The sequence below is a fragment of the Nyctereutes procyonoides genome, unplaced genomic scaffold (assembly GCF_905146905.1).
Source record: "Nyctereutes procyonoides isolate TBG_1078 unplaced genomic scaffold, NYPRO_anot_genome, whole genome shotgun sequence".
Lineage (NCBI taxonomy): Eukaryota > Metazoa > Chordata > Mammalia > Carnivora > Canidae > Nyctereutes > Nyctereutes procyonoides.
The window spans coordinates 8,324,861-8,449,741 of NW_026575020.1; the positions used below are offsets into that span (position 1 = coordinate 8,324,861).

The following is a 124,881-nucleotide window of genomic DNA, read 5'->3' on the forward strand; positions in this document are numbered from 1 at the left end:
TTTTAGTATATGCTCCAAGTATGAGAAATACTTATGTGTGTGTGTATGTGTATATATATATATATATATATATATATATATATACACACATATTTATTTTATCTGAAATTCTAATTTAACTGGCCATTCTGTATTTTCTCTAGCAACTTGAACATGACCTTATTACCTGTGAAAAGAAAGAGGTGTTGTTTTTTAAGATTTTATTTATTTATTCATGAAACACATAGATAGGCTAAGACATAGGCAAAGGGAAAGAATCAGGCTCCCTATGGGGAACCTGATGTGGGACTTGATCCCAGGATCTCAGGATCACAACCTGAACCAAAGGCAGACGCTCAACCATTGAACCACCCAGGGCCCCAAGAGTTTTTGAATGGAATCATATTTAATTCTTACAACTCCCTATTTTTCCCACAGAACAGACTGGCACAGAGAGGTCAAGTGACCTAGCTCAAGGTCACCCAACCAGAAAATCACTGAGCTGGGATTTGAACTTGGTTATGCAGAATTTGGATGCTCTGCTAAAATGGAATTTAAGACCAATATGCAGTGATCCATCTTGGTACATGGAGTCATGAGCTAACTTGGGAATGACAAAACTTTTCATTGACTGAGAAGGAATACTGAAAAAGAATGTTAGAGAATCAAATTTGAAGTAGTGTCTATATGGCCCCATCTATATTAATCTCCTACTGCTGCCACAACACATTGCCACAAACTTGGTGGCTTAAAACAACACAGATTTAGTATCCTACAGTTCTGGAGGTCAATAGTTGGAAATGGCTAAAATCCAGGTGTCAGCAGACCTGTGTTCCTCCTGGGGCTCTAGGAAAGAAGCTGCTACTTGCCTTTTCCAGCAGCTAAAGGCTATGGCCACATCACTCTGCCAGTCTCTGCTATCACATCTCCTTCTCTGACTCTGATCTCCCTACCTCCTACCTCTCATTCTCTTTCATTAAAAAAAAAAAAATTCATTCATGAGAGACACAGAGACATAGTCAGAGAGAGAAGCAGGCTCCCTGTGGGGAGTCTGATGTGGGACTCGGTCCCAGGACCCCAGAATCATGACCTGAACCAAAGGCAGACGTTCAACCACTGAGCCACCCAGGTGCCCCTCCCCTACCTCTCTCTTATAAGGACCCTGTGATTAAACTGGGCCCATGGGATAATTCAGGATAATCTTCCCTTCTCAAAATTCTTATCTGTAAATCACATCTTCGAAGTCCTTTTTTGCTGCGTTAACAAATTCACAGCTTCTGGCAATGAGGATGTGGAAATCTCTGGGGAGCCATCATTCTGCCTACTACACGGTCTAAGAGAGAAATTATCTAGTGGACTGGAGTGCTCTGGGCCTTAACTATATAACCTCTTTCATCTGCAGTTTTCAGAGGACTTACACAGAATTTTTCTCCTTACACTGATTGTGGGAAGTGGATTAAGGAAGGCAGCATGGAGCCTATCCTGTAAGGGAAGCAGAAGACAGGAGGCACAGTGCCTGAGTCACACAGCTAGAAAGAGACTCAGGCCCAGAGACTTTTCATCAGCATCTTCCTTCCCGGGTCCAGGCCCTGGGCCACTAAAATGGTGTTCTCACTGGTGGAGTGGGGCAACTTGTCAGGTACCCCCACAATCTAGTGGAGGAAGCCCTCTGGGTGAGCCAGCTCCCTTGGTTCTCCCCTCAACCAGCAGCCTTCTCCTGAACCAGGACCGGGAGGGAGGGAGGGAGAGAGGGGAGGAGAAGGCAGACAAGAACCTCCTTTTGGGGGAGAACCTCAGCATAGAGCCCAGACCGTGAAGTCCATTGGCCTCGGGCATGACCTTGACAGCAGCCCAGGCAGGTGGTCCCAGAGATTCCCACACCAGAGGCAAACTCTGATTAAAAAGTCTTCCAGGGATCCCTGGGTGGCGCAGCAGTTTGGCGCCTGTCTTTGGCCCAGGGCGCGATCCTGGAGACCCGGGATCGAATCCCACATCAGGCTCCCAGTGCATGGAGCCTGCTTCTCCCTCTGCCTGTGTCTCTGCCTCTCTCTCTCTCTCTGTGACTATCATAAATAAAAAAAAAAAAAAAAAAAAAAGTCTTCCAGCAAAACTCCCGAGAATGTCACTGTGGTTTATGGTTTTGCCTTTGAGTGCTGCTACATGGCGGCAGGGATGGGGCAGGCTCTCTCTGTGCCCCACAGATATTTAAAGGCATCTACCATGAACCTACTGATGCTTCTCCAGGCTTCCCCCCAACTCCCCATCCTTGTCGATGGCTTACATGCGCCATGCACTATTCCAGGAACTGGGATACAGCCACCGAGTCTGACTGGCAAGGTGCCTACTCCCCTGGCCCTCATGCTTTGGTGAGGGCAGACCAACAAACTACGTACAGAAGGACAGAGTAAGGATTCCGAGGATAGCAAAACAGGTCGAGACGAAGGAGGGTGACAGACAGTCGGGGATCAATGCGGTCCCCACTCCAAAGAGGAGAGAAATGGTTTAGGAAGGGCAATGTTGAGATGCAAACCAGTGGTTTACCCTCACTCTGTGCCACCTCCTAAAAGTCTCCCCTTGTGTCCTTCTCCAGGGAGACGAAGGGCAATTTGAGCGTGGGGGTGGTGCCCAGAGTCTGCGCATCATCCCTGAGGCTGAAGTCAGTCCGTTCTGGGAACAGAGTCCAGCCGTGGCCTGACTTCAGGGCCCAGAAGAATCTAAGATGGCCACTGCATGCCAGCTGAGCCAGGTTCTAGTGAGGAGGCTGGTGGGGTGATCTGTCCTTTCAGAGTGGCAGCCAGATGAGACGGGGGTGAGCCAGCCGTGTGGAGAGTGGGCCAGGTGTGTTTGTGGAAGTGAGGCTGAAGCAGTGGCCAGACCTGGGAGGAGAGAGCCAGAGGTGAGGGTGGATGATGCCAAGATATGAGGGGCTGGAGAGTAGGCTGCCCCAGCCTCGGGCCTGGGAGGGGTGGCTGTCCCTGGAAGGGGACCATGAAGCCTGTGGAGAAAACACAGTTTCTATTTCAGGAGGCTATTTAGCCTCTGCAAAGAGTGGCTGACGACATGCCCGGCACCTGGCTGGGTGGAAATAAACTGAGACACAAGGCAGTAATTGAGGTTATGCCCTCTGTCGACCCAGCCACCGCCTCTCCTCCCTGAGCTCCAGAGAGGTTGCTGGGGGCCAGGGTGGGGGGTGGATGGGAGGGTGGGGGTGGGGGAGGGGACTGCTCCAGCTAAATGATGCTGGTCCCTGCCCCACTCTCCACACCCAGGGCATTCTCCTATTGGGACCTCAGCTCCTGCTGTGTCCCCCCACAAGGAGGGCCTATCGCCTGATCTGCCTGTTGACTTCTTACCTTCAGCACCTCACCTCAAATGCTACCTCCTCCATGAAGGCTCCCCTGATGCATTTTGCTGTTCCCAGGTTCCCCTCTGAGCTCATATATTAGAGTTGGAAATCCACTTTGAGATGATTCAGCTCTGTCTAGAGCAAACTGACTTTAGTCTACTCCAGGGAGCGAACTCTAGGGAGTTCCTGGAATTGAATGCAAAATCACCTGCAAAACCAAAAGCATAGATGGTGGTTAAACAAAAGTGGCAAAGCCACATAAGGGAATATTATTCGGCCATAAAAAGGACTGGAACAGTGACTCAGGCTATGACATGGATGAGCCTGGAAAACATTATGCTGAGTGAAAGCAGGCAGGCATAAGAGGCCCAATAGTGTGTGATTCCACTTATGGGAAATATCCAGAATTGGCAAATCAATAAAAACAAGATCAGTGGCTGCCTGCAGCTCTGGAAAGGGGAATGGGGAGCGACTTGTGGGTACAAGGTTTCTTATTGGGATGATGAAAAGTTCTAGAACCAGATAGTGGTAATGGCTGCACAACATCATGAGGGCACCAAATGCCTCTAAATTGCAATTATTGAAATGGTGTATGTTACATGTATTTTACCACAATCATTTTTTTAAAAACCCAAATGCACATATCAGGGGAGAAACTCCCTAGCTTTGCTTAGATTTTCCAAAGGTTAAACTACTCTGATCTGGTCTGACACCGTCATGAAGCAGATGGTGATACTGAAGCACAGAGAGCAGAGGGGACCCATCCAAGGTCATTCAGGGGACGACAGGAGAGCCCAGCCAGGTTATGTAGCCACCTAACCAAGCACCTCTCCCACCCCTTTCTTCCCTTGTCTTTTAGCCTCTGCGGAACCCTCCCTGAACGGCCGCCCAGGCCTCTGTCCCGCTCCTAGCCAGGCTACCCACAAGCTGTGCAGCCTCCCAAAGTTAAAAGGCCTTCCAGAAGCTGGGCTCTTAGAATGAGTTTCATGAGTGTTTGTCTTTAGTTCTAGAGTGCACTCTGAGCACCCAGAGAGCAAGAGGGGATGTTTCTTATTTTCCTCCATATGTCACAGAGCTCCAGGCTACTTTCTTCAAGAAAGAAATCACTGTTCACCTGCAAGAAGTGCAGGTGGCAGACAGCCTCTAATGAACATTCTTTGCCCCAGAGGTCCACTACTCTGGAGAATCTGCAACACCGTCTGAGGCTTTCCCAGCCCAGTCCTGCTTCCTTCCCCTAAGGCTTTACCACACCCCCACTTTGCCCTGCAGTAAACATCTTGCACTCCTAAACCCGTCTCCATGTCTGCTTCCTGGCAAGTCCAGATGACACAGTGATCGGCTTGATCTATCTTAAGTGCTCCGTAAATGTTCACGGAGTGAGCTAAACTGGGGACTCCCTTGCGGGGGTAAGGTGGGTGGAAGGAGGCTAGTGGTTGGGCCTCCAAGAGCAAAAGAGAGGTTGTCTACGGAGGATGTTTCAGTAAGAAAGTGACCATATAGAGGGGCATGAAGAGGCGTCTGGGGAACACACAGGGAGCGGGGAGATTACCCCTACAGTCATCCTCCCTAGTTCCTCCCCTTGTCTAGGGCAGACTGAAGCAAAGCTCTGACATGGCCCAGAAGACAGGGCACAAAGAGTTCTGGCCTTGGATTTGGGGGAACCAGGCTCAAACTATACTTCCTGCTACTCAGGTGCCTTTACAGCCTCCTCTTATGTAGACCTCAGTTTTTTCATCTGTAAAATGGGTATAGAGCCCATCTTCCCAACCTTACCAAGATTTTGAGAACTGAGAAGATTCTATGGCTTATGGAGATCTCTGTGGTGGGTACTTTTCATGCATATTCTCAATTATGCATCTCAAGTACTCAAGTACATATTCTCAATTATGATCTCAAGTGGCCTTGTGTGGGAGGCATCATCATCTTCATTTTATAAGTGAGAAAACTCTGGCTCAGGGACGTCAAGGGGTCTGGTCCAAGAACACACAGCTAGCAAGCAGGCAGTCTGGCTCCAAAGCCCCTTCATTATTCCACACACAGTTTGAGTGACTACAAAGTGCTAAACTTGGGTTGGAGTGGGGGTGGGGACAAGGGACAGGCCTGCCTTGCTCTTAACGGAGGTTACATTCTCAAGAGAACTTGATAACAGGCGCGCACACGCGCGCACACACACACACACACACACACACACACACACACACCCCGCCGCCTGCCCCAACAAACAGAATAATTCGAGAATGCCTTAGGGCTCTAGGGAAAAAAATAAACAAACCAGGTGCAATTGTAAAGTTGAGACCACAGAGGGTCTACTTTAAATTCGGGGGTCAAGGGCAGCAGCATCTGCAGAGATTGAAACCAGCAGTACAAGGGGCGCCCAAGTCGGGGTAAAAGCCTGGGCTTTGGGGGAAGTGATGGAGAACCTGCGGCGAGCGCGGGCGGGCGGAGGCCACAGGGGACCGGCAGGGGCCACCGGGTCACTGAAGCCCACGGGAAGCCGCGCAGGGGGGTTCGGCGGGGCGTGGAAGAAACGGCCTGATGGAGGCGCAGAGGGAAGGCGGGCGCCGGGGCGATGCTGACTCACGCCCCCCGCCCACCTCGCCCCGCTCCCGCGGGTCTCGCCCCGCCCCCGCCCCGCCGGGCGCTGACGTCACGGCGCTCGCCGGCTCCTGTGACGTCACGCCCCCGGCCCGCAGCTTCGCTCGGTTCGGCGCGCGGCGGGAGCGGCCCTCGGCGGGCGCGAGGGCGTGGCCGGATGAAGAAGGTGGCTGCCAGGCAGTCTCCGCCCAAGCTGATCGGTGGGTGCGCCCCCGCGCGAGGCGCTGGTTGCTATGGACGCCTCGGCGGCGGCGGGCGGGAGGGCGCGGGGTCGCCGGGGTGTCGCGCAGCCTCGTTGTCCCCGGTCCCGCGGCGCAGGGTCACGCTCTCAGCCCGGGCGGCACCATGAAGTCTCTAAAGAAGGAGTCCCGCCTCAAAATGTCTACACACAGATTCTTGGAGGCCGCAGAAGTCTTTAAAGGTTGGCGCTGGCTGCCTTGGGCGCTCAGGAGAACCCGAGAGGGGCTGGGGTTCTTGGATGGGATTCACGGCACAGGGCCTGGAGGACGGGGGTGACACCAGGACAGAGGTAAAGATAACGGGGGAATGGGGTACGGAGCAAGGCGTACCCCAAACCGCAGGGCTGAAGGCAGCGACCCCTGAGGGGAGGGGGCCCAGTGCGCTGGGCCTTGGGGATGGGGACCTAGAAAGGCCGGAGAGGCCTCAGAGTCAACTGCTGGGCAGATGGCCCTGGGCAGGAAGGCCGGATCTTAGGGTGGGACTCCGCAGGCCCGAGCCCTCCGCTGGCGGGGGTTCAGAAGAGTCAGGAAAGAGGTCCAGGAACCCCAGTCCTTGGGAAAAGAGATTCAGAAAAGAATGCACGAAACATGTTGAGGTGGTGAAACCAACAACCCCACCAGGGGGATTCTTTGAGGGTGTTCACATAAGCCGCTGGCTGGAAAAACCCAGAAGAAATGCCCGACTTGGCCAGTTCTTCCCACCTCTTTCCACCACGTATGCCCTCTCGGGATGGATGACACTTGTCCCACTTGTTTAAACTGGAGACCGTCTCAGACATGACAGCGTCCTGGCCTCCTCTGGTTGCAGGTGGCGGAGTCCCAAGGTGTCTGACTGCACATTCACCCCCGTGGACGTGTTCCTATGTGCAACTCACCTCATCTCCATCTTTTGCCATTTCCATTTATTGAGGGCCTGGCTCTGTGGGCAGGCACTGTGCTGGGCAGCAACGGTGTCAGTATTAACTGTGTGACCCTGGCCCACAAGAAACCCAATCTAGTGAACTGCCAGAGGAGGAACCAGGCAAATATCAATGCTCGGATACAGGGATCCCTAGTGGTTAAGGGGGCTCAGAGCCCTTGATCCCAGGCCTTAGATGCTAGAATTTGGGGGAAAAGTTTTCTGAAGAGGTGACATCTGTGGCTGACATCCCCTCCCCCACCTTCTTCTGAAAAAAGGCAGTTTGCTTTCCCAGGTCCAGGGAGCAGGGAGCAGCATGAGCTGAAGCATGGAACTAGGACCTTGGTGGCCAGGGCAGAGGTGGTGGGTGTGGAGGAGAGGGAAGGAGCCAGACAGGGCTACATGGGTAGACGGGGGCCAGACCACGCCACGGCCTTACTTGCTAGGTCAAAAAGTCTGTTCATGCTCTTGCAGGCCCTGAGGAGACCCAAAGCCAGCCTCAGAGCAGCGGTCAGCGTGAGGAGAGGGGCAGGTCTGCAGTCAGCAGAGGCCCCTGGGAGGCCTGCTTAGTCACTATGGCTGGCTTTATCCCTCTTCGTAGTATAAAAGTCTGATTTAGGCTGGGTTGAGATGCTGTTTCATGACATAATTTTTTTTTAAGGTTTGTTTATTTATTTGAGAGAGAACACAAGCAGTGGGGAGGGGCAGAGGGAGAAGCAGACTCTCTGCTGAGCAAGGAGCTTGATGCAGGGCTCGATCCCGGGACTCGGAGATCATGACCAAGGCAGAGACTTAACGAACTGAGCCACCCAGGTGTCTCTCATGATATAATTCTTAACAGTTAAGAGGGAAAGAAAAATAGCTGGGCCCCTTTCCCAAGGGCAGTCAAGGGCTTTCTTAGCCATTGCCTTCTGCACACCTAGTTTCTGGATCTTATCAGATTTGAACTTTCTACTGTAAACGAATCAAGGAAAGATTTATCACTACATATTTATTTTTTTAAGAAGGGGAAACGTAGTTTGTTAAATAGCCATTTGAGTTGGGAACATGCACTGGGGTGATGAAGGATAAAGCCAGTGTTTAGTTTGGCATGCAAGATACCCCTCTCTTCCCCCTAAAATATCTCAGGGGATGTCAATAATGTAGTATAAAAGTACTTTTTACACCCTCTCCCCCATATGATATAATTAATCAACACATATAATCTTGTGCTATGTTTCTCCACGGTCTCTGAATTATAAGCAAAAAGGCAAGCAAATAATGTGACTATAAATCTGTTTGGGGACGTGAGCCCTTTTGACTTCCGTGTTTCTCCCTGCTTTTGTTAAGAAACCGGGAAGACTCCCAGCAGTACCAGATGCCCCTCGCCAATCAATGAAAGCTCTGCCCTGAACCCTGGGGACAGCCTCTCCCCTGATTCTCCCAGTGCAACCCTGAATTCAGAATTTCCCAAAGACCTTGGTCAACATTGAAAAGGAATAATGTAAAAAAAAAAAAAAAAAGAAAGAAAGAAAAAGAATAATGTTTAGATAACACAAGAAACAGAAAACTTGAGGCCAGGTTTCTTCTCCCTCCATAGTTTCTCCCCTTTCCCCCACCCCTACCTCGTCTGAGTACCTTGCTTCTAGCTGCCTGGCCTAACACCAGCAGAAATGTTACCCAACTGCCCCATGTAAAGGGGCTGTCTCTGACCCCCTCACAGCTGCCAGGATCAAGGGAGAAATGCCAGCTATGGGACTCCCCAGAAGCCCCACTCAGCTTGGGTTTCTAGACCAAAGAACAGGGAATAGCTGAGCCTCCATTAAGTTTAGTAGTAAGACATATCTTGATCCTGCTGAGCGCTCCCACAGGTCCTGAAATGACCCCCCTACACACAATAGTCCTTCCTCCCTGCTCTCCCCAACTTGCCTCTCCAAACCACCAACCTCCCCCGCCCAGCCCCCAGTCCACCTGGCTTACCCTCATTGGATGAATCACTCTGAAATGCTGCTTTTACCAACTCACTCTCCTGGACCAAACCTTCTTCCTGCCAGCAAGAAGACAGATGCTTCAGCCTTACTTTACCAAGCTGTCATGCCCTGATTTTTCTCTCATCCCCAATATCACCCCTACCTCCCCCAACAAGCCTTCTGTGTCACCATGCCTCACATACGTCATGCTCTGCCCTGCCTCCACCTTTGTTCTTTGACCTCACTTGGAACATCTTTGTTTGCTGCTCTGCCTGTCTGAAGGTTTCTGGTCCTTCAGGGCCTAACTTAGCCTCTGTTCCCTGCACCTGCTCTTCTGAACCTTTCTTTACAGCCCTAACCTGTATGATCCACATCCATCTGTTCCCTCTTTGATGTGTAATCAAACACCTTATCTGTGCCACTAAGTTAGGCCCCTATGTTATGCTGGTGCATGTTAGTGTCTGCTGCAGTTTTTCAGTTCCTCAAGAGAAGGAGCCATAGCTTAGCCTTTTTTTTTTTTTTAAGATTTTATTTATTTAATCATGAGACACACAGAGAGAGGCAGAGACATAGGCAGAGGGAGAAGCAAACTGCCTGAGGGAAGCCTTATGCAGGACTTGATCCCAGGACCCCAGGATCATGACCTGAGCCCAAGGCAGACAGTCAACCACCTAGGTGCCCCATCTTCTCTGCAGTTTATAGCACACACAAAAAAAGTTGCTCAATGAATATTCTCTACGGTGAGTTGAAGTTCCAAATGTATATATCATTTTTCTAAATACTTCATTAACTAGAACACAGTACTCCCTGACTATGCCATAACAGAGCATTAAACAGCATTCAAGATAACCTCAGAGAAATCTCAGAGCAGAGTATTTCAGAAATCTTTAGCAATGTTGAAGGTTTTTAAGTTTACGCATGGTAATTATACGCCCACCGGTAAAAAGCATACATCTGGAGATATTTAATCCCTCGGGAAGATGTAGACCCAGCTGAGGTGACAGACAGGAAGCAGAAGTCCTGGAAAATATAAATTCCAAAATAGTTATTTATGTAAAGTCTTTTTATTTATTTATTTAATCTCCACACCCAGTGTGGGGCTCCAACTCATGACCCCTAGATCAAAAGTTACATGCTCCTCTAACTGAGCCAGCCAGACATTCCCAAATTCCAAAATATTTATAAAAGGAGACCGTCAACTGCTACCAGTTCTCTCTTGGACTACCACCAACTTTGGTGGCTTTATGTACAAAGGAGAGAGGAAGTGGAAATTAAGACCTAAGGCTGTACCTGCACGTACAGCAGCAGATGGGACCAGAACTCGGGGGTCAAGCCGTTCAGCCCTGTGTGTGTGTGTGTGCATGCACGTACGTGCACACAGCTCAGTGGTTTAACTGACAGATACTCCTGGGTTTCTGCTGACCTTATTGGCAGAGGAGAAGACTCTGACCAATAGGCTGCGTTTAGAATTATGTTGGAATGATTCTGGCGTGGGTTTTTCAGCCACTATGTGGGCATTTCCTAAAAACATTGGATTTTGGTAATCAAAACCCCTGCTTTGATGTTTTAGTGATATTGCCCCTTCAAAATTAGAGTACTCTGAGGAGCAGTGGACAAAACCAAGTTTTGTTTTAAAGTCTCTAAAAGGGGGCAGCCCCGGTGGCACTGCGATTTAGTGCCGCCTGCAGCCCAAGGTGTGATCCTGGGGACCCGGGATCGAGTCCCACGTTGGGCTCCTTACATGGAGCCTGCTTCTCCCTCTGCCTGTATCTCTTTTCTCTCTGCCTCTCTCTCTCTCTCTCTCTCTGTGCCTCTCATGAATAAATAAATAAAATCTTTAAAAAAACAACAACAGTAGTTTAAAAATAAATGAATAAAGTCTCTAAAAGGCAGGACTTAGTCTTTCTGTTGATTATCCTGTGGTGGGCCTTACATCACATCATTTTTTTTTTTTTAAGATTTTACTTATTTATTCATGACAGACAGAGAGAGAGAGGCAGAGACACCGGCAGAGGGAGAAGCAGACTCCATGCAGGGAGACTGATGTGGGACTCGATCCCAGGTCTCCAGGATCACACCCTGGGCTGAAGGCGGTGCTAAACCGCTGAGCCAACGGGGCTGCCCACATCACATCATTCTAAACTAGGGGGCAGCAGACAGGAGGACCCTAGCCAGAGAAGCAAGATGCATTTGAAACTGTTAACCCACGTCTGTGGAAAGCAGACCGGCAGTGTATTCTCACTGGAGAGTGACTCGCTCTAACCATGAGTTGTCAGAGCTGCGCTCCAGCCCCCGCACTTGAGAGAAATAGGCTCAGATCTCTCCACTTTCGTCCAGTCCCACGAGCCACTTTTGTCCCCAGTAGACTCATAAATAGTGCCCCGCTCCGTCTTGCACCCCCCAATCTGTTCCTTGCTATATTGTAGCCCACGGGGTAAAGACCGAAGTCCTTTACACAGCTCACTAAACTCTTCGCCATGTGGCGCCTACTTCCCTTCCCAGGCACTGCTTTCTACCCCCCATCTTGCTGCACTCCAGCTATTTGAAAAATGTGCTCTGAGTTCCAGATGCCCACTCTGTTCTGTTGCCTCTAGGCCTCTTCCTGCTGTTCCCTTTGGAATGCCTATTCCCCAAGCCTTTCTCACATCTAAGTTCTGTCATCTTCAGCTCTTGGGTTAAAAATCACCCCCGCAGGAAGCCCTCCCTGAGTGCCCCGTGCACTGGGCTGGGGTCCCCCTCGATGCCCCCCATGGTGACCCTAGTTCAGTGACCCTGTTTGACAGTCTTGTCTCCTATGAGTTTGTGTTCTTGGAAACCTGAGACTCTGCCTGTATCCCCGGAGCCTAGCACAGTGTCTGGCTGGATGCTTAAACAGTATTTATTATATGAAAGAATGTGAAATAAATGCTCAAAGGTGAATGTTCTGCTTCCCTCAGAACATCTACATTTTAGCCAGTATCTTAGGAAACCTGGTGTCTTCACCTAGAACAATGCATGGTTTGCCAGCAAGAAGGGAGGCTGAGAAAGCATCTAGTCTGGTTGTCTCAAACTCCTCAGCATCAGAACCACCTAGGGTGTTAAAAAGAACAACAACAACAACAACAAACAGTTCCCCTGGCCCTGGCCCTACTCAGTATTATTTTTATTTTTTTTATATATTTTAAACTTATTTATTTATTTATTTATTTATTTATGAATGAGAGACATACAGAGAGAGACAGAGAGAGAGAGGCAGAGGCACAGGCAGAGGGAGAAGCAGGCTCCATGGAGGGAACCCGATGTGGGACTCGATCCTGGGTCTCCAGGATCACACCCTGGGTCAGAGGCAGGTGCTAAACCGCTGAGCCACCCAGGGATCCCTGGGAAGCTATCTTTGTATAACTCTCCAGAAGATCCTCAGGCAGACATTTGACTAATATTTGGTAACCACTGATTTAGTCCAGCTTTCTCTTTTTACCAAAAGGAAGGCAGAGACCAGGAGAGGGTAAGTGATATACCCAAGATTGTATAGCTTCTAAGTAGCACAGCCTGGAATTGACTCTCAATTCTGATCTCAACTCCAGCTCCAGAAGTCCCAGTCACTGTAGCAGGCCAAGAGGAACAGGTAGGGGGACCTTCCAGAGTAAACTGCAGACCGTCTTAGCAGCCTCTGCTGTCTGTCTAGGTGTTGAGCTCTGCCTTCTACCATGAAACCTAATATAGATAGATATTACCTATCAGATAGTAGAATATATTATATATCTATTAGATATTAGAATATTTATTGTATATTAGAAATATATATATATATACTTGTACCTTTGCTTCTCTTCAGAAAAGAAGCGGGCAAAGGTACCTGAGCAGCCCACACCCCCCATTCAGGAAGAACCAGAGTCTGTTAGCAATGTCCTACAAGGAGATGACATTCTTGCCTTAGCCATCAAGAAAGAAGACCTCAAGAAGGTAAGCATAAAGTCCAGGGATCCCTTACAGCAGGAACTTTTCTGGGCCAGTCTATGTGGTCTAAAACATCGACCATGTCTACATGTCTACTCTCTCTTCACCACCTTCCTACTCAGAGGGAATGTCTTATTCCATGGAAAAATTGAACATGAATTTTTTTAGAGTTCTTTTAAATTTAAATTCAATTAATTAACATATAATGTATTATTGGTTTCAAAAGTACAGGTCAGTGATTCATTAGTCTTAATATAGCACCCAGTGCTCATTACATCACACGCCCTCCTTAATGCCCATCACCCAGTTACCACATCTCCTCTCCCCACTCCCTCCCCTCCAGCAACCCTCAGTTTGTTTCCTACGATTAAGTCTCTTATGATTTGTCTCCCTCTCTGATTTTGTCTTGTTTTTTTTTTTTCCTTTCTTCCCCATGACCCTCTGTTTTGTTTCTTAAATTCCACAGGAGTGAGATCATATGATAATTATCTTTCTCTGATTGACTTATTTCACTTAGCATAACATCCTCTAGTTGAACATGAATTCTTTGCACTTTTGCATCTAACAGAATTTACTATGTTGTTTTAACGTTTCTGAGAGTCCTATAGAACCCCAGGGAAATGAGATATTGAGGTATGTCTTGCTTCCCATGGAGGCAAGTGCCCATCATCCCCATTTCACAGATGGGAAAATGAGTCTGAGAAGCACATTACAGATGTGGATATAGCTGCTAAACCCTAACCCCATGCTTTACCTGGGAGAGTCAGCCATTCCTCACCTGTACTGTCTGGAGACACTACATGTTAGTTTTTTTCCTCCAGAACATTACTGAGCCTTATGTCTGTTGCATGGGCATTTCCTCGACAGAGCATATGGACAGAGTTGGAGCAACAGATTTGTCAGCCTTCAGGAATTCCACCAAGAATTAGGACAGAGGAGATGGGTGGTGTTTTTTCCTCCTCCTGATCTCAAGTGGAATTCTCCTCTGTTTTGTTTTGTTTTTAGCAACACATTCCTCGCCTTTTTGAGACACAAGACAGACCTGTCATTACCCAGAAATTTATCATCCGTAAACTCAAACCCAAGGATCCAAAGAGGAAGGTCTGCCACTTAGTAGCACATCCCGCAACTCCAGATGCAGCCACGAAGCCCCTGGACTACTCTGGTATGTCCGGCCTTGGCCCTGGCGTCACTGGTCTCTGAATTCATGGGACCAAGCTGGGTCGCCATCAGAAAATAACCCCCTTGAAATGTTTCCATGAGGTAGTCCTTTCCCTCCTTTTCCCCACCAGGTCCAGGTGACAGCTTCCATGGCTCTGAACAGATCCTGTCTCACCACATCTTGGGAAGCCTCCAGGACTTTAAGAGAATTGCAGTTGCTCAAGGGAACACCCAGGTTGGTTTGTACAGAGCTGCTCGGATGAGAGAAGTCACTGAAGTCGTTCCAGCCTTAACCAGCTGGCAGAGTCCAGCAGGACTGGGGTTACAGAGACAGTTCAGTCTATGGGCCCTGTGTCCGAAGTGCTAGCAACCCTCCACCTGAAAGGGTGAAACCACCTTAAACTAGCTTCAGCTGAAGTCAGGAGTTCACAATAAAGATACAGAAGCTCCTCAAGGAACCCCAAAGCAAGAGTGTGTCCAGCTCCAGTTAGACTGGACTCCGACCCCAGGACTCAGAGTTCCCACTCCCTCCTTCCCTCCATTCTTCTATGCACCAGCTTCATTATCCCTCCTCCAAAGCCTGGCCCACTTCCTCTTTGGTCCACATGGTGGAAGAAGGTGGCTTCCTGAAGCTCCCAGGGCCACATGTCTGCCTGACTTTCCCCGGCATGGGGTGCTTTGCTCTCTTTTAGTTCCTTTGCTGTCCTGGCTCTAGGCAAAAATCTCTGGTCTGGTGCCAAGAGGCCTGGAGTCATATAAAAATGGCTCTGTGGCCCTGCAGATGAAGGTGTCAATTAGCATTGGTTGTGAGGGGGACCTATAGACTGAGTTGCCGACCACCGTCTCAGAGCAAAGGTTCCTATCTGAAAGAAAGGTATCTGACAGGGGCTTCCAAGGCTCTCTGGGTCTGTCAGTCCCTATGTGAGGGTCCAGAACAGGAGGGCCTCTGAGCAGAAGGTCGTGAGGGTGGGGGGACAGTAGGGGGTGAAGCCTGGAGAAGTCTCTGCTTGACTCTGGCTCAGTACCTCCCTGTCACCCACACGCCTTCGGTGTACTTTGCAGCTGGCTGAGCTGATACACACCCCACCAGGCTTGGTGACCCTAATCTCAGCTAAAAAAGAACCAAAGCAGAAAGCCCCAGAAGAAAAGAAGGCACATCCCTGGGCCCCACCTCCTCAGCACAACTTTCTCAAAAACTGGCAGCGCAACATCAACTTGTGGAAGCAGCAGCAGGAAGTCCTCAGCGGTGAGCACAATGGATGGGGTTCCTGCTGAGCCTCATCCACCACCACCACCACCACCACCACCACCACCACCACCGAGGCTCTGCTGCTGTGTTTTTCTGTCCCTCCGCCCAGCCACAGGCTGGCCCCATTTCCACCATCTACTCCCAAGTGCTCCTTCTCTTAGCGGGTCCTGAAATCAGCCCAGCCATGGCGCTGACCAGTGTGCAGTACTGGAGCCTTTGTTCTGACTCAAGGAAGGGGCTCCATTCTTGGCTTGCCCTTTCTAGAATGCCTGAAGAAGCCTGTGGGGGAGCTGCTGATGCACACTGGGGAGACCTACCGACAGATCCAGGAAGAACGGGAGCTCATTGACCGAATACTTCCAACACAGCATGATGGGAAGGTGAGGACAGAGTTCCCAAGTGCTCCGTGAGAGGGAGTCTGGACCCAGGGATGGCTGCCTCAGGTCGCACAATTAGGAACAACAACAAATCTGCTCATTGCAAGGCCTTGTTAAGCTCTGAAGGACTTTACTAAATCCTCTCATTGGTCCTGTTTTCAGATGCTTGGGGCTGCCTGGCTAGCTTGGTTACTCAGCCTGTGGTGGTCAGTGGTAGTCAATTTGAGGGGAAAGCTACTGGGTTATTAGAATAGTCTCAGTGTTCTAAAAGCCAAGACTCCAGCTCTCAGGTGACCTGGGGCATCATCCTGTGCTCTGGTTTGTCAGTGCAGCCACCTATGTGGGCCCAAGCCACTCGACTTGGGCTACAGCAGGGCATCCCAGAAACAAAGTGGGTGCTTCTGTCCTGCTCTCGGGCAGCAGCGAGTTCCCCAGGGGGAGCATCTGAAGTCTGTGGCACTCTTGTTCCCCGGAGCCCTGGACCTCCACCACCCTCTCTCCAAAGTGTCCAAGTGATGTGACTCATGTCCTTGCCAGAGCTGTGAGGAGACCACTGGGTTCTGGAGTCGCCTGGAATACTTGGGAGATGAAATGACGGGTCTGGCAATGACAAAGACAAAAGCTCAGCGTGGCATCCTGGAACCAATCACTCACGTCAGGAAGCCCCGCTGCATCCAGGTGGAGATGGGTGAGGAGCAGGTTGGAAGCACACTGGCAGCTTGCAACTGGCCTAGGATGGGGGGTGCGGGTGGGGGCCAGCATGGCTCTGGAGTGAGAACTGCCTGGGATGGAGGCCTCTAAGCCCTGGAGGTCCAGCCCCCTGCAGTAGGTTAGTGAGAGAAGTGGGAAGGGGGCTGTGGGGCTGCTCTGGCTGTGTGGCCGCCATGGGCCCGGTAGTCATCAGGCACCTGGAATGTGGCTAGCATGGACCCAGGTGTGACTGCACACTGGTTTCAAAGATTAGTACTAGAAAAATACTTTAGTAATCATTTTTATATTGATTACATGTTGAAATGATACTCGTTTTGATCTGTTGGGTTCAACTATATTACTAAAGTTAATTTCACCTGTTTCTTTACACCTTTTCCAATGTGGCATCAGGGAATTTTAAATTACATTGGTGACTTGCATTTATGGTTTGCATGCTATTTTCTGTGTGGCGGCACTGCTTTAAAGGCTGCCAAAATTCCTGGGTTCAGCCCTTCCCCCCCACTCCAGAGAGTTACTTTGCCAACTCCAGAGAGTTACTTAAGCTCTCTGGTCCTCAGTTTCCCCATCTGTAAAGTACTGTGGAATGTGAGAGTGTTAAATGAGACAGGATGTATAGTAAGAGATTTGGGACAGTTGTTAAAGATTCAGTCAAACGTAGCTGCTATTATGATTATAATCCAAAGGGCAGCCTGGGTGGCTCAGTGGTTTAGCACCGCCTTCAGCCCAGGGCATGATCCTGGGGACCTGGGATCGAGTCCCACATCAGGCTCCGTGGATGGAGCCTGCTTCTCCCTCTGCCTGTGTCCTGCCTCTTTCGGTCTCTGTGTCTCTCATGAATAAATAAATAAAATCTTTAAAAAAATGATTATAATCCAAAGGTTTGCAGGTTTGCAAGCTGATCTTGCAGGATGTCCTGTACCGGGCTGCTGAGGTGGTAGGTTTGGGACAGGAGGACTGGAATCAGGCCTCACAGGGAAACTGTATTTTCTACTTTCTCAGAAGTGGTGCTGGGGGGAGGGGGTGCTCGCAGAGCCCTTGAGAGTGAGTAGGTGGGGAAGAGGCCACCACAGCCAACTGTGCTGAGGACCTCTGGACCCTGCTGCTTTAGGACTGCCAGCCCAGAAGGAGGCTTGGTACCGCTACACCTGGGATCGGAGTCTGTTTCTGATCTACCGACGTAAGGAACTGCAGAAGGTCATGGCAGAGCTGGATTTCAGCCAGCAGGTAGGTACGCCTCTGTGCTGGGTCCGAAGCCCCTTCGTGATGCCCCCATCTTCAGTGAGCTAATCTTCCCTTTCTCGATCTCTCTGAGGATATTGATGGCCTGGAGGTGGTGGGCAGAGGGCATCCTTTTACGGCTGTTACGGTGGAAGACTATTCAGTATTTGATAGGAGCCAGGAAAGCTCCTCTGAAGACATTGTGTCCTTGTGAGTTGGCCTGGACCCTCAGGAGAGAGGTTGGAAAGAGTGGCTTTCCCCAGCATGCACAGTACAAGGGGCAGACAACCCCCTCTGAAACCCAAGTGCTTCCATCCCAGCTTGTCTCTGGGTCCCTTCCAACACCTGCGCCAGCTCTGCTATGACCATCTGCTCCCTTCCAGCAACCAGCCCCTAAAGGGGATTTCCCAGCCATTCCTTTGCTGGTAAATGCCATGCATGCCGAGTGGCCATGCGTGAAGAATCTGTGTGTCCAAGAAGTGCCCACCCGTAGGAATAGAGCAGGACAAAGTGAAGCCGAGTGGAGCTGAGGGTCCTCCATCAGAGGCCAGAGCCAGGCACCTCTCCAGACTTCCTGGCAGCCATTTCCCTGGCCTCCCTGTGGCAAGACTGTGGTAGCTAGGGAAAATAAGTCATTGGTTTTTCTTACAGAGACTTGTTGGCCAATTACCCTGATGTGATCCCCATGCCTATTCTTGGCCCTTCTCTGCTGTTCTGTGGGAAGCCAGCTTGCTGGATCAGAGGCAGTAACCCACAGGACAAGGTAAAACTGCTTCCACTTTCACCCACTTGCTGGAAGGGCCTCCCTCAGGTGCAGTCACAAGGAGCTTGGACAGTCACCTATTTGCATTTTTATCTGGTCATGCATTCAGCATGTTTGAAAATGGTAACAGCAGTGCTAACTTAGGCCAGAATAAAATCACAAGGCTGAAAAGAGACTGTCACAAGCCACCCAGTTTGTACCTAGCCACCCCCCCCCCAAGCATGTAAATAAGCAAACCTTCTCAAACAGGTAGGGCTTCAAGAAGGTTCTAAAATATTCTTCAGGGGGTGCCTGGGTGTCTCACTTAGTTAAGCATCTGACTCTTGATTTCAGCTTGGGTCATGATCTCAGGGTCGTGAGATGGAGCCCATGTGAGCTTCCATGCTGGGCATGGAGCCTGCTTAAGATTCTCTCTCCCCTTTTCCTCTGACCTTCCCCCCCAACCTCACTGCCCCCCTGCCGGCTCATGGACATGCACCATCTCTCTCTCTCTTTCTTTTAATCTCTCTCTCTTAAAAAAAGAAAAAAAAAAAACCTTCAGATCTGAGGAGCAGAACTGTTCATCAGATACAAAATCTGTTTTCTCTCCCCTTCTTGCTGTGGATGGCAACTTCAGAGACAGCCACTATCCTGGTCCAATGATAGACCTCAGAGCACCCAGGCATTGGAGGACTGGGACACAGGACTTTTGGTGTCAAACCCAGAAAAGTCCCTGGCACACCAGGATGAATTGGTCACCCTGGGCCAGAGCATCCCTCAAAGACGTTTCTCATAACTCCTCCTCCCCCAGAAGCATGTTGGAATTGCCGTCCGTTTGATCTTTGAAACTCTAGAAGGAGAGAAGACATCTTCAGAACTGACTGTAGTCAATAACGGGACAGTGGCCATTTGGTATGACTGGCGCCGGAGGTCCCAGCAGGACTCTTTCCAAGGCCTGAAGAGAAGCAGGATGCCGCGGTTTTATTTTAACAATCGGGAAGGTACCTAGCTGCACTGCTCCCTGGCTTTTGCCCTCGTTCTGTGAGGAGCCAGAGTTTGGCTGATGCTCCTGAAAATTTGAGCCCCTCTCCCTGGCCTCATCCCTCCCATTTCTTCCATGTATTGTGTCCTCTCCCAACTGTCCATGTCTTTTTGGTGGAACAGTCATACTCTTGAGATCACAGAGAGGAGAGTCACCAGAGAGCAAAAACTTTCTAGAGGTTCAGTTACCTATATGCTCAGACCTGAGGTTAGGAACCCTTAATCCCTGTTTTCCTGAGACTTCCCCAGTTTTTGCACAGAAAGTTGAAAGTCAGGATCCCTGGGTGGCATAGCGGTTTAGTGCCTGCCTTTGGCCCAGAGCGCGATCCTGGCGACCCGGGATCGAATCCCACGTCGGGCTCCCGGTGCATGGAGCCTGCTTCTCCCTCTGCCTATGTCTCTGCCTCTCTCTCTCTCTCTCTCTCTGTGTGTGTGTGTGTGTGACTATCATAAATAAATAAAAATTTAAAAAATTAAAAAAAAAAAGTTGAAAGTCCTACGTCCCAGGAGACCCCTTGGTTCTGGGCAAATCGGGATGGTGTCGGTCACTCTGCCTGGGGCTCCGTTAACTGTGTATGCAAAGGTTTAGGGTTCAGTTAACTTTATACATACAGGCTTCAGGCCCAGCTGACTCCTGTGTGGTGAAAACCTGTCTTGGTCCCTCTCAGGTGTGATCCTGCCTGGAGAAACGAAAACCTTTACCTTCTTCTTCAAGTCTTTGAATGCAGGGATCTTCAGGGAATGTTGGGAGTTTGGAACCCACCCCACCCTGTTAGGAGGTGCTCCCCTGCAGGTCAATCTCCATGCAGTCTCCCTGACCCAGGATATTTTCAAGGAAGAGAGGAAGTTACTGAAGGTAAGAGGCCCGGGATGTTGGCCCCATTGGACACCAGATAAGTTCCCCTGGTCTTCTTCCTGGTACTACCTTCAGGGATCTTATTTCTCCCAGCTTAAGAGGTGAGTTTTTTGGAGTGGCGCAGCGGTTTAGTGCCGCCTGCAGCCTGGGGTGTAGTCCTGGAGACCCTGGATCGAGTCCCACATCAGGCTCCCTGCATGGAGCCTGCTTCTCCCTCTGCCTGTGTCTCTGTCTCTCTTTCTCCCCCTCTCCGTGTATGTCTCTCATTAATAAATAAATAAAATCTTTTTTTAAAAAAAGGGGTGAATTTTTCACCAACAGGTAGCTGGTTTTGCTCAACCAGCACTCCCCAGGGCTTTGTGACATAAAAGGTGGGTAGGCAGGTGAGAAGAGGAACAGCTTTCTGCCCCACCTGCAAGCAGACCTGCTGGAAGTTCTGTTCCTGCACTGTGTTCTGATGCTATCCAGTGGGGTCTGATTTAACTGGCAAGCCTTCTGAACCAGAGAGAACAACTTAACTAGTGGGGCTGACACCCGGGGAGAGAGTGAGGTGGGCACCGGGAGTCTGCTGGCCCTGGCTCCAGTCGGTTCCAGAGCTGGCCAGCGGTTGTGCTTCCAGGTATTCTGTAGAAAGCTGCACTTTTTTTTTTTTCTTTACTGTAGTCCCCAGATACAAGCCAACTACTTTAGCTGGGGGTCAGCCCCAGGTGAGCACAGGTAATTCTGATAAGTGCCATGTCTGCTTGACTTGCTGACTATAGGACCATCTCTCACATAAGATGCCCCTCCACTGTTCCTGCGACACCAACAGTGTGGCCAAGCCACACTGTAAACAGGGCCCAAACCATGGTGCCCCTACCCCTTGCCCTTCTTCCTAATCTGAGGGGAAAATGCTGACTGTATGACCTTCTGGCCCCACAAGGGAGCAATATCTCTGGGACTGGCTTCCCCTCCTATGTCCTTTCAGCCTCTTTTTTTTTTTTTTTTTAAGATTTTGTTTATTTATTCATGAGAGACACAGAGAGGCAGAGACACAGGCAGAGGGAGAAGCAGGCTCCCTGCAGGGAGCCCAATCACAGGACCCCCGGATCATACCCTGAGCCAAAGGCAGAGGCTCAAACACTGAGCCCTCCAGGCGTCCCCCTTTCAGCCTCTTTTAGGGAAGGATATTTGGTGATACCCAGGGGTTTTGACTGTGGGAACAGGAGTATGCATATGTGTGTTAGTGTGTGTGTGTGTGTGTGTGTGTGTGTGTTTAAGAGACAGACAGTGGCAGTAGCTTAACCCCTAGGAAGGCACAAAGCCCTGAGGGCTCTGACCCCCCTCGGGGCTGCAACATGGGTTTTGAAAGGCTGAGCTGCCATCTTGTCCCACCTTCCTTTCCCCAGCATAAGATGGCTGCCCGCGAAGCAGTCACCATCGTGGAGAGCGTGCTGCAGGAGCTGCTGAGTGGGATCCTGACCCCAGAGCGTGCACAGTCCCCCGTGGATGCCTATCTCACAGAGGAGGACTTGTTCCACCATAGGAACCCCCGGGTACAGGCCCAGCGCCCACCCCTGCGCCCTCACCCATTCTGAGCATCTTCCATGAGTTACTCACTTTCTCCTCACAGCAGCCCGGTGCTGGGGGTACTATTTATATCCTTGCTTTACAGTGAGGAAACTGAGGCCCAGGGCAGTTAAACAATTTGCCCAAGATAACTTAGCAAGTAAGTGGATGCCTGGTCAGAATGGAGCTGCACAACCCCAGTCTTACTTGGAAATGCAAATACAAAAAAAGCTTTAAGTCAGAGATACTCAGGTGGAAGGGGAAGTGAGGAGCTGCTCTGGCCACAGCGGCTCCTGCTGGCTTCCTCCCTGCAGCCTCCATCAGTGCTCTTGGAATGGGGAAGGCAGAGCAGGCTTGCTGGGACTCTGGGTTCTCACCTTGCCTCCTGCCCTCCCCATCACATGTCTCCCCTTGCCTTTGCCGCAGCTGCATTACCAGCACCAAGTGGTCCAAAGCCTGCACAGCCTGTGGTGCCAGTACTTGACCCTGCCCCTCAAGGCCGAGGAGGCCAGGCCCAGTGAGGTGGAGTACCTCAGCCCCAAAGCCCAGGCTGCCACGCCACAGCCAGCCTGTGTGAACCCGGAGCCTTCAGCACCCTCTAAGAGTCCAGGCTCAGAATCCCAACTGTTCCAGCAAGAGAGTGAGGCTCCCAAGGACTCCCAAGATGCTTTTGGGTCCCAGAAGCCTGGAGCAGGGGCCCAAGGCACTCTGCGGAAGAGCATTATGGAGGAGATCCTGGTGGAGGAGAGCCCAGACCTGGGGAGCACCAAGAGCCCCTGGGAGCCGGATGGCCTTCCCTCTCCTGAGTGGAACCTATGCTTGGAGGATTTCAGAAAGGTGCTCCCCTGACTCTGAAGGGGTGGGTAGAATGGTGGCCCTGGTGTAGGTGGCAGTACACTGAGGGAGGGACCCAACAGACTCTCCGCCCCCATAAGCAAAGAAACAAACCCTGCTGAGAGCCCAGAGAAAGCAGTCTTTTGAGTCATCTCTTTTTGTCTTGGGTGCCTAGGTCACCGTGGAGTGGGGTGGGACAGATCCCTCTCTGACCCAGGCACACCTTGGAGAAGGGGTACATGGGTACATAGTTCTGGGGGAGGTCCCCTCTCCATGGCTGCATCTTCTGGCCATCTGTCCTCGCCGCACCAGGCCCATCACTAGAAGATGTAGAGATCCCCGGTGCCCTGGGCAGGACAGCTGCCCATGGTACCTACAACTCTGCCAGGCAGTGATGGCACTCCCCGAGGAGAACCAGAGGGAAGATGCCCTCATCAGGCTCAACAAAGCAGCCCTGGAGCTGTGCCAGGAACAGAGGCCCCTGCAATCTGACTTCCGGCACCAGGTGTGGTAGGTGCCCCCATGGGAGAGCCGGCCCTGCCTCCCCACTGTGAAGTCCTGCCTGTGGTTCTGGGCTAAGCCCAGATGCAGAAAGGTGCCACAAACATTCTCTGCTCTGGCACCTGCCACAGCAGCCCCCTAGCCTGGAGCATTTCCAGCAGATGGAGCTCCCCGTCTCTTTCCCACCTTCCTGCCTTCCTGCCTCAATGGAGCTCCCCGTCTCTTTCCCACCTTTCCCTGCCTTCCTGCCTCAATGAGCAGACGAATGGGCCGAGGAGGAACCGGAAAGCAGTGAGAAGAGGAGCATAGTGGGAATCCCTGGGTGGCTCAGCGGTTTGGCGCCTGCCTTTGGCCCAGGGCACGATCCTGGAGTCCCGGGATCGAGTCCCTCATCGGACTCCCGGCATGGAGCCTGCTTCTCCCTCTCCCTCTGCCTGTGTCTCTGCCTCTCTCTCTCTCTCTCTCTCTCTCTCTCTCTCTGTGTCTATCATAAATAAATAAATCTTAAAAAAAAAAAAAAGAGGAGCATAGTGAGACCATGAAAAGCCTCACATCTCCTTTGGAACTTGCTTGGCTATGCATGGGTGCCTTCAGTTGGTGGGGGTTGGGGAGGTGCTCAGGGAATCGCAAGTTCCCCCACTTTTGTCTTGCTGCACCCAAGGCTAGCCAGGGTCTCAAGCTGGACCCTAGACTGACCTAACCCTCGTCCTAGGCCACTCTTTCCCGGCTGTTGTCCCAGGGAAGCCAGATCCATATCCGAGCGCCAGCACAGGTGCTGGTGAGGCTGCTGGCTGGACCGGGCATGGCCTCTCTATGGCAGCCCCTGGGACCCATGTCTTAGAAGGGAAGGACCCATGGCTCCACATGTTCAAGGGCAAACGAGGGGTGACGGCTTTCTCCAGCATGCCTTGCTCTCTAGTTTGCAGCTGTGGCGGGATGTGATCGATGGCCTGGTGAGCCATTCCCTGTGGCTGAGGGCTCTGCTAGGTCTGCCCGAGAAAGAGACCATCTATTTGGACATGCCAGAAGAGCAAGGTCAGAATGCAGCCATGCACCACGTAGCTTCCCCACCCCTCCACCCAGCGGGCCGTGTGCTTCAGCCGTCAGCCATCCACGCCCTTCTGGTGGGACCTCTGTCAGGTTGACCAATGGAGTAGGCCCTGCTACCCTTCTGTCTACTGCTAGGATTTGGGATCCAGAAGTGACCTGAGCGACCACCTTCATTCAGTGCCCTGGTTTTATAGGTGGAGTCTCAGAGAGGTTGAATGACTTGCCTGTGCCATAGATGGGGCAGTGGTGGAGTGGGGACTGGAACCAGGCTTCGCACCCCTGCCCCACAGTCCTGTTCCATAACATCATTTGTCTCAGCCAGTGGCTCTTCACTCGTCTGGCTCTTCTGACCCTGCCTGTGGGGTCACTGAGGCCAGGTCATGCTGTCTTCCATTCACCTCCCTTAGATCAAAAGTCCCCTCCTTTTGTGGAAGCGAAAGCGACTGCCTCGAAACTTGGGAAGGAAGAGCGGAAAGGGACAGCCCAGGAAAAGAAGCAGCTGGGAATCAGAGAGAAAGAGGACAAAAAATCAGCCAAGTTGCCAGGGAAAGAGGCATGTGGGGACCTAATGTGGGCCTCAGGTGGGGCTGTGGCAGGTGGGCGGTCCTCTAGCATGATGTCCTGGCTCTCCGAGTAAGCTGCTCTGCAGAAAGCCTGGATTTCCCTGGACCTCCCCCAGGAGCTCCTGAAGGCTGTGTGTGTCTCTGGCTCTCTCAACAGGACCGTTCAAACAGTAAGAAGCACAAGGCAAAGGATGACAAGAAACCAATGAAATCTTCAAGTCGAGACAGGCTTTCCTTGGAAGACCCTGCCCCTGACAGCACTACCACTTCTCAGGAACCCATAGATCCCCTGGTCATGGAGAAATACACCAAGAGGCTGCACACGGAGGTGAGGGCACAAGCCCTGCACCCAACCCTCCCCTTGCGCATGCCTGCTCTGCAGGCCTTCCTCCCCTCCCTCATTCATCCCACTTATTCCATGAACAATGAATGCCTGGTGTGCCGTGATGGAAGATGGAAACAGAGCTGCCCTTGTGAAGGGCATCCTAGTGTACAAGACCTCATGCCTAAGTGACACGCCCAGTATGCTACAAGGCAAACACTCTGGGAGGAAGAGAGATAACCCAGGGCTGGGGGAGGAAGGGGGCGGGAAGGCTGGCTGGGGCAGGTGAACCTCACTGAGAAGGTGATATCAAACAGACTCCAAGGGAGGTGAGGGATGCCCATGTGGCCATCGAAGAAGTGTACCTTTGACAGAGGGGGCAGCTAATGCAGGGGAGAGAGTGGACCAGGAGGACAGAGGGCAGAGAGGCCACCGAAAGGGAGCAAGCTGCAGATAGGTGGGGCTTTGCAGGCAATTGCAGGGACTTGAGGCTTTTCTGAGTCAAAAGGAGAAATCCACAGGGGTTTGAATTTTGAGGAGTGACATAGTCTGTGTTAGGCTTTGGAAGATCACTCTGGCTGTGGTTTGGAAAACAGACCAGAGGAACAGAGCAGAAGCCCCTCCTCCCTTCCTGCTGTTTCCACTTTCTCTGCATTAGGTGCATCTTGGCAAATGGGTCCCTTGGGGGAACCACCAAGTAGAGTCTTGGGCCGCAGGGGAGAGACTTCATACTGTATATTCTAAGCTGGAAGTCCTTAGAGATTCACCCAGGTATTGTTATTGCTTTGGAGGGAAGGTCCGCAAAGTCACATTCGATTGTCACCACGTGTAATGGCAGTGCTTCGTCTTCCTCTGGCGTTGGTGGCTAGATAGCTGGAATTGCGTCATGTACATTGTGGTAACGCTCCGGATCGCATTTGCTCAGATGTTCCATTTGCTGCTGGTGACATCATGGCGATTTCTAAAGGTTGATGGGGTTTAAAAAGTAATCCTAGGGCTCTCTGAAATGAAGAAGCAGCTTGCCAAGGCTCATGTGGTCCAGCCCACATGGTCTAGTCTCAGAGGGCATGGTCCCAGAGACATTTCAATATGTGATCTTAACTGGAAGGAAATCTGGACCTTGGATGGCCAGCATGGAACTGGACCACCCCAAGGGGTAAATGGGCTCCAGAATTACCCTTTAACCACTCCAGGCTTTAGTGCCCCCACATGTCCAAGGGCCTGCTGCAGGATTATTTCTCCAAACTGTTGGAAAAATAAAACTATCTGTAAAAACAAAGGTTCTAAAAAATAAAAAAATAATTTAAAAAAAGGTTCTACAGACACTCTGCAGGTTTGGTTTGACCCCTTCTGTCCTGGTGTAAACATGTCCACCCTCATAGCATGCTGTGTGCTCACTGGTGTAGGTGCTTTCCATAGAGCAAATCTTGCCTGTGATTTCATCCCATTCTTCCAGGTCTACGGGCTGCTGGACACCCTAGTGACTGACCTGATGGTCCTGGCTGATGAGCTCAGACCCATAAAGAATGTCGAGGAGACTTTGCGTCTTTGTACCTGACTCATGTGTCCAAGGGGCCTTCTGGGAAACTGGTTAATGAACAAATCAATAAAGAACCTTTAGGTTCCCACCGCTTCCTTTAGGCCTTCATGTCTTGAATGTTGGATTTTGATCCTGCCTCAGCTTCCCCTCCTCCAGTTCCTGGAGCCATCCCACAGGTGGAAGGAGAAACACGTTTACCTGAAAGGCGATGTGTAAGATGACGAGTAGAAAAACAGGTTGTTATCAGGACAAGGAATGAATCAGGTGACTGGACAGACATCAGCATCACCCTGCCTCTCACCTTTCTTGGCCCACAGTTTTGGGGTTACGCTTCCTGGAACCAGGTCTTCCCCAGGTGTGATCAAAAGAATGACCAAGTGTGAGATCAGGAGAACTGGACCCAGTGGGGCCTGGCTCCCTGAGATCCTCGCACTTTGGCTGGGTCAAGGCCCAGCTGCAGTCCCTGGGGATCATGTTCACTACACTGTCAAACCCTAGAGGCCAGATCCCTGTGTCCTCGGCAGCCTGTCTCATCCCTTCCTCCTGTCAGACCAGCTGGCCCCCCTGGACCACTTTTTGCCTTAAAAACAGCTCTGGACATTATGCTCGCCCTCCCCCCCCCCCCCCCCCCCCCCCGCTTAGAGAAATGGGAAGTGGACAAGGGGTGGCTCCTGGAAAGGAAAGTACTGTCAGCTTAGACTTAGTACCTGAATGGCTTTCTGTCCAAAATCATCATTCAGGGCCAGACCTCGTGCCGAGTGGCCTCTAAGCTCCCAGAGTTTGAAGAGCAACTTTGCTAATGCTGGGCTCACCACCTTAAGTGCTAGTGGAGCAGAGGTGTGGGTGGGAGATGGGGTAGTGGCCACAACCTCCCACCTGCTTGGTTTTGTATTTGGTGCTTCAGATAAGGACCTCGTGGGCCTCAGCATCCTCCAGTAGAGAGTGGGAAGAGTTTTGGAGAGAGCAGGTCACTCTGTTCCTCAGAGAGGCAGAGAGAGGCAGAGAGGGGCATCTAGCTGGAGCCTGGATGCCCCCTTCAGGGTGGCTGAGGGGGCCAGCTGGAGCCCACAGAAAGCAACTCCACCAAAGGGTCAGCCCCTGGGAATGGTCTTCCTGGCCCAGCAGAGATGGGTCCCCCCCACCCCCACCCTATTTCCTGTTGAGGCAGGGGAAGGGTTAACTCCCTGCGGGGTGGGAGTGGGCTAGCAGCCCTGGCTCTCAGAAAACATATTTCCTGGGGAGAGCTAGCCAGTCAGCCAGCCAGCCGGCAGGCGTCCCCCCTGACGTTGCCGCCTGCCCAGCCAGCAGGAAGGGGTTAACAAGCCTTGCGCTTCCTCCTGTGTCCTGTTACTGCTGAGGCAGACCTGCCCGGCCAGCTGAGCAACTTTCCTCCGAGTGCTGCCTGCCTGCAGGCTGAGCGTCTAAGACAAGCAAGCTAGAGGCAGAGCTGCAGCCCATTCTGGGGACCCTGCTGCCACCCTTCCGAGGGGTCTGCACCTCCTAGGAGAGGGTGGGCATCTACAGGACGAGGGTCCTTGGTGGATGGCTCTGGGGTCACTCTTGAGGCTGTACTGTCCCCCTGCTGCGCGGGTCGGGTCGGAAGGTCACTGCAGAGGCTGCTCGTGGTCCCAGGGCTGGGGCCAAGGGAGCCTGCACCAGAGGTAAGCTGGCCCCTCCCTGGCAGCGGTGGTACCTCTCATGGAAGGCTTGGGGCTTAGTCTTCATCCCAGGTCCAAGGGAGAGGGGTGAGGAGGAAAGTAGAGGATCCCAGAGGCTTCCTGCCTGCAGCCCCGGGGAAGCAGGACTCGGGGGGCTGCCTCCCCACCCTGAAACCCGCATCTTTGGTGGCATCCTCCCACAGAGTCCCATCCTCCTCTGCCCACCCGTCCTCCTTAGCCCCACCCCGCATTGCATCTCCAGCCTCAGGGCAACCCCCACCCCATTCCAGGACCCCAGGACACAGCCACCTCAGGGCTGACTTAAGCTTAGAGTTCTAGCTCACACTTGTCCCTGCGCCTCCCTCTAGCAAGAGTTACTCCCTCTCCCTCTGCCCCCTGCCCCGGGGCTCCCTCTGACCCCAACGGGGCAGGGGCTGGGGCTGGGGCTGCCTCAGCAGACCGGGGGCTCTGCAGGCTGGTGGCACACACACACTTTGGACAAACTCTTGCACGTGACAACATATCTAGGCTCTCCCCTTGTCCCTGAATCCCCACTCTAGGGATGCCATCCACTTCCTGAGCCCTGACAGTTTCCCTCCCCAGTCCTGGCGCCCATCTCTCCTTTCCCCCTCACCCCCTGAAAGTTCTCCTTGGCACCCACCCTTTATAAAGGAGAGAGCGGATACTTGTGCCACATGGCCTGCCCCCCCCCAGCCCGCCCCTCCCCACTCTGCTCCATACCCGCCCGCCTCCTCCTCCCCCATATCTCGGAATAAGCCTCTCAGGCTCTGCCTTCTCAGTGTCCTTCCCTCCACCTGACAGGTCTGGCTCAAGGTCACTGCAGTAATTCCATACCCGCCCGCCCGGGCCTGCCGCTGCCGCCACTGGCTGCTGGGTTTCTGTTTCACTCCCTTTTATTTCTGGGCATATTGTGTTCGATAAAACCCTGGGCTTGTAACACCGCTGGCAGGGCTCCCAGCTGCTCCCTCCCGTGTTCCTTCCTTTTCTCCTCCCTCCCTTCAGAGCTCCCCGGGCCTCACCCTGCCCCCTCGTCCTCCCCACCTTGTCCCTTCTAACTTTAGGGGAGGGAAGTCCAGGCATCTCCCTGGGGCTTCTGATGCCTCCCTTCCCCCAGTTCCAGGGAAGGTGTGCAGAGAAGGCTCCTCCGCTCCCCCTCCTAGAAGGAAAGTCCAGGCAGGGCAGCAGGGTCCGCACGGAGGGCCCCTCCCACTACCCCAGGCTTGGCGGGAGGGCTGGGGAAGCCAGGCTCTGGCAGGGTGGCTGGTGGAGTCAGGATGCCTGACTGGTTCTGCTGGTTTCTGTGGCCAGCACTGGGAGGGGCGGGCACTCCGGGCGGGCTGTGGGGCACAATTATTTCTCATCTTGATTCTTGCCACCCGCCAGCCCACCAGTTGGGGAGGTAAAGACAGATCTGAGTCACCAGTGAGGGGGAGGGCAGGAGTTAAACAAGTGTTGGCTGTGGTATCCCCACAGAAGGCCTGCCAGGCTGGACGGACAGACAGCAGACAGAAGGTAGGCAGCCTTTCAGCCAGCATTCCATCTCCCTGGAGTCCCACGGGATCACCTCCTCTGGGCCCAAGCTCTCCCAGGCACCTGGGCCCCGAAGAAGCCTGCCAAGGCCTGCTGGCTGCTTTGAACTGAGCCCAGGGTTGGCAGGGCTGGGGGGAGGGCAAGTCCAGATGGGGGAGGGCAGGATGAGCAGCTTCTGACTCCTGCTGAGGCCCAGGGCAGAGACCGGAGGCCAGGGCGAGGTGGGGGGGGAGGCACAATCTCCATGGGTGGTGGTATTGGTGGGGGTTCACGGGTGGTGTGGAGGTTCTGGGGGTCTAGCGTGTGTGTGTGTGTGTGTGTGTGTGTGTGTGTGTGTGTACCCATACCAGAGGAACAGCCATGGTAGGGGATTCTGGTGTTGGTTTCTGGTGGGGCCCTGGGAGAACCTCTTTCTGTCTTGAACCTGGGTTTGCCTTCCCCAGATGGCCTGGTCCTGAAGCTGTGGAGAGGCCAGCGGGCTGACTCTAGTTCCCCCTCAGATTTGGGGTGCTCAAACCGGCCTTGCCTTCAGGGAGCTTACATTCTAGCTGAGATGGAACCAAAACAATAAAGCAATCATATGAATTAACGACAAAACCAGTAACCCTGACAATAAGTATCAGATTCGTCTTCTGGAGACCTAGGTGTTTAGTCCCAGCTCGGCCACCTACACGCCGTGTGACTGTGGGCAGGCTGCATCCCATCCCTGACTTCAGTACTCTTGTGTGTACCACAGAGGTGGCAGGGGCTAGGTCTCTTCGAGAGGCAGGCCCTGCTTCCTGCCTCATACTCCTCTCTGGGCCTCTGGCCTCGCCCAAGTATTCCCTTTGAGCTACCCTTCGTCACCCTGCAGCTTCATCTTCCCTTCAGATCTCTGAACATCACCTCCACTGGGAAGTCTCCCCTGATTTTCCCAGCTTGGGTACTCCTGTATATGCCCATGCTTGATTGAATCGTCATCTGTGCCCCTGGAACTGGACTTGTGTTGGCCAGGACTTGTGCTCTGTGCTCAGCACAGTGTTGGGCTCAGAGAAGGCCCCAGGAACTAGGTGTTGAATGAATGAAGGTGTACAAACTAACGCTGTGAGAAATGGGGAGAGTGGGGACCGAGGACCAGAAAGAATGGGTGCTACGCTAGATCCCGATAACGAAGCAGGAGCAGGGTAAGCAGGCATCCCTGGGGGTCACTTTTGTGTCTCTCGCTAAGGGCAAGGTGGGTGTGTCCGAGGTAGCTCCTGGCTCACACCAGCTCCGTGAACCTCCTTTCCCCATCTCTGAACGGAGATAATAAGCTCGTCTTTGTAGTGTGACTGTGACAAGCAGCGTGCATGTGAGGCTAGACATGCCTTCTGAATAATATGTAAAATAAGAAAAATAAAAATAAGTGCCTGCCAGCGGTGGCTCCTGGCCGGTGGGGACCTGTGGCCAGGCCTTCCGTTGGTGGCTGAGTGGCTGTCAAGGGGGGCCACTGCCCCTGAGTTCTGTCCCTCTCTCCTGCAGACCCATGTGGAACCCGAGGACGCGGCCACCCCACTGAGAGTGTGGGGGCCCACCCCTGGAGATCGTGACCTCGAGACGGTGGCCCTCGGCCCTCCACCTCCAGCGGGGGCAGGGGCCGCCCACCTCCAAGTCCCCAGCCATGACGACCTCCGCGCTGCGGCGCCAGGTGAAGAACATTGTGCACAACTACTCGGAGGCAGAGATTAAGGTGCGAGAGGCCACCAGCAATGACCCGTGGGGCCCTCCCAGCTCGCTCATGTCGGAAATCGCCGACCTGACCTTTAACACGGTGGCCTTCGCCGAGGTCATGGGCATGCTGTGGCGGCGGCTGAATGACAGCGGCAAGAACTGGCGGCACGTGTACAAGGCGCTGACGCTGCTGGACTACCTGCTCAAGACGGGCTCCGAGCGGGTGGCCCACCAGTGCCGCGAGAACCTCTACACCATCCAGACGCTCAAGGACTTCCAGTACATCGACCGCGACGGCAAGGACCAGGGCGTCAACGTGCGCGAGAAGGTCAAGCAGGTGATGGCCTTGCTCAAGGACGAGGAGCGCCTCCGGCAGGAGCGCACCCACGCCCTCAAGACCAAGGAGCGCATGGCGCTGGAGGGCACGGGCATTGGCAGCGGGCAGCTGGGGCTCGGCCGCTCTCGAGGTTCCCCGTCCTCCTACAACTGTGAGTGAGCCCCAGGGCCGGGGGGGGGTGCGGCCCTGAGTGCTGGGGGGTCCCGAGCATTCAGGGAGATGAGGTGGGGAATGGAGCCCGGGAGGCACACCTGCCTGGCGGAGCAGGTGGGCCGCAAATTAGCGCAGACCACAGCGGGATCCTAAGGACTCCTCGGGGAGCTGTCCAGCGGCAGGCCGGGGCCAGGGTGGCAGATGCACAGGCTCCGCAGTCCCCCAGCGGGGTCGCCTTCGGCACCTTTCCAGCTGAGCAATCTAGACGGCCGCCTCTCTGAATCTCCGCTTCCTCATCTATGAAGTAGGGAGAATCTTATCTGCTCCAGTTGTTGGATGTGAGAATTAGGTGAGGCCAGGCCTAGGAATACCCTTAGCCCAGACACATGGTACAGGGCGCTCCATCGGGGCATCCCTCGTGACTCCCTGCTCGAGGGCACTGTCCTTGAAAATGCGGGTGGCTGCAGAGCTCTTCTTGACTCTCCTCCTTGCCCCACTGTGGGCATCCTGGAGCTGAGGGGTACTCAGGAGGGGCCTCAGTTCATAAAGCCCTAGAGGGTGTGCTGGGGGCCTTGAGAGCTGTGACCCTGACTGCCTGGAACCTCTCATGTTCCTACCTTACTTGATCCCTGGTAGGACGGGACCCCACTGGAAGAGTGCAGGAGCTGGAGCAGGGGACCTGGCTTCAAGTCTTACCACAGGACCCTGGCCAGGCAACCCTGGGCTCTTGGTGTGTCTGTAAAGGAGGGACTGGAGACTCTGCTGGGGGTGGAATGGGAAGACACACAAAGCACTGGGCAGCATGCTGCCTGGCCCCCTAGAGCCCTCAGCTGCCAGTTGTTTCCTTCCTCCTCTGTTTCCCTCTCTGAGCTTTAGCTTCCTGATGAGGCAGGGGGAGGGGAGTGGCACGGGCACCTCTGTGGTTAAAGAAGCCACAATGGTCGGTGGTCGTTGCAGCCTCCTCATCATCCCCCCGCTACACCTCCGACTTGGAGCAGGCCCGGCCCCAGACATCAGGAGAAGAGGAGCTGCAGCTGCAGCTGGCTCTAGCCATGAGCCGGGAGGAGGCTGAGAAGGTAAGGCACCTGGGGCACAGCTAGGCGTGGCACTGGGGGTGAGGGGAGCCTGGAGGGAGGCAGGAAAGGTGCCCTGATGCCCCACACCCTTGACTCCTAGGGTCCTCCCTTCTGGGCCCCCAGACCCCAGTCCAGCTCCCAAGGACAGCATAGGGCCTGTCCTTGTGCCCGCGAGTGTTTTGGCAGGGATTGCCTCCCTGCTTCCAGTCTCCTCTGGCTGGGCCTAGAAAGGGCACCCATACCTAGTGGGTTGAGGGTATGTGTGTGTCTTCCAGGCGCACTGTGGGAAGTAGTGAGTGTGCTGGGAGACACCGAGACTCACTGCCCCCACAACCCCTGCCACCAGCTGTCCTTCTAGGGGGCAGGGATAGCCCCTCTGACATCATCTTCTCTGCCATCACTTCTTTGGATCCATGTAGGATGGGCAGGAAGCAGCTGGGCCTCACACAGCAGGACATGGGGGCACTCAGGGGACCCAGAAGAAAAGGATTAATCTCCTGGATTTTGAAACTGGTCGCAAATCCAGGCAGGGAGAAAGCCACATTCACCTTGCTGCCTGGAAGCAGGCTGCTCACACCCACTAGCGTGGGCACTTCTCTCTCCCCTTGGGAGTGGGAGCACTGGGCCCTGTTCACTCCTGTCTCCCCCCCTCACAGCCGGTTCCCCCAGCCTCCCACAGGGATGAGGATCTGCAGCTGCAGCTGGCTTTGCGTCTGAGCCGGCAGGAGCATGAGAAGGTAGCGGCTGAGCCTCCTGTGCTGGTGCAGGTGTAGGTGCTGGTGCAGGTGCTGGGACAGGTGCAGGTGCTAGGGCAGGTGCTGGTGCAGGTGTTGGTGCAGGTGCTGGTACAGGTGCTACATAGGCACTAACCAGGCTCCTCCTGCTTCACCCAGTGGTCCTGCCATGCCTAACCTCTCTCACCCACTCTTCTCAACTCCAGCTCCAGTCCTCCCAAGTCCAGCCTGGGCCGCTCATGCTGTCCTCACCCCTCTTGCCTTCTGCAGGAGGTGAGGTCCTGGCGGGGAGATGACTCCCCTGTAGCCAATGGCGCTGGGGCCGCTGTCCATCGTTGGCAAGACAAAGAGCCAGAGAGAGAAGAGAGAAAGGAGGAGGAGAAGCTGAAAACCAGCCAGGTAGGGAGGGGCTGCGGTGCATGGACTGAGCCTGTGACACAAACCAGATTGGTATCCGTAGCAGTTAGAACCCCACTTTGTATATAATAAGCGCTGTTTAAGCATTTATTCAACAAGAATGGGAGTGGAAGGGGTGCGGTAGCCCCCAGTTCCAGACCGCATGGGCTGATGCCTGAGCAAAGTGGGATGCAAAGAATCCTGATCTGAGGTCCCTGGACTTGGGTTCTGGATTTGCTGTCACTCTGACTTGGGCATATCACTATGGTGGCCTTCGTTTCCTTTTGTTGGACAGCTCCACCTCTCGTATTCTAGGGTGATGTGATGCTGTGGATCTAGTTGAGGGGGAAGCGGGCTCAGGCACATGGTCCAGACAATATCTTGGGCTCATACACATACTTTCCAAAAATACGGGGGTGGGTAGCTACTTGGAACAAAGCCATCCTCCAAAGCAGTGTATGCTATCCCTAGGATGTCTCTGTCTCCTTTCTGCCATGTTCAACAGTGGCTAATTTCTGACCTAGGAAGGCAGACTTGTCATAAAATCTGTCTTCTACCACCAGTGGGTGGAGGATCAGGACAACTGAGGAAGGGGTCAGGCAGGCCTGGGTTTATCCCAGCTCTGCCTCTCCCCAACTGTGCAACTTCATGCAAAGCATCTCCCCTCTCGGGGCCTCAGCTGATGCATCTGTAAAATGGGCACACCACTACCTGTAATATCTACTGCACAGGGTTGTTATGAAAGTCAGGTACTAAATGGATGAGGAACCATTTTATAAACTGCAAAGCACTGTACAGAGGCGAGGATCATTAGCAGATGTTTGTAAGTGAACAAAGGAGAGAATGAGCTGGACTGAGGAAGATAGGCCAGGGACCGCCCTTCCTCTGGTCTCACCCACTTCTGAGCCATGGCTGCCTCTCCCACTCCACAGTCCTCCGTCCTGGACTTGGCAGACATCTTCGCACCCACCCCGGCCCCGCCCTCCACTCACTGCTCCGCTGACCCATGGGACATCCCAGGTGGGCACGCAGGGCTGCAAGAGGTTTCCAGGCTGGTCCCAGAAAGTCCCTTCCTTTCCACCACTTGCTGGCACCCCCTCCCCATAGCTAGGGGCCACTGGGCAAGTCGTCACTTACCCCTCTGAACCTCAGCTTTCTCTGGGACATGGGGTTGTAGTAAGGGATGGGAGAGAATGTCTGAAGAGCCCAGCTCATGGAAAACACAAGAGATGGTTCTCTCGTTTCCCCTGGTCACCCTGGCTTTCCTGTCCCAGCCCATCCCTGACTGGGAAGTGGCCTGATCTGCCCATGCCTGGGAGTCCACGCTCCTGGCACAACTTGCTCAATATGGGCTCCAGCTTGCTGGGTGGGTCCTGAATCAACATCCCATCTGTGAAATGGGACCCTTGCATCCCAACTTGGTCTGGGTAACTGGGAAGGGCCCTGGACTGGGTGTAAAGGTTGGCCTGAGGTCATGTCTGTGCTGTTCCTGTTTTAGGTCTCAGGCCGAACACAGAGCCCAGTGGCTCCTCCTGGGGACCTTCTGCAGACCCCTGGTCTCCTGTCCCTTCAGGAAGCACCCTGTCCAGAAGCCAGCCCTGGGACTTGCACCCTATGCTCTCCTCCTCTGAGCCCTGGGGCCGGACCCCAGTGCTGCCTGCCAGACCCCCTTCCACAGACCTCTGGGCACAGAACTCCCCCCATCACAAGCTCCCCAGCACTGGGGCTGACCCTTGGGGGGCCTCAGGGGAGACCTCCAATGCACCTGGTAAGCAGAGGGCCAGACAGTGTGGGTGAGGCGCTGGAGGACTTCTGGGTCCCCTCCCTCCAGTGCCAAGGGGCAGCATGTCCTGTCTATGTTAAGAGGGCTGCTTGCCCGAAAGGGGTCAGACCAGTGACTGCACACCCACCTTTTTGCCAACCTACCTCCTCCCCCTCTTCTTCCTTGGCCAGCTCTAGGTGGTACCTCACCCTTTGACCCATTTGCCAAACCTCCAGGACCCACAGAGACCAAGGAGGCGCCAGAGTGTGCCCAGGCCCTGCCCTCTGGGAAGCCCAGCAGTCCTGTGGGTAAGGAGGCAGGGGATGACACAGCTCTGGGGAATGAGGGGCCCACCCAGAGGTGACCTCTGTCCTCTCTTCCCACAGAGTGACCATTCCCTCTCCCTACCAATGCGGTCTATCTCTGTTCCAGAGCTGGACCTGTTTGGAGACCCCATCCCCAGTTCCAAGCAAAATGGCACCAAGGAGCCAGACGCCTTTGACCTGGGTGCACTGGGGGAAGTGCTAACCCAGCCCAGCAAGGAGGCCCGAGCATGCCGGACCCCTGAGTCTTTCCTGGGCCCTTCAGCCTCCTCTTTGGTCAACCTTGACTCATTAGTCAAGGCGCCCCAGGCTGCAAAGACCCGAAACCCCTTCCTGACAGGTAGGACACTCTCCCGTGTCCCCGCTGGGTCTCCACACTGCGGGCCCCCTGCTTTTCTCCATCACTCCTTTCAGAGCCCAGCTCCTGCCCTAAAAATCTTCTCTAAAAATGTACTCTTCTCCATCCCTGAGACCCCAGATCTTGCCTCCCCCTCCATCTAGGGCTGTGCGCCCTGGCGCGCTCCAAGCTCCCCACCCGCTCTCGCCCCGCAGGTCTCAGCGCTCCATCCGCCACCAACCCGTTCGGCGGGGGCGAGCAGGGCAGGCCGACCCTGAATCAGATGCGCACCGGGTCGCCGGCGCTGGGCTTTCCCGCCAGCGGGCCAGTCGGGGCGCCCTTGGGCTCCATGACCTACAGCGCCTCCCTGCCCCTCCCGCTCAGCAGCGTGCCGGCCGGCGTGACCCTCCCCGCCTCGGTCAGCGTCTTCCCGCAGGCGGGAGCCTTCACGCCGCCGCCCGCCAGCCTGCCGCAGCCGCTGCTGCCCACGTCGGGCTCCGCGGGGCCGCTCCAGCCACCCCCGCAGGCGGGCGGCACCAACCCCTTCCTCTGAGCGCAGCCCCGCCCCGCACGCCCGGGCCGGCGCCTGCGCCCGCGCCTGGCACGAGGACCCGCCCCCGGGGCGGGGCGGGGACGGGGCGGGGGGCGGGGCGGGGCGGGGCTGCCACCCAGGCCCCGCCCCGGGGAGCCCGGACCGGCTGAGGCTCCGCCCCCCGGCCGGCCCGGGCGCCCCGCCCCTCCGCAGCTCCTGGAGCTTGAGACCGACGCGGTCCCGGGGCCGAGACCACGCCCGCGTGGTGGGGACTGGAGCCCGCTTCCTCGGCTCCACCAAGTGGACTTCTTGCGAGGCGTGGCGGCTGGACCAGGACCACAGCGCGAATCGCCGGCTGCGGCGGAAACAAGTGCTCCACGGTGTGGGGCACAGAGATGCTCCCACTTGCCGTACATCCCACAGCCTGGCACCTTCGCTTCCAGACGCTCCCCAAGCTCTCACTCGTTCTCTCATTTCACTTTACCACGGATCAGCCCTGGGGATGATCTAATGGCAGGGAACAATAGACAGTTGTTCCCATTCGTTGCCGCTCATTCTGTGCTAAGCACTTTAGACAGATTATTTAATTTAACCCTTGCAACAACCCTCTGAGGTAGATAATACTATTCCCACTCAAGACTGCCTACATAATTGGTGGGGCCTAGTGCGAAATGAAGAGGCAGGGCCCTTCTTCCAAATTAAGAATTTCAAAATGAGGCAGCAGAGCATTAAACCAAGTGCATAGCCCTTGGTCCTGCTGTCATGTTATAGGTGAGGAAGCAGGCTCAGAGAGGTTAAGTGGCATGCTCAAAGTCACAAAGCTAGCACGGATTGGGACTGGGATTCAGAAAATCTGACTCCACAGCCTTGTGCTCCCAGGCTGGGCCCCCGGTTTCATTGACAAATATTGACCTGCAGCGACCAAAGTGTTCCACTCACCGGGGAGGAATCCAAGAATTGCTAAGCCCACAACCTCCAGGAACTCAGAACTCAGTGGGGAGACAAAACCGGTACTGGAACCCTTGTGCTCCTTGTTTTACTGAGTCACTTTAAATCTGGCTCTACCCTTTCCCCGCCCCCTTCCTTGGTTGCCAGGGCAAGAAATTCTATCTCAGGCCTGCTGAGAGAGCCTGACCCCTTCTGGGGGCTTATGTAGGGTCTGAGAAACAAAGGTAAGGGGGCAGGGCCCAGTACCTTATCCTAGGGCCACCGTGAACCCTCCATTCCTTTTCTTCCACCACTGGACACTAATTTGTCCTCAGGGCTCAGACTCTGGCCCTGTAGTAGCCCTGCTCCCAGCCCCCACTCCCTTCTGGGTCACTGAGGGAAAATAGCCTTCTATAGAGCAGGAACGCCAACGTGGAGGGAGGATACGATGCTGTTCTCTTTCTTAAGTGGAAGGAGGATGTGGCAAAAGGAGCTACTTTGGTTTGGGTTTTTTTTTTTTTTTCCTTTTTTTTTTGGAAGGAGGGAGTCCTACTATGGCTGTTACAGGCAGGATCGACAAGAGCTCCTACTTAGGAATTAGACCAACAGAGCTCACAACTCTGCTCCAAGATTTGCACTCAATAATAATAATAATAATCATCATCATCATCACTTAGTAATAAGTGGTTATGCTCCCTGACCTTGAGTAAATTACTTAACCTCTCTATGACTCTGCCTCCATTTCCTTACTTGTCAAGTGGGAACAAGAGTTCCTTCCTTAGGAGGTTGCTATGTGGCTCCTCCCACGCAGTGTCCTTTTGGCCCAGGGCCCACCCTCTTCAGAGACTCCAGTGAGCAATGAGCCCGTCATACCCTCATTCCTGGTCTTGCCAGGCAGCACCCAGAGTCCAGCCCCCGTCTGTCTTCTGTCACACACACCTGGGAGGTTTCCATCCTTCCTGGTAGCTCACCCACCGGTCACCCTTCCCCTACCTGGGCCCTCCTCTTCTAAGCTGGCTCTCCCTTGTGGACTTTGATTTTCTGAGGACCCCCAAGGGATGCTGCTTGACCCCCACAAAGAAGAGGTGGGTAGCCTTATTTCCCCATAGCTCCTTCTGGACCATTTTCCTCCTCTAAGAGCCTCCTTCTTGGAGGCTGGAGCCCCTGGGTTGTCCTGCCTCCTCTGCCTGGGGCTGTGCTCCACCTCATTCTCACCATGCTTGCCATCTTGGCTCACAATCTCCTCACCCAGATCTTCCTTAACCCCACCTGACTCCATTAATCAGAAAGATGACCATGACCTCTCAGCTACCCTTACCCATGGTCACACTTTTGGGCTCGTCATCACCCAAATTCCTTCACATTCCAGGCAGGCTTCCTGTTCTCTGATCTTAATCTCATTCCTTCCAGGGAGCATCTACCAGACCCTCCGGCCTGCTGACCTTTCTGCCACCACCCCAACCTTCTCAGAGATCTCTTCTCTCCTTGACGTCATCAATTGCTTTCTGTCAACCAAGTCCTTCTCCTTGATATTTATCATAATTAGCCTCATCTATCTTGAAAGTCTTTCCATCTTTCCCCTCACTTCAAGCACCCATGCCACCTCTCTCTATCCCCTTTCTTTCCCTTCCTCCTGACCCACTCCAGTTGACTTCTGCTGTCAGCCCCACCTCACTTGAACACTGTCTGCCAAGCTCAGCCAATGACTCCCGTGTTGCTGAAGTCATTTGGCCTTTTTTCTGTCCCATCTCACTTGGCTTTTCCAGAATCTGACCATGAGGACCCTTCCTCTTTGCAACTCTCTGTCTGTTTGCCTTTGGGACACCACCCTCTCCTGGTGTTCCCTTGACCCTCTTGTGATTCTCTGTCTGTGTCTTTCATGGGTGTGTTCCTGAGTTCCTTGAGCCCAGACCTGAGCTTGCTCCTCTCATTGCTCCTTGGATGGTCCCTGCCATGCCTGCACTGAACCCTCCCCGCTGCCCCAATTCCTCCTACAAACCTCTCCTCTGTTCCAGAGCCATGTTCTCCCCACACATATATCTCAAGGGCACCTCAAACCAAAATGTCCAAAAATGACCTCTCGAACTCCCACCTGAGCCTCTCCATGCCCCCTCCTCAGCAAATGGCCTCACTGTCCAGCATAAGCCCTACTCTGCAAACCAGTCTTGACATCTTCCTTTCCCTCACTGCCAATCCTGAGGATGTCTTCTCCTCTACAGGCCTCCAGACCCTTCTCACTACTTCCACTTCCACCTGGTGCAAACCTCCACCATCTCCTCTGGGTCCTGCCACAGCCTCCTAACCAATCCTGCTTCTTCCACTCTTGCGCCTTTCCAGCCCATTCTCCACTTAGAAGCCAGAGGGACCTTTCTAAAGTGCAGAGTCACTTCCCTGACCAAAGCCCTTGAACATCTTTGTTCTCTCATCAACAACCAAAACTCCTACTCACAGTTCATGAGTCCCTCCAGGACCTGGACAATTGCCCTCCTCCAAACTCACGTCATCTCCTATGTCTCTTTCCTTTGCTCTCTGCCCTGCAGCCATGCCTGTCTTCCGTAGTTCTTCAGCCCTGACTCACTGCTATGCCCAGGGCCTTTGCCCATCAGTTCCGCCTGTTTCCCCAGCACTCCCCTGACACCCTCTCTCAGGACCCCGTGCTCTCATTCTTCCATGGCTGCTACACAAATGTGATTTCCTCAGGGAAGCCTCTCCTGCGTCGCCTCTCCCACCAGATCAGGTTCCTTGTTTTAGTCATGACACTTCTCACAGTGGGTGGTTGTATATTCGTGTGTGTGTGTGTGTGTGTGTGTGTGTGTGTGTGTTTGTCAGATTAAATTCTGTCTCCTTCAACAGACTGTGTGCAACACAGGGGCAGGAGCCTGGTCTCTCTCCACCCACCATTGTACCTAAGCAGAGCACCTGGCAGGCAGTAGGCACTCAATAAATATTGGCTGAATGTAGTAAATGAGATAAGTGTGGAAAGTATATGATAGGACTCAGAGCTGGCTTGTCGTTATTATTCAGGGAAGCCTCCCTGGAGTGGGTGGGATGTGCCCAGGATCTTTAAATGGAAAGGCAGAGTCAAAGCTCTCTGGCTGGGTGGGCCTGGAGAATGCATGCCTTCTGCTCCAGCCTCGCTTCTCTCTCTCTTAAAAAAAAAAAAAAGTTATTTATTTATTCATAAGAGACACTCACAGAGAGAGGCATAGACATAGGCTCCATGCAGGGAGCCCCATGCAGGCTGGATCCCAGGACCCCGGGATCACGCCCCGAGCGGAAGGCAGGCGCTCCACCACTGAGTCACCCAGGGGTCCCTCCAGCCTCATTTCTCATTTGTACAATGGTCAAGGGTTGGACAAAATGACCTAAGGCTCTGGCATCCAACGGCCCTGACATCCTCCCAGCCCTCCATGTTCTTCTCACGAGGCGTGACTGTCCCGCGGGCAGCCGGTTTAGGTCTAGCGGAGCCCAGCCGGCCCCTTCCGTGCCCAGACCCGGGCCTCCCAAGGCCGCGCTGTCCGGCCTGCGATCCCACGCTCGGCCACCGGGCGGCGCGCGGAGACCAGCCACGCGGCGGCGGGAGGCCCGGCCCGGTGGGTGCCCTGGCCCGCCCCTCGCAGCCTGGGCCTCCCTCCCGGTCCGCAGCGTCCGCGCCTTGGCCGCCAACAGCCATGCTGGGTGCCCGGGCCTGGCTGGGCCGCGGCCTCCTGCTGCCCCGCGCCGCGCGGGGCCTCCCCACCAGCCGCCGGTAAGGGCCGGTGAGTGGGCCGAGCCGCGAGCCCGAGGGGCCCGGGACCGCTTGTCGCATCACGGTGCTGGTCCCCAGCACGCCGCCACCCTTACTGCTCCCGCGACCTGGCCCAGACTGTACCGCCCCCTCTTCCCCAACCCCTCATCCTCCTCACCCCCCACCCGACTCCCCCCCTTCCTGCTGCAGGGCCAGCTCCCCCGGAATTCTCCTGACACCACCTCCGGGAAGCCTTACTTGGACCCCAATGCCAGGCCATGTTCCTTGTCCAGGGGCACCCTGGGCTGACCTGTCCCAATCCTTATGGGTGGAGGGGCCTGTCATTTAGGTCTGCCCTGCAGTGCCAGGTTCCCAGGCTGAGCCCCCTGAGATCTGAGCCAGTTTCTGACTCCCTGGGGGTGCTGGGGGGGTCTGGCCTTATGGAAGGGCCCAGGGGGTGAATGTTGAGTGAGAGGGCCCCCTGTATTGATTTTCCTGTCATTGCCGTCCAGTTCTTGCCCTGTCCAGCCACCAGCAGCAGACAGCCTCCTGCCCAGGTCACTAACCCAGGCCAGCAGAGACACCTGCCAGTGCAGACACCATGGGGAGGGGCTCCGTGAGGGGGAAAGAATGGAGACTGACGTTCCATTCTGCCCATTGTGACTCACTCTGACCTCACAGTCATCATCCTTCCCACCGCCAGGTCCGAGAGGCTGGGGGAGACTAACCTGGCAGGGATCCCCCAATGAGCCACCTTTCTTCACCCCCCCAAAAACAAAAGGGGGAGCACAAAGGCCACGGTCTCCCCCGTGGTTCAGAAAGGTGGGTTAGGCCTGGAGCAGGGGGCTCCAGGAGAGGAGCCAGGGGGCAGGGGGAGTGCTGTGGGCCTCCGTGGTGGGCCTGGGCTGGGGGGAGGCGGGTGGCAAGCTGTCACTGACGCACCTGCCCACGCCAGGGGCAGCTCCTCCCGGGACAAGGACCGCAGTGTGACAGTCAGCAGTTCAGTACCCATGCCTATTGGAGGGAAGGGAAGCCGGACCAACTGCTCCCCATCTGTACCCCAGAAGGTCCCCAACCGCCTGATCAATGAGAAGTCACCGTACCTCCTGCAACATGCCTACAACCCTGTGGACTGGTGAGTACCACTCCTGAAGCTCTTCCCTCCCCGACCTCCTAAACCTCCCTCTCCCTGCCCCCCTCCCTCTGGGGGTATCAGAGCTCTCAGCCCCTCCTACACCCCCCTACTCCTACCCCTCTCTCTCTGGGGGCAGATGGGGTCTCAACCCCTCCTACACCCCCTTACTCCTACCCCCCCCTCTGGGGGCAGCTGAGCTCTCAGCCCCTCCTACACCCCTTCTCCCCCACCCTCACCCCCATCCTGGGGTCAGCCAGTGAAGCCCAACCCTGCCGGCTTAGGTACCCCTGGGGACAGGAAGCTTTTGACAAGGCCAGGAAAGAAAACAAGCCAATTTTCCTTTCAGGTAAGGTACCCCCCTTCCCTGGGATGGGAGGAAGGGGGCAGTAGTGGACAGGGGAAGGGTCCTCTGGGCCTGGAGCCTCCCAGGAAACCTCTAACCAATCACTGGTTATCACCACCACCACCACCGGTCCACCGTGGCCCCGTTCCAGTGGGATACTCCACCTGTCACTGGTGCCACATGATGGAGGAGGAATCCTTCCAGAATGAGGAGATTGGCCGCCTGCTCAATGAGGACTTTGTCAGCGTGAAGGTAGACCGAGAGGAGAGGCCAGATGTGGACAAGGTGTACATGACCTTCGTGCAAGTAAGTAGTCTTCCCCATATGGGGGTGGGGGTGGTCTGAGCACAGGGGGCCGCTCCCCTCACCCTCGTCCTCTCTCTGCCAGGCCACCAGCAGTGGTGGGGGCTGGCCGATGAATGTGTGGTTGACTCCCAACCTCCAGCCCTTTGTGGGGGGCACCTACTTTCCCCCCGAGGATGGCTTGACCCGAGTTGGCTTCCGCACAGTGTTGCTGAGGATACGGGAGCAGGTGGGTGTGCTCCCAGGGAGTGGAGATGCGTGGGGGACTGGGTTCCAGGGCAAGGACCCCCCCACTGGATGCTGACCTCTGGGTCTGCCCCTGCCTCCTACAGTGGAAGCAGAACAAGAACACCCTGCTGGAGAACAGCCAGCATGTCACCACAGCCCTCCTGGCCCGCTCAGAGATCAGCATGGGTGACCGGCAGGTGCCACCATCCGCCGCCACCATGAACAGCCGCTGCTTCCAACAGCTGGATGAGGGCTATGATGAGGAGTATGGTGGCTTTGCTGAGGCCCCCAAGTTCCCCACGCCGGGTCCGTGCCCCCCATCCCTGCCTTCCCCACTCCCATCCCAGCCCTCCGATGCCTGTGATGCCTATCCGGGCCGATCTCTTCGGACCTCTGGCTTGGTCATTAACCACCTGCTCTGGCTGACCAGAGCTGCTCTGACTCACTCCCCACCCCTGCCTGCCAGGAGCTCTCTGGTGAAGTCCTAACTTCTGATCTGAGCAGCAGCCCTATGACACTGACCTGGAGAGCGATCTTCTGTTCTCTGTGTTGACCATTGACCTCCTGACCTCCAGCGTGTCCAGGGAGACAGCCTGTTGAGTCAACTCCTAACCCCAGCCTGGCCAAAGGCCTCCTGATCACCCAAATCTCTGCCCCGCCCAAGTCCCCCATCCTCTCACGTGACTGTTCTTGATGCTCACAGTGATCCTGAACTTCCTGTTCTCCTACTGGCTCAGCCATCGACTAACCCAAGATGGCTCTCGGGCCCAACAGATGGCCTTGCACACCCTGAAAATGATGGCTAACGGGGGCATCCGAGACCATGTGGGACAGGTGAGGGGAGGCATTCCCTGGAGGGGGCAGCAGGAGGTAGTGGGGTGGGGGCAGAATCTAGGGTCAGCCTCTAGCCCCATGTCCTGCCCGGCACAGGGCTTCCATCGCTACTCCACGGACCGCCAGTGGCATATCCCCCACTTTGAGAAGATGCTGTATGACCAGGCACAGCTTGCAGTGGCCTATTCACAAGCCTTCCAGGTGACCCCTGAACCCAGCCTAGAGCAAAGACACTTAGCCTGTCCTCCTACCTCTGGCTGCCCTTCTAAGGCTTGGGGACTTCTAGCTGCCCCCTTGTCTTCACCCTTAATCCCCTCCTGTATGCCCAGGCTCTCTCCCCACCCTCCTGGGAGAATGGTGACAGCCCTCTCTGTACCCAGGCCACCCCAGAGACCTCTGTTTACAGACCTCCCTCCTCCCACCTCAGATCTCTGGTGACGAGTTCTACTCCGATGTTGCCAAAGGCATCCTGCAGTACGTGGCTCGGAACCTGAGTCATCGGGTGTGTGTCCACTGAGGCAGGCGGGCCTGGAGGCAGGAGGGCTCGGGGCCTCAGCTGCCCTGAAGGCAGGGGCCAGCCAACTCTCCTCTTCCCACAGTCTGGAGGCTTCTACAGCGCTGAGGACGCAGACTCACCCCCAGAGCGGGGCATGCGGCCCAGAGAGGGGGCCTTCTATGTGTGGACGGTCAAGGAGGTCCAGCACCTCCTTCCTGAGCCTGTGCTGGGTGCCACCGAGCCCCTGACCTCGGGCCAGCTCCTCATGAAGCACTACGGGCTCACAGAGGCTGGCAACATCAGCCCCAGCCAGGTGAGGATGCGGGGCTGTCAGGGACGGAGAGGCCCTGAAGCCAGCAGGCCAGGTGACTCCCTCTCACCAGGGCTGTTTTCCTCAGGACCCCAAGGGGGAGCTGCAGGGCCAGAATGTGCTGACCGTCCGCTATTCGCTGGAACTGACCGCTGCCCGCTTTGGCCTGGATGTAGATGCCGTCCGGACCTTGCTCAATACGGGGTTGGAGAAGCTCTTTCAGGCCCGGAAACATCGGCCAAAGCCACACCTGGACAGCAAGATGCTGGCCGCCTGGAACGGTGGGGCGGCCATGTCTGCGGCCTGATCCTGTTGACAGATTTTATCCTTCAAGAGGCCCCTCCTATCTGTCAGGCACCTGCTAGATATCAGTTCTCCCTTTATCGGGTTTATCATTCCCAATTTACAAATGAGCCAATTGAGGCTTAAAGAGCCGAAGTGACCCACCCTAGGTCACACTCAGGAGCCAGGAGTTCTTACCCACTGCTCCAGAGAGGTGTCGGGGGCTTGGAGGATCAGGGCGGACACACCTGGAAGGGTCCAGCTGGCTTCTCCTGAAGTGTCTAGTGTCTCCTCCCTCCAGGACTGATGGTGTCTGGCTATGCTGTGACTGGGGCTGTCCTGGGCCAGGAGAGGCTGATCAACTATGCCATCAATGGTGCCAAGTTCCTGAAGCGGCATATGTTTGATGTGGCCAGTGGGCGCCTGATGCGGACGTGCTATGCAGGCCCTGGGGGAACTGTGGAGCACAGGTCAGGGCCAGGACAGCTTGGGAAGGCTGGTCTCCCTGGGCATCGCGGGCCTATCTCCGTCCCTCTCCCTCCCTCCTGGTAGGCTCCAATCCCAGCTCTTCCATTTGCTGCTATGAGCTCTTACCTTCCCTGAGCCCAATTACTCATCCAGGAAGTGGGCTAAAGGTACCCGCCAAGAGATAGATCTTGAGGGCTAAGTGAAAGGGCAGGTAGAGGGCCTTCTCTGGGAAAGCCTCTCTCCCTCGGCCTGTCCGCAGCCCCTTCCCTAATGCCTGTCCCCACAGCAACCCACCCTGCTGGGGCTTTCTGGAGGACTATGCCTTTGTAGTGCGGGGCCTACTGGACCTGTACGAGGCTTCGCAGGAGAGCTCATGGCTCGAGTGGGCTCTTCGGCTGCAGGACACGCAGGACAGGCTTTTCTGGGACTCCCAAGGCGGTGGCTACTTCTGCAGTGAGGCTGAGCTAGGGGCTGGCCTGCCCCTGCATCTGAAGGACGGTCAGTGGTGGGTGTGGGGCTGACCTCGACCCAGTTAGGGCTTGGGTTCCCTGGGGGAGGCATAAGCGCAGCGTGGTGGTAAAGAGCCAGCCTGGGTTCACCTCTCCACCACTTATTTGTTCACCAACGGACTTGGAGTTGGTCTTATTATATTCCAGATCCTCAGTTTCCTAATACATGAAACAGAGCTAGCATTGGTACTAACTTACAGGTGGATACAGAGATGGATCGAGCTATTCCACAAACACACTTAGCAGCAGTAACTGGGTGCTTGGATTCATAGATCATGCAAGGTTTACCCTCACAAAATACAATGTAGCAGGGGAAACAACTAATAAATAGTAATGACCAGTACAAAAGTGCACGCACAGATGGGTACTTACAACAGGAGCGTCATAGAGTAGTAGGCGCTTGGCCCCTTGCATTTTAGTACTGCTCACCATTACCTGACACATCTGGTATGTTAATGGTGCCCTCCCCCCCAATGTAAGCATCCTGGGAGCAAGGCTTTTCTTCTTTTCCTTCTGCATCATCCCCAGCACCTAGCATAGGCCTGGTACATTAGCAGGTGCTCCACAAATGTTAGCTGAAGGAATGAAAGGACCCGGCTGGAGAACAACAGTGGGACCTAACTCAGTGAGGGGGATGGACTCAAGCCCAGGACAAGCATCACTTAGCCAACAACTCTGAGAAGCCTGGAGGATGGGGGATGGGGCGGAGGCTAGCAGAGGGGAGGCACCCTCTTAGGCCAAGCTGGGTCCCTGCAGGGTCTTATAGGCCTGGCAAGTAGTGAAAATCTCTGAAGGGTTTTAAGTAGGTTGTGGGCTGGTCCGGTGAGGTTCCAGGAATATCATTCTGACTGCAGGTGGACAAAAGGGCCTTCCGAAGGGGGGCAGGGGAAACCGGGTGACCAGTCAGGAGGCCATCAGTGGCATTCAGTCCCAGTGAGGGCGGGCAAATGCTGCGGAAAAGCTAGAAGTACAAGATGGGTAGAAGTGGTGAGATTTAGGTCTACTCTGGCCATGGACCCAGCAGACTCTGGGTGGATTAGAAGTGGGAGGTAGGGGAAAGGTGGGGAGCGGCAAGGATGATGGCACTCTGGCTTGAGCAGCTGTGTAGCTGGATTGAGGAGTCCATAGATGGGGGAGCAGGGGGACCAAATGTTCAGCCCCATGCCAAGTGGCTGAGAGAGCAAGAGGTCAGCAAGTGCCGGGCATCAGAGCTGGGGCAGGATTGGGCCGGGGTGGACTCTTTCCCATCCCATCCCCATCCGCCACCACTGTGGTCACTGTCCTGGGGCTGGGTCCTGGGACCCTGTGACTGACCCTTACCACTCCCTCCACCCTGCCCCCTGCAGACCAGGATGGCGCAGAGCCCAGTGCCAACTCTGTGTCGGCCCACAACCTGCTTCGGATGCATGGCTTTACGGGTCACAAAGACTGGATGGACAAGTGTGTGTGTCTCTTGACTGCCTTCTCCGAGCGCATGCGCCGTGTCCCTGTGGCATTGCCAGAGATGGTCCGCGCCCTCTCAGCCCACCAGCAGACCCTCAAGCAGGTGTGGGGGGGTGAGGGCACTCATGCTAGGACCCGGGGGGGAGGAGGGGATCTGGGGCTGCAGTGGGGGCTGGGGGCATGGGGTGGGGCTCCTGGAGCTGTCCCCCAGAGCTCAGGTCTGTGAGTGTGTGGCTGTCAAGGAGTGTGTGCAGGTATCTCCATGGGGATATCCATATGAGCTGCTCTAGGCGGTGGAGGTATCCAAGTGAGTGTGCATCTGAGGGGCCAGGCCTCTGGCCTGGGTAAGTGATTGTGTGAGCACCTGCTACTCGGGTATTCAGAGCAGAGAGGGCAGGAGGCAGGGGCTAGAGATGCGTCCCTGTGGTTGGTGAAGTGTTTCTCTGTCTCTGTATCTGTGTGGTTGGGGCTGCCATTGTGTGGGCAGGCATGTGCTTATCTGTGTGCAAATCCCTATTTACATTATTGCTGGGTGTGCATGTCTAAATATGTGTGCCTCTGGAGGTGTGTGACTGTGCATCTGCATGCCCGCCGAGTGTGTGCTAGTGTGTTCACCAGTATGTATGTGCCATGTTCAGATTTGCCCTGATTATATTTGCATGTTTACCTGCACATCTCTGCTTCTATGTGTATGTGTGTGTGTGTGTGTGTTGTGTGCTGATGTCTGCACCTGTGGGTGCGTCTCCCTGGGTTTGTATCCCACTGCTGTGTAGGATACCATCACTTTATGTGTTCTTATGTACGTGCGTCCATGTTCCCACTTGCTGAGCTTGAATCTGAGGCAGCCTCCTGGCAGCTGGTCTGGAGGATGCTCAGCTGCATCCCTGTTCCTTCCTGGGGCTATAGTGCAGAGTGGAGGGAGGACAGGGAACCCCTGGTAGGTCTGGGTCCAGCTCCCCACCCCTGCTCCTGGAGTTACCTCTCTGTTCTGGCCAGATCGTGATCTGTGGAGATCCCCAGGCCAAGGATACCAAAGCTCTGCTGCAGTGTGTCCACTCCATCTACATCCCTAACAAGGTTAGAGTTTGTGAGCCCTGCCCCAGCCTCCCAACTCTCCTGCCTGGGGGCCCCCCTGCCCCTCTGCATCTCTCCACTATCCCCTCCTCCGGTGGCCCCAGGAGAGGAAAACCACCGTGGGCCCTGCCAGTGTCCCAGTACCCCCCAGGTGACTGTCTACTTTTCTGCTACCACAGGTGCTGATCCTGGCCAACGGGGACCCCTCCAGTTTCCTGTCCCGCCAGCTGCCTTTCCTGAGTACCTTGCGGCGGCTGGAAGACCGGGCCACGGCCTACGTGTGTGAGGACCAAGCTTGCTCAATGCCCATCACGGAGCCCTGCGAGTTACGGAAACTGTTACACCAATGACTTCCTCGACCGTGTCAGGCAGGGGCAGGAGGCCGAGCTTCCCAGCTGGCCAGACTCAGGCCCGGTAGGGCCCTGTGCATGCTGTGGCCATCCCTGGGCGCCCTGTCACCAGACGCCCTCGGCCATCCTCACCATCCCCCCCAGGGGCACCCACTCACCCTGGAATAAACCTAACAGCATCCCACGGGAACCTTGGGGTCTCAGCCTTGCTTGTGTGTGTGTGGGGGGACCTCTAGCTGACGCCTCTGCCTTCTCCAATTCCTTCTTCACCTTCAGAGGTCTCTGGGCTGACACTGCCCCAGTCTGTGGTCATTGCAGCTTGAATGAAACTCAGGGTAGGGGGCCTGTAATGCCTGCCAGGGCTGGGGGTTGGGGAGCAGCCTTGCCCTTGAGAGGGGATAGGCTGAGCCTGGCTTTCAGCAGGGTTAGGAAAGGATCCTGACCTCCCCTTCCCCCTGTCTCCTGTTCTAAGCTGGGGAAAAGGAAGGGGAGGTTTTATATGAGCGTTTATTTTTCATGAAATGATAACATTTGCATATGCTTCGGTACATCATGGGAGCTGCTGTTCTTTGGACCAGGGATGTTTATTTTGGGATGTCCATTTAGCTGCTCCCCCTTACCCCAGGATGGAACCAAGGCCCCCTGCAGGAGGTCATATCGTCCATGCCCCCGCTTTCATACCAACCAGTCCAAGGAGGGTTCTCTTTCATTTGGAACATATATTGGGTTGGAAGTTATTCTCCAAATCTGAGTCCTTCCTGCTGGAGGGAAAGATGATACTCTTCTGTGTCCTTCTCCAGTCCCTTCAGATGCTCCCACGCCCTGTCTTTGACCTCTGCATCTTCACAGACCCCCAGAAACCCCATCTAGCTTCCACCGCGGGGATGGCACTGGGAAGCGTGCTTTGGGAAGGGCAGGTGTAGTGGGATGGGGCTGACAGGCAGGGAAAGGGGAAGGAGCTGTCTCCCTCCCCGCACCCTTGAGGGATCTGCTGAGCCTGGGTACCCTTGAAGCCCCAGAGCCAAGCAGTACGGCCAGCCAGAAGAAGCTGCTAGAGATGACACCCAAATGGGGCCACTGCTTGTGGAGATGTCAGCAGTGGGCAGGAACAGGAGACTGGACTGTCCCTGCAAGTTCTGCACATGGTCACACACTGCCACACATGGTCGGGACCAGGCTCAGCTTTGACTGGGCAGCTGGGCCCTCAGTGCAAGCCACCGGCCCATCTGGAGAGGATTAGGGCTCCAGCCAGCAAGGTCAGGTGGCCCTTTTCTGGCTGGAGCCTGCTCAGCCTCAGGCAGGAAGTCCAAGGCCTGGGCAAGTGGAGCCAGGTCTGGGGGGCGGTGAGGAGGGAGGGTGGAGCCGGGGAAGCACAGGTGGCCTTTTTGGCTGCCCCAGCCCTGGCTCTGGAAAACCTAGGCAGTCTGCAAAACCCTCTGTCTCTGTTTCATTGACCCTCAAGAATGAGGTGGCAAGACAGGTACCTCTGGCCGCCTATGGATGGATACTCAAGGCCCAGAGAGGTCAAAGACTGGCCTGAGACCACGCAGCATATCTGGTTCTTTCTGTGGTCTTTGGGGGACAATAAAAATCACTGAGCCTTCCTCTTGCCCCAGGAGGTAGAGGCGCGGCTGTGAAAGGGGATGCATTTGGTGTCTCCTACCCCTCTAGCCAGTCTTCCTTCTGCTCTGTGTCCTCTTTCCCTTCCCCTGCTAAAGGGATTCTGTAATCAGTTCAAAGGAAGGTTAGGGCCTGAAAGAGTTAGGCTTGTGGGAGAGCTAGCATTTTCTGACTAGGGCAAAGCTGAACATCAGTCTTGCTAGGATAGGGGCTTTTACATCTGCCACCTCTCTTCCCTTGGCCAGTCCCTCTTGCGTGTGGTCCTTTCTCTGCCATCAAGGCTGTCCTGGAGGAGCTGGGAGCTGGCGCCAGTGGAGATGGGACCTCACCGTTTGAGAAGTCCTATACCTAATTTCATCTCCCTGAGCCTCGGTCTTCTTATCTAAAAAATGGGACAACCACCACCCCACTGTGAGGCTGTGAGGTGACTATACGGGATGATGTATCATCGCTGAGCAGAGCGCCTCACAGATGGGAAGATTGTCTCAGTTCCTGAGGGAGCCAGCCAGGCTGTGCGGGAGGTGTAAAGGGGAGAGGGCTGGAGGGGGCTGGAGGGGCTGACAGAGCAGGTCCTATATGGAGGATCTCCCCCAAACCCAGAGGAAATCTTAGACAAGGCTTCGGCCTAACTTCTTTGTTAGGAAACTGAGCCTCAAGAAATTTCCCATCCCTCATCCTCCTCCCTGCCTGAGGTTACTCATTCATCTAACAAAGATTTACTAAGTACCCACTGTGTGCCAAACTGGAGCAGAGGAGGCTGTGGTGAGCAGAATGGACGTAACCCTTGCCCTGAGGGAACAGAGATCCTAGAGGGGCAGACAATCATTTCCTTACATGAAGAGCCATGAGGTTCCAGATTCTGGTCTGGCTTAGTACTGTGTCTTCAGCACCTTGGCACATGTAGCATCGCAGTACTTGCTGAAAAAGGCTGCTCTGGGGAGGTGATGGCAGAGCCGAGGCTGGAAGGGTGAGACTTAAAGATGGTTTCACCCCTTCTTTTGCCTTCTCTGTAGGTCCTGCCTCCCACCTCCCCATCCCCCCACTCAGGTGAAGAGAGCATCTCTGACTGGATGTCAGAGTCCCCTGCTGCCCCCCGCCCAGGGATCAGGATGCTTTAGGTGGCAGGTCACCCCAGGTCCCGAGGCAAGGGAAGTAATGTGTATCTGCCCCACACCCTGCCCCCTTTCTGGGTATGTTCTAGAACAGAGTTCAGCCCAGAGACAGGGGTGGCCTGGATGAGGGATCTAGACATGAGGCCTGTGGACCACCACCAGGAAACCTGACCATTGGGCTGGGCCAGCCTCTCTGGGTTCATCATCCCCTTTGCAAAGCAGGGATGATTAAAGTCACTACCTCCCGGTGTCAGCCCTGGGGCTTCTTGACCCCATCGGGGAAGGTCAGGCCGAGGAGGCAGACTGCAGACGAAGGTGTCAGACACGTGGAGTGAACCATAAATAGGCCCCTCTCCCAGAAGACCGCTGAGACTTCAAGCCTGGCACCGCACACACGCGGAATGAGAGCAGAGACTCCCGCCAGGAGGGAAAGGCACTTAAGGGATCTGCTCATTAGCATGAAATGCAAATGAGCTCGGCCTCATTTACACGACTCGGTGCTCGGATTTGGGGAAAGGGCAACCCGGGAGGCTGCAGCGGCGTGGCCCTCCCCGCCGCACTCCCTGCGAGCCGCCCGCGAGCGAGCTGAGACACTCGCCCCAGGGGGCTGGAGGCGCGCGGGGCCTGCGCGGGTGGCGGGTGGCGGGTGGCGCAGCCTCGGGAGTCGGGGGGCGGGGGCGGGAGGTCACCCTGTCCATGCCCCTGCCTCTCCGCTGTGGCGTCAGCGACCCGAATTCTTGGGACAAAGAATTGACTGACCTGCTTGGTTCCGCCGCGGCCGTGTCTACCTCCCCAGAGGTGGGAAGCGCTTCCCCGACGTCTGATGCTCGATGCCCTCCCCGCCCGACCTCACTCCAGCGCCCAGCTCTCCCGCGGCGCTCTGCTCCGGGCACCTGCAGCCTTGGGGGGCGGCGGCGGCGGCGAGAGGGGGCTGGAGCTGGCTGAGCCCGGGGACTCGGGGAGCAGGGGCGGGGCGAGGCCCGGGCTGTGCACGTGCGTGTGCGCGCGTGGAGAGCCGCAGAGCCCCGAGGACCCGCTCTGGGTAGAACAGAGGCATGCGAGGAGGGCGGCCACGCGAAGCTCCTGTCCTGCGGACGGCCCCCCAGCCATACTGGCACTCAGAGGGAAAAGCTGAGGCACGGAGTGGGGGGCGGGGAGGGTCGGTGACACTTTGCAGGCCAAGACTCAGAAACCCCAGCTCCGCGTTTCGACCCCCTCCCGCACAGTCGAGGCCCCAGCAGGTCCCTTCGCAGGAGCCTCTGTCTGCATCCTCAGCTGCTCTGGGGGCCCTGGGCTCGACATGACCTGTCTGGGGCCACGTGTTCAAGCACTAAGCCCCTGAGAGAAATCCATAGCCTTCAAAGGATTCCTAGGGGCTGGAGTGTTGACTTGAGGTCAGGGTCAGCGGGTCAGGATTGGAAGGTCAGGGTCAAAGTCGCAGAAGGGGTCTACAGGGCTGAGAGGCAGGCTGAGAGCACACGCAGACCTTGCTAGCCCCTGACTTCCCTCGGCTCCTCCCGGTTCCCCAAGACCATCCCCCCACCCCACCCCCAGCCTGAAGCCCTACCCCCTACATCCCTTACATCCTTCTCCGCTCCTCCTCTTCTTCGGTCCTGCTCCCCGGTTCGACTCCAGGGTGGGCGACTAATCAGGTGGGGATTTCCCTCCGGGACCCTGGTCACACCCCGCAGCCCGGCCGCCAGCCTCTCTTCTCCAGGCCCGCCCAGAGCTGAGCCCCACCCTTCGGCTGTGGTCCAATCCAGGGGTCGTGGACAAAGGATGCCCCGGGGCCGACGGCGCTATCCCAGGACCCGGCGCCGAATCCTCTGCTTCCCCGGGGCTCCCTCGGGGGGAGTCCCAGAGACCCCAGCGGCCAATAGGAAAGTGGGTTCGGTCTGGGTAGCCGTCTAATTGGCTCTGGCCTTCGGGAGCGGACCCCGCGGCGAGGGGAGGGGAGAGGGGCGGTGCTGGGCTCCGGGGTGGGGACAGAGTTCCAGCTGTGGTTCTCTCTCCCGCGCCCCGCCCTCGCTGCCACGGCGGCCCGCCAATGGGCGCGCGGCTCGGAGCCGGCGGCGCGCGGCCATTGGCTGCGGGGCTGGCTGGGGAGAGGCGGGGCCGAGGCTTGAAGTTGGAGTGAGGGATCCAGCTGTGGCGTGCGCCGGGCTCCTCGCCGCCGCTTTCGCTCGCTCGCTCCGCGTCTCGGCCGGAGGAGGAGGCAGTGGCGCCGGCGACAGCTACGGCAGCGGCAGCCACCGCGGCGGCTGCTGCGGCGGCATCTCCGCCTCCGCCCCCGCCCGGGACGGCCCCCCACCGTCTCCCCGCCCATCCCGGACCGTGAGCCCGCCGCGGGGCGGAGGAAAGAGCCGCCCCCCACCCCCTCCAAACCCACCCTCAAAGAGAGCCCTCCTCCCCTCCCCCCGCCGCCGCTGGCGCGGAGCCGGGACGATGCCGACCCCTTAGATCCTGCTCCAGCTGCGCCGCGGGAAGAGGGGGCGCCCCTCCCCGGTACGCCCCGCTCTCCGACCCCCTTCTCTCTGCCCCTCTCCCGGCCGCTTCTCCGAAGGTAGCGCCGAATCGGGCGACCGGAGCCTGGGCGCGAAGCGAAGAAGCCGGAACAAAGTGAGGGGGAGCCGGCCGGCTGGCCCGGGGGGGCCCCAGGAGCCCTGGGGAAGCGGGACTCGCGCCGGGCGGGGCTGCCCTGCGACCCGGCGCCCCGCGGGCAGCATGCCCCTGCGGGCAGGGGGAGCTGGGCTGAACTGGCCCTCCCGGGGGCTCAGCCTGCACCCTAGAGCCCCCCAGATGCGCCCCCGCCGGGGCCCCCCGGTGGCGTGAGGACACCTCCTCCGAGGGGCGCCGCTCGCCCCTCTCGAGACCGCCCGGGGCCCCGGCTGGCCAGAGGATGGACGAGGAGGAGGATGGAGCGGGCACCGAGGAGTCAGGACAGCCCCGGAGCTTCATGCGGCTCAACGATCTGTCGGGGGCCGGGGGCCGGCCGGGGCCGGGGTCGGCGGAGAAGGACCCGGGCAGCGCCGACTCCGAGGCGGAGGGGCTGCCCTACCCGGCGCTGGCCCCGGTGGTTTTCTTCTACTTGAGCCAGGACAGCCGCCCGCGGAGCTGGTGTCTCCGCACGGTCTGTAACCCATATCCTCCGGGGCACGACGGCCGGGCCGGGGGTCCGCAGGGGGGCGGGCCGCGCCGCGGGAGGGGACCGAAGGCCAGGTGAGTCGGAGAAGTGAGCCTGGAAGGTGGGCAGACGAGTGGGGCCGCTGAGGGAGGGAGGGGGCTTCCGAGTGGGAGCGGAGACGCGAGCAGGTTTGGCGGATACCCCAGACCAGCCCCACCTCGGTACACACACCTCGGTCCTCCTTGGGGGGCTGGGATCCGGGCCAGGAAAAGAGAGGAGACGTGCCCCGCTGGTTTGTAGCTGGATGCTCTCCAGATGTGGGCAGGGGAGGGTCGTCATCCTCCAGATGTGGGAAGCTTCGGGAGCCTGGGAGCTCTACTCCGCCCGCCGCCCGTTAGCGAGCTGGGTTGGGTTTCCGAGTTTGGGGGGTGGGGTGGGGAGGAAGCTGCGGGGACGGGGGAGGGGGGACTGCGATCTCCTGGGTTTCCCTCCTGCCCCCGCTGCAAAGTTTGAGGTGGATTCTAGGGTCTGATCCCCACTCCCGACCTGGTCCTTGAGGCCGAGGGGTTTTCACTGACCCAGAGGGAAATGTTGGGGGGCGGGGACCAGGTCCCAACTCCCCCACCCCCACCCGCGGGTTGGAGGCACAACAAGGAGATTCCGGCGGCGGCTGATGTCAGGGGCGCAGAATGAGAACAAGATGTGGTGGTGAAGGGGAAGCTGTCTGCCCCCAGAGCTGGAGTAGGGACCCTTTCAGCTGGAGCCCACTGGCTTGGAGTGCCTCCCTTTTCCCTAATTCTTCATTCAGTGCGGGGTGCTTTGTGTTGGGGTTGGGGAGTTTTGTGCTAGATTTTTTTTTTTTTTCTTGTAGAGGGAAAGACTGTCGGGAGCTTTGGCCAGCGGGGGATGGGATTAAGCCGGTCCAAGTTACCCTGTCACAAATAGAGAGTGCTCCCGCCTGTCGGCAGAGCAGGTATGGGAGACCGCAGCCTCCGAGAAAGTATTGGGGGAACAGTGACGCTGTGAGCTGGTTGGCTAAGGAAGACTCGGGTCCAGCACCCCAAGGGCTACTCCTTGGCTGGGTTTGTGGAATGCAAGCCCCACATTCCAGGGAGATAGACTGGGCACTGCCCCCTCTCCTCTGTCTGGTCTGGGGTGATATGGGAGATCCTGGCCCCCTCAGCCCCATGGCCTCTCCCACTTAGCCCCTGGCACGAAGCGCTGCTTGGCTAATGCGGGGCTCCGGGTGGGTCCCATCACTGCCGGAAGGAAAGGGGGTGCACTGCCATCCCAGGTCTTGACAGCTTCTCCTGACTCCTTTCTCCCAGCTCAGAGGCTCTTTTGAACCAGGGTGGGAGACCTCAGGTTTCCCTTGTAAACCCTGAGAGCCCAACCGGGACTCTGCTTTGGGGGAGGTGAGGGGAGCTTGGTGCCGCCCTCACTCTCTGCAGCTCTGCTGCCTCTAGTGCGCAAAGCGGGGATGTGAGCTTGGGTCGCCCCCCAACCCCCATCTTCTACACCCCTCAGGTCTTTAGGAAGCTCCCCTCATTACACCTTCTCTTCATCCTTTGCCCCATCTTCTTTTCTGTCTGAGCTGCAGAAAGAGAGAGGTAGGGGGTCTCAGAGGGCTCTGACTCCCCTGCCACCTCCGCATCCCTACCCCCCCTGGCTCCTTTCTCCACAGTAGAGATGGACTTGGGGAAGAAATGGCTCTGAGAAGATGGGCCCTGGGCATCCCCCTCTCTACCTCTAACCACCTACCCTCTTCATAAATGGTAAAAAGCCCCATCCCCCACCCCTCCTCCTCAGGGGTCCAGGGGAGATAGAGATCTTCTCTCCCCTTTCTATCTCTGTGTAAAACAACCAGAACTCTGGGCCAGCATCTCCCCACCTGCCCTGTCTCTAGGTGCTAGTGGATGGTTCTGGGTGGAGGCAGGTTCCTTTCTTGAGGGGCTCTGGGAAGAAGCAAGTGGAGAGGCCTGGAATGAGGAAAGAGAGGTGGGACCCCAGTGCTCCTCTCAGGGATAGAGGAGCAGGCTTATGTCTGGAATGGTGGGAGTCTGCGGTGTGGGGCATTGGCATCACTAGGTCTAGACAAGTCACTGAGCCTGGGTTGGCTGAGGATGGGTTGAGAACAATTTCTTGGCTGCCCTAAGCTGTGCCCTACAAATCCCATCACACCTGCATGTCAAGGGAAACCTGTATTTTCATTGCCAGAGGGGCTCTGAGCTAGCTTTTGGACCTCCGTCTTTACCTTTCTCTCTTTTTGGGTATCAGTGAAGCTTCCCTTGCCTCCACAAGGTTCCCTGCTCTGTTGAGTCTCAGGGACATAGGGACACCTCCCCCACCAGCTGAAGCTAGTTAGACTTCTGTTGGCATTTTTCTCAGCCTCTCCCACTTTAGCCTCTAAGACACCAGGTTTCCTAGAGAGGAGATCTAGACCCAGGTAGGAAGTAGTGTGCGTGTGTGGGGTGTGTGTGTGTGTGTGTGTGTGTGTGTGTGTGTGTGTGTGTGTGTGTTGGGGGAGGGGAGGGCAGCAGGAAGAAGAGAGGCTCAGAAGAGCATGCGCTGGTACTGGGAAGATCTGGGGCACTCACATCAGTAGCCCCCCCCCCCAGTTATAGGGGAGTGAGTTGGACTTTCCAGTATGTGTTTCTTGAAGTGTGAGGGAGTGCGTCGCCCCTCCCGGGAAGGAGATCCTGAGCATTCCCTCTCCCGCTGTTGTGTCACATCTGGAAGTTTGTGTAGGAGTTTCTCCAAGCTCGGAGCCCAGCACAGCTTTTTCTCATTTGGAAATCACAGGCTGGCATTTGGGATGCCGAGAGGGGGAGTGGGAGGGGGGCCAGAGGGGGAGTAGGGAGCCTGCCAGGAGTAGGGGGAGGAGAGGGGGAGGCCCAAAAGGCAGGAGCCCTAATGGCTTCCAGAAGTGAGTGTGAGTGTGTGACTGCGTCACTGTGTGTGCGTCTGGAGAGGAGGGGGCCCAGAATTTCTGGAGTTTTCCTTGCCACTGTCCCAGTGCCCCCAAATCTGCCTTTTTCTCTTACCTAGGGAGGAATCTCCATTTTGGTCCTCAGAGGAAATGGGAGGGGGTGTTCTTCCTGTCTCCTCACTAATTCCCTCCTCTCATTTTAAAACTCCAGAGGGGATTCTGGGGAGGAGGGCTGGGGAATAGAACAGGACTGGGGGAATGGAGCACCCCCTGGCACTCCTTCTGCCCCAGGCCCACCTTCCTTCTGGGTCACACGCCCACGCTACTCCAGGAACTGTTGGGGGACTCCCCATCACCCATAGTGCCAGCTGGAGCCATTCCTGGGATTACCCCCACCACGCAACCCCCCCTCACCCCTCGCTCTCTCCCGCCCCAGCCCTCACCCCACCCTGCCTGCCTCAGCCAGGGTGGCGACAGACACAACTGCTCACACGTGTGTGTGTGTGCTCTCTCTCTCTCTCTCTCTCTCTCTCTCTCTCTCTCTCTCTCTCTCTCACACACACACACACACACACACACACACACACACACACACACGAGTCACAGACGTTTGAATCAGATTTTTGGACAATTTCCCCTTCCAAAGATTCCAACAGGCCGGCTCTCTTGTGTCTCTGGGTCTCGCGTCTCTGTCTCTGGGTGGGGCCGGCTGCCTTTCTTTGGGCTTCAGTTTTCAGTTCAGCTGGAAACCTCTCTCCCCACACGCCCACAGGCTGGAGCAGAGGAGACCACTGGGAAACAGGCTGTGGCAGTGGGGGCTTGGCTGGGGGAATCCCCCTTTCTGCCTGCCCAGTGCCAGCCACACCGCTGAGCCCCAGATTCCAGCCCCCCTTGGGGGATGCTGAAGCCCCCAGAGATGCCAGCTTCTGGGGGGGGGGGGCGGGCAAGACAAGGATCCCACCTTCCCAACTCATACTAGGAGGCAAGGATTCCTGGGTCCAGGCCCATTTCCTCCTGAGTGCTCCTTAGTCTCAGATTTCCAGGCTTCAGTTGGGGAGAGGGGCAACTGGGGGCACCTGCTTCCCTTCCCAGTCACACCCGAGGCCTCCCTACCCTCTGTGCCTCTGGAAGCCCCTGTCCTCCTCTCTCCTCCCCTCACCCCTTACAGCTGCCAGGCTAAGCAAGGGCTCTAGATAAAGCTCTAGAGGACTCAGTTGTACAGATAACATGCTCTAGTTCTCTCTCCTGGAGGGAGAAGAGGAGGAGGGATGGAAGTGGGATTCCTCGCCCTGCCATTTCCTTTTTCTCTGCTTTTGATGGTGGGTTGTGGGGAGAAGAAAGAGCCTCCCCTCTCCTACCCACCTCCCCCTTTGGGATCCACTCCAGCCCGGACAGTTGCCATAGCAACAGTAGACATGTGACTGCACAGGTCTCTCATAGTCACTATGGCAACCAGTGTCCCCCGTTCCCTTGGTTGCCATGGGGATTTGTCACATGGTTTCCCCCCAACCTGATAACCTGTGGGTCTCCTGCTTTCCTCTCTGCATGAGGACAGGATGGCAGTCTGGTTAAGGGGAGTTCTTGTGTGAGGGGTCCCTTAAATTGCCATAGCAACAAATCCACACCACCTGGTGACACATCCTCCTGTTGTTATGGCAACAGAGGAACATCACACAGTGACATAAGGCCATGTTCCCAAGGAAACGAGCCCTACCCTGAGAAGGGTGAAAGACCCCCATCCTCATTAATTATTTCTCAGTTCAGATGGTCCCAAATTTCCCTGTGCCTTAGTGTCTTCCTTGTCCATTTATGCTCACCTTTTGGGAAAGGGGAAAGGTAGACAGCAGATAGGCTGTACCTGGGAGTAAGCTCAATTGCCAAGGGGGCCCTTGAGAAGGGGTTTGCATGGTTAGAGCTGGAAATGGGTTATTTGGGGGCAGAATCTAGCTCTAAGAGGCCCTCGTGTGAGCATGTCTAAAGTGAGCACAGAAGGAGTCCCAGCTCCTCTGTGGTGTCACTTCTGCCCCTCCCCCTCACAGCTATCAATGTATCACTGTTAATGCAAACAAGGCAGGAGAACATGAATGGGGAGACTCACAGGCTTCTAAGCAGGGCGATTGATTGATCAATTCATTCATTCATTCATTCATTCATCATTCATTCGTTCCCCCCATGTATTGATCATTGGCTACACGCCAGGTACTACTGTCAGCGTTGTAGGGGATGTGAACATGTATCAGAGTGTCCCTCCCTCAGCCAGGGAGATAAGACTAGTGCACAGATGGCATGGTGGAATCACTGCCATTAGAGGGGTCCAAACAGGTGTTCTGGGAGCCCCTCTTCCTAGAGAACTACCCATGTTCCCTTTGTAAGATATTTGCTCACATGGGTCCCTTCCTGCAGAGGAGAGGGGGCTAGCTTGGGGAAAGCCGACCAATTCTTGAAGGTTAATCGAGTCTTTCCCCTTCCAGATAATCGCCCCAAGGGAGGTCCCTCCCTATCCTCTTTTTTCCAGGGTGACCCCTGGCTGACCCTCATTCTGGGGAGGCATCCATTGGGCTCTGACTCCACTCTGGAAAATAGCTCCATGGAAACAGAGCACTCTTTATTTCCCCCTTCCATATACTTACCCCAAAAACCTAGAACTATTTTTTTTTTTTATTTTTACTCTTATTCTTGTGAGGGGGAGGTGGAGGCATGGGAAATTGCAGTGCCTCGGCCTGTTTGGGTGCCTGTCGGTGGGAAGGGATGTGAGGGCAAACGGCCTAGATGGCAGAGAGGCCGGGAGGGATCGAGGGCGTCTCGAGCTGCTGTGGAGCGGGGTGGCCTGAGGTTCAGGCCAGAGATGGGGGGTTAGCTGGGGCCAGCTGGGAGGAAAGTCCTGGGGTCCCCGGACAAAGCCTTCTCACTGCAGAAGTGGGAGTTATGATGGAAGATTCCAGCTGCTCTAGGCACTCTGAGCCCCACAGTCCAGCTTGGCCGGTCATGCTGTGGGCCACCATGGCACCATCCCTGATGCCCCTCCTTTGCCCAGGCTCCACTCTCTGCTCCTTTCTATCTTCTTTGTTCTCCCCACCCCATATTTTCTTTAAGAAAAATAGGATGTTGGATCACTTATCTGTGAGTCCAGTGTGCAGAACCTTTTAAGGTCCAGAGGCCACTCTGTACATTCTCCTGTTGATGGGCTGGTAGTGAACCCCTTAATAAAATCCACTCTGTGGAAAGACCTGGGGTCTATATGTGCAGAGCACTGTCTACTCTGTGTGAGTTGGGGGACTTACATCTACCACAGGGCCTGGTATGTAGCATGTCCTCATAGTTAAATGTGTGAGTGTGTTTGGAGGCCATCTAGGCCTTTGAGAGGCCAAGGGGCTGGTGGGTGGTGGGAGAGGCGGCATCTGGCTCCAGTGCTGTGGTGAAGGAGCCGCTATAGCTGTGGACCTCTGGGCCGCCTCTGCCTGTCTGTCTGGTGCCAGCACAGTCCTCACAGCCCCTCCCCTGCATGCCTGAGCAACTGTGGAAAGAACTGTCCCAGATCAGGAGCCTGGGCACTTCATTCTCATCCTGGCTGCTCCCGTGACCTTCAGTGCGTGACTTTGGCTCTCTGGGCCTCAGTGTGCTTGGGTTCTGGGGAAGAACATGATCTACCCAGGCTCCTTCACAGGGCTGTTGTGAGCATCAGATGTGGCGTGGCGTGAAAGCGCTTGGTAAACTGTAAAGCAGGCATAATCCGACTTTAGGTTTGTGTCACACATTCAATACATTCTCTCATTTGCTTCTCACATCTTCCCTGGGAGGTAGGGAGAATGGGATTCAGATTCAGCAGCACACTCTTGGTGTCTGGCATTTCCACAGGCACGATCGATTTTATCCCCCAAATGGTTTGTGCAAATAGTCAGGGTATTTGTGGCTTTTCCTACTTTACGGCTGAGGAAGCTGAGTCCAGAGAGGTGATGGCAAGGTGGGCCCGGGCCTGGAGTCGGTCAGACACATGGGCCCCTCCCGTTGGACCTGGCTGCGTCTCAGATGGGGGTGGGAGGACAAGAAGCAGGAGGCAAGAGGGAGGGCTGGGGGGCGCAGGCTCTGCTCCAGCCCTGGCCCGCTGTTTCCTTGACCGCCCGGATACCTGGTTTGAGCGCATCAGCATGTTGGTCATCCTTCTCAACTGTGTGACCCTGGGCATGTTCCGGCCCTGTGAGGACATCGCCTGTGACTCCCAGCGCTGCCGGATCCTGCAGGTGAGTGTGCGTGTTGTGTGGGGAGGGGCAGCTCCTGAGCGGAGTAACTGCTAACTTGTCTCTGTGAGAAGCCCTGACCCCTGCTGGTGGGGGAGGAAGTGGGGGGGCGTTCCTCCTCCCCTCCTCTCAGTTTCAAAAGCCTCTCCTCCCCACATCAGGCCTTTGATGACTTCATCTTTGCCTTCTTCGCTGTGGAGATGGTGGTGAAGATGGTGGCCTTGGGCATCTTCGGGAAAAAATGTTACCTGGGAGACACTTGGAACCGGCTTGACTTTTTCATCGTCATTGCAGGGTGAGGGCCTGGGCTGGAGGTGGGAGAGCAATGACCGGATCAGTCCCTGCCCCAGCACTGCCCCCACACCGCTGCCCCCCTGCCCGGCCCACCTCCAGTGATGCTGTCTCCCCATGATCCCCTTGGGGTCTGAGTCTGTCCTGCCTGTAATGCTCAAGCCTGTGCTCCTGAATTCCATGGTCCCTGCCTCTGCACCCTCCTCTGTTTATTCTCTGATGGGGGTCTGTCCTTGACTTGGGGGTGGCCTTGCCCCCAGAGAGCCGGCTTTTCGGGTCCCTTGGTAGAGGAGGGGGAGGAGTCAGAGATTGTGTCTCCCCACTGCAGCAGGATTCCTCATTGACCTCTTTTGACCCCCATGGCGGCCTCAGACTCAAAGGGCCTCCCTTTGGGCCCCTCCCTGCAGGATGCTGGAGTATTCGCTGGACCTGCAGAACGTCAGCTTCTCAGCTGTCAGGACAGTCCGTGTGCTGCGACCGCTCAGGGCCATTAACCGGGTGCCCAGTGAGTGACCCCTTGGCCCTCAGCCCCTGGATGGAGAGCCCCCAGGGGAAATATGAAAATCCCAGATCCCACCCCTACCTCCTCACAAGGCCTGGCAGTCAGGGCCTGGCACTCCCAGGCAGACCTCATCAGAGAAGGGTTCAGGGGGAGCTGGGGCCACCAGAGCCACATGGAGATCCCACACCTGGCTGTGGCACTGTGGGAGTTACCTGGAAAGACTCTCCCCCTTATTTTAGCCTGATATGGGTCAGAGTCACAGACAAGTCTCAGATGACCCCTGCCCTTCAGTTAGAAGATGGCTCCCGGCAGGGGGAACAGGGGTGAGTGGGAATGGGGTGGAGAGGCTGGTAGGCCAAGAGGGGTGGGTGGAAGGTTATAATGGCCTCTTCCAGCTAGAACAGCTTCTCATGCAGTCTGGCTGTCATTGGTGAGATCATGCTAGACACACTGAGTATGACTTTTCTCCAGATGAGGCCACTCCATGTCTCATCCTCTGCCTGTGTCCCCTTCCTCCTTCCCACCCCCTTCCAACCTGCTGCCGCAACTGACTGCGGGACCATTATCTAAATTAAACTGCATTGGTTTCCCGAGCCAGCCAGGCTTTGGCAGCTCTAGCTCCCCCTCCATCCTGCCCCGCCACCCTTGCTCAGGCCCCCTTTGCGACTCCCCCAAACTACACAAGCTGCAAATGGTCTCCATGGCAGTCCCAGGAGTCAGGGGTAGGGACATGTTTCTGGGGCTCTGGACCCAATGTAGTGGCAGCCCCCTCTGCTGTGTGTGCATGTGTGTGCGCGTGCGTACGTGTCTGTGTGTGTGTGTGTGTATGAGATGCAGGTGGTCAGAGCTGCTCAGTGCATCCTCTGGGTGTTGAGGTGTTAGTGTTAACAGGAGCTCCAGACAAGGGGCATGCTATCTCCTCCTCTCCCCGCTGCCCCAGGTGATGGCTGGCAGATTTATAGACCTCTGTCTAACCACTGGTGTAATTCCCTTAATGCAAACCCTGAGGAATTGATCTCAGTTGGAGCATAGACGAACTGAAGGAGGATGGGGATGGGGGGGCGGGTGAGGGACTCAGTGAGAAGGCTGGGCTGGAAAGGCAGGATGGCTGCAGGCACCAGGAGGGTTAATTAGCTGGTGCTTAGAAACCTTTTCCCTGGAGGGCCAGGGGGGCATGAGTGGCGCTTCTGGAGTCAAAACCAGCCATTACAGAGGTCTGGATGCTTCACAAGGGCTTGGTGGCTTTGAGGGGGGGCATAGTTCAGACCCTGTGGGGTGATTGAGTCCTGAACCTGGAGTGGAGAGGGAGGTCAGTGTCTCCAACAGGGCTTGTTGGGATGGGGGTATGGTGACCTTCCCTGCAGAGGTTAATTGACGGCCACTTGAGAAGATGGTCTTGGGTCTCCTCACATCTGATGTGAGGATCTGTATCAACAGAGAATGCACTCAGGGCAGGGGGCTCTGAACCCTGGTGAAGCTCAGGGCATTTGGACCCTTGTGAAGGCCTGGTTCTGAAAGTGAGATTCCTTCCTTGCTGACATTCCTCCTGGAGTTCCCTGCCTCGGTTTCCCCAATGCCTGCAGTGGTGATAACTGATAACTTAGAAAGGTCAGGTGACTGTGTCGGGTGAGAGAAGGAAGTAGGAGTGGAGTGTGTGCGTGTGTGTGTGTGTGTGTGTGTGTGTATTTTGGGAGGTGGGATCCAGAAGTAGAGCTCTGGGCAGCTCTGTGATACTGGACAAGTCATGTCAGTACTCTGAGCCTCCTCGATCCTCATCTGTAAACCGAGTTAGGTGGGGTGCAGTACAGGGGAGAGCTTTGGAAACCTTGATCGCTCTGGCTCCTCCTTGGTGGTACTGTGCACTGATTAATGTCAATGGGCCAAGAGGGCTAGTGGGCAGGATCTAGGGGCTGCCAGGCCTGCCCGTGGAGTTAGAGGTGTCTATTGGTCTCCCCTCCAGCTTGAGCCAGGCAATTTAGCCCCAGAAACCCCGATGCGCCCCCTCTGGGAGTGCTGCCAGGCCTGTGGCAGCCAGCCTAGCCTGGCCAGCCTGGCACCCCCAGCGTGGCTTCTGCCCCCACAGGCATGCGCATCCTTGTCACACTGCTGCTGGACACACTACCCATGCTGGGCAACGTCCTGCTGCTCTGCTTCTTTGTCTTCTTCATCTTCGGCATCGTTGGCGTCCAGCTGTGGGCAGGGCTGCTTCGTAACCGATGCTTCCTGCCGGAGAATTTCAGCCTGTGAGTGTTGCCCGGGATGGGGGTGACCTGGGAGTGGGCTGTGGGGCTGGGACCTATCTCAGTCTCTGCTGCTGTTGACATTTCTGTTTTCACATTGGTGACATGTCTGGTTCTCAAACTTGGCTACACAGTGGAGTCATCTGGGGAATTGCAAAAAAATTCCAGAAGCCTGGGTCCCCTGAAGACTGATTCCCTTGGTCTAGGGTTCAGCATAGGCATGGGATCCTTACAAGCCCTGATATGAATCTGATGTGCAGCCACATTGGAAAGCTCTAAAATGTAACCTTCTGTCATCCTTGCTCTGGAATTTCACACTTAGTCCTCACACCCCTGGTGCCCTCCAACCCACACCCACAAGTCCCTGCCCCTGCCTGGTGTCTGCCTGGTTCTGGTCTGTGCCCTGTGTACCTTGCAGATCTCCGTGGGCTCACACCCCTTGTCCTTCCTGGGACCTCTCCCCAGAGATCCCCGCTCCCAGCTCCTTCCTGTTCCCCCTGCAGGCCCCTGAGTGTGGACCTGGAGCGCTATTACCAGACCGAGAACGAGGATGAGAACCCCTTCATCTGCTCCCAGCCGCGGGAGAACGGCATGCGCTCATGCAGGAGTGTGCCCACGCTGCGCGGGGAGGGCGGTGGCGGCCCCCCCTGCGGCCTGGACTACGAGGCCTACAACAGCTCCAGCAACACCACCTGCGTCAACTGGAACCAGTATTACACCAACTGCTCCGCAGGGGAGCACAACCCCTTCAAGGGCGCCATCAACTTCGACAACATTGGCTATGCCTGGATTGCCATCTTCCAGGTAGGACAGCCTGGGCGCCTGAAGGTTCCCCAGAATGCAAGTGCCAGGACACAGTCCGGCCTCAAAGCGGTTGTCCTCAGGGCCGGGCTGGGGTTGGGGCCTCCGAGGAGACCACAGGAGGCTTTAGGGGGCCCCAAGTGAGTCGCCCTGTCCCTCTGCCCCCTCCCCAGGTCATCACGCTGGAGGGCTGGGTCGACATCATGTACTTCGTGATGGATGCTCATTCCTTCTACAATTTCATCTACTTCATCCTCCTCATCATCGTGAGTGGTTCCTTGGGCCCTCTTGGGAAGGGTGATCCTGGGGAAGCAGGTGCAGGGAGTCCAGAGAGAGGAAGGCTGGCTTGGTCTCAGGACAGGTCCCACAGAGAATCAAGCAGAGAGGGTACCCGTCATGAGGAGTCAGGGAAATTCAAGGTCAAGGCTTGGTTCTATTGCTTAGTACCACTTAAAACCCTGGGCAAGTCATTCCCCATGAGGCCCCCACCCCCACCCTAGGCCTCTGCTTCTTCATGAGTAAAATGGGTGATTCTCAACCCAGGGGGCATTTGGAAATAGCAAAGGGTGGCCCTGTTTTTCATGAGGTCTAGGAGAGCACTACTGGCATTTGGCTGGGGGGTTGGGGAGAGATGGTAAACATCCTGAAATGACAGCCTTGCAAACAAAGAATTGTACCACCCAGACTTTCCATCATTCAGCGTTGAGAAACACTGCACGACCTCTTGTTCCTTCCAGCTCATAAGCTCCAAGGCTTCACGAGGGCAGAAGACAGAGGCAAGAGTAGCAATGTTTAATAGTTGTAATCACTACCATTCCTGCTTCATAATTGAACTGCTACTAGTTACAGCTAATATTTATTGAGCACTTACTATGCGCCAGTCCTGCTGTAAGCACTTTTTACGTGCTGGTGCATTTAATCCTCACCACGATCCCATTATCATCTCCATTTCACAGAGAGGAAACACACGTTTCCTCGTTTGTCTGACCCCATCACGGGCCCAGCGGGTGCCGTGGATTGATCTGGCTGGGCGGGTGTTGCTGCTGATGTGTGCTGCGACATCTGCTGCCTGCTTAATCCTTACAGTCCCCTGTGAGGTGGGGTGGGTAGGCAGTGTAGCACTGACTCCTAAACAAGAACTCTGGGCTTCAGAGGGGGTGATCACTAGGCTAAGGAAATGGCCAGGCTGAGAATTCAACCCCAGGCTATGGGGGTTCCAAGTCCAGCCCTCCTCCAGGTCACCAAGAGGACAATGACAGAGAGCCAGAGAGAGGGACAGATATGATAGAAAGAGAATAAGACAGAGATTAAGATCTACTCAGGACCTCAGGCAAACTCCTGGGAGAAGTGGAGACAGAATAAGGCAGCTCTTGGTGAAAGGCAGAGCCTAGGTCCTGAGAAAAAACAAGTCCTCCGGGCCACCACCTCGTGCCTCTACATGTGGCAGAAGGGCCAGGTTTGGGACCTGTTCCCATCCCCCACCATCACCTGGGGTGCGAGGCCAACACTTCTGGGAAACGTGGTCTTTTCAGTATGCTTCTCTCCCTAGGTTTAGGGGAGGGGAAGGAAGCAGACAGGGTGGTAAGGGGCCTAGTTTCCACCCACACACCCCGTGAAAAATCTTCCAAACAGCTCTCTGGAATCATACTAGTGAAGTTAATTATCATAATTACTAGGACACAATCTAGAAAAAAGATCTGCTTTGTCACCATAAATATTCATTTCCTTCATTCTGGTTTATCGTCCCAGCAATGGCCATCCTGGAGTCGTGGAGAAACTGAAGCATGGAGACAGAGATGAGGGAGGGTAGGCAAGACAGGGTAGCAGCTTGGCTAGTCTGCAGGGATCAGAATTCATCACCAGCTGGGGGAGGAGAGAGGTGCAGGGAAAGAAGGTACAGGCAAGGCCAACAATCAGGGGGAAAGGGAGGTCCCATGGTTGAGTGTCACACCCAAAGGCATGCAGCTAGAAGTGGGATTAGACACAGGACTCTTGCAAACAGTGTTTTTGCCAAGACCTCAAAGTCTCAATCCAGTGTGAAAACCCCATGTCCCCAAGATTGCATTCATCTCTACAGCCTTCTCTACCCCTAATGGGAACTAGGGAGGGGTGCTCAGAATCTCCATGGATGGGGCTGGTTAGAGGCAGGGAGTTTGGGAGAAATCCTTGTTAAGGGGCAGCCCTGGTGGCTCAGCGGTTTAGCGCCACCTTCAGCCCAGGATGGGATCCTGGAGACCAGGGATCAAGTCCCATGTCAGGCTCCTCCTGCATGGAGTGGAGCCTGCTTCTCTCTCTGCCTGTATCTCTGCCTCTCTCTCTCTCTCTCTCTCTGTCTCTCATGCATAAATAAATAAAATCTTTAAGAAAGAAAGAAAGAAGCTTGGTTCAAGTCTCAGCTTTGCTGTGCATTAGCTGACCTCTCTGAGCCTATTTCTTCACCTGTCAGATGGAGGTTATAAAAGTGTCACCTCTTGAGACTGTCATGAGAATAAAATGAAATCATGCTTGGATACTTACTGAGCCCAGCTACTGGTGTGTAGAAAGTGCTTGGTATGCAGTGACTGGCATTGCGGTTCCCTTTTCTTCAGGACATCTCCTCTTCCTGTCCCCACCCCAACAGGTGGGCTCCTTCTTCATGATCAACCTGTGCCTGGTGGTGATCGCCACGCAGTTCTCAGAGACCAAGCAGCGGGAAAGCCAGCTGATGCGAGAGCAACGTGTGCGGTTCCTGTCCAACGCCAGCACCCTGGCCAGCTTCTCTGAGCCAGGCAGCTGCTATGAGGAGCTGCTCAAGTACCTGGTGTACATCCTCCGTAAAGCGGCCCGCAGGCTGGCCCAGGTCTCCCGGGCGGCGGGCGTGCGGGTCGGCCTGCTGAGCAGCCCAGTGCCCCGTGGAGGCCAGGAGCCCCAGTCTGGCGGCAGCTGCTCTCGCTCCCATCGCCGTCCATCCGTCCACCATCTGGTGCACCACCACCACCACCATCACCACCACTACCATCTGGGCAATGGGACGCTGAGGGCCCCCCGGGCCAGCCCAGAGATTCAGGACAAGGATGCCAGTGGGTCCCGCCGGCTCATGCTGCCACCACCCTCGACGCCAGCCCTCTCTGGGGGCCCTCCGGGGGGTGCAGAATCTGTGCACAGCTTCTACCATGCCGACTGCCACCTGGAGCCGGTCCGCTGCCAGGCACCCCCTCCCAGGTCACCATCTGAGGCATCAGGCAGGACTGTGGGCAGCGGGAAGGTGTACCCCACTGTGCACACCAGCCCTCCACCAGAGATGCTGAAGGAGAAAGCGCTAGTGGAGGTGGCCCCCACTTCTGGACCCCCCACCCTCACCAGCCTCAACATCCCGCCCGGGCCCTACAGCTCCATGCACAAGCTACTAGAGACACAGAGCACAGGTGAGAACCCTGGGTGGGGCCTGCTGTGCCCCTTGCCTAGGGGCCCTGTGGTATCCCAGAGAGGACTGGGGGTTGCTGATGTCAGAAGGTCCAACCCTTGATTCCCACTCTGCCACTCAAGGCCTTTTCACCCTCAGCCAGTTCCATCCCCTCTTGAAGTCCTAATTTGATCAACCCTTAAAATGGGAATCTTAACTCTTGTGTTGTAATGAGAGCGGTAACTATCATGTGATGAGCACCTGCTGTATGCTCTGCTCTGTGCTGTTTGAAAGAATACTTAACAGTTGGTGACCGACTATTATGTGCCTGTCACGTGCTTTACAGGCAGAATTCCATTGGGTCCCCTCAATAGTTTAGATGATAAGCTTTCTTTCTTTCTTTTAAAGATGTCATTCGTTTATTTGAGACAGACAGAGAGAGCACAAGCAGGGAGGAGGGTCAGAGGGAGAGGGAGAAGCAGACTCCCAGCTCAGAAGGGAGCCCGATTTGGGACTCGGCCCGTGACCCCAGGATCGTGACCCGAACTGAAGGCAGATGCTCAACCACTGAGCCACTCAGGTGCCCCAATGATAAGCTTTCCTATTGTCCCCATTTTACTGATGAGGGAAAAGAGGCTCGGAGAGGTCGCTTGACTTGCCTGCCCAAGGTTGTGCCATTGGTGAGGGATGTGCTCAGGGCTGCCTGACGTGGAGACCCACATGCTGCACTGCAAGGGCCAGAGGGGAAATGGTGTGTGACGGTGGCCGGCATCATGCACCACACTAAGGACCCTCTTGTAAACATGAGTTTCATTGGCTCCCCAGGGGGAAACTGGAGACCAACAGCAGCAAGTCCTCAGGGGGCTGCTAGTCTGGTGGGAGGAACAGCCTGTGTCACAGGGGAAGTAAGACACTCATGCCTGTGGGTGTCCCCCACCCCACCACTGCTGGCAGACAGGGTGGCAAGCCCTCCCCTGAAGACAGACTCACTGTAGCCGAACCCCAGGGCCTACGTTTCAGGAAGGATGTAGCACGGGGAAGCAGTGGGATATGTGTGGGCTGTCATGTGGGAATGTGGGCTGGGACAGGAAGGTGTCGTCACAGAATGCCACACGAGGGGCTCCTGTGCCAGCTTTCCCGCCACCCTGTCGTGGGATGTAAGCCAATCACGCGCACGCATGTTTCCGTTCCCTCCTCTGTAGAAGGCAGGGCTGGGACCGTGGTCGTTGCCAGTGAGCCCTCCTGTGTGCAGGCAGAAAGGGAAATGTTGTTGGATGCTTACTGGGGGGCCGGCCCTGAGCGAGGTGCCTGTTCTTCACGGACGTGCTTTCCCTGGGTGCTTTCCGAGGTTCCCTCTGGCTCTCAGCTTCTGTGATCGAGGCTTATTTAAATGGACATTGGTGTCTTGGGATAGGTCACTGTGCGTATGATCGTGTGTATCCTGGTGTGTATGTATGTGCATATGTGTGCATGAAGGTGTCCAATGTATGTGTGTGTGCCTAGCACGCACATTTTGGTGTTCATGTGTACGTTGTGTGTCTGATGTGTGCAGTTGAAGGTGTGCACACACGGGTGGTGCTCTGGTCTGTGCATGCTCATGTGTGCACATGCCTAGCACTTGTGCATTATATAGCATGTGTGTGTCTGTGCACACTTATTTGGCTGTGCAGATATGCATGGTTTGTAAATGGTATGTATGTGCACATAGTACATGTGTGCATGTGTATGCTTACATGTGTATGTGTCTGGGTGTGTATGCATATGAACACAGATCTGTGAGTGTGTGTCTTAAGGATCCCTTGGAAAATTCTACTCGGAGTAGTGTTGATGCAGGGCTGGCTTCCTGGGAGGAGAGCTGGTCTAGGCTCCTTGCTAAAGGCTTCTCGGAAGGGGGAGCTGCCCAGGATCTCAGGGAACAATGAGGCCAAACCCTAGGACAGCCAGCAGTGACTGTCAGTGGAATGCTAATGGCATTTGGGGGCATTCTGCAGCTTAAGACTGCTCACACTGCAGGGCATTCAGTGCCCCTGACCCACTAAGTGCCTAGCACCCCTGTCATTGAAAGAGCCCCAACTCATTTTATTTTTATTTTTTTAAAGATTTTTATTTATTTATTCATAGAGACACACACACAGAGGGAGAGGCAGAGACACAGGCAGAGGAAGAAGCAGGCTCCACGCAGGGAACCCGATGTGGGACTTGATCCTGGGTCTCCAGGATCATACCCCGGGCTGCAGGCAGCGCTGAACCGCTGCACCACCGGGGCTGCCCTCCCAACTCATTTTATATTCACTTTGAGGGGAGGGCCACCCCAAGTAAGAAACCCTGGAGCCTCTAATCTCTTCCCTCCTGTCCTAGGCGCCTGCCAAAGCTCTTGCAAGATCTCCAGCCCTTGCCTGAAGGCAGACAGTGGAGCCGGTGGCCCAGACAGCTGCCCCTACTGTGCCCGGGCGGGGGCAGGGCAGGTGGAGCTCGCCGGCCACGAGATGCCTGACTCAGACAGCGAGGCAGTTTATGAGCTCACACAGGACGTCCACCACGGTGATCTCCGGGACCCCCACAGCCGGCACCGCCAGAGCCTGGGGCTGGACGTGGAGCCCAACTCTGTGCTGGCCTTCTGGAGGCTGATCTGTGACACTTTCCGGAAGATTGTGGACAGCAAGTACTTTGGTCGGGGAATCATGATTGCTATCCTGGTCAACACGCTCAGCATGGGCATCGAGTACCATGAACAGGTAAGGGCGTGTGCAAGGGCACGGTCCCTGGGGCTGGGGACCCTCTGCCTTCCTCTCTTCCCACCCCTGTTTCCAGTTTCTTCTCCATGCCATGACCTTATGGCAGGGAGGAGGCCAGGCAAGAGATTTACCAATGTGTGGGGACTCTGGAGGGTAAAAACCAGTGAATGTCACACAGTCTCTGTGTATGGAGGCTGCCTGAGGCAGGCAGGGTCTGAGCTGGGTGTGTTCAATCTGGGAAGGCTTCTCAGAGGTGGGTTTTGAAGGATGAGTGAGGGGCAAACATCAGGGATAGGGCCTCTCTGGAGGGACAAGTCATTGGAAGAGATTTGTTCCGGTCTTTGGAGAAGGTACAGAGAGGAGAGAAGGTGTTGGGGAATCCCTCAGCCCAGTACTGGACCCCCCAGCATTCACCTGACTCGGTAACTGGGGGCGTGACTGGCTAGAGGTGGGTAGGGGCAAGGAGGAAAGGGTTGGTGGCTGCGCCTGGGTGGAGCTGAGGCCCGTCCGGTAGGGAGAGAGGCCATCTGCTCCCAGCCTCCATTCCAGGAGCCTTGCTGTGAGTGGGGTGGCTGGGTGGATGAGAACGCCCAGCATGGTGAAGAGACTTGAAACTGTCGCGTTTGAGGAATCGTTCTAAGAACCGGGATGTTTAGTCAGGAGAAGAGGAGGCTCAGCAGGAACAGGCGAGCTGTCTTCAAATATTTGAAGGGCTGTCATGTGGAAGAGGGAAGAGGCTTGTTTTGTGGGGCTGATGGCTGCAAGCAATAGGATCTGGGCTGAATGGGAGGAGGCTGTTCTCACTCCTAGAGCTGTGCGAGGACACAAAGGGTGGCCTGGGGACCCCACTGCCCCCAGCCTCCCCCCCTTCACATACACACTGATTGGGGGTAGGAGCAGGCTCCATGGGGCCTCCCAGAACGGCTCTTTCCAGAAGACAGCCCTTTGCCCCAGTTTGGTCTTCTAGGTCACCCCCTTGGCTGATTCTTGGAAGGGGGGGGGCAGCCAGTAAGTGCTGCCAGCACAGGCCCTCCTGTTCTTTCCTGGGTGTCCCTGCCTCCCTGAGGCTCAGGCAGGGGACTGGGGTGCCAGAACTTGACCTTTCCTGGTAGAGAACTGAGGTGATATTAGAGATGTGGAGGGCCTGGGGGGAAGGGGCTGGCAACAAGGGCTAGGTGGTACCTGTGGGGGAGGGTCTCGGTTGAGCCCCGGGGGCATAGGTCCAAGCCAGAGCTGGAGCTGATGTGAGACGGTCACTTTTCAGAGGGCTCAGGGCCTCCTCTCCCACCCTGCTGACCTCTGTGCCCCTCCTGTCGTGCACACTCAGCTCCTAACCCAGCTGCACTGTCCGGCCCAGCCCCTCCGCCATCACCATCGCACCATGGGCGGGGTAGGACAGAACAAGTGCTTCCTCTTGCTCAACACTCTCCCCACCAGGTGGCTATGCCCGGTTCCCTCTTGTTGGAGGTGAGGTGCAGGGAGGGGACAGGACACCAGCTGCAGTGCCAGCAGGTGGGGAGTATGGCACTGTGGTGAGCGTGTTGTGTCTGGGCGCCTGGGGCGTGGGTGTGTGTGCACACGCCCGCCCAGCCAGCCTCCTGGGGAGAGGTGCTCCACTGTGCCAGGCTGGTGGGGGCAGCGTGTTCCGCTGTGGGGACCCAGGCCGTGGCAGCCCTAACCTCCCATTACCCTGGCTCTACGAGCCTGAACCGCAGCCTCCTCTGGCTCACCCCAGTTCTGGCCTTGGTCAGATGCCCCTCCCCTGGGGGGTGCTGAACCCCACAATCTGCCCTGGCGGAGGCTGCTGGTGGAGGCTTTAGCTATGTGGGGAAGGAGCTGAGTCACAGACTGAGGGCTGATGGAGCTGCAGCAAGAAGCCTCTCAGTTAGACGTCAAGAAGGACACCCCCTTGGGGAGGAAGTGAAAGGGATCCATCAGGGGTCCCCTTGCCTGAGGTCCTGAGGAAAGCAGGGGACAGCCCCCCCACCAAACCTCCCTCAGTAGCAGGGAGCCCCCACTTGGCGCTACACGGTCTGCTCTGGAGAGGGGTAGTTTGTCCCAGGACCTGGCTGCTGAAGGCGCCACCAGGGTGAGTGGGAGTCCCCAGCAGGCCGGCCAGATGCCCGACTGCTGCCGGGCAGGCTCGGGGCCAGGGGTGGTAAGAAGTCCCAGAAGCAGCCACGGCCCTGTGCTTGCAGCCACTGCGGCGTGAACGTCCTGCCATCTGCGCCTCGGAATCTGAACAGGCTGGGGGGGGGGGCAGGAGAGTGAGGAGATGCGGGGGCCGAGGAGGGACAGAGCCATGGAGGGGGAGACGGAGATGCAGAGGGAGATGGAGACCAGGAGAAGGGGTCCCAGTGGGCAAGACGCCAGCCTGTGGGGATAGAGGCAGCCATAAAGGGGGGAGGACTGAGAGGCAGGGACAGGAGGAATAGAGACAGGGAGGGGCAGATGGACACTTGGGGAGGGGATGGAGACAGACGGAGGCAGAGAGACACAAGGGTGACAGAGACAGAGAGATATATATAGAGAGAGCTGAAGACAGAGAATGAGACCCAGTGGCAGATGAGGACACATGGGCAGGGCTGGAGACACAGACTTGGATGGAGCCTCCCAGACAGGGGAGGGGGAGCCAGGGAAGGAAGAGAGCCAGAGGAGACCCGAGGGAGAGAGACAGCCACGTGCCGAAAGAGGTGAGGACCCAGAGGCTCAGGGTGTCCCTGTAGTGTCCTGAACGAGGAGATCGCGTCCATCCATCCTGGTATTGTGTCTTTCCCCAGCGAGGAGCCCAGCCCCCTTTCCTGCCCATTCCTGCTGCCCTCCCCAGGCCTGTCCTCTCCTATTGTCACCTTCCTTACCCCTCGATTTTCCTGCAGGGGATGGTGACACCCCCATGCCACTCTCTACCAACAGAGGAAGCACTCGTTTTGTCATACTCAACCCTACCCCAGGAAGATCCCATGTTGTCCACACCCTCCTGCCTCCCCCACTCCTTAACCCACTGGCTGGTGAGAACTAACAGGACTGTTTCTCCCAGAGGGACTAGTGAGGAAGACAAGGACACAGGACACTGGGGAGGGAGCGACTCAAGAACAGAGACGTGATCTGATGGAGGAGAAGCATGTGTGTGCCCCCTATCCATGAGGGGGCAGAACCTGGAGCAAGGAGCTTGCTGTGATTTATCCATCCCTCTCTCTCTCCTTCCATCCATCCATCCATCCATCCATCCATCCATCCATCATCCATTCAACCATCCATCCATCCAACCATCATCCATTCAACCACCCATCCATCATCCATTCAACCATCCATCCATCCATCCATCCATCATCCATTCAACCATCCATCCATCCATCCATCATCCATTCAACCATCCATCCATCCATCCATCCATCCATCCATCCATCCCACACACATTTCCTGCCCATTGGAGTTGGGGGGAAAACTTCCTGATTTGTGGTGTTTACAGCATTTGTCAATTGCCATGGTATAAATGCTGTCATCAAGCTAGCAACGTGGTGCCACTGAATGGGGTTTGGAAGAGGGGTGCACACATTGGGCCCAAGGCACCGCATCCTTCCTTTCAGAGAGGTCACCAGCAAGTTGAACAGGCACATTTATTTGATGTGGTATGCACTCAGAGAGGGCTATGTGGAGTAGTCTGGGATCCAGACGGGGAGAGATTCAGGGAGAGCTTCATGCAGGATGTGATTTGGGAGTTGAATCTGAAGGAAGAGTGAGATCTAGCCAGTGAAGGGTGGGGTGTAGGGCACAATATGAGGGAGGGTCAGTGGCACCAACCACCAAACACCAAAACTGAGAGATTTATAAGGAGTTCGGAGTGAGTGAGTGAGGTGCTGGGTTGGGGCTGGGATGAACAGGTGACAAGAGACTAGTTTGGAAAAAATTCAGGGCCAGGTCCTGAGAGGCACAGGAAGGAGTTTGGATTTTTTCCTGAAGGTGATAAATTCCCAGAAAATGTTTTAAGCAGGTCAGTGATACAAGCTGGCATGGGTTCTATCAAAAGTCTGCTGGAGTCAAGGACGGGAGACAGGAGGCAGGGAGGCCAACAAGAGGGCTATTGCAGGGGTCCAGATGGTTCATACATTTCTGCTCCTGGAAGTGGAGGGAAGGGGGTGCTGGGGAGAATGGGCAGGGGGCTGAATTTGCAGGACTCCACACCAGTTGGAGATTTGGGGGAAGGACCCAAAAAGGACGAGACCAAGTTCCTGCTAGGGAACACTGGGCCTTGAGCAGATTGGGGCTGCAGGATATTTGAGACAAGGCACCATGGGACATCCCGGGCCTAGCTAGCAGGTTTCTGGGGCTCAGAAGAGATGCTGCCTCTGCCTGGGTCTGCCCTGGGGCCAGGCTGCTCCAGGAGGAGGGAAGGGTACAGAGAGGGGGTCTTGGTGTCACCAGGGCTTCCTAACCACCCCTTCCTGGCTCTGGGGTGCCAAGGACAGAGGCTAACTTCACGTTCTAGAGGAGGGATGACAGAGAGAGGTGGAGGAGGGTCATGTGGCCCAGTGGTCTCCTGGGCTGCTGATGAGAGAGAGGCAGGGTCCTGAGCAGACTGCTGTTCAGGCCAGCAGAGGACAGGGCAGGTGATGATTCTGCTCATTGCTCAGATTCTGGATCCATCCTGTCACTCTAGATCCATGTCCAAGGAGGGTTTCTATTTATAAGTGAGTGAGGTCAGCTGTTCAAGGCGGGGGAACCTGGGGGTGGAGTGGGGTGGGGCGTGGGGGAGAATCCAGATGTGGCAGGTCTTCCCTTTGAGAGCATTCACAGACTTCTTTGGGATCCTGCTGAAAACTGGGGACTCTGTCCCCAGAAAATACACACATGGACATCCCAAATGTGGCCTTTGAGGACAAGGGTTTATGGACACCTCCCACCCCAAGCCTGTCGCTTGGGCCTTCCATGTATTCTTGGTCTCCAGACAGAGGAGCCTTGGCTCAAGAACTGACATGGTGGCCAAGCAGGATATTGGGGAATGATCCTTTTAGAACTGCCCTGGCCCCAGATTTCTAAAGTCTCTCCAGATGTGGGGCCGGGGGCAATGGGTGCCGTTTTGGAGATGGCTGGCTAACGGGGTGCTCACATTCCTTCAAGCATCCTGTGGCTCTAGGCTCCTCCAGTTCAGCAAACACCTCCTCCTGTGCACAGCACGCTGCTAGAATAGAAGAACAGAATGGCAGGGGGCGGGGGACGGAGCCAGAAGCACCGGAGAGATTTAGGTTCTAGCTGAAAAGTTCTGCTTCATGGACGATTATGCCAAATGTTGTAAAGGAGGCTTCTGGGGACAGAGGAGAGAGGCTCACACCCAGGTGGGGGCTTGAAAGAGCTTCACAAAGGAGGTGGCTTTCGAGAGCTGTCCTTGAAAGATAGGTGGGATTGGCAGCTGGGGCAAGGGGCAGCGAGGCCTCGGCGGGAGGATGAAGGGGAATTCTGACAGCCCAGCCTGGAAGTGCACAGGGTGGCATGGGACACTCTGAAGGACAGTCATTGCCTCCCCGCCCCCATCCCCACCCAAGGTGTCTGAGCAGGAGCCCCTATGAGTCCAGCAGCATTGAAAGAAGCCTGAGAGTCCCGTGGGTGTGGGCTGGGTTGAGGGAGGGGCCCAGAAGCTATTCCTGTCCCTCAGGTCAGAGGCAGAGGGTCCCCAGGATGGTGGGGGGGAACACAGGGGGAAGGGCCAGCACTGCCATTGGCAGGGTCTATAGGCCTGGCACCTGCTGCTGGAGGGATGAGGGCCCCTGTGAATCCTAGATAACTCCCAGTTTCTGAGACAGAATTCTGGAGGGTGATGTCCGGGAAGGGTCAGGTTTGGAAGAGGGGGTGAGCAGGTTTGTTTTGGATGTGCTGCATTTGAGTTGGACGCGGGCCATCCTGTGAATGCTACTGGGCAGGTTGGCTATCTGGGTGAGGAGCCAAGGGTTTGCAGGGAGATTGTTCAGTGTCATCCACACCCCAGTGACAGCTGGGGGGTGGATTCTAGGAGCTGGGGGCAAGGGGAGGGAGAGGATTCTGACTGAACTCAGGGAGGAAAGGGGGCGGCGGGGGAGGAGCTCTTGGAGGGCAGGAGGTGGCACTCGTATCCAGTCAGGGAAGTCAGGGGCACTGGCAAGTGCAGCTGGCAGCAGGCTCAGGTGCTGCCCTGGCATCCACTAAGAGGCGGTTGGAAGAGAGTCTGGAGAGAGCTGGGGTGCTGGGGCAGGGTTTGGGGGGACTGGGCCTGCACTCACAGAGTCCAGGAAAGGAGATTGGAGGAGGGAGGGAAATAGGAGTAAGTGATGGATGAGAATGGGTCCTGGGGGTCCCAGGGAGTGGGGTATGTGTGGAGGGGGATGGAGGTGCAGGGGGAGGAGGGGAGGAGGGAGGAGCAGAGGAGAAATAGCAGGTCACAGAGCTGTTTGTGGGGAGGGAAGTAGAGGCCCCTTAAGCGGGATTGGCCCTTGGGGGGGGGGGAAGGTTGGAGGTGGGGACAGAGGTGGGGCAAGGAGTGGGGGAGGGTTTAGATTAGCCCCAGCAGAGGAGGGGCGGGGTGGAGCCCCAGCAGCAGAGGATGGTGAGGGAAGGCAGAGAGCAGCTATGAGGCCCCCAGCTGGCATTGCCCTGTCCAGTCAGCACAGGTTCGTGACAGAGCAGCGATTCCACAGCCCAGGCAGAGGTGGAGGGGGTGGGGACTCACCTGGGCTGGGGCCAGCCCAGCAGGAGCCCTCTGAGGTCTGGGCCGGGAGGGCAGCCTTGAAATGGTCCACATGGGCTCCAGACTGAGAGGTTGTTCTGGCAGGTGGGGGCTTTGGGTTGGTTGTCTCTGAGCTGAGTGCTGTGGGTGCCCTGGACCTACTTTGCTTGTGTGTTTCCTTGGGGCAGCTTTGAGGAGCTGGCAGGAGATTGTGGGGAGAGGCTAAGGCCACCCCTGGTTAGGGGGCACTGGGCCTAGTGGGCACGAGCGGCTGGAAGGAGATCTGCCCAGGGAGGCGAAGTTCCAAGTGGGAGAAATCCCAGGGGTCTCGGAAGGGCAAGGCCATGATCTATACGGTGAAGCCCGTGGGGTTTCCTGGAAACCAGCTGCCGCTCAGGTGTCTCCTGACTTCCCTTAGAGGAGGAGGTGGGAGGAGGTCCCAGTGACCCTTATCCCATCACTGTGGCCCACCTGGACTGCCCCCTCCTGGGTGTGGGGGTGCAGCAGACAGGGCTGCCAAAAGCAGAGGTGAAGTGAGCCAAGGAGTCAGAATCAGGGAGTAGAGATTTCCAGGTCAGTGGAGCTGTGGGAGCTGAGGAGAGTGGGGTGGAGGGGTGACCTGTGCAAGCCTCTGCTCAGTGGTCACCCCGCTCTACCGTCCTTCTCGCCTTCCCCATGTGCTGGAGCCAGCTCCCAGGCCTCCCGCCTGGACCGCTGCAGTATCCCCCTAATTGGTCTCCATCTCTCCGTCTCTCCAAGCCATCAGCATGCTGCCACTACTGCAGCCAGATTAATCCTCTTAATACACCGCTCTGCACATCTCTTCCCTCCCCCTAGAAGCCCCAGTGGCAGCGTCGTGGGCAGAGGCAAGTCCAGCCTGGGTGGTGGAGCAGAGTCAAGGCCATCCTGCCCAGGCCCTGCCGACCTTGCAGCCACATCCGCCACGGGCCCCTCCCACCCTCTGACCTGGGAGAACTGCTTGATTCTTGGTCCCCGTGCATTCCTTCCTCTGCACCTTTGCTCGTACTGCCCTCAACCGGGGATGCCCTCCATGGGGTTCTCCACCTGCCACCTCTGCCTCACTGACACTGGCCCCAGCTGGCTCTGAGCTCCTGGGGTGCTCCCACTGTTTGCCCCCAGCGTGGTGCCTAGTGCAGCCTTCCAGGCGTTCTATCCTGCCACTTATGAGGCCTGCTTCCACTGTCAGCGCCCACAGGGCTGCCTGAGCGTGGCTCTGGGCTGGGTGTCCGCACAGTCTTTAACTCCTGTGTTCTGCAGAGCAGCTGGTCGTGAGGTGATGCTACCCTGTTTAACAGAAGAGGCCACTGGGGAACAGCGAGGTTAAGGGACCTGTCCAAGGTCGTACAGGTAGAAAGTCTCAGAGTTGGCAGGCCTCCCACACTCTGGTTTCACCCCCACGCTTTGATCGCCAGTGTTCTGTGCACAGGGAACCCATTAGGAGTTGGTCAATAGAGGTGCTGTGGGTTTCGGGGGAGTCCTGGTGCTGAGAGGTCTGGAGCAGCTCATGGAAGGCTACAGTTGCTCCAGTGTGACAGGCTGAGGGGAGGTAAAGTGTTGGGAGATGGGGCATTTACAGTTAACATTTTCCCAGAGAAGAGCCTGGGTCCCCCGGGTGGGAGAAGCTCAGGCTGCCTGGCCTCAACTTCCTGAAGACTCCAAGGGGCCTTGATGTCTGTGAACAGAAGGGAGGATAGGTCTAGACCTGAGAAGGGACTTGCTGGCAGCAGGAAAGAGTTGGGGAGCGGGCTGGTGCCCAGCTGACAGGCCTATGTGCAGCTGCGTGGCTTCTCTCCCTGCAGGGGAGGGGTGTGCAGCTTGGAAGATGCAAGGGAAAGTGCAGGCAGCCCTTGCTCTGCACCTTCCTAAGCCAGCTTCGGGGCACCACACCTCTTGGAGCCTCAGTTTCCCTGGCTGCCTCGGAGGCCGGGAGGAAATGAAATCCTGGGAGGGAGGGATCAACCAGTGCCATGCCAGGGAAGGCAGGAGCAGAAATTGGCTCCCTCCCCTCCCCTTTGCTGCTGCAGTGGCTGTGATCATGGCTCTAGTCCCTGGGGCAACCGTGTTGCTAAGATTGTGTCTCTGTGTCCTCGTCCTGCGTTTGCAGAACATTCCCAGCCTCCAATTTAGTAACTTGGGCAGACCCGTCTTGGGGAGGAGTGCCTTTTCCCATGGATCATGAAGGGATACTGGGGCCCCAGGAGGAAATAGGCATCGCCCTTAAGTGTGTGCAGCGAGAGGGTGCAAGAAATGGAGGACGGGCTGAGGGACAGTGCCCGGTTCTCCTTTCGCCCTGCTGCTCCAGTCCCAAAGCTGCCTGGAGGGGTGAGGCGGGAGCTCCAGCCTTTGCTGCCATCCTCCTCAACCGCATGGATGATGCGGGCCGGTGTGCAGGCATCCAGGAGCCATGAGCCATCGGGCAGACTGTTGGGACCCCCATGGATGACATCTGGAACTGCTGAGAATCCCCTCTCGTGCCCAATGCTGGTTGTGCTTCTAAGTTTCACTGATGGAGTCAATACAAGATACCAAAAACTATTGTGCTTTCAGCTACTTTTTTATTATTTTTTTATTTTTGACAGCTTCTTTTAAGGCATCGTTTATATGCCATAAAATTCACCCATTGTAAGGGCACCTCAGCTGTGTTTTCAGATCAACTTGTTCTTTATTCATACATCTAAGTTCATGTGAGATATAATTTTATATATTTTGGAAGGAACATTATGAATTCAGTCCATCCGTGTGTATGGATGCATGGGCCCCTTGCTGGCACCTGGGGTGGGTTTGAAGCCTGACCACCTAGTGTTATCAGGGTCAGAACGAGATAGGATTGGGTCCCACTCTTGGGTTGTCCCTGCCCTGTGACTTTGAACCAGGTGCTCACCATCTCTTGACCTTTCTGCCCCTCTGTAAAACAAGGGTGCCAGGGCTGTTCTATGGATGACATGAGGTAAGACCCAGGGAGAGCCTCCGAACTCACAAAGCATTGCACTTGTGTGGTCTGTGCTTTTCACCTTTTTCCAATCCAAGGATGGACAGCTGGGCAGGTGGCAGAGCAACAGGGAGGCAGTCTTGCTGACCATGGCTCCCTGGCAGACTGGACTTGGGAGCACAGAGTTGGGGATCCACTTTGTTGGGAGGGCTCTGCGCCCTGAGATTTATCTGTCCTGACAGTGGCCTCTTCCCTACCACATTTACTGCACCAATCCTGGAGGGATCCAAGGTCCTGTCTCTCGGTGACCTCATTCACTAGGTCAGGTGGCAGGGCCCCCCTCTTGCCTCCACTTGTAGTCTTGTGAGCAAGGACTTGTTCGAGTTGTGCTGGACCCATGGGCTCCTTGCCACCCTGGCCCCCATAGCTGACTCTTGGCCATACTGGCTGACCCTGGTTCTGCCCCCCAGGCCTGTCTTTGGAAAGAATGCATGTACAGGCTGAGCGCTTCTCTCTTTCCGAGTAGCTGTTCACATCCAAACACTCCTCACCTGCCAGTCAGAAGGCCCTTCCTTCTAGGTCTCCCCACCTCCTACCTAGGCTGGCTATACAAAGTCAGTTCATTAGGACACATTTGGTGGTGCCCAGGCCCAGCTTCATGCTTGGGTGATCTCCCTGGGCAGCCAGCCAAATGAGGCAGCTGGATAAACAGGGGAGGGTGTCTGATGGACTTAGGGCTTCATCTGGCTGTATGTTTTCACTCAAACTTCTTGAACTGCTTTTGAAACTTGGGCTCTTGGGTGATCAGGACATCCCACTAGGTGGGGAGTGGGCTCCATTGAGCCAATCATGTCTCACCCTGCATCTCCAGCCCTCAGCCCAGCCCTGCCCCTCTCTTGGCCCCCAGACATGGCTCATTCCTGTGCTCCCCCCTGTGATGCCTTCTGTGCCCCTCTCCCTGGGGAGACTCCATTTATCCTTCAGAGTTTGTTTCAAGGGCTGCCTCCTAAGGCTTTCCCAGTGTGTTCCTCTCTCACCGACTCTTCCCTAGACTCTTGGATTTACCGTCCGGATAATTTATTTTGGCACCTAAGTATCTAAGGCCTCTTGTGGTTATTCAGCTATTTTGTGTACGACCTGTTTCCAGCGAGACTCTGGGCTCCTGGGAGGCAGGAAGCATGGTGGGCATGTTTTTGCAGCTCCTTTAATGTCTGATGCATTGCTTGGCATACAGTAGATGCTTAATCCTGACAGAAGGGAGGGAGAGAGGTGACGAATGAGCTGGAACAGCAGAAGTTTGTCATTTCTGATGACCTCTCTAGGATGTGCCCCTGCTCCCAGTCCCAGACCCTGGGTAGAAGCATGGAAGTAATTATCTCCAGTGTTTTATGTTTGGCCAGAGAGGTTGAGAATTTTGCTGAAGGCCACACAGTGAGTTGACAGGATAGGCTGGAAATTAACCCAGGTGTTCTAGTCTCAGGTAGCAGCTCCAGGTACCTACTTGCCTATGACAACCTTTCTTGGAGTCTCCCTTCTGCCCATCAGCATGTGGGCATGCGCGTGCGTGCATATATGTGCATGTGTCTGCGTGCACGTGTTTGTGTGTGCAGTGTGTGGGGGCGTGCAGTGTATGCATGTGTCTGGAAGGAAGCAGCGTAGCCAACAGTTGTCCAGGAGAAGGCTGCCAAGTCCACAGAGTAATTGTAGAGCACGTGTGACTTTGCGTGTGGCTGGGTGTCTGGGTACGCATTGTGGGGCCTTGGCGATCACCCTCTGACATCGGCCAGCATCGTTGTGCTGCTGGCCATGGCCTGCCGAGCTGACATGGCAGCACAGGACAGGATGGGTCTCGAGGTCCTAGCAGCAGGTGGGCAGGACCTACAGCATGGACTTCCCACCAGCCTGTGGCCCTGGGATTTGAGACCCAGAGCTGGAATTTTGGGTGGTGGCTGCCCCTAAACTGCCTTCCCTCATGGACTGTCTGGGGGAGGATCCTCCCCAGGAGCCCGAGCTTCCTGCACCACTGTGGGCCCCCACCACCTGCCCAGCCCCAGCTTGCTACTCCTGCTGCTCCTTTCCCCGTGGCCCCCTGCTAGGGAGGACGGGGCCGAGGGGCTCAGGGATGAGCCTTGGCTGCTTCTTACTCCATCCTGCCCTCCAGCCCGAGGAGCTGACCAACGCCCTAGAAATTAGCAACATCGTCTTCACCAGCCTCTTTGCCCTGGAGATGCTGCTGAAGCTGCTGGTGTACGGTCCCTTTGGCTACATCAAGAACCCCTACAATATCTTCGATGGCGTCATTGTTGTCATCAGGTATAGCTGCCCCTCCACCGCCTCTCATCTGAAGAATGCCCGTTGGTGGGGTGGAGGAGAGCTTGGGAGCAAAGCCACACAGCCTATTCCTCTGCAGTAGAGGGCCCCCCTGACCCACAGGCCCTGCCACTCCCTCAGTGGAGGGTGATCCACTCCAGCCTCTCTCAGCTCTACCTCGCTCAGGCTGAACTTGGCCTTGCATCTCCGTTGGCCGGACCCCTGTGCAGTGTCCTCTGTCCTCTCTCTGCTTCTTGCCCTTGACCCCATGCAGGCCTGGGGTGAGTGAGGATTGGGGATCAGACTTTGCAGAGGAGGTGCAGGAGGTGTGAGGCCCGGCAGCTGTCCCTGCTTGCAAACCATCTCAGACACCCGCAACTTACTTTAGGGTTTCCAAGACCCTAGGAAAGTGCTCCGTGCCCCTAGGCCTGGGGCCAGGAGAGCTGCTTTATTGCTTTCTGGAATTGGCTTTAGATTTCATTAGAAGAGAACAAAGCAGATATTCCATAACTGGATGCCGTTGCGCTGGCCAGGATTTGGGAGTGGGCTCTCCGCTGCCAGGATGTGATTTCAGGCCTTGGAGGGTGGAGAGGGCTGGAGCTGTCTCCTACATCCATCTCAGGGGCTCCTGTCTGGAGGCCCAGGGACCCACCTGTGCCCTACTTCCTCATGCTGTGCTGGCTCTTCTGGGCCCCCAGGGGCAGCCAGGCCCTCTCAAAGGCAGGGATAGGGGAGGGTGAGCACGCAGGGGCTCAGGCTCCCTGCCCTCCTTGCAGCGTGTGGGAGATCGTGGGCCAGCAGGGGGGTGGCCTGTCGGTGCTGCGGACCTTCCGCCTGATGCGGGTGCTGAAGCTGGTGCGCTTCCTGCCGGCACTGCAGCGGCAGCTCGTGGTGCTCATGAAGACCATGGACAACGTGGCCACCTTCTGCATGCTACTCATGCTCTTCATCTTCATCTTCAGGTGAGGGCAGGTGCGGCATCCGTGCCAGTTGGGAGGAGGGCCTGAGGGGCAAAGGGGTGCTGCTGCCCTGACCCCCATCTTGTGGTTCCTTGTGTCTTCAGCATCCTGGGCATGCATCTCTTTGGCTGCAAATTTGCATCTGAGCGGGACGGGGACACGCTGCCGGACCGGAAGAATTTTGACTCCTTGCTCTGGGCCATTGTCACCGTCTTTCAGGTGCCAGGGTAACCAGGCAGGGGTGTATGGGGGTGGGGGAGGTGCCCGGGTAAAAGCCCTGACTCCTGGCCTCTGCCCGCAGATCCTGACCCAGGAGGACTGGAACAAGGTGCTCTACAATGGAATGGCCTCCACGTCATCCTGGGCCGCTCTTTATTTCATTGCCCTCATGACCTTTGGCAACTATGTGCTCTTTAATCTGCTTGTCGCCATTCTGGTGGAGGGCTTCCAGGCGGAGGTAACCCCCTGCCCTCAGCAGTCAGCTGTGGTGGGCTGGGAGGTCTCGAAAAAAATGCCCGTCAGGCTGGTGGTGGAGGTGGGGGCTGTCTAGGGCAGAAGGCTCCAGGTCTCAGGCAGCCCCTCAGCCCTGGGGAGAGGGAGGTTGTGGGGGCTCCCTGGGGCCAAGATTAGCTGCCGAGTGGGTTTCGGCATCAAAGTTGGCTAGACCCTTCCCCAGGGAGCTGGAGAGGTTGGTACAAAATGCAGCTGGATCCCGGACACAGGTGCTCTCAGGGACATCGGGAGGGGACCCATCTGAGCCGAGGGGTGGGGGAAGCATGTGTGCAAATCATCTGAGCTCCAGCTGAGCTGATGAGGATGCCACCAGGGCCTGGGCAGGGCTAAGCTGCCCAGGGTGAGAAATGAGCCCAATTAGCTGCAGGCATGGCAGAGATGAGCGTCCTATTTCCAGCCCAGGCTCCATCACCTTCGTCACAGGCAGCGTCATCAATTAATATTGATTCGCATTGATCCTGCCCCTGCTGTGCCTGGGCTCAGCTTCTGCCTGATGAGTGGTGCCCCGTTCCTCTCTCTCGGCTCGGCCCCTCACCCCGCCGAGCTCCAGACGGGCCCAGCCTCCAGGCATCTTTCACAGGCAGGTTGACCCAACCTAGAAATGCTCCAGGTTGGGCGTAGAGAAACTCTTGGTCCAGTTCTCTCTGGGTGACCCGGATGGAAACTCCCGCTGCGGCCTGGTCTATAAATACTCAGCACACGGTGGAAAAACAAAAATCTATTTTCCAACTCTTTCCCAGCCTTGCGAGGGAGGGCTGTTCCCCGTAGGCCAGCTGGGCTGGTGGGGTGCGAGTGCATCTGTCCCATACCGGCCTTCCCCTGCTGTCAGCCGCGCAGTCTGTAGTGATCCGTGATGGGGTTTCCTCCCGCAGGGTGGCAGCGAAGGCTGCAATGGGGGAGGCAGGCCCTGCCTTTGGGGATGGCTGGCCCTCTGGTGCACAGGGGATGAGGCACTTATTTGGGGGTTCCCTGGGCCCTGAAAAGTTAAAGGATGCCATCATTCTTTCATAAGAGCCAGAGTGTCCGTGGATACCCACCACTCTCAGCTTGTGGGAAGAGGAGCTGAGTGGGGATGGGAGTCCTGCAGCCCCTTCCAAACCGTCGTTGTTCCTGACGGTTCAGATGTCCTCAGAGAAATTCCTTTGAAATTCCAAGGAAGGAAATGGAAGAGACCCCAGCCTATCCCTCTCCCCTCTGCTGGCCCTGGCTGGCCATTTGGGAACAGACAGCCCCCTTCCCGCCGCCGCCCCTTTCCGCAAACACTTTGTTAAATCCAGTGCTGCCAGCCGGCCTGGTTGCTAGGCAGCAGTGAAGTCTGCTGCTGGGAAGGAAGGCAGGTCACTCTGGCCCTGCTGGGGGCCTGTGGCTGCCCCAGCCTGATGGGGGCGGTTAGGGCCCCGGGCCACAGCCTCCTCCACTGGCAGAGCACAAGTGTCTGTAGAGGAGGGTCCCACTCAGCACTTGGTGCTTCAGGTCTGGGGTGGGATGGAGAACAGATTTCCAGATCAATCCTGGTCCAGGGCGGGGAGGCAGTGGCATGGCCCTGGAGTGCCCTCACCAGCTGCCCCCTGTCCTGCGTGTGAAAGCCAACACCTGGGTGGTGGGGGAGGGCCAGTCACTCAATGACAGTGACCTGGACTCTTCCAGAAGCACCTGCCCTCTCTTGTACAAGTTTCAGGGGGTTGCACATGTAGCTTTGGGGGAGCTCCACAATCTGGCAGGAGAGGCTGCTTTTTAACTCTCGTGATGTCCGGCTTTTTTACCAACGAGGCAAGCCACCTCAGGAGAGGAAGTGGCGGCCCCCATTTTGTTGGGCCTCACTAGCAGGAGGGCTCAAGGGTAGCCCCTGGCTGGCCTTGCCACCCTGCCAAGAGGTAAGAGGGAGGAGGCCCAGGGGACTGACTGGTTCAGCTGTTGGTTTCCTGACTTGCGGGGAGCAGTGCCCTGAATCCCTGTATATTTATCATCCACACACTTAATTAAATGAACAGGCGGCAAGCCCTGTGTGAGGCCATTAATTGATATTAAACAACATCATAGCTGTCATCCCAGTGTTACTTGTCATATCCCATCCCAGTCGGAGCAGCTGGCCCTGGTCTGTTTTGGAGGGACCAGGCCGAGTGGGTGGGCCTGGGGAGGCCTGTTCCAGTTCCCAGCCTTCAGCCTCCTCCCAGCTTTTGGCTCCATCCTGTCCTCCTTCCCACCCTCCCTATCCACTCCCCTCAAGCCCCCTGTCAGTGTTGGGCCAGTGAAAGGTGAGCTGGAGACTCAGGTGTAAGGCCCAGATGGACCCCTACTCTCTGCATGCCTTGGGGCAGTGCTCTTAGCTTCTCCAAACCTCAGGTACCTCTTCTCAGATGGCACCGGTGCTTCCTTCCCAGCTTGCGAGAGGCGAGCCGGTATTAATAAGGCAGTTTCGGGAGGGCTGGCACTCCTCCAGTGAATGGTAGCTGTGTTCTAGGATTATCGGGGGGTTCAGTCTCCTCCCCTGCCCTTTTGCCCATCTTCATGGCCTCTGCCCTCCACCCTTCAGATTCATTCTGGCCTGAGGGCCTGTGGTTGAATTCTGGAAGGCCGTTATGTTCCCTTTCTCCTGTGCCCCTCCCCCCAGTGTCTCGTCCCTCTCCCACCCCTGCCCGGTTTGCACTATCCTTTTCTTCATCCTCTTTCGACACTGCTGATGTCTGAAAGCCCGAGCGCCTGTGACCAGCGCCCGTCCCCTGCCTCCCCGTCTCCCTGTAGGAAATCAGCAAACGGGAAGATGCGAGTGGACAGTTAAGCTGTATTCAGCTGCCTGTCGACTCCCAGGGGGTAGGTACGCAATCATGAGTCGGCATGCCTCCCCTCTCCGTGCCCTGTGTCCCCTCCACCCTGCCTCTGCGTCTCTGTGCTCGTGTTCACGCTCAGCTGCTGTGCAACTGTGGTAGCTGTGGTGGTCATTGGTGTTGTGAGGTTTGCTTCGATTTTAAGTCCCTTCCCCCACCCCCCACCCAGGACATTGAGAGGAAGAGCCTCCTTACCTCTGGGCCCATCAGCCTGCAAAGGGCACAGTTCCTGTCCCCCGCTGGACCAGTGGAGGGGTGGGAGAAGGAAGGGACTTAGAATCCTCTGTGTGCACGTGTGTGGGACACCGCGTGTGCGTGTCTACACTGAGGTCCCTGAGGAGTCCGAGTCATCAGGCTTCAGTGGACTCAGGTTCCATGGCCGCAGACCGTGCTCCACCATCTCTCTCCCCTCCCCCTTGCCCTGAGCCCCTATTGGAGACCCCACAAGCTGCCTCAGCTCAGGACAAGTCTTTGGAGGATGTGAGGGTGGAGATGCCTCTTGCCAGAATGTACCAGACTTTTGGTCCACTTCCAAGTCTCTGGCCCCTTGACCACCTGGGAGGTCCAGCAGGTATCCGGGGCGGGGGGTGGGGGCACGTTCCTCCTCTGGCTCCCATGCCATAGCCTGTGCTCTGCCGTTCCCTACACTGGCACTGGAATTTCGGGCCGAAGCCAGGATTCCTGCAGGACCCCATGGTGCTGTGCATCCCGAGCAGCCCCCTGGAGATCCTGCGAGATAATTAAAGGCCTCGTTAGGGATGTAAACTGAGTTAATGAAAATGATCCCCTGAGATGCCAATTACGCAATATTTATGTCCTTATCAAAAGTAGCAATCAAGTATTTCTTAATAACTTCTTAAGGAGAAGTGTGTAATTACTGAGGAACCTACTGACCTGCTAAGAAGGAAAAAGTACCCCTGAGACAGGGACAGAGGTACAAATGGGGACAGGGGAAGGGGCGGGGTCTTGGGGAAGACGAGAGGAAGAAGCAAAGGGCCTGAAATGTCCTCCTTGGGCTGAGCTGCTCTGTCTGGGGTCTTTCAATCACCTTCTGGGGCCCTCAGGTCTGAGGCTCAGAGGAGGGCAGCCATGGAAGGAAAGCGGAGGGTACAAGTGGCCTTTGGGATTCAGGCTATAGTGACCATTTCACTTAGGTCCCCAGCTCCCTCTGGCCTATGCCACCCACCTGCCCAGCTCACTCTCCCTTCTCCCCTCAGCCCTTCCTGGAGCCAGTCCCAGCCAGGCTGGTTGTGATGTGGGCTCTGGGGTTAGCTGTGGCCTTCTCTGAGGTGTGGCTGGTGGGAGTCAGAGGTGTTGGGGGCCCTGGGAGGGCTCTGGGCCCCACGCCTGGGTGGTCTGGCCTGCGCCAGTGCATGCCTCGTGCCGTGGTTGCTGGTTCCCATAGCCTCTATGTGGTGTGTGCGTGTGGAGACAGGGAAACCTCCATCCATCCCACTAACCCTTGCGCGGCGGGGTCCCTGATGGCCTTTGCTCCCCCACCCTAGGGAGATGCCACCAAGTCCGAATCGGAGCCAGATTTCTTCTCACCCAGCCTGGAGGGCAATGGGGACAGGAAGAAGCGCTTGGCCTGTGAGTATCTATCCTGGGGGTGCGGCTCCTGTCCCTGGCCCAGCCTCTAGTAGACTCGGGGTCTCTCCCTCTCTCCCCCCAGCAGTGGTGTCCCTGGGAGAGCACCCAGAGCTGCGGAGGAACCTGCTGCCACCTCTTATCATCCACACGGCGGCCACACCCATGTCGCTCCCCAAGAGTTCCAGCACTGGCCTGGCCGAGGTGCTGGGCCCCGCCTCCCGCCGCACCAGCAGCAGCGGGTCTGCTGAGCCAGGGGCAGCCCATGAGATGAAGTCACCGGTATGGGGTGCATGTGGGTGTCGGACAGTGGGAGATGTACAGATGTCAGGAGGAAAGAGAGGATGGAAATGGACAAGCCCTAGGAGACAGCCTAGCCATAGCCTGGACAAGCCCCTGGGCAGTCAGCAGGGCTAGTAGCACAGCCAGGTGGAGAGCCCTGGGGTTGGGGGCAGAAGAGCCGTGTTCTAATCCTACTCCAAGGTTTCTTAACTCAGTGGCCTTGTGTGAAACTCAGCCTCTGTGTTGCATATTGGAAGGGAGGGGGCCCTTATCTTCTTAATACTTCATCTTAATAATAGCAAACCCCATGCAGTTAGTGATACTGTACGAGGCACTATTCTAGAAGCACTGCTCAGAAATGTTCTAATGCACTGAATCCTCATCACAGCCCTGTGATGGGAATAAGGTAGGCATCCCCTGTGATGGGGATAAGGTGGGTATCATCCTTATCCCCATTTTAGAAATGGGGTCCTGAGTCTTAGATTGCCAAACTGATTTGTGGGAGGCTTTTCAGTGAGCAGGTGACAGAGCCAGCAGTTTAATCCAGGAGCCAACGTCAGGGCCCATGCCCCTGCCATCATTTTATACAGCTAGTCAACTAAATGAGGAATAGGTACTAGTGTCATGTCTCTTATACAGACAAGGAACTGAGGCACAGAGAGGTTTGGTAACTTGCCCAGGGTCATACAGCTGGTTGGAGTAAGTGATCTGAACCCAGGTGTCTGGTCCAGGGCTCCTGCTCACACTTTCATACCTGATGTGATGCTGGGGAGCCTCGCAGGAGACAGGGTGCATGTGAGGGGGTGCAGGACTGTGCGGTCTCAGTTGCGACCACCCTCTTCTTGGCTCGCCCCCCAGCCGAGTGCCCGCAGCACTCCGCACAGCCCCTGGAGTGCAGCAAGCAGCTGGACCAGCAGGCGCTCCAGCCGGAACAGCCTGGGCCGAGCCCCCAGCCTGAAGCGGAGGAGCCCGAGTGGGGAGCGGCGGTCCCTGTTGTCCGGCGAGGGTCGGGAGAGCCAGGATGAGGAGGAGAGCTCTGAAGAGGAGCGAGCCAGCCCAGCGGGCAGCGACCGGCGCCGTGGAGGCTCCCTGGAGCGGGAGGCCAAGAGCTCCTTCGACCTGCCGGACACGCTGCAAGTGCCCGGACTGCACCGCACGGCCAGTGGCCGCAGCTCAGCCTCTGAGCACCAGGACTGCAACGGCAAGTCGGCCTCGGGGCGCCTGGCCCGGGCCCTGCGGCCCGACGACCCCCCACTGGATGGGGATGATGGCGATGACGAGGGCAACCTGGTGAGGCCCCTGCGGGCACAGTGACCAATCACCCCTGACCCCGAGCGAGCCGAGCTGTGCCTGACCTGGCACCGGGCTGGACAACCCCTTCCCAGTTCTGTGGGGTTCAGGGAGTTGCCATCATGCCCCAGGGATCTCAAGGGGGTGCCAGCCCTGTAGCTGAGCTCCAAATGCCCTTTCCTCCTGATGCCCGTCCCCTGAGCCCCTGATCCTCGTCATCCGTGGGGCTGCAGGGCTGCGGCTCTGCGGTCCTTAGTGGATATGGATGGTTTCGGGCAGATGTGTATGAATCTTTCATGGGCCTCCCCCTATGACTCAGAAATACCCATCACTCATCTCTCCAAACTGATCCCCTCCCCGTCCCCCTCTGTCATCTTGACCTCATTACAAGCCTTGATCACACCCACCATTACCCAGTCACCCCTCCCCCGGGCTCCGCACACCACCCCCTTTAGCCCTGGCAGTTGGTCACAGGGACCTAGGCTCCTGGGGTTAGCATGTGAGGAGGAAGGGCCAGGGTCTCCCGGTTCTGGGTGTCTTGGAACTGTGATGGGGACAATGTTTGATAATTGATATGGCTTCCAAGCCCAGTCAGGAGGGTGGGAGGGACTGGGCAGGAGACAGAGAGGTAAGAGCAGAGAGCCTGGGGCACCTGGGTGGCTCAGCCAGTTAAGCATCTTGCCTTTGGCTCAGGTCATGATCCTTGGGTTCTGGTATCAAGTCCCCACATCAGGCTCCCTGCTCAGCAGAGAGCTTGCTTCTTCCCCCTCTCTCTGCTCTCTCTTTCTCTCTCACTTGTGCACTCTCTCTCAAATAAATAAAATCTAAAAAAAAAAAAAAAAGCTGAGAGCATGGAAGATGGGGTACAGGGGAAGAGGGAGGAGATGAACAAAGTGAGGGATACTTGGGGCAGGAGGGAGCATAGGGGGAGATGAGGGTCTCAGGAATAAAGAGAAGCCTGGCAGAGGGCTGAGCCAAGTGGAAGGGGCTGGACAGGCTGTGAGGACCATGGAGCTGCTGACGAGGGGCAGGCAGGTTCAGGGAACTGAGGGACCTGGCCCTGCACACCAGTCCCGTGATGTTTCTACAGAGCAGAGGGGAGCGGATAAGAGTGTGGATCCGAGCCCGGCTGCCTGCCTGCTGCCGCGAGCGTGATTCCTGGTCTGCGTACATCTTCCCTCCTCAGTCCAGGTGAGCAGGGGTCCCTGACCTCGCCTCCATGACACCATCCCGGGGATGCTACAATTGTCCCCTGGCGTAGGGGCATGTGAGAGAGGGGCCCCAGGCGGCAAGGGCCCAGGAGGGGTAGGGGCTACGGGGCCGGGACTCTCACTACTGCCCTGCTTGCCTCCTGCCCAGCCTTTACTTGTCTTCGAGCAGGTTCCGCCTCTTATGTCACCGAATCATCACCCACAAGATGTTTGACCATGTGGTCCTTGTCATCATCTTCCTCAACTGCATCACCATCGCCATGGAGCGTCCCAAGATCGACCCCCACAGTGCTGTGAGTCACCAAAGACTAAACTTGGTGGCTGTTGAGTGCCTGCTCAGTGCCAGCCCCCTCCTGGGTTAGCACTTATAGGGCCAGCAAGCCGGGCGAGGAGGCCCAGAGAGACATGGAGGGAGGGAACCAGGAACTTCCTTTAGGCCTCCCTGGCACCTGGCACCCTGAGCTGCCTCCTGTGACCCTCCCCAGCCTCTGCCTCCATTTCCCTTCTGTGATATAGCAGCCCAGCAAAGCCCAGCTGGGGGAGTGGGCCCTGCTCCTTACCTGGGTAAAAAGTGAGCCCTGTTGCATCCCAGCTATTTGCAGACAGCACATTCTTAGGAGCCTAAGACCTGTGGGGCCCAGGTGTGTTTTCGCGAGTGTTGGGGTGATACGAACTGCAAGAGTGGCCCCGGCTGGGCTAAGTGGTCTTGCTTCCCCTGCTCCCTGCAAAGGGTCTGGGTTTTGCCCATGACCTCTGCGCTGATGGAGGAGATGCCCTGCCCAGTCTACACCACGGACAATGTAGAGTGGGGGAGAGGGAGCTGCCCTTTGCTCCTCTTGGTTCTGCTGGGTCACAGACAAGTAGGTTTTTAGGGGCGTGAGTGGGGACATTGGTCACTTCTGCTTGGTTGTGAACCTGTTAGTCTGTCTTAGAAGGAGAGGAAGAGCCAGAGGCCTGAGTATCTGGACATGCTCCCCAGGGTCCAACCTCTCTGAAATGGGCCCAACTGGTTTTGGCAGCTGTCTCTCCCAAGCCGGGCACCATAGTTCCTACTCCAGGCAATGTTTGCCCCACATAGCATCTTGCCTCACTTGCCTGGAATGGCCCCCCACCCCTCCTCACTGCCCCCACACTGCTGTTCAGGTTTCAGTGCTCCTAGATTTCTATTCTTCAGTAGAGTGGGCTCCAGCCAGGCCAGGGTGAGGGGATGGAGGAACCCTTTTGAATGGAAGGCCAGCCTAGGATTAGGTGGGTGAGGGGATCCCCACCTCCAGGGCTTGTGTGGGGTAGAGGAAGGGTGGCTGGTCACATTGCCCCCCCACCCTGTGTCAGCCATCTGCCTGAGGCCTTGCCTCAGGGCCCCCCACCACTGTCACCATATCTTTTCCCCAGTCTTTCCCTCAGTTCCTCACTTTTTTTAAAAAGATTTTTTAAAAATTTATTTATTCATGAGAGACACAAAGAGAGAGAGAGAGAGAGAGGCAGAGACACAGGCAGAGGGAGAAGCAGGCTCCATGCAGGGAGCCCGACATGGGACTCCATCCTGGGTCTCCCAGATCACACCCTGCGCCAAAGGCAGGTGCTAAACCACTGAGCCACCCATGTGCCTGCTTCTCTCTCTCCCTTCCTCTGTTTCTCTCTCTGACACACTCTGTCTGTTGCCTCTCCAGACCTCTCCACCCGCTCTCTTGGCCACCGAGGGATGGGCCCAGTCTACAGACATCAGGGGACTGGGTCACCTCCTTTCCTGCCCCGCCCCAACCCATAACTATGGTGCCAGCAGGGGATGCAGAGCCTGGACTCAGGCTCGTCGTGTGCCCTGTGGCTGCATTTCTGGGCCACACAGCAGGACAGCAAGTGCTGGCAGAAGGGCAGAGAGTAGGATGAGGGGATCAGGGATCAAGGTAAACCCTGCTCCAGTTTCGAGAAGGGAATCAGGAGAGGGCCTGAGATATGGGACTCAGATGACAGCACTGTTGGGGGGACGTTTCTCCTTCCAGGCCATGCGGGGGGCGGGAGGCAGTGCTGTTCAGGAGCAAGGGTGAGACTGTCCACAGATCTGCAAGTGAGTCAGGGGGCCTGGGTGCTGGCTGTGTGTGTGTGTGTGTGTGTGTGTGTGTGTGTGAGAGAGAGAGAGAGAGAGGAGAGAGAGAGAGAGAGAGAGAGAGAGAGAGAGGTCTGAGGAGAGGAGATTGTCTGCCTTTTTGGGGAAGGTGGGGGTCATTTTGCTGAGTCAAATGTTGGAGGTGGTTTCTAGCTTCTGTGTGCAGAGCAGCCCTGGCCCATGAAAGGGGGTCCTAGTGGGTGATACCTGCCTGCTGTCTCTTGCAGGAGCGCATCTTCCTGACCCTCTCCAATTACATCTTTACCGCAGTCTTTCTGGCAGAGATGACTGTGAAGGTGATTGGGGGGTTGGTGTTGCTTTGGGGATCTCTGGTTCCTGGAGGGTGGTGGCTGGAGAGATTGACCCCTGTTGGAAGAAAGGGCTGGGGACCGCAGGGAGGCGGCGGCGACAGTGATGCAGCGGGCGTCCCCAGGTGGTAGCGCTGGGCTGGTGCTTCGGGGAGCAGGCGTACCTGCGTAGCAGCTGGAACGTTCTCGACGGGCTGCTGGTGCTCATCTCCATCATCGACATCCTGGTGTCCATGGTCTCCGACAGCGGCACCAAGATCCTGGGCATGTTGAGGGTGCTGCGGCTGCTACGGACCCTGCGCCCACTCAGGTGTGCCCCAGCTGAGTGTCATCCTCAGAGGCGCCCCCAACAAGCCCACAGTGGAGTGCAAGCCCCACGAGCCCCTGGGTCCTGCCTGTGACCCCCCACAGGGAACCCTGGCATCACTTGGCTTAAACCATGGCCCCAGAATTTCCCTCCTTGGGCACATCCCCTCCACCACATGCCCCTGACCTTGGGCAGGCCACCACATAAGAGGCCACAGGCAGGGCCCCCATATTCTTCAGTGGGAGCTCTCCCTTGAGTGGTACCGTTGGGGGTGACAGTCCTCCCTGATGAGATAACAGACTCCTTTACCCATCTTTGCACACCTCTTAGGGACCACCCACCAGGTAACATTCCTAGCAGGGAATCTACTCTCTCAGGGGACCCTCCCTCAATCACCCCTCACGCCTCCCTACTCATGTCACAGATGACAATACTGACTAGTGACACCTCCCTGGCTGGGGGGCCTGGTGTCACCTCCTGCCTCCTTCCTCTCCTTGCCTGCACCCTATATGTCCCCTCCAAGTTGACCTCCCTGTCCCCACAACACATTGCATCCCAGGGTTCTACTTCCCTTGAGTGGAGTCCTCACCCTAGCTCTATCAGGTCATAGTTTGACATTTGGGAGGGGAGGGGAAGGTGGGGGAGGTGGGAGTGTCTGCATCCTGTTTTGAAAGATTAGGGGTCACAGTCCCCATGTCAGTCAGTGATCCCATGTAAGAAGTGCTCTGCACGTGGAGCCCAGAAAGCCAGAGTCCAGGGTGGGGACCAGAGAGCCGGATGGGGGGCCAGAGCCAGCAGGGCAAGGAACAAGGGAGCTTCTGAGCTGAGGGGCCCCCTCTTGTTTTGCTCCCTCCCTCCCTAGGGTCATTAGCCGAGCCCAGGGGCTGAAGCTGGTAGTGGAAACGCTGATGTCCTCACTGAAGCCCATCGGCAACATCGTGGTCATCTGTTGTGCCTTCTTCATCATATTTGGCATCCTGGGGGTGCAGGTTTGTGGGGATCTGGGGGCCCCGTGTTGGTGGAAACCCGGGGAGTGGCGTCCCTTTTGGCCCTTAGATACTGAGGCTTGAGCTGCTGCGGCTGTAGTTTTTATTCCAGAAAGGAATAAACAGGGACACCTCCCTCGAGGCCCTAGGCCTCAGGCCCTTTTGCCTCCTGGGCGTTTTGCAGAAAGCTAGGAGCCTAGAAGAGGTCCCCAAAGGGGCCGAGGGCCTCTGAGAGGCTGCTGACCTGCGGCAGCTGCAGACTGCTGTTCCTGCCTGCTCACACCCTGCACTCTGGAGTGCAGACGCTGCCCTGGCCCAGGCTGCCCCGGAATCCCCTCCCCTCCTTCCCTGCCTGAGCTGAGTGGGCCCCAGGCCAGGCCGGGGGATCCAAGGCCCAGACAGCTGGGCCAGGTTAGCAGCGGCGAGCTGGCAGGCAGGAGGGTGCAGACCCCAGACGAGGCAGGAAGTGGGGGCTGCTCAGGAAACTGGGCCTCTGGCCCAGGGAAGAAAAAAAGATCAGGAGCTGCCTGCAGGATTTAGCAGGCGCCCCCAGGAGCCGGGGAGCCCCTTCAGCCCAGCCTTCCAGAACCCTCTGGCTCCAGCTGTTTCAGCTTCAGAGTAGACAGCCGGCTGTCTGGGCAGCGGCAACAGGGGAACTCCTGGGTGGCTACTGCCCCTCCCGCGTCCCTTGGCTTCCTGGAGTGTCCTCTTTGCCCTGGGGAGAGGGCTGTTCCCAGTTTCCTAGAATTCTCTAGCCCCAGGGACCAGGCTGGGGTACTTTTTCCAAAGCTGTGTGGTGCCTCTTGGCACGCCCAGGGCCCCTTCCCCTTCTCTCACTTCTAGCCAGCTTGGATGAGCAGAGGGAACCATTGGGAGCCCAGTCCTGGGCTTTTCCATGGACTTAGGTCCATCCTCAGAGGTTTACCCAGGGCTCCTGGTACTCCTGATCCTCCCACACCTTCCCCATCTATGGTCATAGCCTGGTCTGTTCTGGAATGAGGGTGAGCTTTCTAAAAGTCAGAAATACCTGAGTTCAAGCCCCCTTTCTGCCACCTACTGGTTATTCAACCTTAGTGAGTGAATTTGCTCCTGTAAAGTGGAGTTGAGAATACCTAGCCTGCCCCCACCATTAAACCAGGACACCTGGCCTCTTCCCCAGAGCGTCTAATACAGTGGGTCTAGCGTGGGCCTGAGAATTTGCATTTCTAGCATGTTCCCAGATGATGCCAATGCTCCTGGTCTAGGGACCACACTTGGAGAACCAGTGGCCTTACCCTTGGTTGAAAATCAATGGCCCTTCCCCTCCCTCTGTCCTTCCCCAGCACCTGCCCTGCTGACCTTTCCTCCTTCCCTAGGGTCCCTGCTCCCGGGAGCCCAGAGGAAGGAGTATTTGCAGGGGTGGTACCTGTTAGCATTCCCCTGACTGGACGGCGCACCCTGTTCTCACCCAGAGGTGTGCCTGGAGCTCTTAGGCCCCAGGGCTTGTGTGGGAGTGGTGGGGCTGACGAGTTCAGGGCTCCCTGCGGCCGCAGCTCACTTGCTCCATCTCTGCACACGTGTGTGTCTAGCTCTTCAAAGGGAAGTTCTTCGTGTGCCAGGGCGAGGACACCAGGAACATCACCAACAAGTCTGACTGCGCCGAGGCCAGTTACCGGTGGGTCCGGCACAAGTACAATTTTGACAACCTCGGCCAGGTGAGCTCCATGCTCCCAGGTGGGGGTGGGGCTGGCGGCAGCAAGAGTCTGGAGAGGACACAAGTCCCTGCATGACGATGCATGCAGGGCAGCTCACTTGCCAGGGCCTCAGCTTCGTCAACGGTGAATGGGCCATCCTGGCATTTCTGTGGAGGGTCGTGTCAGGGCACAATGAGATGATGTGTGTGTCTGCTTAGTGAGGGACAGGGCACATGTATCTTGTCGAGGCAGCGCCTTCTCTTCCTCCATATCTGCCAACGCAGAGCAATGTAGAACACGACATCGTTCACTTGCTTTTGCTAGTTTGTTTCCCAGACCCAGAGTGGTTTTGCTCTCTGGATTTCCAGGACTCGAGTGTTCCTTGCTCCGCTTGGCCGGGGTCAAAGGGCTTGATCATATTCCATGGCTCCTCTGGCTTCACACCAGCCACAGAGCCCTGGGGCAGAGAGCTCTCGTAAGGGCCTGGAGTGTGACTCAGCCCTGAGCTCTGAAAGGCTAGGGTCCCCTGAGCTGCTGTCAGGAGGTGCTCTGGGGACAGGTGGTGGGTGCTTTGGCCACACATCCTAGGTTTCAGATGGTTTCTTCTCCTCCTCTCTCCCAAGGCCCTGATGTCCCTGTTCGTACTGGCCTCCAAGGACGGCTGGGTAGACATCATGTATGACGGGCTGGATGCCGTGGGTGTGGACCAACAGGTAGGGCCGGGGTGGGCACGATCCACCTTTGGATTAGGTCTCTCTAGGCATAACAGGGTACAGGCACTGGACAGGGAGAGGGTGGGGCTAGCTGGCAAAATGCCATCAAACAGGCATCACCCCATATAACAGAGGCTTTGACTTGTAGCCTGAGAGCCAAATCCCGGTGTGTTTTATTGGATTGCCACATGTTTACACTTTTTTGAGTAGTGGCAAACATTTAAAAAAAATGGTGGATTGCATGTGATAATCCAGAACTGGTCCTGCTCAGGATTAGTCGAAGGATCTGGGAACATAGGGCTTGCATTCCTTCAGGGCAGGAGTTACTGGAACAAGGAAGCAGCTGCCCCTTTGGGAGACAATACCTACTCTCCACTTTGCCACAGTTGCTACCCCTCCCTACTGTCTAACACCAAACCCACATTCCTCATTTATATCACCTGCTGGGGCCCTGTAGCTGACTAAGTCTGCAGACCATGTCGGAGGGAACCAGGCTGTGGGGCAGCACCTGAGACAGTTGGGTCTTCTGCCTCCTCGGGCTGATGCCTCCTCCCCTTGTCCTTCCTGGTCCCCACCAGCCCATCATGAACCACAACCCCTGGATGCTGCTGTACTTCATCTCGTTCCTGCTCATTGTGGCCTTCTTTGTCCTGAACATGTTTGTGGGTGTGGTGGTGGAGAACTTTCACAAGTGTCGGCAGCACCAGGAGGAGGAGGAGGCCCGGCGGCGAGAGGAGAAACGTCTGCGGAGACTGGAGAAAAAGAGAAGGAGTAAGGAGAAGCAGATGGCTGGTCGGTAGTCTTTCCACATCTCTCTGAGTCGTGCTTGACCTTGGCCTTGTGACTGCAGGGGACCAGGGGCTGGGGCTGGGGGCAGGGAGAAGATGCTCCCACCCCCCTCCCCACCTCCTTCCCCTAAAAGCATGTCAGCCTTTAGAGCACGCATGAAGCAGACCAGTTCAGCTCCGTGGGGGAGGGGAGCGACCCCACCCCGCGGGGCTCCCCAGGTCTCAGCATCATACTCCTCGGATGATGCCAGGTGGAAGTTGATGCACGACCTCTCCCAGCTGGCCTCTCAGACGAGCTCATGGGATGAGAATCATGCTACTTTGCCACTTGCCGGTGTCCAGAGACCCAGGAACTGGCCCAGGTGCCAGACTCACCTGCTCCCCCCCCCAGGATTGGGGAGCAAGGATCTTGAACCTGTGCCTGCCTAGTGTCCGTAGCTGCTGAGCAAGGGCCTCAGCAGAGTCTACAAATCAACAAGTGGCATGAGAGAACCCCAGACCCAGTCTCTCTCCCTATCTCCAGCAAAAGTCCCTAGCTTCCTGGCTATCTTTTTTTTTTTTTTTTTTTTTTGCCAAGCCGGTGGGGGTGTGGGGGGGAAGATCTCTCAGGGAAGGTATGAAGTTATAGGAATTCTAAGCTCAGGACCCTCTGGCCTTAGCCCCCTCACCTGGGATCTCCAACATCTCATGGCCTTGGTTGGGGGAGGCCCCCCCATCCTAACTTCCTCATGCTCATATGCCAGGGGTGGGCCAAGACTAAGGGAAAAGACACAGATTCCAGGAAGGATGCAAGAGGAGGAACAGGTTTTGTTTCTCCAGGTGTGTCTGCACCTGTCTCCCTGTCTTCAGGATCCCTGTCTGTCTGTCTGGTACTCAGTACTCTCTGAGACTCTCAATCACTGCGCACGTCTTGCTGAGTATCTTTCTGTGTGGGTTTCTCTGAGCCTTTGTGTGTCTGTCTCTGTTTGGTCTACGGGGTTCCCTTCTCTCTACCCTTTCACAAACCGTCTTCTTCACGCCAATAAGATGTGTGCAGTGCTCTGAGTTTTCCCTTTGGTTTGTTGAAATGTGAGTACCAACAAATGGGTTAGGGGCCGCGGTGCCCTTCCTTCCGCTCTGCCCCTTCTCCATCTCCTGCTACCTGTGGGGGGCACCTGGAGCGAGGGGGGGATGGCTGGAGAGGGGGTAGGGGTGGGCAGAGCCTGTGCTCCCTGTGCCAGGGGAGGTGGGGTAGGACCTCAGGATGGATGGCAAGGAGATACTGGCCTCTGGGCAACGGTGGGTGCTGTTCTCCACATCCCACATCCTCAACGCCTGCACCCCAGGCCCTCTGCTCAACTCTGGGGTAGGGGTCCCACCTGGGCTCTCCCTGTGGATGTCTGAAGCTAAGCAGGTGCACTACCCCCAGCAGCCACGCTCCCACCCCTGCTCCATCCGCCCCACCCCTCCTTACAGTCTGCCTTCTCGGCCGGGGCCTCTCCAGATGGAATTCTTTTGGCAGGAGGCACTTGTGGCCCTGCCTGACCAGCTGGCTCCCCTTCTGGGGTCTGGAGCTATCTCAGGTGCTGCCCAGGCCCAGGCGCGGGTAGGAGTGGACATCTGTTCTGATGACAGGCTGCCTGCCCCTCCCCAAGCCTCCATCTCCCTGTCCCTGTGACCCTGATGAGCTGGCCCAATTACTCATCTTCCTCGAGTGCCCTGGGCCCCGAGTTTGGGGCTGGACACTCAGGACTAGCCACCCATGCTCAGGGCACCCCACTCAAAGGCAGAGTGAGGGTTGGAGCCGAGGGGGAGCAAGCTGCTTAGAGGGGGGCCCTGCCCAGCCCACCTGGTCCGGCCAGTGACCAATGTCGTGTTTCGTTCTTTTAGATCTAATGCTGGACGATGTAATTGCTTCCGGCAGCTCATCCAGCGCGGCGCCAGGTACTGCGTCTGGGGTTATGGGTTCCAGGGCGAGGCCCGGGGGCAGTCATGCCCTACCTGCCCCCAGGCCCGCCTCATGCGTGCTGGGATGTCCTCTTTGCTCTCCCCTCCTTGGCTCATTGATTCCATCCTCTTGGGGTGAGGGAGTGAGGGTCCCTGGGGCGCCAGGCTCTGTGTCACCCTCTAGGCCTATGCTACGCCAGACGGGAGGTGAGGGCCTTGCAAACCCCTTCCTCCCACACCTCATGGAGGACCTTCCTTCTCGCACAGGGCTTCCAAGGGCCAAGCTGCCCATCCCCCTGCTGCCTGTTCCCACTCCTCCTCCGTGTCACACCGTTCAATTATTAGAGCTGCAAATCTCTCCCGTCTCCTTTTGTCTGAAGGGGAGACTTTGATCCAAGCAAGTGGGATGAGAGGAGCAGAGAGGAAAAGGATTTGTTTTAAAAATGTAACAATGAATAATTGAACAGGTTCATTAATAGTCAAGTAATCGCGGTGGCCACGTCATCGCTACAAACAGCAGGGCTGGGGATCGAAGGCCTGAGTTAGCCACAAGCTTCTCCCCACAAAAAGCCAAAGATTTGGGGGTGAGTTGGGTCCTTGTCTTTGAGAGCCGTGTCCCTGCAAAGGCTCTGGTCCTGCTCGTCCTCCCCTGGTCCTCTGGCCGCTGCTCCCCCAACATGGCCCTCAGGCAGAGGGTCTGAGGCTCAGGGAGCCTGTAACAGGGCTGTGGGGCCTCATTCCACCCTCCGATGGCTTGGCCAGGTGGTTTCCAATCTGTTCGTCCCCAAGGGCACCCCTTATCGTTTCCTCCAGCAGACCCCACATTCTAAGAGCCGGCCTTTGAAGTAATGACTTTGTTTCACTGCTTTTGCTAATCAAAGGCACATCTAATTGCTAACCAGAGCTTCTGAGCTGCAGAAGGTTTCACACAGAATGATAGCAAAGAAAGACCATTTTGCCATTAAATTAGTCTGTGGGGTCTTAATGTAGGCATGGGTATGATTTCTTTACACTTTTAGAAATATTGAAAAGAACCTCAGGACCCCCACATGGCTGCCTTCTTAGGCTGCAGAGGACTTGGGACTTGGGCTGTACCTTTCCCCACTAATCTGGGCTCCCCCAGAAGCCAGACTCCTGCAGACACTGCCCTCTAGGGATTGGGCTGTCTGACCTGTGGGGGCTCAGGGGAACCCCTGAGCCTCAGTATGGGGGGCCATCCCTGAGGATCGATGTTTCTTGTCCCCATGGTGCTGAGCTATGGTGTTTGGAGAGACCATCTGTCTGGGGGCTCAGGAAGCTCCAGCTGGTTCGTGTCTGGATTGCCTGGGTCCCATGTCTCTGTGTCAGGCTGTACTGTAAATTCCTGATGTGTTAGGGATGAGGTGAGGGTAGGAGGAAGTAGCTTCAGCTTTTCCCTTATGGGGTCACCTGGTCTGTTGACTGAAGTGTCCTCACATACACATTTACCCCAGTATCACCCTAGCATAGGGATGGCCCATAGAGGCTTCTCCACACCAGGAATTAGCACACTAAGACTCTCTTGGCTACAAGATCTCCTCCCAATACACCCACTCAATGCCCAACATCTTTATTACCTTCACACCGCATCCCCATTCTGGGCACATTCCACCACGCTCCCATTGGCACAAACGGACACGTACCCTGATGACAATTTTGGGTCTTACCTTTTCAGCAGGTAATAAAGACTCAGAGACCCCTAACAGGAGCTTATACCATTCCATATCTCTCTTTCCCAAACCTGGTGTTCTGTGTGGTCTCTAGTAGAGCTTTTCAAACTTCTGTGTGCATAATAATCGCCTGAAAAACAGTAAAACACAGATTCCTGAGCACTGCCCTAGAAATTCTCATGGAATGGTCTGTGGTAGGACCTAAAAGGTAGGACCTGAACATCTGCATTTCCAATTAGTTGCCAGGGGATGGCGATGATGATGCATGGTCTACCCAACCGTTTGATGGGTATGAAGTCACACCCCCTAGTCTGGGGCAGCTAGAATCAACTCCCCCCACCCCCGCCCCTGCATCACACCTCCACGTCAGCACCACTCCCACTCTGTGCTACTCCCAGAGGAGGGGCCAGCCAGACCCCAGGGAAAGGCAGAAGGGAAGAGTCAGTGGATATCAGGAATGACCTGACCGGGCACCTGGGTCCAGCCCAGCTTCCAGGTAAAGAGAGGGATGGGATCACTGGCTGATCAGGTCAGCACTAAGGGACCGCTCAGCCTCCTGTACCTGCTGTGCTCCTGTCGACCACCTGTGGAGCCTATGTCCACTAACCCTCTCTAGTTCCACCGGGACCCAGTGATCAGCCTGGCCACAGCAGCTGAAGGTGTGGCCTCTGCCATGGGGGCCAGTAGTCCCAGGGGAGTGACCCCTGCCTTCCGCTTACTCCCTGTCACTCTTCTTTGCAAACCCTCTGCCCTGGCTGTGCCTTGGGCTCTACTAACTTCCCAAACCTGCTGGCTAACTCACTCACAGCTGTGCTGCCCCCTGTTCCTCTCCTGGATCTTACCCCTGATAAGGAGCTGGGCAGTCCTGGGGGTGCCCTTCCCCCTACTGTCCAGCTCTGCCATTTTTTTCCTCCTAAGGCAGCTCATACTGGTGGGGGCAGGGAGATGGGCTATGGCCGGAGCTCTCAGAGCAGCAGACTTGTCCAACGCTACCCCAGAAGGTCTCGACTTCTTCGAGCACAGGTGCTTGCCTATGGAACCCAAGCCTGGGGAGCAACAGGGGGTGGCATCATCCAAAGCCTAACAGAAAGATTCTTTGGGCAAAATCTCTGAGGGACCCTGTGGGGCAAGGCCCCAAGGCCTTGTGCTTAAACCTACCAGGCAGCTGGCGAGATATCTGAGCTGGGAGTTCAGGTCCTGGCTCCATCATGTCCTCACAATGTGTGGAAGCTCACTTGGCGCTGGGCCTCGTTCTCTTCCTCTGTAAAACAAAAGGATTGGCTAGGACATGCTGATCAGATTGGCCCTGGGACTCTTTGGACCTGTGCTCCCAAGGGGGGTTTCTGGCAGCTTCGGCACCTGCTGGTCTGGGGGGGTGGGGTGCTGGAAGGGCAGACCTCAAGGGCCTGGCACCTGTCACTGTGAACAGATGCCCTGCCTCAGCCCTGTCACCACCTTTCCTCTGGGCTGCTTGGAGGAGGGTCCCAGGCTAATCCCAGCCCGCCTGCCCTCAGATAGCTAGAGCAAGGCCAGCAGGCAGAGGTGGTGGCCGCAGCTCTGATGGGGCTGCCTACGCAGTCAGACGAGGGGGACGGGGGAGGGGGGGACTCTCTCCACCTCTCCTCTGCGTTATCTCAGCTAATAATGGGGCTAATAAGGAGCCACTTTTTCTAACCTAATTGTATTCAAACATTTTAGTTAATTCTCCATTCATATTTTAGCATAATGGGATCGGGTGCTCTCGGCACTTATGGAGATTAATGCAGAGACAGTGTTCCAGCTGCTAAGGCAACGCAGGGCGACTAGCGCCCTCTGGTTCTTGTGGGTACCGAAGGAAGGAAGGAAGAGGCCCCGCTCGCCTGGTCCACCCTCCACAATCGCAGTGTGGATGACCCGTGGCCTCATGTTGTCTTCTGTCCTGAGCCTCTCTACCCACCCTCCCTTCCTGGGATCCGAGGGCCATCTGAGCTACCAAAACCAGAGTTGGCTGGCCCAGCTCTGAGAATTAAATGATGGCCTAATGCACTCTATGGTGCCTGCCCCAGAACATTCTAGATTTTCTGCCTCTTGGTTATCCACACCTCAAGGCCGATGCTGGAGAGTGGCATCGGGTGAGGCGGAACATGCAGCTCTTGGGCACTCTTCTTCCTTCGGCCTTTGGTGGGGGCCCACCCCAGGCCACTCCCTACCTCAGTTTACCTCTCTGTTAAACAGTCCTCTGCATGGGGAAGGACACTTCTATCTGAGCTGGCCTGGACCCAAAGCTTTCTGCTGCCCCTGAGCCAGCCACCCCTGGCACAGGCCTCAGAGGCTGCAGCCCTTGCTGGCTGGCTTCCGCCTGAGACTTTCTGGGGGGGAAGGGCTGTCTGGGACCTGAGGTTGCCCCACACCTCCCCGTGGGGAGCCTCTTCTTTCTTTGTGACTGCCTAGGAGACCAATCTGTCAACCGCCTCCAGCTGACATCCATGCCCAACTTGGCCTGGCCTTTCCTCAGCACCTGGAGGAGGGGCCCCCTGCAATCTCCTGCCCCCAGATTCATTCTGCCTGCTTAGCAGGCCAACCTTCTGGCACCATGATTTTATAACTAAGTGGTTCACTAATTACAAGAGAAATATGCCTCTGACAGATCTCAGACAGTGCTTCCAGCCCAGCCTGTAGTCTGATGCTGCCCTGACGCCCAGGAGCAGGCGGGGCATGGCCTCATTAGAAACTGGGTGAGTCCTTCAGGTGGAGCCACCCCCAGATGACTCTGGGAAGAGCAGAGCCTGTGGCCTCCCCTCTGTACCCCGCCCCCCATGAGGGCATGGGGGACCTAGGCCCTGCCCCTCCAGGGGCCCTTAGGTGGGTCAGTGTGGCCAGTCAAGAAGATGTCTGATTTCTGATCTCTGGTTATTCCCGAACCCCAGCTCTGTGTAATCTGCTTTGCTCCCCTCGAGGGGCTAAGCGTGGTGAAGGAGCAAGGGCCTTTGCCTCTCTGTCGATGGAGCTTCCTTCCTCTAAGCCTGATAAGACCGGTTGGTTTCCATCTTATCGATCTGGCCTTACTGCAGAACACCAAGTCAAGGGCATTACAAGGGGCTGGTGGATTTTGGAGGCAGCCTTGGGGAGGGGGCTCACCTGGTGTCTAATGTGGGTGGGAGCTCTGCATGTCCTGACCCCTTCTGCACCCAACTGTAGTCAGTAGAACAGACGCTTGGGGGGCAGACGCCGAGGGAGCTCCCTTGCCCCCTGAGAAAGGCAGTGTGTGGAGGGCGAGGACGCAGATGAAACTGGAATGTTGCAGCTCTGGCGTTAGAGGCTGGCGCCTGTGAGGGACTTGGGTGGTGGGGGCTCCGTGGGCAGGGGCCCGATGGTTGCTCTGCTCTCCCCTCTGCTCCCCCCAGAGGCCCAGTGTAAACCCTACTACTCAGACTACTCCCGATTCCGGCTCCTCGTCCACCACTTGTGTACCAGCCACTATCTGGACCTCTTCATCACGGGTGTCATTGGTCTGAATGTGGTCACCATGGCCATGGAGCACTACCAGCAGCCCCAGGTAAGAGTGAGTAACTGGCACTCCGGGCCCTGCCTCCAGCTGTGGGACTGCAGGGTAAGGCGAATCCAACCTGTGCTGGGTACCTTGGGCAAGTGCTGGGCACCCTACAGGACTTCCCTGTGTATACCTTATAGTGACCCTTGGAAGTGGGTACCATCTTGGTTTTACAGATGAGGACACGGAGGCTCAGTGAGGTTACATGACCAGACCAAGGTCCTATAGCTAGGAAGTAGAGGACCTGATTTCTTCATCCAACAAATATTTATTGAGTGTCTGCCATGTGTTTCTTTACCCTTTGAAGCTACAGAAGGCAGACCAGTAAAAACTGGTATCTGAAAACAAAAACAAAAACAAAACAAAACAAAACAAAAACCTGGTATCTGCCCTTCTGGGGTTTGGATTCTAGTGACTATCGAGCTCCAAACTCACCAGTGATCTTGTCACTCCTCAGATCAGCCTCCGTCAGCCTTCAGTCTCCCCATCTGTAAAATGGGGATGCTGAATTAGTAATACACAAGGTCCTTTCCAGGTTCTAGCCTTCTGTGCCTTCCAACACATTCTCATGTGGTCTCCTCACCATCCCTCAAGGAGAGAGATCCTTTAGCACAAAGTTTGAATCATGCATGTGAATGAGGACCTTCTTCTATCCTGGTGTGGCGGCCAGTGGTCGACCACCATGGCAGAGACAGAAAAGAAAGGGCCCCCCTAGACTCACCTGTTTCCCAAATCTAGGAGTGTGATGGAGGGGGAGGGGGAGGCATCCCCCCTGGGCCTTAGGAGGCCCTGCATAGACCCGCCCGGCCCATCCCTGCCAGATCCTGGACGAGGCCTTGAAGATCTGCAACTATATCTTCACCGTCATCTTTGTCTTGGAGTCAGTTTTTAAACTTGTAGCCTTTGGCTTCCGTCGGTTCTTCCAGGACAGGTAACTGAGAGGAGTGGGGTTATGGGAGTGGGGAAAGGACCCATCTCCCCGGGGAAATACCTGAAAACCTTTCTGAACTCCTGAAAGGTTCAGCCTCCACTCTAGGGCTGATGGCAAGGGGGAGCGGGGGGCCTGGGGGATGTTAGCAGCTGGAAATCCATGTGGCCCAGACTGGGGCTTATGAGCACAGAGCCTGGAGCCAGACCGCCTGGACCAGATTCAGATCCTGGCTCCATCACTTAGAAACTGGGGACCTTGGGTAAGTTACTTAACTGTTCTGTGCGTTGGTTTCCTGATCTATCAAAGGAGAAAGAATGCTGTGACGATTATGAGTTCCTATTTGTAAAGCCCCTAAATAAAAGAGTGCTTGGCACCTAGTAAACAGTATAAAAGTGCCAAATTAAAAAAAAAAAAAAAGAATGGATACAAATGCAAAGTAGAGGTCCTGAGCTAAAGACTTGGTTCTACCTGTGTGGCCAGCTGGCGGTGTGAGGTGTGACCGGAGTCAAGCCATGGCTTCTCGGCAGGATGGAGAGGCGGGACTGACTGACCTCCACCCCCCTTTCTGTCATCACTTGTATTGCCACAACTGCCCCCTCCTCTGCGGTGCCCCCATACACACACACTCAGGGAGCCGTGTCCTGGGCTTTCCAGGTGGAACCAGCTGGACCTGGCCATCGTGCTGCTGTCCATCATGGGCATCACGCTGGAGGAGATTGAGGTCAATGCCTCGCTGCCCATCAACCCCACCATCATCCGCATCATGAGAGTGCTGCGCATTGCCCGAGGTCAGTGCCCGGGTGCTCACCCACCACCCACCCATCCAGGCTGGCCGGGGACTTCATGTGTGTGTGTTCCCACCGGGGCTCTCTCCCAGCCCCAGCCTCTGTCAAATAGGAGGGCTAGGGGCTGGGCTGAGGGCGAGGGTGGAGCCCTGGCAGCCTGGCTGGCCGCCCAGCCAAGCCAGCAGCCCTGTCCCTGCCCTGGCCGGCCATCCAGCTGTGTGACCCGGGAGCCAGCCCCGGGGGCCAGGCTCACTGCTCTGTCCTGTTCCGCAGTGCTGAAGCTGCTGAAGATGGCTGTGGGCATGCGGGCGCTGCTGGACACAGTCATGCAGGCCCTGCCTCAGGTAGCTGGAGGGAGGGGGTGGGCGGGAGGGCTCCTTTTCGGGAGGAGGGGGTGATTTCCGAAGGGACGGGCAGTAGGGGGAGCTCCGGGAAGCTGGCTCGGAGACCCAGTGGCACCTTTCCCATTTCTTTTCCTCTCTTCCAGGTGGGGAACCTGGGACTTCTCTTCATGTTGTTGTTTTTCATCTTTGCAGCTCTGGGTGTGGAGCTCTTTGGAGACCTGGGTGAGTCGGGGTGGGCAGGACAGAGGGGCCAGGGCTGGAGGCCCCGGAGCTCCTGCGCTAACTCCCGCCTCTCTCTCCTGCCCCCCCCCTCCAGAGTGTGATGAGACGCACCCCTGCGAGGGCCTGGGCCGGCATGCCACCTTTCGGAACTTTGGCATGGCCTTCCTGACCCTCTTCCGAGTGTCCACAGGTGACAACTGGAACGGCATTATGAAGGTGAGCCCACACGGCAGTGGGGGCTGTCCCAGGGCTGGCCCTGAACCCAAGAGGCACTTCCACTCCTTGAGCCCAGATTCCTTGGCGAGATGAGGGGCCATGAATAAAAGCATGTGATTCTCCACGCAGAAACACTCTAGAACCCCCTCTCCCCAGCATACACTCTGACTCCCTCTCCCCAGCACAAAGCGTGTAATGCTTTTTCCACCCCCAGGACACCCTCCGGGACTGTGACCAGGAGTCCACCTGCTACAATACAGTCATCTCCCCCATCTACTTCGTGTCCTTCGTGCTGACGGCCCAGTTTGTGCTGGTCAACGTGGTGATCGCTGTGCTGATGAAGCACCTGGAGGAAAGCAACAAGGAGGCCAAAGAGGAGGCCGAGCTGGAGGCTGAGCTGGAGCTGGAGATGAAGACGCTCAGCCCACAGCCCCACTCGCCACTGGGCAGCCCCTTCCTCTGGCCGGGGGTCGAGGGCCCCGACAGCCCCGATAGCCCCAAGCTCGGGGCCCCGCACACCGCGGCCCACACGGGAGCAGCCTCGCGCTTCTCCCTGGAACACCCCACGGTGAGCAAACAGCCACCCCTGCCGAGAAGGGTGTGGGACCGGTGGCCAGTGGCTGGGGGTGGTGTACAAGGAATCGGCAGCGTGGCGGGCCCCAGAGCCCTGCCCAGATCCTCCTGTCCCTCCTGCCTGGATGCTGAGGGGTGAGTGGTCCCCCCTCCCACCCATCCCCAGAGATGGCTGCTGCACCCGCAGCACAGGGCCACCCCAGCAAGCCACCAGCACGTGTGTGGCTCATCCACGCCCTGCACCTGCAGCCCAGCCGGCCTCGCCTTCTTGGCTCTTAGGTTCAAGGCTAAGTTTTCTGTTTCCTTCCTGTTTCTTTCTTACCCTTGCCCGATGACCAAACCTCTTTCCTTCCCACCTTTCAACCTCCCTGATTCCATCTCTCAATCCTTTCCTTATCTTTGCTTTCCTGCTCTCTCTCTCCCTGTGAGCTCTTCTCGTCTCTGGCTCCTATTCTCCTTCCTCCCAAACCTCTCTCCTCTGTCCTATCCCCTCTTCTTTCTCCTGTCTCTTTGTTGCTGGGGTGTGCGTGTGCGTGTGCGTGTGCGTGTGTGTGTGTGTGTGTGTGTGTGTGAGACCTCCTCCTCCTCCTCCTCCTCCTCCTTCTTCTTCTTCTTCTTCTTCTTCTTCTTCTTCTTCTTCTTCTTCTCTCTCTCTCTCTCTCTCTCTCTCTCTCTCTCTCTCTCTCTCTTTCTGTGTCTCTCTGTCAATCTCCTGCCACGACACTTCCCCTCGTTGCCCCTCTGCACCCCGCTCCCCTGACTCTCTGGCTCCCTCATGGGCTGGTCCTCCTCAGGACAGACAGCTGTTTGACACCATATCCCTGCTGATCCAGGGCTCCCTGGAAGGGGAGCTGAAGCTGATGGACGAGCTGGCAGGCCCAGGGGGCCAGCCCTCTGCCTTCCCTCCCGCCCGCAGCCTGGGCGGCTCCGACCCACAGGTTACTGTGCCCCCTGTGCTGTGCCGGGCTGTGCCATGCTGTGCCGTGCTTCTGGGGAGGCGGGGGTGTTTCCTGCCCACTGGGTTTCTGGAGAAAGAACAGCCTCAGGGCCTCAGTTGAGCTTTGGGCTTGGCAGGAGGGAGCTGGGGTTCTTACAAGCTGAGATCAACCCTTGGAACACATTCTTGGAAGGTAGGGATGCTGAGGTTGTAACTTCCAGGGAAGGATGAATGGAGGAGAGGTTTACAGAGGGCATTTGTCAGAAAACACCTGGACAAGAAAAAGAGAATGGGAGGGAAGACAAGTTGGCAGTGGGACCTTAGTGGGTGGAGGAAGTGAGGTGCCAAAGCCGGGGGAGAGGGCTTTTGGGGACAGTGCAGGTGGCCAGGGGACCCACTGAGGGATATGTCTTCAGGCATAGTCTGCTTCTTCCCTATGTCCAGCACCCATCCCCAAAGTCTCTGTTTGGTGGCTTTTTTAGCCATGAAGCCCACTAGACATGATGAGTGCTCTCAGTAGCCAGTGCTTTCTGACCTGGTCCTGAGAGGGAATGGAAGGTTCCAGCTGAGACTGGATTCTGGAGACCTTGCTGTGAAATAAGACTGGGTGTCCCCCGTAAGCCCAGTCCCTTTCCATAGTTTTGTATGTTTTTCTCCTCCAGTCCTATCTAAACTCAGCTCTTCTGCTTTCTGGGGTTCTCCTACCCTCCTCTTCCCCACTTGTGACCTATCTGGCTGCCCTTGACCCCCTCCGTTTGGCAGAGCCCCCTGCCACCCCTCCTAGGTCAGGTACTGCAGAGAAGCCCCCGATAGACCTGGAGCGAAGGCAAGGAGACAGGTGTCAGTGGGAGAGAGAAAATCCTAGTGTTCCACTGGCCCTGCCAGGTGGAAGGGAAGGAAAGCAGGTTCCCAGGACCTGGGACATCTGTAGCCTGATCCAAAGAAATAGACAGCGATGCTCACATAGGAAGGGACCCTGGCCCTAGGGTTCCTGACCTCTTGAATCCCCTCTAGGGATTATTCAGCTTCAGATAGGCCATCAGGACTGCAATCTGGCAGTGACCTAGAATGATCAGTGAGAGAGCACATCCCTTCTCAAGGCCTCCCATCCTGAAGGAGGCTCCTGGGGGAAAGGTGCAGGGAGAGAAGGGGACACGATGGCGATGGCGTGATCAGGCAGGTGGCTCACCTGAGATGGAGGGCCCTCCCCTCCCTCAAGGTGCTGGAGACACTGAAGTCTCCCTGCAGATCCCTGCCGAGCCAGCCAGTTGGGAGGCGGCCCACCCGGGTGCGCTCAACTCAGAATGGCGGCAGGAGGAGAGCATCCCCCAGAACCCAAGCTAGAGGGCGGGCAAGCTGCCGGCAGGCGGAGGAGGACCCAGGAGGGGCGAAGCCAGAATCTGGGGGCAGGCCAAGTCCTGCCAGGCTTTTGGAAGCAGAGAGAATAGGCAGAAAAGAGTCATCAGATTGGCGGCTTTGTCCCCAGCGCCCCCCCACGCTGCTCTGTCTGTGGCGAGAGCGGAGAGGCGCTTTGCTGGCCTTTCTTCGTTCTTTTTTTTTGGGGGGGGGGGTTTCCTGGTATCATCTTTATGAGAATCGAAAGCCGTCCCTGCTCCCCGCTTCCTCCCTGGGTGGTGGTAGTGTGGGAGGGGGCCGGTAAGGTTCCTGGGGTATCTTTAGAATAAGTTTCTGCTTCTCCTGCTTTGTCGGTGTTTGCTCTGGCTCCCTGGTGCCTGCTGCAGCCTCTCTGATCAGAGGGGGGGCTGGAAGTGGGGTGGGGGAGGTGCCGGCAGCTTACTTGGGAGAGGGGTGGGGAGAGAGGAGAGAGGCCTTCCCCCCCACCGTGCTTCGTGAAAAGGGGGAAGGGGGGCTCTGTGTGTGCGCACGCATGTGTGCGCGTGTGCATGTGTCCTGGTTTCTTATGCCTGATCATCTCTCTCCCTGTCTAGATCCCTCTAGCTGAGATGGAGGCTCTGTCTCTGACGTCAGAGATTGTGTCTGAACCGTCCCACTCTCTAGCTCTGACGGATGACTCTTTGCCTGATGACACTCACACACTCTTACCTAGTGCCCTGGACAGCAATGTACTTACACATGGCCCCTCACTGCTCCCCCAGCCTCCCCAGGGGCTGGGCTGGCTGCAGGGCTCCAGATCCCCCCCACTCCTCTCTCTTGGCCACCAGGCCCCACCCAGAGGCATCACCCAGCAGGCGCTTGGTGCCCAAGGCTTCGCTAGGTCTTTCCCAGTTCCCCACTGTGGGCAAAGAAATTAGATAATATTAAATTGGGGCCTCGAGAGCCCAGGGGCACAGTTAAGAAAGAGTGAATCCAGACATCCAGGAGTAACACAGCCCAAAACAGAGGTGGCATCAGGCAGCTGACCTGATGCAGAGTCAGTCTCTGTATTTGGAGCCTGTGCCAGCCAGCCCTTCCCCTCCCCGCCCCCCTCCTTCCCACCTCCCTGCAACATGAGCCATTCCCCTCTATGGAGTGGGTGAAAGCCACATCTCTGCTGCTACCACCGTGCCCTTCTGCCTGGGGGGTGGGGGTGGGGCTGTCCCTGTCTCCTCTGTGACTGTCCCTGTGTGTCCCCATGTCGCGGGAGGTAGGTGGTTCTTTGTGTTTGGGACAGCTTCTCCTCCCTTGCCCAGCTCCCCTTCCCCTACAGACTGTGAGCAGCCCCCTCCTCCCTGCCTTCCCCCTCCTCTTAGGACTTAAGAGACAGGGTCCCCTTCCTCATAGCAGGGTTCAGCTGAGGTAGGGGCTTGACCAGAGACTGGGGGGTCCCTCAGGGTCTTGGGGTGGCTGGAAGAAATGGAGCCTGGGCTCAGAGAGGAAGCAAAAGATGCAGACTCTTCCAACAGGCCCAACTGGGGCTGCTTAACTGGCTGGGCCTGCATGGGAACAAGAACCCTCCAGCCTCTCTGAGAACTAGGAATGGAGGGTACAAGGGACCCCAAAGAGGAAGGGGGTCACAGGGAGATGGAGAAGTCTTTGGGGAACAAACCTTGGCTCCCTCCAGCTGAGGTCAAAGCCTGATTACTGCTTTCCTTTGAAACAAACTGAAAAAAACTCACTCTCAACCCCAATCTGTCCAGTAAGGGAGGTCCTGAGTCCACAGTACTTAGGCCTTGCGCCCCACCTCCCATTTGCTACCTGCCAGAGTCATTGAGATATTAAAAGGTGGGGGAAGCCAGGCAGGTAAGCCAGCTGACATTCCCCACTGGTCACCTGTCATCAAACCCACATTAACCCAGGTCATGTGCCATGCTGGGTCCTGGGGCTGTCTTAAAACATTGGGTGGTGAGGCAGGCCCTGCTCACTGGGTGGGTCCTCCTCACTCCCCACCCCACCCCCCAGCCCCAGCACAGGGATAGGGGAGCGCTTTTAGCTTTTCATCCTCTGCCCTCCACTGTGATGCTTCAGAGCCTCTTAATGGGGCCCTGGGAACCATCTCTTGAACCACTTGCTGGGCCGGGCCTGGGGGCTGCTCTCCCTTTTTTGGACACCTTCTCACTCCTCCACTCTCCCCACCTGGAGGCTCTGAAGTGATGAGGTACTGGATAGCTTTCTGGGGCAGGGACTCCTCCCACCTGCTTCCCTGCTGTGCTAGAGGGCTCATCCATGCTCTGCCCTCTCTTCCCCCATCAACTAACTCATCCCATTACTGCCCTGCGGTGGGGAGGGGATGGGACCAGAGCCCGGGTGGGGAAGCTTCTGGTTTCTGTTTTCCAGCTCTGCCTCAGTTAGACAATCCGGATGCCCCCCTCTTTCCCCCACCTCCCGCCCCTGCTCCTTTTGCAGATGGAGCCCCACCCTGAGGAGATGCCCCTTGCACTGGGACTGGACCTGCTGACTGTGAGGAAGTCTGGGGTCAGCCGGACGCACTCCCTGCCCAATGACAGCTACATGTTCCGGGACGGAGGCACCACCGAGGGGTCCCTAGGATGCAGAAGCTGGGGGCTCCCCAAAGCTCAGTCAGGTAGCAGGGCTCAAGCAGGCTAGCTTGGTTCACACAGGGAGACCCTATCCTTGCCTACGCCCCATCCTGACCTGGGCAGGGGGGCCACTGAGGCAGCAAGAGAGGTCTCTCTGCCCTCCAGGGGGCCCGCAACCTGTGAAGAGTGGCTTTCAATCCAGGGTGAGAGGTCTGGGGTGAGGGTGGAGGCCCCAGTGGGTGAAGGAGCAAGGAGGGAAGGGACTTAGGTGAGAGCCAGACCACTGACCTTCCTGCTCTCCTCTCTCCTCCTCCCTACTCTGCTCGCAGGCTCTGTCTTATCTGTCCACTCGCAGCCAGCAGACACCAGCTACATCCTGCAGCTTCCCAAAGACACACCTCACCTGCTCCAGCCCCACAGCGCTCCCACCTGGGGCACCATTCCCAAACTGCCCCCACCAGGCCGCTCCTCCTTGGCTCAGAGGCCACTCAGGCGCCAGGTGAGCAGGTGTGGACAGGTGGGCCTGGGCCCGGGGCTGGCCTCTCTGCTGGGAACCCTCGGCTGTTGGTGATGGCCAGGGTTACCACTTCCATTCTTTCGGCAGACGTTCATTGTGCACTGACCATGTGCCAGAGACAGTTCTAGGTCCTTGGGACATAGAACCAGGCACAGTAGAAGTGGTCTGTGCCCTTTGAGTGTTTATATTCCCCTCCTTTCTTTCACTGAGAAGGCCTGGAGACCAGGCCAGGGACACATGTCCACTTGGCAGGAGAACCCACATCTCTGAATTCCCTTTCCCTGGCCCAGAGGCGACTCCCAACTATTCTCTGGGATTCTAGACTTAGCTAAGGGACACACGGCACATTTTGGGTACCTCTGCCTTTGGCCAAACCTGGGGCCCACCTTCCAGGGGCACAGAGCTGAGGCTCAGGCAGGCAGGTAGGACTGGTCTGCCCCTACTGTGACAAGGCCGCAGCCTGTGCCCTGTGTGCCCTTATGTGTGATCATGGCCACATGAGAATCTGCTCGATGCTGCACACTTGACCCAGGCCCAGTCCCCATCCATTTTACAAAGATTCACAGAGCAGCTTCCCTGTGCTGGGCACTGGGGCCGCAGCCCCTGCCCTCTGGAACTCACAGTCTAACTGGAGATGTAAATGCCAGCAGACCATTGCAACAACAGGCCACAGCTGCTGGGATGCTCCTGTGTCATGGTGCATCAGGGAGCAAAGAGGAGGAAGGGGTTAGTTTTCAGGTAGAGATTGTCAGGAGCTGTGTCAGAGAGAATCTGAGCCTGTAAATTTGAGGGGTATTTGTCATTTGAGAAGGGTCTTCTAGGCCAAAGAAACAGCCTATGCACAGCATGGGAGCAGAGCCAGGCCAGTGCTTTCTTGTGTCCCAGGGGCTGGGAGCTTCAGAGAGTGATTCCTGCAGGCGTCGGGGAAGGACAGGGCAGCAGGCATGGTGGGCAGCAGAAGCCAGGCTGCACATATGTAGCCCCTGTCTCCCAGCAAGAGCAAATACTGACATTCCTGCTTAGGGTGGGCCTGTAGGGGGAGGTGGGGGTTATCTGGTTTGACCAGGATGGAGTCGGGGGAGGGGAGGATGACAGTCCATGGGAGAGTAGAAGCCCCTGGGCTGAGCCCTCCTCCCACCTCCCATAGGCAGCAATAAGGACTGATTCTCTGGACGTTCAGGGCCTGGGCAGCCGGGAAGACCTGCTGTCCGAGGTGAGTGGGCCCTCCCCACCTCTGGCCCGGGCCTCCTCCTTCTGGGGCCACTTGGGCACCCAGATGCAGCAGCATCCCCACCGCCAGAGCAAGATCTCGAAGCACATGCCCCCGCCAGCCCCCTGCCCAGGCTCAGAAACCACCTGGAGCAAAGACCCACCAGAGACCAGAAGCAGCTTAGAGCTGGACACGGAGCTGAGCTGGATTTCAGGAGACCTCCTGACCGTGGGCAGCCAGGAGGAGCCCCTGACCCCACGGGACCTGAAGAAGTGTTACAGCGTGGAGGCCCAGAGCTGCCGGCGCAGGCCTGCGTCCTGGCTGGATGAACAGAGGAGGCACTCCATTGCGGTCAGCTGCCTGGACAGCGGCTCCCAACCCAGCCTGGGCCCCGACCCCTCTAGCCTTGGCGGCCAGCCTCTTGGGGGACCTGGAAGCCGGCCCAAGAAAAAACTCAGCCCACCTAGTATCTCCATAGACCCCCCAGAGAGTCAGGGCCCTCGGCCCCCACCCAGCCCCGGCGTCTGCCTCCGGCGGAGGGCTCCGTCCAGCGACTCCAAGGATCCCTCGGCCTCCGGCCCCCCTGACAGCATGGCTGCCTCGCCCCCCCCAAAGAAAGACGTGCTGAGTCTCTCTGGTTTAGCCTCTGACCCAGCAGACCTGGACCCCTGAATCCTGCCCCACTCCCCTTTCTCCACTGGGTGCCAAATCCTAGCTCCTCCTCCTGGGCTATGTTCCTGAAAAATGTTGCATATGGACTCCAAGGAGGCGCTCCTCCCCGCCTCAGTGGGGCTGGGAACCAGCGAGCCGACTTTCCAGAGCGTTAAAAGCAGCAGCCCCGGCCACCCTGGCTCCAGGCAGAAAGAGAGGCCCAGTGCAGCTGAGGTTCCCAACACCAGGAGCTACTGGGAGAAAGCAATACGTTTGTGCAGAATCTCTATGTATATTCTATTTTATTAAATTAATTGAATCTAGTATATGCGGGATGTACGGCATTTTGTGACTGAAGAGACTTGTTTCCTTCTACTTGTATGTGTCTCAGAATATTTTTGAGGCGAAGGCGTCTGTCTCTTGGCTATTTTAACCCAAAATAACCAGTCTAGTTATATTCCTTCTTCTTGCAAAGCACAAGCTGGGACTGGGAGTGCATTACAGCTCTGCCCGGGTGGCCCATCTTCAGCGGAGAGCGGGAACCACTTCGGAAACTGTAATGTAACTTATTTTCTCCTTTAACCTCGCCATCATTTTCTGTAGGAAAAAAAAAAGAGAGAGAGAGAGAAGAGAAAAATAAGATTTTACAAATGAAATGGAACCTTTTTATATATATATATATATATATATACATACATACATATCTATATCTATATCTATAATAAAGTAATTTTCCAAAATAAAAAGTTAATCACGGTCCAGAGTAAAAGCAAAAGGGACAGACTTAGACTTTTCCAGGTGGCGCTGGAGAAAAGACCCCTGGAGCTGGGGAGTGGGCAGAGGGCAAAGAGTGGGGTCAGAGCTGCCTCAGTGTGCTTGAGTGTGTGCGTGGCGTCCGTCCGTCCGTCTGTTGGCCGGGAGTGAGACAAGAACCTAACCCTCTCCCGGGAGGGCTGCACCCTTGCAGCCTCACGTCCCCCGGGGCCAGGGAGGAGGGAAGCCCCTCTGCTGGCTGGAAGGCTAGGCAAGCAGGGTTCACTGCTTCTACCAAAGCTTTATTGCTTCCTCTTAGCCAGGCAGCTCTGTGAATGTAATTCCAGATTAACTCTTATTTCTGCTGACAGCTATCAGCCGCACATTGAAAGCTGGAAATTGGCATAATGAAGCTGTTTTGGTTAATGGGGCCGACTGAGACTGGGGGAGGCGGCTTCAGCTGCTGCCAAGGGGATCTGTGGGTTGGTGGGGGAAGGGCCGGCGCTTCTGGACTTTCCTTCCTCGGCGCCCCGACCTGGGAAGTCTGGGCTTTAGCCTCCCTCCTCAGGGGTCCTGCTGACTGGCACTGTGGGTACTGCTCCATCAAGCTGGCAATGGGATTAAGCTGTGCACACAGAGAGGGCTGCTCCCTCCTGAGATCCAGGGGGCCGCCAGGCCAAAGGTGACCTCCCGGTGGAGTCGGTCTGGCCCAGCGACCAGGCTGCGGAGTGTGGAGTTGGCCCCCTGGGGGGTGATGAATGAGCTCCATCTAGGTGTTTACATGGTCTGCTGCTGCCTGCTCTGTGGGAGCCAGCGGGAGGAGGAAGGGGGTGAAGGCCGGCACAGGAGGGATGGGGTGGGGGGAGGAGGAGGAGGGGAGGAAGGAGAGGGGAGGATGGGCTACTGGTGTGGCCCAGAACCTCCTTTCTGGTGCTACCTTGTCAATATTCTTGTCTGAAACCCTGGTGCCAAGAGGCAGTGCCACAGGCCTCAACCACAGGCTCAGCCAGCCTGTTCCCCTGCCAGCCACCTCAAACATCCACCCCAACCCCACTCCCTTGAACATCCTTACCTCCTCATTCCCAGGGCCCCTGAAACCTCAAAGGCCGCTCCAGGGGGCTGGCAGGCCCCTACTCTGGCCCCCTCTGAACTTGGGATGAGTTTGGGATGGGGGGATGCCAGGCTGCAGGGGCACACGGACCTGGAGGCTTTGTCCCATCTTGTTTCCTAAGCTGATGAAAGTATTTCTGATTGCTCTTCTGGACAGAAATGATACTACTCCTTGAAGCAAACACCTGGTTTTATCCTCTTGGAGTGTAGAGTGGAACTCTTTTTCCTCTGGCCTCTTTGGGTGTAGAGAGGGAGGTGCTTGTAGGAGCTACCTTTATTTTTTTTTTTTAAAGCATAGCTGTACAAAATTCCTAGAGTTTTGTCCACCTGGGTCTGCAGATTAAGCTTTTATATTTTTGTAGAATTCTGTAGCTGTCCATTCCCTAATGAGGGTGTGAGAGTTGGGGAGAGGGCTCTGGGGTCTTTTGTTCTTCTAATGGTTGGAGGATTCTGGGTCAAGATGAAGCCAGAGAGCTTGGCTTCTACATCTCAGGCTTCTCCCCTATCTCTGCCTCCAGGAACCCCTGGAGTCAACGTGGATATTTCATGTAGCAGAATCTTGGCCTCTCTCCCAGCAATCTCCCCCCAACAATGTAAAATCTTTACCAATGGTAAAGGTTGTGTCTTATTAAAAGTGGAAATAGGGGGGACGCCTGGGTGGCTCAGTGGTTGGGCATCTGCCAGTTTAGTGCCTGCCTTCGGCCCAGGGCGTGGTCCTGGAGACCTGGGATCGAGTCCCATGTTGGGCTCCCAGCATGGAGCCTGCTTCTCCCTCTGCCTGTGTTTCTGCCTCTCTCTCTGTCTCATGAATAAATAAATAAAATCTTTAAAAATAAATAAAATCTTTTTTAAAATAATAAATAAATAAATAATCTTAAAAGAAAGTGGAAATAGGGGCACCTGCGTGGCTCAGTTGATGAAGCGTCTGACTCTTGGTTTCTGCTCAGGTCCTGATCTCAGGGTGGTGGGATGGAGCACCAGGTCTGGTCTGTGCTCAGCGGGGACTCTGCTTCCGATTCTCTCTCCCTCTGCCCCTCCCCCCACTTACATGCAGTCTGTCTCTCTCTCTCAAGTGAATAAATAAATCTCAAAAAAATAAAAGTGGAAAACACAACACTGCTGAATCTTATTAACAGTAGTAATAATGATGATGCAAACCTCATGACATTTGTCTGGATGGCTGTATCTGCTCTAGGGTACATGAGGGAGTGGAGGAGCCTGAAGGAGGCTGGGAGGGGGAGGGGCTGGTGGCGGCAAAGTAGGTCTTGGATTAAGGTCTCCAGGGACAGGGTTGGAACTGGCCAAGAGCTTCAGGTGTGTGGGGGCCTTTGGAGGTAAGAACATGCATCCTGGCACTTCTGCTCTCAGCCTTCTCCTTGGGGGTTCAGAGGATATTGTGTCAACAGCTGCAGGCCCCCACCTCGGGCTTGTCTGCTTCTGCTTCCTCCACCCCAAGACTCCAGGAAAAGGTCTGCCTGGGGGTGGGGGGTGGGGACTAGGAAGAGGAGAGCTGAGCTGGTGCTAAAAACAAATCTGAAGCTCCTCTGCAATCTCTCACTTACTCCTCACGACACCCTAACCAGGAGGATACCAATGCTTCCATTTTTTCATGAGGCAATGGGTTCAGAGAGGTTTAGTAACCTGCCCAAGATCACACAGGGGAAACCACAGAGTTGGGATTTCATCCTAGGTCCGGCCAACCTCTAGCCCACTGGCTTCGCATAACCCAGCCTCTTCTCATTGTAGAGGGAGTGGGACGACGACGTGGTGCAAAGAATCCTGGTCACGAAACAACTTGCCCGGGAGGCATTTTCCAAGGCAGTCACATTTGTGACTGTGTTCATAGAAATGGGCTCCCAGCTTGGCATACTCGGAAGCTTAAAGGAGCCCACACCTTGGGCGAGGAGAGACGTTTAACCACAAGAGAAGGCGTTCCCTCAGCTCCAGGTGCGCTCATCCAAGGGCTAGCCACGGCTGGCTCTGTGATCACCCAGTTTCCCAGGCACCTTTTTCTGGCCTTATGCTGCCCTTGAACCACAGAGCGCTGGCTCCCCTTCCCCACCTCCCATCCCTTTGTCCTTCTTGTCTTCTCCCCGTGCCCCTCCCAGGCCTCTCCCACTTTCCAAACAGCTTTTTCCTCCATCGTCACCCTTAGTCCCCACCCATCATAACCTAGTGCCCTCCTAGTGCCCTTTCCTGGGTCAGCTGAGCAACCAGATCTGGAGGGCTGGCCACGGTGGTGCAGTGAGGACCTCAGACACCAGGTGGCAGCACAAGGTATCTTCCCCTGGGGCCACCGTGTGCCTCTTCTGTAGAGGGACCTGACTAGGGAGAGGACACCACACTGACAGACACCTTCTACAGACGGGGGGGCTCTGCATAGCCCCCCAAAGGAGGAAACACGCTCCCGGGCCCAATGAAGGACTCGTCTGTGCATAGGGAATCCCAGCTATGGGAGTGCTGAGCCCACAGTGCCCAGTGACCCCTGCCTGAGGCCAGGGGACCCAGGACTAACCCGCGACAGTGGCTGCCAGGAGCCAGTTGAGTTGTGGGCCAGCCCTCCACTCTGAGGACACAGCAAGGCAGGTCAAAGTGGTGGCAGCTCCAGCAAACACCCAGGGGGGAAATCTGCTAAGAACTTCAGAACTCTGACTGAGCCCCGGTCCAGGTGCGGGAGCTGCTGACTGTGGCCCACGGAGCTAATTAATTCCTGCTTTGAAAACTCCTGAACCGGGCACAGCAGCCAGCGCTCACACGCATGCCAAATCAGATCAAGTGCGGGTTGCAGAGCCCATGAGGGGCGTCTGTGTGGGGCCCCACCAGGCAGGATCGGACAAAACAAGGCCTGCCCCACCACCTGGGAGGAGAGAAGGGGGAGGCTGGAGTCTGGGAGCTGGATCTGGTTTGGGGGTGCTCCGGGCCTTCAAGGAACCACAACGGGCTCAAAAGACTAGGGCAGTGAGTGAAGGAGAGAACTAGAATAACCTTTTCTATTCCACGCCCCTCCCTGCTCTAGTTCCCACCTGGCTCCCTCCCCCTCACAACCTTCACAACATTTCCTGTCCCTCAGTCTCCCTGTCCCCACCTTGCTTTGCTTTCTTCTTCTCTGCTGTCATTCCTGCTCAGAGCTGTACCTTGCAATTATCTTTCCATCTCCCTGCCAGAAAATCTCTGCTGGGTTCCCCTGGGATGCGCACCAGTGGGGGAGGCGCAGCACACACGCACTCTGTCCATCCCTCCTGGAGCTGCAGTCAGTTGAAGCGGAGGATGGGGCCGGGGTAGCAAAGCTGGGGGAGGTGCAGCCCCTGTTTCTGCTGCAGCCCAACCCACAGATCTCTATTCCTCCTCTCAGAAACTTCCGGATGGAAACATCTTGGTTTTGGAAAGTCCAAAGCAGAGTGGACGGTGCCCACTGCTGGGACTCTAGCTGAGACCACAGTAGCCTCACCACTTATAACTTCTTCTAAGGACATGAGCTGCTTGGTTAGTCAGTCAACAAACATTTCCTGAGGCTCAGCTTTGCCAGGCACTGTCCCGGGTGCTGAGGATATGGCAATAAATAAGTGTGTTTGGTCTCTATTCTGAAGGTATGCACAGTCCCCTGGGAGAGGTGAGCAACAGGATCAGTGAGTATAATGAGGGCAGGAGGGAGACGGTGTGGAGAAGGGTCCCTAGCCCAGGGGTGAGGGAGGTTCCCAGGAGGCTTTGGGGAGGCTGTGGGACTTGAACACAATCTCCAGGGATGGGTAGAGTTTGCCAGGTGCAGAAAGAGAGCTGAGGTGTAGGGAGGAGACTGTGCCCAGCACCCTGAAGGTGGGCTGAGGGGTACAAGTGCAACAGCTAAGGACACCAGAAATGCATCCTGCCCGAGCAGTCACATGGAGACAGCCCGGCACTGGGGAGATGGGGAGCTCATCCCACCTCTGCCAGGATAAGACATCTTAGGGCCTATGTTTTCTTGCTCTGGTGAAGCCAAAACTATCACATCCTAGGAGTTTTATGGCTATTATTCAAGGGCCATGCGAAACAGATCCCATTCCAAGAGAGGCCAGGAATGGCAGGACCCAGTGAATAATACCTCAAGAGAGACGGGAGAGGTTGAGGACGGTAAAGGTCCCCTCCCGTGATCTTGGAGGCTCCCACTCAATGCCATGAGCTCGGAGACAGCTCTCCCATGGCAAGACGGGACGGTGCTTCAACCCCAACGCTGAAGATGGAAACTGAAGGTCCTGGCCCCAAACGAGAGGAAGAGTTGAAGGAGGAACCCCAATTGCTCACCACAGAAGCCTGGATCACCAGGACTGGGAGAGACCTTAGATGGCATTCTGTCCAAGTTGTTCAAGAAACCAAGTACCAGAGACCTCAAGGGCCTTGTTGAGGTCACACAGCATACAAAAGTTACTGCCCGAGGCAGGGAGGGGGTTTGGAGGTGACTCCGTCAATCCCTGCCCTTGGGGATCTCAGACTGGCAGGGAAGACAGACTCTTCACAACTAAATATAATCCAAGACACTCTGTGACAAGATGTGAAAGCTCTGGAAAGTCTTGGGCTCAGAGATGGGGGCGGGGCGAAGGGCAATTGGGTCAGCAGAGGGGATGGGGGCAGACAAAGGGCTGAGAGGGCTTGCCTGGTGGAGGGGAAGCTGCTCCCCCACCATCCCTCTGCCTGGGAGGGGGGAGCCTTGTCCACCCTGCTCTTTCCAGGGCAGCTCAGATCTCTGTTCTGATAGCTCACGGCATAGACTTCCTTCTGGTCACTTCCTGCCAGCCCAGAAGGACAGGCGCCGGCTGGCTACTTCTGTATTATATTGCTGGCCACCCACGCCTGCTGCTAAGCAGCCAAGGAGGGAAACACCTCTTGAGAACAAGTGCCAGAGAAGGGATCACCAGGGTGAACCCGGCAGACCCAGAAGACAGCACCAAGCTTGACCACAGGATTGGGGAGATGAGGCCAGGAGAGAGATGGGGCAGAGGTGGAGGGTGGAGGGTGGGGAGGGCATGGGTGGGGATTCCTTCTCAGCCCCAATAAGGTGAATTGGCTTCTGTTGGAATGAGAGATAGAAGGATGGAGGGGATACAACGTGGCCAAGGTGGGCCAAGCAAGAGAAGACCACTGAGCCCAAATCCCATTTTCCAGATGGAGAATGTGAAGACTCAGCCCTAGCAGTGTGCTAACGTGGAGATCTTTCTGGGGCCTCACCTGCCGGTCCCTCACCCTGACCAGGGCCAGAGTGGAGGAAATTAACCCCCGGCCAGGGGCCGACTAAGTGTGCCAGGCAACATACTTGATGCTTTACATACCTTTGCTGGGTACTCCCCAGAGTAAGCCTGTGAACTAGGATTATCCCTGTTTTTCAGAAACAAAAGTAGAGGCACAGAGTGACACTGCAGCAACAGGCACAAGATCAGGGAGCCACAGAACCTCAGGAAGACAGCAATTTGAGAGGAC

The 124,881-nt window shown here is 56.3% G+C and overlaps 4 protein-coding genes across 20 annotated transcripts; all 4 read left to right on the forward strand.

Annotated features, from left to right (window-relative positions):
- The first annotated feature begins 6,047 nt into the window (after positions 1-6,047).
- On the forward strand, positions 6,048-26,713 carry MYCBPAP (MYCBP associated protein). Its single transcript, XM_055304481.1, has 19 exons — positions 6,048-6,120; positions 12,821-12,948; positions 13,948-14,107; positions 14,235-14,338; positions 15,166-15,349; positions 15,617-15,732; positions 16,267-16,417; positions 17,549-17,664; positions 17,753-17,868; positions 18,310-18,421; positions 19,212-19,401; positions 20,110-20,297; positions 21,686-21,832; positions 22,272-22,682; positions 23,068-23,189; positions 24,100-24,215; positions 24,638-24,783; positions 24,951-25,121; positions 26,572-26,713. Exons 1-19 carry the CDS (start codon positions 6,078-6,080, stop codon positions 26,671-26,673), a joined length of 2,823 nt encoding a protein of 940 aa, XP_055160456.1. The 5' UTR covers positions 6,048-6,077; the 3' UTR covers positions 26,674-26,713.
- Positions 26,714-28,031: 1,318 nt separating this feature from the next.
- EPN3 (epsin 3) lies at positions 28,032-37,303 on the forward strand. Of its 3 annotated transcripts, none has more exons than XM_055329216.1 (10): positions 28,032-28,316; positions 31,365-32,041; positions 33,001-33,119; positions 33,776-33,856; positions 34,124-34,252; positions 35,182-35,269; positions 35,748-36,017; positions 36,203-36,319; positions 36,444-36,674; positions 36,887-37,303. In XM_055329216.1, exons 2-10 carry the CDS (start codon positions 31,504-31,506, stop codon positions 37,222-37,224), a joined length of 1,911 nt encoding a protein of 636 aa, XP_055185191.1. In that variant the 5' UTR covers positions 28,032-28,316; positions 31,365-31,503; the 3' UTR covers positions 37,225-37,303. The 3 variants fall into 3 exon arrangements, with proteins under 3 accessions (XP_055185191.1, XP_055185185.1, XP_055185200.1); XM_055329210.1 differs by lacking the exon at positions 28,032-28,316 and adding an exon at positions 29,718-29,846; XM_055329225.1 differs by lacking the exons at positions 28,032-28,316; positions 33,776-33,856 and adding an exon at positions 29,718-29,846.
- A 20-nt stretch (positions 37,304-37,323) lies between these two features.
- On the forward strand, positions 37,324-49,806 carry SPATA20 (spermatogenesis associated 20). Of its 5 annotated transcripts, XM_055329242.1 has the most exons (17): positions 41,780-41,878; positions 42,561-42,679; positions 42,813-42,992; positions 43,274-43,338; positions 43,487-43,641; positions 43,724-43,867; positions 43,971-44,172; positions 44,570-44,700; positions 44,797-44,901; positions 45,128-45,202; positions 45,300-45,509; positions 45,595-45,787; positions 46,090-46,258; positions 46,543-46,754; positions 48,112-48,311; positions 49,205-49,285; positions 49,462-49,806. In XM_055329242.1, exons 2-17 carry the CDS (start codon positions 42,603-42,605, stop codon positions 49,630-49,632), a joined length of 2,370 nt encoding a protein of 789 aa, XP_055185217.1. In that variant the 5' UTR covers positions 41,780-41,878; positions 42,561-42,602; the 3' UTR covers positions 49,633-49,806. The 5 variants fall into 5 exon arrangements, with proteins under 5 accessions (XP_055185246.1, XP_055185210.1, XP_055185217.1 ...); XM_055329271.1 differs by lacking the exons at positions 41,780-41,878; positions 42,561-42,679 and adding an exon at positions 37,324-39,215; XM_055329235.1 differs by lacking the exon at positions 42,561-42,679 and having other exon boundaries at positions 41,767-41,878.
- A 4,688-nt stretch (positions 49,807-54,494) lies between these two features.
- Positions 54,495-117,896, forward strand: CACNA1G (calcium voltage-gated channel subunit alpha1 G). 11 transcript variants are annotated; one of them, XM_055320670.1, is made up of 38 exons: positions 54,495-55,505; positions 62,544-62,655; positions 62,814-62,947; positions 63,351-63,448; positions 65,529-65,688; positions 66,189-66,489; positions 66,660-66,752; positions 69,107-69,890; positions 72,227-72,603; positions 84,409-84,560; positions 85,334-85,519; positions 85,621-85,735; positions 85,818-85,973; positions 88,772-88,840; positions 90,360-90,444; positions 90,530-90,723; positions 91,582-92,013; positions 93,104-93,204; positions 93,394-93,517; positions 95,556-95,624; positions 95,762-95,946; positions 96,806-96,932; positions 98,498-98,623; positions 99,226-99,315; positions 99,894-100,086; positions 101,973-102,026; positions 107,101-107,252; positions 108,068-108,177; positions 108,832-108,965; positions 109,236-109,306; positions 109,450-109,528; positions 109,623-109,744; positions 109,959-110,312; positions 111,112-111,255; positions 113,204-113,338; positions 115,059-115,236; positions 115,522-115,691; positions 116,857-117,896. In XM_055320670.1, the coding sequence occupies exons 1-38, from the start codon at positions 55,264-55,266 to the stop codon at positions 117,589-117,591; spliced, it is 7,143 nt and encodes a 2,380-aa protein (XP_055176645.1). In that variant the 5' UTR covers positions 54,495-55,263; the 3' UTR covers positions 117,592-117,896. The 11 variants fall into 11 exon arrangements, with proteins under 11 accessions (XP_055176645.1, XP_055176669.1, XP_055176650.1 ...); XM_055320694.1 differs by lacking the exons at positions 101,973-102,026; positions 113,204-113,338 and having other exon boundaries at positions 54,496-55,505; XM_055320675.1 differs by lacking the exons at positions 88,772-88,840; positions 111,112-111,255 and having other exon boundaries at positions 54,496-55,505.
- The last annotated feature ends 6,985 nt before the right edge of the window (positions 117,897-124,881 follow it).

Coding starts and splice junctions, on each gene's coding strand:
- MYCBPAP (XM_055304481.1), top strand. CDS start 6,078: ATGAAGAAGGTGGCTGCCAGGCAGTCTCCGCCCAAGCTGATCG. Junction 16,418..17,548: donor CTGCATCCAGGTGGAGATGG/GTGAGGAGCAGG, acceptor CTGCTGCTTTAG/GACTGCCAGCCCAGAAGGAG. Junction 17,869..18,309: donor TCTGAAGACATTGTGTCCTT/GTGAGTTGGCCT, acceptor TTTTTCTTACAG/AGACTTGTTGGCCAATTACC.
- EPN3 (XM_055329216.1), top strand. CDS start 31,504: ATGACGACCTCCGCGCTGCGGCGCCAGGTGAAGAACATTGTGCACAAC. Junction 36,320..36,443: donor GAAGCCCAGCAGTCCTGTGG/GTAAGGAGGCAG, acceptor TCTCTGTTCCAG/AGCTGGACCTGTTTGGAGAC. Junction 36,675..36,886: donor CCGAAACCCCTTCCTGACAG/GTAGGACACTCT, acceptor CTCGCCCCGCAG/GTCTCAGCGCTCCATCCGCC.
- SPATA20 (XM_055329235.1), top strand. CDS start 41,802: ATGCTGGGTGCCCGGGCCTGGCTGGGCCGCGGCCTCCTGCTGCCCCGC. Junction 44,173..44,569: donor CCCCAAGTTCCCCACGCCGG/GTCCGTGCCCCC, acceptor TGATGCTCACAG/TGATCCTGAACTTCCTGTTC. Junction 46,259..46,542: donor GGGGGAACTGTGGAGCACAG/GTCAGGGCCAGG, acceptor CTGTCCCCACAG/CAACCCACCCTGCTGGGGCT.
- CACNA1G (XM_055320670.1), top strand. CDS start 55,264: ATGGACGAGGAGGAGGATGGAGCGGGCACCGAGGAGTCAGGACAGCCC. Junction 102,027..107,100: donor CTCATCCAGCGCGGCGCCAG/GTACTGCGTCTG, acceptor TGCTCCCCCCAG/AGGCCCAGTGTAAACCCTAC. Junction 109,745..109,958: donor ACTGGAACGGCATTATGAAG/GTGAGCCCACAC, acceptor TTCCACCCCCAG/GACACCCTCCGGGACTGTGA.